Below are 138019 nucleotides of genomic sequence, written 5' to 3'. Positions count from 1 at the left end.
GAAACAATTTGCAACATTAAGGTCAAGAATGGGATTGGGAGTGGCCAATATGAATTTAGGAAAATGAAATCCTTCTTAACAGATCTTATGGCCTATAGTGAACTGACTGGCTTGGTGGATGAGGGGAGAGCAGTGGGTGCTGTTTATCTTGACTTCAGCAAGACTGTTGACCCTGTCTGCCATAACATCATCACAAACAAACTGATGAAGTACGGGCTACAAAAGCAGAGAGTGAGGTGGACTAAAAACCATCTGAACTGAAGGAAGGTCAGAAGGATTGTAATGGTGGCCAGGAATTGACCTGTAAAGTCAATGGCAGAGTCAATATTGTTTAATATCATCATTAATGACCTGGATGATGGGACAGCATGCACCCTCAACAAGCCTTCAGGCAATACAAAATCATGAGGTGCAGCTGATACACCAGGTGGTTGTGCTGCTGTTCAGAGAGACCTGCATAGGCCGGAGAAATGGGCCAACAGGGGTCTCTCAGTTTCACAAAGAGGAATGCAGTCCTGCACTTGTGGAGGAACAACCCCATGCACCAGCACATGCTGGGAGCCAACCAGCTGGACAACATCTTTGCAGAAAAGGGCCTGGAGGTCCTAGTGGACATCAGGTTGAACATGAGCCAGCAGTGTGCCCTTGCAGCAGAGAGGGGCAACAGTATCCTAGGCTGCTTTAGGAAGATCATTGCCAGCACGTCAAGGTGGGGCTGATCCTTCCCCTCTACTCAGCACTGGTGAGACATATCTGGCATGATGGGTCCTGTTCTGGGTTGCCCAGAACAACAGAGACAGGGACATTTTGGACCAAGTCCAGCAAAAGGCCACGAACACGATTAAGAGATTGGATCATCTGTCCTACTGGGAGAGGCTGAGAGAGCTGGGACTGTTCAGCCTGGAGAGTGGGAGGCTCAGGGGGAATCTTATCAATGTATATAAATACCTGATGGGAGGGAATGAAGAAGATGGAAGCAGGCTCCTTTCAGTGCTGCCCAGTGACAGGACAAGAGGTGATGGCACAAACTGAAATACAGGAAATTTTATCTGAGCACAAGAAAAAATATTACTGTGAGGGTGGTAAAACACTAGAACAGGTTACCTGGAGAGCTGGTGGGGTCTCTGTCCTTGCAGGTATTCAAAGCACAGCTGGACACAGCCCTGAGCACCTTACTGTAGCTGACCCTGCTTTGAGCAGAGGGGCTGGACTCCAGAGGTGCCCTACAGCTTCAGCCATTCTCTGAGTCCGTGGCAGCCCATTCACTAGCCATCCCATTGCTACTGCTGCTGAGCTGGCTTAGTCCTAAAACTTTTTTCATTGTTTTTCCTGTAATATAATTCCTTTCAGCTGTTTTCACCATTTAACCAGACCTTTTCTGTACTGCCTTTCCATCTTGGTTTCATGCGTTATGTTTTTATGACAAGTTCTTACGGAAAAATCTTAGCTAAATTAGCTAAAAATTTTCAGGTTTGGTCATGTCTGAAAATACTTTGTTTGGCTTTCAAAAGGAACAGTTTCTGAGGACCACTGCTTACTGAAAGATGACTTAGAAAACGAAACAGCGACCTGTGTTTATCTCTCCACTTTTTCCTCCTCGTATAATTTTTCAAAAGCTGTCACAGGACTATGCAGAGGGGCTAAAGGAGGAGGGAATCCCTTTCAAAAGGCCCCGGATTTCATTTTCTAGTCAAGTCCATAACCTGGTCCCTTGGGCTACTTTCTCCATGCAGGGGTACTCCAGAGAGCTGGCAGGTGGCACTACTCTTTGGCTGGGTGGCTAGCTTAGATTTAAAAATGGCATGTAGCACACCTGCTCCTGGAAAAATGGGATGTAAAGGTGGTATTGTCCTGATTTCTAAAGGCTTTGGGATGAGTGTTGAGGTGTGGTGCATGCAGTCACTTCCAGGGGAGCAAGAAAGAAACCCTTTGTACTGCTCAGAGGCAGGACTTTACAGAGATCTTTTAAAACATGAGTTAAATGTCTTAAAATCACAGCATTGTTGCTGACAGTTTCCCATCAGACCTCCACCACCATTTCCCTTTCCTGGAGCACAAAACCATTGGCCTGTGCCAAAGCACACCTGGAACCAAGCTGTGAGCTGAGCTGGAGGAACAGGGTTTTTTCCTGGGTATGGGGATTGCACTAGGAGCAGCAGCAATGGGCAGGCCCAGGTGGAGATGGCTGATTCATCTGGTGTGGTGTGATAAAAGAGGATTGAGCCAAGCCAGCAGGAGCAAATTAACACATGGATGTGATAGAGGTGATCTCTGTATTTTTGGAGTTGCGCTAGGTCATCCTCTGTGCTTGGGAAAAATTCAGTGGAGGTGTGTTTGTGGGGTGTGCTTAAACTGCTGCTGTCATGCACGTGTGTGGTGGTCCCACCTGTGGGCTGGGGAGAGGTAAGTGATCCTGAGCACAGGGAAAATGTCTGTGTAGTCCCTGTGGCTTATACCTCCACAGGGGTTTGTTCTTCTTAGAAGTAAGGCTAGATTTAGTCCGCTGTTCCAGCTGGTATTTCATCTTTGCTAATGTAAGGAGGCATTGCAATGATACAATTTTGTCTAAAATCAAAAGATGCTTGGTGGTGAGGATGGGAAATTTGAGTTGCTCTTCCAGAAAATCTAGAGAGAAATCAAGCTCACACAAGGATTGTGAGGCCTTTTCTGCCGCCTTTCCTTTTTCCTTCTGTGAACCAATCTAGCAGCAGGGACAGTTATCAAACGAAACTATTATGCTCATTTGTAGATTTTTTTGATATCTTCACCACTAAGCTCTAGTTAGCAACAGCAACTCTGATCAGAGACCTTGAAAAACTCTCTTTGATATGATCTAGCATTATATTTGGAAGAATAACTAAAAAATCACTGCTTTTTTTAGCTTGGAGTGTATTGAACAGAAAATGGTTTTTTGTTTTTCATGCAGAGGGTGTGTTGTAAAACACCTTACAGAATATGAAAGTTTAAATACATAACCTTACTTAAATGTCAAGGGGAAAAAAATCACATTACCCAAATAAAGTGGAGTTTGTTAAAATGTTGGGGGGTTTCCCTCAAAAAAAATGCCCTAGTGTGTGTCAGACTTCCTTTAATTGCAACAAACCTAGTACTATGAGCCACTCTTGAGGAGGATGGGAGAAGTAGAAGACCAAGAAAACGTATTTTTAGCATGTGATTCCTGAAGAAATTGAGTTCTTCTCAATGCTCTGCAGTGAACGTGTCTTGGATGCAGCAGGTCTGAGCCTTTGTGAGTAAAAAGCCACAGACAAATAAAGACCCCTAACTAACCTTTTAAAGCAAATCTGTAACAAGGTAGATGGGATTTATTTCTATGTTTTGTTTTAGCAGGCTGAGAAGCCTGGTTTTCTTCACAGAACAGACAAAAATTCAGGTTCAGCATACTTAGCTGGTGTCCTAACTGGCCAATGAATACATAGGTATTATGTATCCATAGGATATTACCATGGAATCCATAGAATTTTTCTTTTATATTCATTTAAATCATTCAGTTGGAGCTAATTATAGTTTGTCTACAAGTTGCTTACATTGCGTTCAGCTCAAACCAGTTTTTTTACACTGACTGTCTTAATGGATAGAGACTCTGCTAAATTTTAGATCTTATCTCCACTCATCGTAAGCATCTCAGAAGTCTGATTGCTTTCTGACTGCTACCTTAAAAATGGAAGCAGCAAAGAGAGCTGAATCAATAACTGCTCTGCTGCACGTACCTTGTCAGGGTCAGGGGAGATGGAGCTGGGAGGTAGCATTATGGCCCAGCCTGTTCCTACCCTGCTTCTAGGTTGCACTTGGCCAACACAAGTGTTTCTTCCAGCGCAGGCCGATGGCCTGACCACAGCTGAGCTCCGATCAACTGTCAGATGCTGTAACGGAAACGAGTTATGCACGAGAGCACCCTGAAATTTGTGCTGGTTTGCTCAGCAGAGGAGAAATATAAAAATTGCTCATGTTGGAAGATGAGAATGCAGACAAACAGCAGCCTCTACTGGGGAGAAACCTCCCGTGCTTTGTGCAAATGCTGTCGATATCAGTGGGGAAGCAAAAAAAAAGTCAATTAATTGGAAAGACATTGATTTGGCAAAGACTGTGGAAGCTCATGCAAGCTTCAGGCTTGGTGATGAGCCAGATGAGCTTAGAGTATGTCACTTGGTGCCCAAAATAAGTGATGGAGGTAACATTTCTCTAGGCTGGGCTGAATAAGCGTAGTTATGGTCATAAACTTTTGGGGGAAGCTACTAAAACGAACAAAATTATTTTTATAACTGTCAGATCTGTAAGCTTCCCCTGCAACAGCTTCACCAGATAGCTACTCCCATTAAAGAAGCACATAGCTACAACGGTGTAGCTGTTGTACCTATAGTACCACAGGCCACAGTGCAATTTAAGTCTCACATCTCTCTTCCTTATTCCTGTCTTCCTCATTCCTGTCTTCCTCTTAGACATGCTTTCTCCACCTCTCTTGAGTCAGAGGCAATAGAGCCTACTGAAGAAAGACAAGGGAAAAAATCAGTTGTGCAGTGAGTAACTTAATCATGTTGTAGAAAGAATGATCACTAAGCTATTTGTGTCTTGTAGCAGTTGATCTGAGTTCTGCTCTTGTCCAGCATCATATTTATCATGCTATACAGTGCATTCAGAAGTACTAAAAAGTGCTGACTGATGGAAGTAATGGAAATCCCCAACAGAGTCAAGCTGAAAGAGGAGATGATGTATGTAAACAGTACAGGAAATATTTTAATGGCTTCCAAAGTGGGGGGGGGGGGGGAAGTTAATTTTCTTTTCCAAAGTGGGAAAGGTTTCTGAAGAATTTCCACTATCATCTGGCACTTCCAGCTCTAAATTAACCTCCAGTTTTGAAAATCAAACCCTCTTACATAGTTTCTTACACTCTTTTTGTTTTCCTTACCAGCTTATGTATATTAACCTTAATGTGCTAATATCCAAGCCCAGCTCTGGCTTGTACTACTAAGAGGATAAGATAATGCCTACTGAGCTGTTAGTAAAGGAATTTTTGGCATGTGCAGTATGGATTTGCAGGGTGAGTGTTGTCCTCGTGGCCCGGTAAATGGGGTATTTCTTGTCAAAGCCTGCCTCGTCATGCTTTTGGTACATTGTGCAGCACTGCAGGGCAGCAGCAGATTAATTTTGGCAGCTAATGCTGTGGCAGTCCTAAGGCATTCAGGATCCCAGCTAGCTACTCTGCCTCTTCCCCGATGGCCCCTACCCCTTCAGAACATGGAAGGAAGAAGAAAGATGAACCTGCTTCTCCTGGGCTTGTCTGGCCCACCCTGGGAATCCCTGCCTCGTAAGGTCAGATAGGTAGGTGTTCAGTGCTTGCCTACTGCTGACCTGTTTAAAACGGCTGTAAAAGTAAACTGGGTTTAGTGGTTCCCTGCCCCCCCTCCCCCGTTTGGACCTGGAGAACAACTGTTCATCCCTTTGAGTCAGCCTTCCCTCTAAGAGGAGGCTGCTGAAAGAGAGACAACAACATCTGCTTCTTTCGGCCTACCCTCATAGCTGGCTTTTTTTTTCTTTTTTTTTTTTTTTTTTTGCATTTATTGCTTGTGCCAGAAGCTGTCACCTTATGGTGTGGTACCTTCAACTATAAAAGCTGCTCCAGCTGGGTCCTCGGCACTGATGCCAGAACAGAGCAAATTCCCTTAGATGTTTGCTTATATGATGTTTCAATGTGTATCTTCTCAAACAAACTTCTTTCAGCAACAATTACATATTGGTGATAGACGTTTGGTAACCGGCCCATCACAATTTTCCCTTCTTTTTTTTTCCTTTCTTCTGATGCTGACAAATAATCAGCAGATATGCTGTGTCATCTGGAGAAGTACCGCACCCCGCTTGGCACTACTGAAATCTACCCTGCTAGTTGTGTGTGTTCTTCCTCTAACCCTAGCCTCTAAAGCACCTGCAGTCATCCCTTTTAGCTTCGTGCCATCTGAGGGCACTTTCTGTCCCTCCCCATAGGTGCTGAAAGCACCAAACAGGGCTGGACCTGTGACCAGGGCTTTAGATTCCCTCTCAGAGGAGGAAGGTCACTGGTGTAGCTACTGCAGGTGAGATTCAGCCCCATTAGGGCATTTTCACTGCTGAATGCAAATCCTGTCATGAACTTCAGCTGAAGTGGAGAAGATCTATCTGGACATGGTTAAAGAAGTCTGGAAGAATAATATAAAAAATATATGGGTCTTGTAATATTAGTAATTTCATGGAAACAAGAGGGAAAACACCAATTTTCTTCTTTCATCTATTGCCCATTTCCAGCAGAGATGAGGCTGACAGCACTGTAGAAAGAAACAAAAAATAATACAGTGCTTGTGTTGGCACGTAGGTAAACTGTGGGAGTGAAAAACAAGAGCTTATCCTACAGGGACGTTAGCTGTGACTCTGCGGTGCCTCGGCAAGCACAGGGCTGAGAGCTGTGGCCCGGCACTTGCCCTGGCAGCATCAGCCAGGGCTAGCTGGGAAAGCCGCTTACACACCCCTCTCCCTGCCTTTTCACAGAGCTGTGCCTTGAGGCAGCTGGGCTTTTCTGTTCTCAGCTGGCGACGAGAATAACGGCAGAGGTTTCGGGGTGTCGGCCACAGTTCCTCCTGTCTGGCAGGAGTGAGCTGAGCGTGTGAAGGAGGGGGAATAATCCTGCTGGTGGTGGCAGACAAAAATTGACTTGAGCCCCTGGGAATCGTAAGACTGGCTCGCAGACTGGGGGGAGGTTGTTCAAAATGATATATGGGATGTTATTTTGCAGGGTATAACCTCTGCAGTCCTACTTCTACTTGAGCTAAAAGTTATGAGTCTTTATACTTTCCCAGGAATGTCCATTGGATAGAAGGGGTTATGCTTCTTTTTGGGGGACAATTCCTCATGTAAGCAACTTGTATGGGCTGCTGATCTGCATTAATAAGACTCGTAACAGCAGCCCTGCAGGTGTGTGTCCTCAGATTCCTTTTGAATGGGCTGTGTCATATATGTGGACGTCCTGCACTCACAGAATCCTGTGAGGTGGATCTAGATGTGTATCTAGAGGCACACCTCTGGAATAAACATCTTTGCACAGGGCAGCAAAGAACTTTTATGTAGAATAAACTCAACAGAGACTCACAAAATCCTGAATGAGGCAAGTGTGTGCTGGTGTTGGATAGCGTGACGCTCTCAATTTGATTTGAGTTTAAACTATGAATAAAAAATATCTCCCCCAAGCAGATGGCCTTGTGTTAGGACTGCAGCCTGCTCCTGTCTAAGCTAGAGTTGTGTCCCTTTCTTTGCCTGAGTAATCTTTTTTAATGGGGAAACCCCCCCAGGACATGACTACTCCCAGCTATTTTTGAGTACTTCAGTCATGTATAGTTCAAAATCACGCTTTTTTCATATGACCTTATCCTTGCTGTCCAGCAACACTGCCAGGAGCGCTCTCTGCTTCAGTGAATTCTGGCTCAAGCCTTACAGCTGAAGGGTAATATGTTCTACTCAGAAACCCACACTGCCATTTTTCTTTTGGTTGGCTGATATAGCCCCATACTTTTGGTGTACGCAAGGCAGCTTTTCTGATATGTATTATCAAGAAATCATGTATCATTGAGATAGAAGAAAATGTAGAAATGTACAGATACCAGAAAAATGTATCATTCAAGTGGGACCTTCTAACTCCATTACCTGCAGACATCTGTGAACGTGGCAAAGTTGCGTGGTGCCCGGCCTGTGAGTGGTGGTCTTGGGGGTGCCTGGCAGCTCTAAGTGCTGCTCTGAACGCCCAGCACCTCCGCAGACCAGGTCCTGGGTTTCCAGAATTAAGTCAGCGTGTGTGAAAGCTGGTGCTTGGAAACAGTGAGGGTGGTGGCAGCAGAGGCAAGGACACAAAGGGAAAAGTTAGCTGCTACCCGCAGCTGGGCCATCTCTGTGAGTCTTAGGTTTACAGCTGCCACTTGAGTTGAGCGCTCTCGCTGCTGGCAGAGGGAAGGCAGAGTGTGCCCTGCCTGCACCGCCGTGTCCCAAGCGGGGCAGCAGCTGTGTTGAGGAAGCGACAAGGTGGGTGATGGAAGAGCAGGTGTGGCTTAACAGTTTGAGAAGTCTGTTCTGCTTTTGGTTTGCAGAAGCACTCTCTGCGATGCTGGCCCACCACCAGTGCAAGGAGAGGAGGCTCCTTACCTGGAGGCGGTGATGAGCAGCCGTGACATTGGCACCTCTGTCCCCTATTTCAGGCACAGGGATAACCTTGCTTTTCCTGTAGGTCCTCACGTCCCATGATTAGCTGGGCTGGTAACTATCAGATGCTGACTCATGTGCTACCTCTGTTATTTGTGGACCACCTGGTAGGTTGATTTTGATGTGTCCAAACTCACTGGCTACCGACAACAGTTTGTCACAAATACTTTCTGTGGATAGTCTGGTATTCCTGGTTCCCCATAGCAGGTGTCCAAACCGGGAGGTGGTGACTCAATGCAGGAATAATAAAAAACGTTCCTGCTGGCTGGATGAGTGTAACCTGGGGATTTGGCTTCTAGCACAGCTAATACTATATATAAATTCAAGACCAAGTATTTTTACAAGTGTTGAAGTTAATTGTTTCAGGAAATCTTTCTGTGCAAAAGACTCTAAAATAGAAAAGCACACATCGTAAGAAGATAGAGAAGCTGTTAGACCTCTGTACACATGTCCAGCACTAGCACTAATATGAAATGTAGAGGTAAAATCTTCTCTCAGGCCTTATACAAAAAGGGCAATTGCTCAGTGACCATTAATAACAATAACGGTGATATTACGCACTGAATTAAAAATAATTAAAGACACAGAGAAGGCAGATGAGTAGATTTGAAAATTTGCAAGGCAAATACCTTGCTATGTAATCTGGAGGAATAAAGCTGTGCACAATAAAGAGAATAGGGGTACGTTAACTGTCCTGAGACTCTGAACAAACCAAGTGATGGCCAGAGAATGAAGCACAGGAGCAGTCATTTCCAGGCCTCAGGTATCCTTGCTGTGTCACTGCTGGTGTGCTTCGCCAGGTCTGCTTTTTCAGAAGGGATGGGCACTTTCTGGAAGCTGCTGAAGCTGCACTTAAGACATTTTAATCCTTTTCAGGGAAGCAGAGGCTTGTCCTCCACTCTGACCTGTGACCTGGCTGCTGGGGCCTTGCTGAGAGCCAGTGAATAGCAGACAGGGATGAAACGGAGTAATTACAGCGAGTGAATGGGGAAAATAAAGATGGACCTCTTTCTTCCTTTTATCTCAAATAGAGGAGCTAATTTAGGGAACCCTTCTGACAAAAGCTCACAGTGACCCAAATCCTTCCCCCTTTAACTCAGTGGGGACAAAACCAGGCTCAGAAGCCCCTTGGGAATGGGTTAGACAGACATTTAAGAGGCACCAGGTGATGAGTGCGGGTAGATCCTGGCGGTGCTGTCCTGGGAAGTTGTGGTGTGGGCTCTGGGTGCCCCCAGGAGCTCTGTGGCCCTCAGGAACTGCTGGCATCTCTGCAGTCAGAACAACCCAATTGAAATAGACTCTTGACCTTCTTTATTCTTCCACCAGCCCTTTCTTCTTGTATCTTGTCACTTCATTTTCTGTCTTATGCTTTGTGGTGGTAGTGTTCCAGGAAATGGATGATTTTATTTTTATTTTGAGTGCATATAACATGTCCCTGTGTGACTCACAGGGGTGACAAGGTTTTTCTGGTAACTACTTGCGGCTGTTAGCTGCAAGCTAATGAACACCTGGTGTTACTTAGGGGCTCAGGATCTGTACTGATCAGTGTATTTTCTTCCATTACCTTTCCTGTACATTTTACGTCTCCCTGTCTAGCTGTAGCTCCATGTACCTGTGTAAAAAGAGGCAAGTAGGATTTTCTCTTTCTCTGGAAAATGTCACCTGGAAATCAGTCCTAATCCCTAATTTATGGAAAGCACTGTCCATGCCGCTGATTTGAGGAACTTCTTGTGCTTATAGAGAAAAAATACCTGTTGAAGCCTCAGAGGCAGATCAGCCTATTGTCGTTCCCAGTCCCAAGAATTTACCAGTTGCTTGAGTGATGAGAAAATGTTTACCTTGCAGCCTTGCTGGGAAGAACCCTAGGCCTGGCTTTGCCACCTTGCCAAGATGAACATCAGGAAATTGTGCGTGGACAAAATACAGGAGGTTTGTTGTCGTTACCTGTAGATATGCTGCTGTCTGGTGTAGCAGCTGGAGGTGGGAACTGGAATTTCAACCCTTCCCTTGTTGCCTTCGAGGATCTGTGGAACAGTGGAGGTTTTTAGGAATAGGTTTTTACCTTCCTCTTTGCAATGCATGGCCTTTATCCAGCTGCGATAGCTGTGAGTTCTGAGGTGGAGTGCAGGACCCAGAGGAGGGATATTCTGCAGAGGCAGCTGTCGCTCAGCAGTACTGGCAGGGGCCTGAGGTGAAATATTCTTAGCCTCTTGTGATTCTGGGTGGCGATCGGTGATTGGTGCCAAAGTACGTGGTAGCAGCCAGCATGTGATGCTGTGTTCACCCATTTGGAAGCCACACGTACTGGGGATACTTTTGAAACAAAACTAGATGGATCACCCACCTGCTGCTTTGGTGATAAAAGCTTATAGGTTTTAAGCTGCCCTTCAGCTGCCCCATAGCCCCAAACAGGAATCTGACACAGCTGCTCTTACCAAAGATGCTTCTTACAGACGCTCTTGTCTTAGATATTCTCACCAAAGCCTGAAGTCAGGAAGAGATGCATGTGGCTCCACTGGGAAGGGAAGGAGACTTTCATGGGTTTGATGGTCTCATCACCACAGCAGAGCTTCACAGAGGAGATGATGGGGTCTGTTCTTTGTGGCCAGGTGGGTTGGCCTGGTCTGAGTTCAGCGATAGGCACCCTCCTGTCCTTGTATGTAGTAATTGCACAGCATTGCAGGAGAAAGTCTGGGCAATGATGTTCCCCAGGCTGAAGGCTACTCTAACTAATGGTCTGCAAATACAGCGCAGAGGGGACACGTGCCCTTCACTACAGCAGTGCATGTACTTGTGGTACGGGTCCAACACATACATGGACATCAAAGGTGCAAAACAAAACCACATGAAGCGCTCTAGGGAACAGCTACAGCACATGCCTCAGGGCAGGCGGGATGTGAAAAGCATTCAAGCACCCAAGGAAACAAGTTAAACAGTGAAGTGGGGAAGGAAACTGCAGGTAGGGGAACACGTGGTACTTAAATGTCCACTGAAGGGAGCGGTTGTCATTGAGCTGAGCTGTTGAGAGAAACAGCAGGACGTGCTCTGCTTCATATGTATTGCTGCCTGGCATGGGGTTGGCCTGAATCCATAGGACTGGCCCCAGCCAGGACAAAAATTTTCAGCCAAGTGCCTATGTCTTGTCAGCACTCAGAACAGTGAGGTGATTTGTTCAATGACAACAATGAGATGTGTCTGGTAACGATGCACCGGATGCTTCTAATGTAGTTTGCAGCTTGCTTTAGCATCTGTATGCAATTTTCTTAATTGTGTGACAGATTCTTCAAATTTGTTGCTTATTTCAGGGTTTTTTTTTTTGCTCTTTCAATCCAACAGTGCAATGCTGAGAAATGCTAGCAAAAAAAAAACCCAAACCAAAAAACCCAAAGGGGTGCACAGCCAAGCTGGCAGAAAGGAGAACCTCAGCCTTCCCCCTCCCAAATGCATTAGCCAAAACATTTATGCTTGGGAAGCTGTACCTGCCCACAGCAAAGTTCCCACAGTGTAACTGTCCTGTCCAGGGGTTGCAGGAGACGAGGGTGAAACACCTCAGGGAGGTGGTCTAAAGGCTCCTCCTGACATATATGCTCTCTTTAGCCTGTGAGTCTGTATGTTAAATCACCTCCAAATATGCTAAAATGGCTAATGGCACTCTCTGGTGTTGGCTGAGAATGACTAAGAGCTTGACTAAAATGGCTTCAGGGGAATAAGGCTGTAGCTTTTAGTAGAGGGGCCAATTCAGAATCATCACTTCTTCATAAGTTCTTGGGAGAAGCAACGCCAACCCTTGGTCTAGAAAGGGAGCTTTACCACAGCAGGTGGAAGGGGAACAGAGCCTATTGCTGCTCCTTGAAACACCCTCATAGGCTGTCCCTAAACTCCAGGAGCTGCCAGTAATCCCATTTTCCAGACTCATTGGTCAGAAGCGCTTGAAAAGCTTACCTTCCTTTTTCTGATTTTTTTAACATTTTCTTTTAAATCAGCTGATGCTGGAACCATATACCTGTTCCTGCAGTTCTTTTGCTGTATTTCCCCTTGGCTTTCGCTAACACAGAAACACAATGTAGGGCTTGGGGAATGCTGCGGTGGTGCTTGTGCCTGCCCCCTCCACTCTCCCTTGCTGCGGCTGCCAAGCAGAGGGTCTCTGTGAGAGGAGCCTCTGCTCCTCTCCGCGCCGCTTTGTGAGAGACAACTGCTTTTCAGAAACTCTCAGCCTTGAAACTCCTCAGAAGTTACGGTTCAGCAGGCTTGACTGTGACTTTTTGTCACAGCTGTCAGTGTAGGTCAAAGAGAGATGAAAGAAATGGGCTGGGTGGAAAGGAACTTGCTGCGCTTCGAGCCCCCGCCCTTGCTGTGCTGCCCTGGGGGAGAAGGAGCATTTTTGCTTTTTTTCATAGGCAGCTTCCAAAATACCTCCCAGTTTAACATACTTTAAGTTACTCCAGTAAATTTCAGCCAGTATTTCCCAAAATGTGTAGTTATTCTGATTGCCTCAAATGTTTTGGATGCGCCAACTAAAGGTGTTTTAATTTTGTTTTGTTTGGGGTTTTTTAGCTAGTTGGTTTAAAGAACATAGGGCGTGATAATTCAGCACATTTCTGAAAGGGAACAAAGACAAAAGAACTAGTTTCCTGGAATACTGAAGACCAGGAGTGTGACAGTACAACCACCTACCATCTAAAGCTGGGTGGTAAGCCAGAATGACTGAAAAAACTGACTTTCAAGTAATAGTGCCAGTAACAGGTTTACTCAGCAATGGTCAAGATGAGTCCATCAATTCTTCTCCAGCTACAAACCGCCTCTAGAAATTTAGTCTTGAGGATGTTAAAGGAAAGAAATCACAGTCCAACTCCGTGCCTCAGTTGGGGTTCTGCTGGTTAATTATCCTCACTAACGGAAATGTCCACGTATTTCTGGCCCAAGCTTTTTGCCTTTTCTCCTGCAGAGAGGAAGGCAGTGTTCAACTTCCAGCTGTGGCCCAGTAAATGCCATATCACCATGACTGGTAGGACTATGTTGTTTGGCTAGAGTCTGCTCTCGGTAACGCAGCCTTTGATCCATAGTCTGCCTTACGGAAGACAGGAGGCTGGTTTTAAAGCCAGAGCTGGATACACCATTCCAGCATCAAAGTTGAAGGACTCCAGAGGAGACGGGTAGCAAGCTTCCCAATATCCTGACGAAGAAGGAGGCAACTCCTCACACACACACACAAAAAAAAAAAAAAGAGAAGACCCAACATCTTTATCATTTAAAAAAAAAAAGAAAAAAAAAGGGGTTGCATTTTCTTACTGGTGCACAAAGGGACTTTTTACTCTAGTGGACAAAGACAAAGAGCTGGAAGCTGAGGCCAGAGGAACTGAAAATGAGGCACTACTCATTAGCAGCAGGTGATTAAAACAAGCTGTCATGGAGCAGAGCACCTCTTTTTTCTCAAGAGCACTCATGCCTGATCTGAAGCCCGACTGGAAACTATGCTTAAAGCAGCCTAACAAAACAAGGCTCTAGTTAAAGCTGAGCGCTAAAATTCAACACTACAGTAACTGCCCTGGCTTTAATAGCTTGTGTCGTGCAGCAGGTCAAACTAGATAAATTACTTACACTTTCTGATCTTGAATTTTGGAGTATTTGGGAAAAAAAATGGGTTGTAAGCATCTAAGGCTGGCTGGGTGCCTAAGCTCAGTACTCGTTACTCTTTCTGCCTAGTCCACCTTCTCCTGGCTGGTAAAATGGGAGTAACACCACCATCTTGCCCGCATTGGTTTATGAACTATTCAGCTGCTCCAGCCCCGAATGTCCAGGCTAAGTGCTGCGTAGCAAGTAACACCTGGGGCCAAATATTGAATGGCCAGGGAACAAAAATCAACCAGCTGCATGTTAACTGAGCAGGAGCCACCTGAAAATGTGCCCGGGGCTTGATGGCAACTACTCTGCAATCACGCAGTGGGCAACGCTTGCAAAAAAAAAATGGGTGCAGAGTAACCTGCTCTCCAGGGGACCAGTTGTCCTGGAGGTCACCAGCATTGCAGGCAGCAGATGTCACTGGGCACAGCAGCATGCTCTGCTAAAAAGGTCTTTAAATTAATTCATCAGAGCATCACCTAAATGATACTAATGAACAGGAGCAGGACAGCCACAGAATGAACTCCCTCCTCTCCACCACAGTTTCTTCCTGTGCAAGGTACAGGAAAGGAGAGCGTTAAGTACGTAAGCAACTCAAAAGTACATTTGCTTCTGGGATATTTTTTATTATTGGGGAAAAGATGACTGGGAGGGAAGAAGATAGGTATGGAGCCTTTCGTGAGTTAAGAGTAGTGTTGAAATTACTTGTTTGTGTAAACAGCTTTGTCCCAACAGATGGCAGGAAAATGTCAATTCTTTTAAAAAAAGCTATATTTGTTTCAGCACTTAGCATTAAGGAAAGGCTGGAAATAGCTTGGAAGCATGGGTTCGAAGACCTATGGACCAGGCAAGCAAATAAACCTGCTACTTTTATAATTATTTCAAAGGGCTGCTGTGGTTTTGCTGTTACTCTGTTGACTAATCAGGAAGTTTCAACCCCAGAATTTCTTCTCTTTGGCATGCATCAATGTTGTTGTTAATGTCTCGTGGCAGGCACCTCATCTCTGCAAGGTTTGGGGTGGCATTGGTTTGCAGCAGTGGGTTTAGGTGCTCCTGATGATCCGCCTTTGCCTAGCGCACAAAACATGACTTCCTGCCTTTGACGTGAAAATAATAGTTCTTAACTCTCTGGGGGAGCTGCTGAAAGGATAAAGACCACTGACATCTAGACGCTCTGGGAGGGAGGCATGCACATATCGGAGATGAGATGGGAAGAATTAGGCGTTGCTGCTCTTGCAGGGGCTTTGGTTTCAGGTACTATTAGGCACTGCTGGAGGGGTGCGGGGAGTGAGCGAGCGGCTGCGTGTTTAGTTGCCGACTGAGGCTGAACCACGACACCATTTTACTTGTTCCAAGGGCTGCTTACATCTGTGCACGTACAGAGCTGCTCACAGCTCCCTGGGGTGGCTTGCTCCTGCCTCTGCCATCTTGCGGGCTGGTGCAGAAGCTAGATGGTGGCATGCCCAAGGTGTCCCCTCACGTTCCCCAAACAGCCGGGTTTGGCAGGCCAGGAGCACACGTAATAACCCGGTGTGAACTGGGCCCTTTAAAGAACACTCATGAGACTTTTATTTTAAAGAAAGCCTTGCTCCACACAACTAACCCAAGCAGTAGGACATGTAGGAGTTCTTAGCCAAGGGGATCCAGAGTCGCCTCTTCCCCTTTCCGGGAGAGTGATGAAACCATTTGGTTACAGGCTGGGAGTGGGGTGGGGACAGTAATGGATGTGATGGGATACATGGGGAACGGGGGGACGTAAATGAAGTTTTATGTGACTAGAAGAGTAGATGGTAACCCTTCATGCAGATGTTTGTACAAATAGGAAAAAAAACCCCACACAGCTTTTTCTGCCTTGTATTTAGTAGACATTGTTAAATTTTGCTATTAATCACCTGTATGTAGAGCCCTGTATTGAAATAGAGGCACCTGAGGTAGCATATACAAGCCCTCAAATATTTTAATCCAGGACGATGAGCTAATGCTATCCAATTCACTAATACACTTTATGGAATTTAGAGATGGAATTTCCAGGTAAGGGTAGATGATAGCACTTTCATTTCTAAAAAAGAAATAACTCTTAAAATAATTTTAAATTAGCATGTAATAGATATGTACAAGCTTACAGATTACGGAAGAAGTAATAAAGATGGGGTGAGACTTAAATACCAAAAGCTTTTCATCCCAGAGAGTAACCCACATGTCTGATAACTCTAATGGCCACTGTATTCTCACAGAGAGTAAGTACCAAAAGCTATGATCCTGCAGTTCAATTTTGATAGCCAAATAGGGTTTGGGGTGCAATTCCCGCAGCATTGCTAGTATATCCAGGTATACATTAATGACTTATTTCTCCCTCCCCCCAACAACAGCTTATATGACTAAAATTATCTTTTCTAGAGGTAGTATCCTAAAACCAAGTAAACACAGGTGCATATGAAAAGTCTGCCCAGTGACTGTACGGTGCTTTTTTATCACACAAATAAAGAAAACCTCAAAGGCTCGCTGTAAATGCCAACGTTATATGTTTTATTTTTAATCAAGTAATTCTTTTAAACCTCACAATATCCATGACTGACAGGAAAAAAATTAACATTAAGCATGAAATGAGAATATAAAATACATGATATGTAGAAAGGCAATCAGTGCTTTAGTCCCTCAAGACAGTAAGCAGGTGAACTGACCTTCAAAACTTCAACTCACTGTCTTTTTCTTAAAACATAAAATTCAAGTGATTTTTCTTTTATTTCACCTTGTAAACAACATACAAGTCAAAATGGACAATGAGGTAATCTATACTACAGAAGATAATTTAAAAACACTAGATAAGACACAGTATTAAAGACATATAGAAATCAGTGTTCACTTTGGTCTCTAGTATGGTTATTGTTATTATTACCACAAGCAACACATACTAGTTTAAGCCAGTCTGGTGATGTTTGTCAGCCAGTTGTTGCTTAACTTAGTAATCCAAGAGGTAGTCAAAACCATTATCCTTTGTAAAGATGGTTGTTATTACGCTTGGTTCAATGACAATGGTAGCAAATACCTTGGTACTTTTCAACGTTCTCATAAAAACACTACCAAAGCTGCTCATATACAGCTCCGGTTTAGTATAAAAAAAGAAGCCTGTGTTCACAGATCAACCTCTTGTTATCAGTCAACAGTTGTAACAGGGGTAACACAACCAACGGATCTTAAAGAAGAGGCTGTTGATATACTAAGCAAAATAAGATCAATGCATTTAACAAGGCTCTGCTTGTTTCTAAAACAATACTCAAATCTCATTAAGACTTCTAGAAAATTAAAATCAGTGCATCTGCACATGTACATATCTTCCCAATTACTTTTATATCTAGCACAGGGGAATACATATATATTTTTTATGATAAACATTTCTTACAGATAAATTAATTAAATTAAATTTAAGACTCAATGAGATTTCCCATGTTCTTTTATAATTCTTCTTACAAAGAATGTTACAAGATCTATAAACACTTTTTATGGGGCTCTATTCACAAAACTAAGTATGACTAAGCAGGAACTCCAGGATAACACTGGGGCCAAGTAAAACTGGGCTGAAAAAGGCGGCCTGCAAAGGGAAGAGGTAGGATCCAAATGTGGTGTTTGGCACTCCCTAAAAGCTGGCTACAAGCAAAATATTGCAAATGGTATTACAACGCCAGGTTTACCATTAACTGCAGCAAAAAGTTATTTGGCTCTTCCTCCAAATACAAGTCTTCCTCATGGCCTAACTTTTGCAGCGTGTAAATAAATACCATGACCTCTCCTTGGGGGAGAGTAAAAAATACCTCACAATGTCATTTATGATTAAATCAAATTGAGTATTTTGGGGTGGGGGAATGGGAGGCAGAGATAGTCTTGTTCCAGGTTTAACCTTATCTCCACTATTGTTAGGAGAAAAATACATCTCTCTGAGCAGATATTTGAACTATTTCTACTCAAATGAGTTTTATTGTGAAGCATTCTGGCAAGGACAGGCTGGTGAATAGGGGAAATCTAGGCTGAGCCAATGCTGCAGAATATTAATTTTGTCCTTAGACATGAAGGAAGAATCCCAAACTCCGTCTGTGCCTCCTCCTTTAAAGGGGTCTTTGCTTATTTGGAGCAGCCTATTGAAGGAGTATAACTAGATCTTTTTTCTACTGCAGCCCAGTGCGAAGTAGTTACCTGCCACAGCTTACGCTGCTATATGTTTGACTTAGGCATGTACATTTCTGTCTCTTCTCGAGATGTATCTATTTTCGTGAACAGTGCCCATAATCCTTTAGACAGAAAAATAAAAACTTTCAAAGAAATGTTTGGAAACGTCTCATAATTTCAAATGGATGCTTCATCTTAAACAAGTATTTGCCATAATGAATGCAGTGGTGAAATATCAGTTACATATTCAGTACAGATAAAAAGTATGTACCATAGATCAACAGCCACCTTTAAGGCTAGAGCAGCACAAAGGTGTGTTTATGCAGTAAATATGAGGTAGCCTTTTGCTGTAAACAGAATAATAATTTTATTGTCACCTATGTAAACAAAGTGGGCTTGATGCATTTGTGTTTTTATTCTTCCCCCTCTGCCCCCCGTCCCCCATCCCTCCCCTCCTAGCAAAGCTAAGCACCAGTAGCTCCGACTGGAAGTCAGTGGGAGCTGTGGTTGCCCAGCATCTCGGAAAACTCAGACCCTGTGAATGTAAAGACACACATGCTCACATAAGCAACCAGTACGGAATACCACTTTATCATTTCACAGGAACTTATAATACAAAACGCTGAGATCTGATTATCAGAAATGTAGGTCTATGTCAACTCAGAGGTAGTTACTAATATCAGTACATAATACTTATATAGAGATAAAAAGGCCTAAGACTATTTGGTTTGTTCTGAGTAAGCAGGTCTGTAGACTATTCTGTAAAGAAAAAACATTACATGGTATATTCCCTGAGCAAAGTTCTTTGTCCTGAGTATGTTATGTAATAGTGATAACATTCTAATATATAAAAATAAAACCTTAAGTTTTCAACAATAAGATAGGGTTTGGTATGTGCTCTTAGCAGTTCAGTCTGACTTTGGTGCTCACAGTGATTTCAAACAGCACCAATAAAAATCTGCATGTTGAAAATATTTCCTTATCTCAGCTCTGAACTTCTTACATATAAACAGGGAATGACCAGTTTTCAAATCCACAATTGCCTATTTCTATAAGGAACTTTGGTTTAAATTTTCAAAGTGACCTAAGTTTTGCATCTTTGCTGTTTAACCTGGTTTTTACACCGGCTAGAAGGTTAAGCAATGCCACTTTGATTTGTCTACATAATTTAAATAAGTTTACTACCCTTACGTAAGGCAAGGAAGTTCTTCTCTATAGATATATCACATTCAATATCGTCAAAGGTAAGCTTTGCATTAGCATACTGAGAACTTCAGTATAAACCATCGAGATTCTCGCAAACACTGGCAAGGAATTCACACAAAATAATTTTCTTGAAACTGTGCCCTTCACTGAGGCGTTTGGTTACTACCTGTTTACTGAAGCAGCAGCAGCAGCAACAGTAAAAGTCTCATCTGGCAGGACAAGTGGGAAGGGGAAGGCCACGTCACGAGCCAGCTGCATACCTGCTGTAACCATCAGCTGCAAAAGAGTCACCGTGGGTAGGGCTTCGGCTCACTGTAGCCTTTCACGGAGGCTGTTCCTTTAGTTTGATTATCCAAGCTTAAACCTACCTGACTCTTTCAAGCTTTAACAGCCTGTGTTTATTGCCAATGTTAAGGATTATACAGGTTTCTCTAATTAACTTACATCCGCAATGGGATTTGTCAAAGTACGTTATCTTACGTATGACTTGGTAATTCAGAAGTTACAAATGGAAAGCGACTTCAAGTTTTGATAGGCTCCAACTCTATTAACCCTGAGCAAGGGCTGCAGCCCAGGGAGTCTCACTCTGAGGCCACCAATCTTTCTCCTCTTTAATGCAGAAGTGTGTGGTCCCAGCGCACTCTGGACCAAGGCTAGTCAGCAACAGTCTCCACAAGAAGAAGATGAGGTCCAGGGCTTCTGGCAAATTTGCAGGCCCCTTCACTCAGGCTTGTCTGCAGCAGACACCTGTCCTTGACTACACACATGCTGTATCAGCAAGGGAGGCTGGCTGAGCAACCGCAAGTACCCATCTACCTTTATTCTTAAGCAACTATTCATCCCAGGATCTCATTAGCTTTGCATTTGGTTTTCTTTGAAGTTAACAAACAACAACAACAAAAATCCCTAGAGTGTTCTCTCCATGGCATTTCAACAGAAAACAAGGGGGAAGTCCCTTCAAATTGAGGGGTACTATTTGGGACCAAGAGAAGTTGCTGCTGCTGCTGCTACTACCACCACCACCACGGTCCCCTAAACATTCACAGAATACGAAGGGTTAAACAGGATGGTATCCTGATACCACTCAAAAGGGTCTGTCTGGTAACAACTTATACATTCTCCCCTACACAATAGTCATCTAAATTACAGTTACAACCATATTAATTTAACAAAACATTTTGAGAAACCAGCACAGAAACTACACATTCATTGTCTTTTCTGGAGCTTTAAACTCCTCACCAACAAAGGATGGTGGCAATGAGAGCTGTGTTGAGTCATGACACTGCCCTGGCATGGGCACGGGGAAGGGAGGGGTTTTGATACTGTGTGGAGATGAGAAAGGAAGTAACTCAAATTGATGGCATGGGGGATGCCTTAGTATCTTTAGTACCATATGGCAGCTTTAAAAACATTAAAGTATCCTTTGGTTCTCAAGAGAAGTAACAGTCTTGATCTCAGTTCTGTGTGTGATTTTTCAGGTTTGGTTTGGTTTTGAGTGATATTTGTTGGGTTTTCTTGTTTGTTTTTGGTTTTTTTTTTAACATGTTTGGAAACAGGTTCTAGGAATGCGTTTATGAACATTTGTGGAGTCTGCCTATTGCTTCACAGTAATGTCTTGTGGGAGCTGGAGAGTGGCTTGATGTAAAAAATATATATTTATAGGTATGTACACATACACACACGCGCGTGCACACTCATACGCACACATACAGAAGGTAAAACGTAATGCACCCTGCTCAAATGTATTTTGCTTGGAGTGATTTGTCTAGTAAAGAAAAAAAAAAATTCACAGTTCCTCAACAGTAGTTAAAATTCCAGGTCAGCTACTGATAATGAAATTATTTCCCCTGTACTTGCATGAGGTAGACATCCCAAGAGGATAAAGAAAACGGAAAGTTACGACAAACGCTTTAAGTTTTTTTCCTTTTCTGAACAGAAGGCCCCTTTCTGCTCGGTTCTTCGGGCGATGCAGACAACTTACTCGACGAAGCCTCCTGTGGTGACCTGCCTGAGCGCTCCGAGATCTCCAACCTGCCCTCCTGAGAGTACGATGGAGACGAGTAGCCGTGCGTTCCTCCCCCTTCTCTCGGGAAAGCAGAAGTGGAAGGCTGCGGTTCAGCTTCGTGTCTTCCCTGAGAACTAGTGGGCTGCTGCGAGACAGTTTTATGGGGGCAGTTAGCCACCATGTGCATGATGCTCTGACAGTAATGGCACTTCTTTGGCTGCGGAGGTAAACTACATTCTTTAGCGTGGTGGTCGAGGCCACCACAGTTGTAGCATCTAAAACCAAAGAGAGACAGATAGTTATAAAACGCAGCGTCAAACAGTAATATTTTCTATGTGAGGTAAGCTCAGCATGAGCTCGCACAAGGTCTCTGGGTGAAACAGCGGGGGCTTCTGTGCCCATATCCCACCGCTGCAGGCTGAGATGCATTTGAGTTTTGCTTTTTAAGTCACTAGGAAGATGCCCCTTTGTCGCACCGGTGCCAAAAAGCACCCTGTGCTCGGGAGCGGGACCTTTCCCGGCCGATCCCAGCCCGCCGCTCCGCTCTCCCGGTCAGGGCCCGGCGCTCGGTCCCGCTAGAGGGCACCAGGCACCCGCGCATCCCGCCGCCGCCAACGGCGCGGGTTACCGGGTACCCACAGCACCGAACGCCCGCCGGCACTCGCGGTTTAACGCCTGAGAGGACGCGCGAGCACCGCAAAGCGGGGCGAGGGGAGGCCGTGAGGCAGGCACCGGCACCGGCCTCCGGCCTCCTCGCCCTGCGCTGCCTTCGCCCGTCGCCGGGTCGGGACCATAAAGAAACGTGCGGAGAGGAGATACTCGGCCTCGGACGTAACCGCGTCCTAACGGACACGCTGCCTTCCGCCAGGGAAACCCAAACGTGGCGGAGGGACGCCCTGCCCCTAGCCAGGCTCTCGCCCAGGGCCCAGCAGCACCTTGCCTCCTCCAGCTCCGCTAGCAGGGGTGCGAGACAAACTTTTACAATGCTTATGTTGCAGAGGGTTTGTAATGGCATTTACGGTTTCGATTCAACAAAAAATAAAAGACTGACTCGGCAAGAGTCATAAACCAGGGTTTGTTCCTTTCTCTCAAAATTCCCAAGCCGTGCTTAAGTGGTGGCGACCTGGGGTGCCATCTTCAACAGGTCATGGCTGCCTGGGGGGACCTCCTCCACGCCGCTCAGGCAAGGCCTCCTCCCCAGTCCTCAAAAATGGCCAAAACCCACTAAATACTCTTCTATTGACCCTGTTAGATTAGGCAGGGGAGTCCTGAAGAAATCTCCAGCAATTCCTTACTGAATCCTCTTGCTTTGTAACGCATGCCAGGAACGCCAGTCCTTGGATTACATTGTTCTAACACAGGATACGAAGAAATAATTACACGCCTTCGGCATGGTGACCCTACGCTGGTCATGTTCACCACTGAGCTTTCTATTTTGGCTATTTTTCTATTGTTTCTGTTACTTTGTTTTATAAAACTTGCACTGAATGCACAGAAACTTGATTTATTATAATTAGCACGCTACTGGAAAGAACTAAACCAATAACGACTTTTTTTTTTTTTTGCTTTCCCTTAACCATCAACTAATTTAAAAAACGGCACAAATACTTAGGCCTGGTGGAGTCAACTGAAGGATGAAAAAAGACTGTAACTCTAACTAACTATATGTACAAAATAGCGCAACATGTTCTGACTCGAGCCCACGTCAAAATATTTTAAAATTTCAGGTTCCTGGAAAGTAACAAGGTACTGTTTCAGCTAGCATTTAGCGGTCACTACTAGTCTATACAAAACCAAATAGTTTAGTGCATGCAAAGCTGTATGTATAGCTGGAATCTCACCTACAGACCATACTTCCAAGGAAATGCTATTGATAAAACCTGAGTAATTTTTAAAAAGATTGCAAAATGGCTGCTAACATCTGTAAATCCATTCCAAGAAACAATCCCTCAACACCTCCCTCTTCATCTCTCTTCCTCACTATATAGCAAGATACTAACCATATCTTTATTTTAACAGACAAATGAAAAATAGCATAAGTAGCCCATGGCATGTTGTCATGTCCTACAAGACTGATCTATAATTTAGAGAAGTTAAATGATGAACAGAACTTCATTATCCTTTCAGAAAACATTGTAATTAAATTGTCATATCTTCCCTAAAAATTAATAAGAAACAAGAAACCAAACCCATTATACTGAACTCTGCACTTCTGTGACAACTGCAATAACATATCTTAGGTGAACTGTTCCAATTTTTCTGTCACCACTGCACAGAAATTTTATGTGATTTTCAGCGGAATTTGAAGACTATCCTTACACTAGTCTGTCTGCATATGGTACAAAATAACCCATGAAGAGACACAGAATATAATGCTTCCCTTGAATCAAGCAGAAAATAACATGTACAAGCTCCATTGTCATTTAGCATTGATTTCCCTAGCGAGGACACACTGAATATGCTTAAAAAACAAACATCCTGATCTAAGTCCAAAACACGACGCTTCCCCCCCAATTAAAAAAAAAAGAGTTTTTAAGTTATTAAACAATATCTGACTACTTTTTCCCAAATCATTGCAGACAATTTCAAATTAGTGACCCCCACTTAACAGTAGCATTCGGTCTTCTTAACTGGCATTCAACTGTGTCTCCCAGACAAGCTTTCTAAACACCTTCTGGATAAAATAATACAGAAATAAAACTTGCTATTAGAAAAAAAGAACAGCAACAACAAAAAATCTTTTTTACTTTTTGTTTTTTTTAGTGTTTTACTTCCTCTCCCTCCAATAAATACATCTAAGAATTCACAAATCTGGTATTTGTTCCAACTGAGGTTACATTAAAGAATAATGTTTACTATTATCTTCGTCAGTTTCTAGCAGTGTACTTGTTCCTGGGCTAAGTATAGCATAATACAGGATAACATGGGAAAGTGCAGACACTCTGGAAATCGTGCATTTTGTCTTAATTCAGAATACAGAAATTTATAGCTGTGAATGCATTTGCACTTGCTTCCTTCCCTTAATATCACATGTATTTAGAGTGGTTTGAAAAAAGAAAAATAGTTTGAAAATAGGTTAAAGGGCCTCAGTAGCAGGGTAAGCAGTAGCCATGGACAAATCAATTTAATCAGTCACTATGGCATGCACTGTGTTATCCAATTCAGTGAACCATTTCACCTCACCAATTGACCAAGAACCTGCTGTCAGGGCCCCTGCTTCCACTCAAGAGGCCTCCGTCACCTTTTACATATATATTTATCAATACATCCTACTTGCAATATATTGTAATTCCCTGCATTTATTCAATCACTGCTAAAATGTCACCACAAAAGAAAACTCTAGCAGAAGCAGTTGTGATTAAACTATGATTTGGCTTTTCAGGAATGTTTTTTGTTACCAACCAACTCAAGCATCTGGCTAAAGTATCCCATTAGAATATATATGTGCCAGCCTCTGTGTGCTGGTTTTGGCTGGGATAGGGTTAATTTTCTCCATAGTACCTAGTATGGGGCTGTGTTTTCGATTTATGCTCAAAACAGTGTTGATAACACAGGGATGTTTCAGTTATTGCTAAGCAGTGCTTGCACAGAGTCAAGGCCTTTGCTGCCTCTCACCCCACCAGTGAGGAGGCTGGGGGTGCACAAGAAGCTGGGAGGGGACACAGCTGGGACAGCTGACCCCAGCTGACCAAAGGGATATCCCACACCATGTGACGTCATGCTCAGTATATAAAGCTGCGGGAAGAAGAAGGAAGGGGGGGACATGTTTGGAGTCATGGCGTTTGTCTTCCCAAGTAACCGTTACATGTGATGGAGCCCTGCTTTCCTGGAGATGGCTGACCACCTGCCTGCCCATGGGAAGGAGTGAATGAATTCCTTGCTTTTTGCTTTGCTGGCGTGCGTGGCTTTTGCTTTACCTATTAAACTGTCTTTATCTCAACCCACAGGTTTTCTCACTTTTACCCTTCCGATTCTCTCCCCCATCCCACTGGGGGGAGTGAGCAAGCAGCTGTGGGGCTTAGTTGCCAGCTGGGGTTAAACCACTACACTGGGGTGTGCCTGGACTTAAACAGGAGGGTAGTATTTATTCAGTTCTTTTAACCATTTATTCATTCCTTGTCAATCACTCTTACCAGGAGAACAGATCACACCCCACTCTGAAATGCCTTCCCCACTCTGAAATGCCTTCCCCGCTCAAGGGATTTACACTAAAATGGAAATGGTCAGCCACCTCAGAGCTCACAAACTATACCACATGGCATCATCCACATGCATTAAGGTATGGTATTAACCCTTTTGTCCAAAATGCTTCACGTCTCTGCTCCTTTCTACTGTATATACTTACACAACATAACAAAATCTGATAGCATATGATATGTTCACACAAGCTATATGCATAAATATATAGAACAATATACAAGCTGGCTCCTGCTAAGAAAATTAGCAAATTCTCATTTGAGTATGTTCTCAGAAACTCTGTATTAGTAAAACCATAACAAGTATTTCTTCCCCTCAAAAGCACCACAGAAATAACATATGTTAGCTTAAACACAAAAGTTTATATGTAAATTACATGAGATGAATAAACCACAAAAAGCCCTTAAAAGTGCAATTACAGTAAAGTAACCCTTGCAAGAAAGCAACAGCAAATAGGATTTGTGAAAACAGGACTGTCTTTCTCACAGTATGCTCCCATGATTTACTAGGTAGCTTCAGGCTCAAAAAATAATGCAACAGAGTAAATAAAAGAGATGGCAATTATCGTTAATGGAGAATGCTTTCTTCACTACAGCACTGACAGGAAGGTGAATCGGGGTGATATTTTGATTTAAAAAAATGAACATTTTAATAAAGGAACACCTTGAGACACTTGTCTAGCACTGTATTTCAGTATTCTCAAGAAAACAGTAACATTAATACCTACTAATGAAGAAATAGAGCATATGGCAAGGCTAAAAACACTTCTAAATTCTCCTTCACTATGGATTTGTGATTGCACAGAACTATACATAGTAAAGGAAACATGAACAAGCAAAACCCATATGGATTCCAACGTAAACTATGTTGTATTAATTGCAATAAGCTGATGACTGAAATTCATTAGAAGCACTCAATTTCACAACCAAATGCAAATACAAAATAAAATACTCTCTAGCCTTCAGCTATTTTCCTTGTCCCAGCAGTCAGCTCCTACTGAGGAAGCACACCCTAGCCCTATCTCTCTTAAAATGACAATACCCCTTGCAAATACCTTCGCCACAATAACAGCTCGGCTGAGTGAAGCAGTAAGGAGGGCAAGCAAAACTGCTTGCTTCTTCATACTGCTTTATAATATGATTTAGATGATAACCCAATATATATGACAAGTAGAGACTCATTTGTGTGGCTACACACTATTATCTGTTGAGAGAAAAAGCTTTAAAATTGCCCTGATGACTGACTATTTCTTGGGGGGGGGGGGGAAGGGGAGGGGTTAACATCTAACAAGAATAGCAAAGGGAAGAAAGGGGCAACAGTCAGAGGAAGACTAAAATAATTCACCAGGATATTCCCTACACCAACTCCTCTTTTGTTTTTCCTTTTGGAATGCTATTAGACAACAAAAAACTGCATCTTGGCTAACAATGCTCCACCTAGCAATGTTAATGCTTTAAGAAATGGCATGGCATTCTAACGGCATGCACAAATGAGATTTTTTACAATACAATGAACGCCAACTAAGCAGCTAAACATAAAAAAGGAAACGTTTAGAATTTTAACTAAACGTGCTGTCTTTTTTAGTAATTACTTTCACAGCATACCTAAAGAAAGACCAGTTCTTGCAGACAGAACACACAGCAGATCTCTTGAACTACCCTGTTTTGCTGTAAAGGGAGGTTAAACTATCCACGATCTAACAGAAATATGGATCTTAGACAAAACCAAGACGTTTTACTCTCCAAGGGATTCAGTGACTTGTCTTGAAAATCAGGCCGTGGGGCAGTGCAAGGGAACACTTCTCGCTGGTGGATGTTAACGCTTCAAAAAGCTTGGGGAGGTGTGTGCTTGCTCAGGCACCACCTGGGATGAGTTGAGAAACACTTCCAACACCTCCACAGAACTGAGAGAGTCTTCTGGACTGTCGTGGGTCTGCTAATTTCAAACTGCCTTTGAGATAAATACAAGTATATTTTAATGATTACTTAAATACTCCAGTACCAAATGCTGGATATCAGATCTGTCACAGCAGCACTCCAAAGACTGACAGGATCACAGGTGATTGCTGCTAAACAGGCACCTCTCATTTGTTACTGTATTATAAAAGGACTTATCACTTTTACTTAATACAGGTATAATACAAAAATCCTTCTTGCTGAGAAGCCTACACTTCAAAAGGAAAACCAGTTTGAGTATTTTTTGAAACAGGGCATTACCCTTATGCCTTAGAACAGATAGCACGTGCAGACCTCATCCTTTTACAGCAAGAAATGGGGAAACTAAATATGAGGCTGCAGTCGCTGCAACTTAAAAACAGGCGGCAACTGTCCCTGGAAAATAAAAAAAAGTTTGGTCAGCTGCCAGGGCAAGAAGCTGCAGGAGCAGCGGCAGCGCGTGGCAGCGGAGGAGCGGGCGGCAGCGGGGACCCCCGCGCACCCCGAGCAGCGGCCAGCGCCTGCCAGCAGCCCCACACTGGGCACCCGCTCCTCTGGCACTTCACTCCTTCCTCCTCTCCTCCACTTTTACCAGGGGATTCCCTTGAAGGCATGGCTCGGGAGATATCCCCCCCCACCCCGAACCTTTTCAGCAGCATTAAATCCCAGGAGAAATAAAGGCAGCCTGTGTTTTTTAAAAAATCACGGGGTGCAGGAGGGCACCTCGCCGCAGTGCATGGCGGCGCTCCCTTGCTGCTGACCGTGCCCCGCTCCCCTCACCCAGCAGGGAATTAACCCGCAGGAACAAGGCCCAGCTTTTTGTTTTTAAAGAATGAAACCCCACCAGTGAGTCAACGAGACGTACACAAGATGCACTGAACATTCGTGTTCTGCCCACGCCCTCCGAGAGGGAAATTGCTGGAACGTTTCTGCTGACATGCACATTGCTGGGTTTTATGCCATTTTGCCTATCAAACTTTAATTCTTAAGCTATAGCTGAATGCAGGAGAGAATATAGGTAACTTTGAAAACACTCTGAAAGGGTACTAGTATTCAAAATACTGAAATAATACTTAAAAAATAATTTAAGGTCAAGTGAAATTATGTTGTTAAACTAGAGAATGGAGCACTTAGCATCTTCATCAGAACAGTGTGTTCAGCGAGCAGGGTCACACTAAGGCAAAAAACTTCACTAGCACCCTCATTTATCAATCCATGAAAAAAAAATCCGATTAATTTTAAACCTGCAATTATTTTTAGCCAAGTGTATTGGAAAATGGTGTATTATCAATTCAGAAAGTGGCACATCGGGGCCACATTTAGATTTGTGCTGATCCTGTGAGTATTTGCTTCCCTGAACCCCTCGTTCATGCAAAACACTGTGCAGAGGCGACATGCTGGGAAAGTTAATTGCAGGCTGTTGTTCTTCAGTAAAATTCAGTTTGAAAATTTCCTGTGCTTTACTGCCTTTTTGACGGTAACAGAAATATCATTTTCTTAAAAAAAAAAGATAACCTCCTAAAGAAATAAAGATTAAATAAAATAAAAATGCTCATTTATCTACTTCTCCTCCAAATCCTACAACACAGGATAATGTATCAGTGATTGGAGACTTCCAATTTGGTAAGAAAAACAAGGTCCCTCCATTTTTTTAAGCTTGCCTTCTTTCATCTTACAGATAGCCCCAGCACGCTGACACAAACCCACTGTCTGCAAGGCTTCCAATAACACAGGGTCGAATATTGATGATGTTTACTCTTGTTAGAAATAAATAAATAAAAATGCTCCATTGTAAACTCATCAGATCGACTAGTTTTCTGTGGTTAGTTCTAAATCAATCTATTTTCCCCAGTGTATCGCAGAAGTAATATCAATAGGTTACGGTCTTTTGTTGCTTGGGCTTCCCCTCCCCCTCCCCCCCCAACAAAGAAGCTGACAAACACCGTGGGACATTTGCCTGATAAATCAGGCCTGTCGGGATACAATTTAGCTTAAGTTTGTGAGGAAATGAATTTGTTTAAAATCTGCTAATACGATTTTGCTGGAAGGTGGATTTTTTTCCTTTTTAAGAACCAAGAGCAACAATAAAACAGAAAGGTGGTTCAAGATGCACAAAAGGCAGTCTTTCTCCACAAAAATGGAAAGGACTACACAGACAGCAGCTCTGAAAAAATAACCTTATCAATGTTGTTTCCATTCTTTCTTTCCATGAAATGTTATCTCTGCTATCCACTCAGCCCTCTTTACAGGCATGGAGGAAAATTATTTTTCACATAATCACATAAAAATCCTTATGAAATGCATCTTCACAGACGAGTGCTTTGGATGTACCTTCATCTGTTACAATAAAAGGGTTTTCTTTATACTGAGAATTAAGAACTCCTGAAACAACAATTTAGAAAGCGAGGTCTTTTTTTCTAAGTAACATGAAAGATGGTTTTGCTCCAATAGTATCAATACAGCATGGAGAGAATGTGTTTATTTTAACGGCTTTAACCCATCTAGATAAAGCAGATACAAGATCAGTGACGGTTTAAGTTGTTTTAAACAGTCGTATATCACGTGTAATCAAACATGAAATCTTATACGGTGATTTCAAATAAGTCTACTACTGTAATCTTTCTGCATTATAAAAACACACATGCAAGTATTCTCAACCACAAATTTCCCTTGTAAGTCTTAATTTCTGTGGGAATAACAAAAAAAAAGGGGGGGGGGATTTTAAATTAAAACAGTCTGTTTTACAGTACCTTTAAAAAGAGGAAGTATTTTCCATAGCTCATGGTAGAAAGGCAGCCATACAGATTTGCTCTGGGTATCGCTGCACTGTGTACCCAACATTTGCAGCCTACTGCCAAATTTAGCTGGGGTGCAGGCGTGGGGGTGGCCAGAACTAGGTGGACTCTGGCTGGCTGTGTTTGAAACCACTTCCACCACAGGGTGCGCCTGCTGGCAGAAGCATAGTTCAGTAACACCAGAAGTCTTCACAGAGGTGGCTTGAGCGTCCTGGCCATGTGGATAAGGATGCACGCTGCAAAAAACCAGCTCAGCTCCTTCGGGGTCAGTGAGGTGCTGCTCGTGAGCTAAGAGGCATGCCTGACCTTATCTGCCTCTCAGCAGAGCCGGTTCCAGGGTTTCTACATCCATTGATCAGCTAATCCACAGATGAGATAAAAGGTTAGTACGTAACTGGGAATTAGTTGTTAAAAATTGCCATTTCCCTTTTGTTCCTTATTTTATGACAAACGTTAGCAGCAAATACAAGTAACACCAACTCCTCGCAACAGCAGGAAACTGGCAAATAGCATCCTGGCAGGAGGTTGGAGCACTAAAGCAAGTAGTGGTAGTAGTGGTAGAGGAAGAGGAGGAGGCGGCAGTGGCAGCAGCAGACTACTCTGGAAGTTCATAACCTATTCTTCTTCCCCAAATACCAGCTTATAGTCATATGACTTTTGGTATCCCTTATAAATTGGTATCATGCACAAAGTTTCCGAAATACCTGGTGACAGAGTACGGACTGACTTAGGTCCCAGCTGTCAAAACGGATCCTCGTTTTTAATTCACTGATTTAGATGACTTACATGAATATGGGCTTCACGAGTGTTAAGGATTGCAGGATTTGACCAGCAACTCACATCTTAATTTCATTCTTCAGAAACAAAGGGACTGTTACTGTCTGACACACTCACTGCGAGGGGGCCATGCCAGCTATCTCTACAGGGGTTCCTATGGAATTAACAGAGTAAGTCGTGTCACATGAAATACATGCAGGGCTTCCTTTCCCAACTGTGTAACAAAGGGACCTCAGACGTTGTGGTTGATTTTCCTTGAAATAGCACCTGTAAGTTCACATGTTCAATACCTGCAAGAAGAATTAAGCCATTCAGATGCTCTATAGCCACATTTTACTGGTAAGGGAAATCTGTATCACTCTGAAGCACTGAATGAGAAATAAAGCAGTCGGTTCCTAAGTCACTTTTCCAAACTTGCATCTTAAAATGTCTAAAATGGACTAGCTCCATATAGTGACATTATTACTAAATGGTTGTGTTCAGCATTTTCTATAACACATTTTTAAGAGGCTTTCAACACCTAAAAGGAAAAGTTAATTCTGAAACTTTTTGCATCAAAATGCAGAAGCAACAGTAAAGCATGAAAAGAGGATTTCAGCTGCCATAGGGTTAAGCCTCATATGTTAAAACTTTTAATTCCAACCTGAGGCAGGTACTTCTCTTGTTCCACACTGCCCGATCCCTGAGAATTAAAAGTGAAAGAATGTAATTTTCTACTATTCCACCCAATCTCACGACCAGATTTATCTTCATTGTTAATTCTCTCTATAACTGTGTACATAAAAATAAAACACACATTTGTGGACATAAACCCAACATTGTTAATTCAAAATTTGGTGCTTCCTTTTTCTTAGTTTGGCCTCAGGATGGCAAATCTCATGCACAGGATTGAGTTTAATACTTCTCTGTATTCCTTTAATTCTGTGTACAGTTAAAAATGAAACATAACTGAAAGCATTTCTTTATATGTAGCAAACTAGATCACTTTATCCCTCTGGGTTGTGATTACATAGATTAAGTGGTATCACTCCAGTAAAATGATAACGAGGTTAATAAAACTTTTTTAAAAGATTGCATCTTCCCAGAAACAGAGCAACTTAATGGTCTTAATTCTGCTCTCAGTCACATGGGTGTAAATCCAGGGCAATTTTGATGACTTCACTGAGCTTATTCTCTGTTAACTTTAACAGTGTAACTGAGAAAAGAATTTCCCACTGTGTATGAATACTGAAAAGTCACACTGCAGTAGCCAAGGCTGGTTGCAGAGGTCAGACTGATACAAGCTGAGAGGCAACGCAGCAATGCAGGCTGAAGCCCCTCAGTTCCACCTGTAAATCTGTGTTTGCTGGTTGATGTAACAATTGAAAGCATAACGTAGCACAAATCACAAAGTCGAAAAAAGAAAATGAAAGAATTACAGCCAAGATAGAAGAGTTATTTGTTTGATTCTTCTCCCCATTTATGCTTAGCCTTTCAGGTAAGAAAGAATGAATGATTTCAAAAGTAAGGATGTTTATAGGCCAAGGATCAATGCTCCTGGCATGACTGATGAACTCTGCATCCGGAGATTTAGATAAAACAGGAACCCTAGACCTAAATAAAATGTTTGAAAGCAAAGAATAATTCAGTTAAGAGCACCCCAGTTGTGACCAATGCAAGGGCACAGCAGATTACAAGTCGGACACTGATTGCACTGGCCAAAGAAAAACACAATGGACATATGCTCACCGAGCACGGCACAACTAGCTATCTTGTCGTTTTTATTAGAAATTCATACCCAAGCTACAACTTCAGTTATGGAAGCCCTGAATTTACAATTTTGAAAGCAGTCACAAACCAAAAGAGAGATTAATGCCAGCATCATGTGTGTGCCTTAACAATTCATCCATGCTCTAAACCAAACAACCTTCCAGTTATCCAGTAGCACTCGCTGTGCAAGGCAGGAAAACTCTATGCTAGGACTGGAAGCACACGGCTGCAAAGAGGGCAACACAATTTTATTGCAAGCCCTGAAGTTGCTAGTGATGAATCAGACCTCTGGCTGGGGTGGAAGAAGGCATGTATGTCTGCAGCCACTTTTGCAAAGTGTGCACAGGCTAGCAAGGTACTGAATTTCTGTAGGGAGAATAGTTACAAGTTCTTCCATTTTGGAGGGCAAATCCTGACTTCTGAAAAAATAAAGGATTACTCAGTTATGCTTGTAGCCTGTCCGCTCTCCTCTGACTCCAGGCTCTGGGGGCACGTTAGAAGACCTGGAAAGGTGACTGTGACATACTGCAGTGGCTAGGAATGGCACATACAACGTGTCAAATCCACAGGAATCCACAGGATTTCATTAGCCTTGACTAAAACCCAGTTTCTTCCTGTTTTAGTGATTATTTGCCATACTGCTACAAGGTTACGGAGACAACTCTTACTATTCATTGAGCAGTTATATTATTCCAATGATAGATCTTCCGCAGGAAAAATTGAGAGTATCCTTCTCCCACAAGACCTTAAAATACTGCAACTAAACCAGCTGAGGCAGTGGATTTGAACTCACAGCTTACAGAGAACTGGATCTATTTTTCTTCCATTCTGGATAAATGCCCATTGCTTGGTAGAGGCAGCAGGACCCCCACCCCCAGTCAGTGTCCTCTATCTGCATGAACGCCTCCTCCTCACAGCTCCTTCTGAGGGGTGGCATACTGGTGCCACAACCCTCAATCCGTGCAATCACAAATTATATCGGGTGTTAGGTATCTATATTACTTCACCCTTGGTAAAAACCGCGACACCAGTCTCAGAAACTGCTGTAGGCTTGGTAGCTGAACTCCTCACCCTGCGCTGCCCAAAGCCTGCATCGCTGCCGGACCTCTTCAGGCACATTCTCCCCCCAACACCTTGTGGTGCTTCTTCCACCACTGGGTGTAATTCTCCTAGAAATGGGCAGTGACCCCCGTTCCCTAGAGAGTGAAAATGAGAAACCCCTGTCTCTTACTTACAATCTACTAATCCTTCTTCAGAAGGCTGAACAACGACCATCTGGAGATCACAGCAACCTCCTGATGGAGGGAAGACTTGCATCCAAACATGTCTTTCACACTGAGGTATGTGGTGAACCCCGAGGATCTTCTGTGTAAGGTTAAAGTGTGCTCACTGGATTGGCCCACACAAGTGAAAGGGAAGGCTCAGGAGCCAACTTGATAATTTGTTATTTTATCATTTATTATTGACATAAATACGTCAATATATATTGCCAATATATGACCTAGAACAACATATATTACAGCTCAGCTGTAAGCTAGAGCGCTGAGTTGCTGGCTGTCCAGTAGAACCCCCAATTGACATAAGACACAGACAGCAAGTAAATTTGGGTTTTGAGGCTCGTGGCAGCACCCAAACATTAAATCTAGGAACCTAATGCCTTCTGCGTGATTGAAAATAATAATACCTGAACAGTTTTAGCCACAGAAGACAAGGGACCAGACCTTTGAAAGTCTGACACTTCCTACACTATTCCTGGATACTTCCACGAACAAATCAATTGTGTATTAAAGCAGCCTCACTCTTGAAAACCTGGAAGACCAGAAAGCCTTCCTCCTAAATCAAGATCCCTTTGGCCCTCCTCCTTACAAACCTTCTAATTCTAAATACTCAAAATACCTGGAAATACCCAATTACAAATAACCACAGAGTGGAGGGAGACTGCATACCCCACCCAGGACTCTGGGCCTCAAGCACAGCCCACGAATTTCCCTCATGAAAAGTCTCATCCTTCCCAGCCTCAGAGGCTGGTGAAGACTGTGGCATCACCTACTTTCTCTGTCACAGGCAGCTGTGTGACCCTGTCATGTATAATCAAACATTTACAGGCATTTAAATGCCTACATCCCACTGACTTCAGAGGCAAGCAAGATCCTCATAGCTTTGAGGATCTGAGTCTGTGCCCGTCAGGATTATATGTGGTAAAGCAAGAAAAAAAAAGTTATGGTACAACAGAGTACAACCATACAGTGATTAGGCCACATATTAATTGGTATTCACTGAACTAGAGCAGGAATCAAGCGCGTCCTGGACAATGCGTAAAATACCTGATTTTGAAATTGTTGTCTTTGTTATAGCTATTTCACTACTGTCCAACTATTGGGATGAAAAGTCAGACAAGTTGTGAAAAGTCATCTCACTTAAGCCTACAACCCAAACATTACATGGAAAATGAGAGCTATCAAGAGCTTAATTGGGCTTTGCACAAATGCCAAAAACCCCTCCACATGTCTTTTTCATTCCCAGTTGGCAGGAAGCACAAAAATGAGAATCAGATGAGGAAAACACACACTTTCTACACGGTGCAAAAGCCTGAGCCAGAATGTCTTCAACAAACCACTTGCACTTAGTTTTCATCCCAGTTTCCCCACAAAGTTTTGCACAGCAAGTGCCACCATTGCTTGCTGTCTTGGCAGTACCGGCAACAGCTCCTGGGATGCTCTTCTGTTTTCACATTCCATACTGTGAAACAAGCCAGCAACAGTATGATGAGCCAGGCAGAATGCAGGGAACTGCCAGGGATGCTGCTCAACTGCTGCAACCCATCCAGAACTGTAAGCAGTGACCAGGACTCCAGCTCACCTACTTTGCATTCCACTCAGCTCTTCTTCAACAATACGAAAATAAATGGAAGATAATCCTGCAGTAAACAGCCCTCTTTTCAAGCGGAATACTTCCAAAGACATGATCTGCTTTCAAAAACTCCTGAGGATGATCCGTGCAGTCACTAAAACTGCTAGCCAATTCTCAACAGCAAAACTTTTCATCCACTTTTTTCAGTTTGTAGTGTTTGTTTAGCTTGGTTCACATCACACTTCCAGTTTTGAAGCAAAATCATAAATCATTGCACTGGCACAACCGTGGGTGTGATAAACACTGGCAGGAGGTAGGAGGGTGTACGTTAAGCAGTGCGATTCCCATCATCCTCAAACACTCTTGGCCTGCGGAACTGAATGTGGAACCGCACCCTGTGTCTGGGTCTTAGAGCACATGCACGGCCTTTACACAAATCTATACTGGATTTCTACCTGGGTTCATGAGAATGTCAATCATAGTATTTTATTTATCTAATCAGCACCAGTAGGAGTATGTACGTGTAAGATGGATGAAAGAATCATGCACTGGAAGTCCAGGCACAAGATGCAGATGTTGAACTTCGTTTTGGAAACAGGGCGGCTGTAGCTGAATTCCCTTTCAGGTAGGGACAATGAGTTGGAAAAGAACTTAATAGCCAGCTGGCTGCAAAGTGTGGTTTGAGTTAAATACATGCTAAATACAGCACATAGAGATGCATGTTTTCCATCCTCTAAGTAAATATGGTGTTACACCATTCTTTTACATATTGCCCATAAAATCATCCATCCCTATTTTGGGTTAACTAATCCTTTTTTTTTTTTGTGTGTGTGTGAACTCTCCCTCTACTCACACCTAAAATAGCTGGGGTATTGCCCACCTTACGCACATGCAAGTGCTACTTGCAGCTGGGTGATTTCCTTTTTGCCTCATTCACAGGTTTGGCCTTGCTGTGCTATCCTTTCTTAATTTCCCTTCCACTGCAACACATGGTGTGGAAGCACTGTACCTGTCAGGATGCAGCAAGAATAACTCTCTGACTATTTTCTTTCTGATGCTATTGTGAAGATAGGGCTTCAGTCAAAAGCTGCTGCTCATGGACAGAGAGCAGTCTCGTAGCTAAAAAGGGAGAAGAGAAGGGATTGTCAATAGTTTGTGACCAAATAGTCATGAGATGGCTTCTCAGCTCCATTTACCTTGCCTGTAGTTACCTCAAATGCAGCAGGTGGGAAGCCTCTGAGAGGAGCTTGGCAACTTTGACACGCCTGTCAAATGGCATTTTACAATAATCATGGCTATGATTACAGGACTGCTGCATACAGTCAGAAACTAAAGTGTAATGTTTTATTACACTTTATACAAGATATTCCTGTCTTTGCAAGAGATACAGAAGGGCTGCACAGAGGTGCCATGCAGGTGGGTCAGAGAGTTGGACAACAGAGGAGGGAGAGGGATAAACAAGCACAGGGCCATCAATACCAACCCCTCTATTAATGGCACGTAACAGAGGCCGTCATCAGTGACACTGGCTCACCTGCTGTCAAAGTCTGGAAGGCGCAAAGCAACTGGAGGGCTGTTCAGTACTGGCGAGGCAGAGGCCAACCTTGCGGCATCACGCTCAAGAGGAAGCGTGCCCTGTCACAGCAGCGCTGCACAGCTCACCAAGGAGGAAACGCAGCGTGGCGGCCTGCTTGCTCAGGGCCTTCCTATGTGAGACTACTGACATCGCTAGGATAACTGTTAGTCAACAACATCTGCTGGTTTTATGGTACACAAGTTCAATCGTTTAACTTCAGGAGGAGTATGAAGTTCTGCTCTGTTACTGAACTCATGATTTGGGGTTGAAGGCAGACGAGATGGGTAGGTTTCTTTTGTTTGTTGTTCAGTGCAACACTCACCCTACTCTGTGGATGGCTCGAGCACCTCTGCAGCAACAATAGATGTGTTCTCAGTCTCTCTGGAAATTACCTTAGCTCTTTACCACAGAGCTAACTGCTCCACTGCTTGTCTTGTGGAACATAAAACAGCTTCACAATTGAATTACCAACTTTGATATTCATTCAATAAAACCTGATTTTTTTATTCAAGAAAGGGACAGCCTATAGGACAGACAGGTTCCCTCAAAGCATCTCAAAGCCAAGACAAAAAGCATGATTTCTGCAAAATGCTGTGATACTTCCAAAGCTTTATTACACTCAATGGCATAGAAATTAACAGGCCAACATACCTGTTGATGTACCAGTGGCTCTCTACAACTAACATTTTTTTAAAGGTCCTTATTTGCTATGGTTAACTGTGCTATTAGCTAAGTATTCTGGTGGCTCTGAAAGCAGAATGCTTTACAACAGAATAAATTTCCATGTGTCAACATCCCCTTTAGCTTAAAAGTAGATTGGAGTTTTCAGGTTACCACACCAGAAATGCTGGTGGTAATGTTTCTCGGGCCTCCAATAATTTCTGCTGTTAGCTGAATCCAGCCCCTTTAATGTCCTTAAAATATTTTAAGTAAACAAAATTTGACTGCAATTCTAATTTGTTGACAAGAAATTTTTTTCTGGTAAATGATTTAGCCAAAAATCTGCACTTTCCAAACAGTACTTACAAATTATGTAAATGCTACTACTCTGTATCTTTCATAGAGCATCAATACCAAATGTGTTTACCACACGTTAGGAGACCCTTGCCACGTGCGTTTAGAGCAGTGTTCTCTCCGGTCCAGCTCCAGAGTTAAAGCATCTGAAGTGTAAATTGTGTGTGACACAGCCAAGGAAACCCACTTTACTTTAACCTTGTTAATGGTGAGCCAGATGGAACCGCTGAGGCCACCCATTGTTCAGGTTTGCATTTTTGTGTAATACCATGGTGTAGGTCCGTAGGGCCTCATGAATTCCCCTCCTCTGAATATACACTGTGCTGTTAAAGGCACTGAAAGGATCAAGCTCTGCTCTGAGAGCAGCTGGCTTTGTATTTTTTTAATGGTTGTTAGCAGCAGCAGCAGGTCCATTCTACTCCCCCGTTCTCCCCCTGCCCTTCTTAAAATCCTGATCTGTCGGTTCTTGAGTGAAACCAAACACTAACTCTGTCCTACGCAGCACATCATACATTACCTCAGGTGCATTCCCCCAAATGTTCATCAAAAAGTCTCAGATTTTCCCTCCCTTGCAGCCTCAGACTCTGCCCCAGTGGTTCTTAATCACATAAATAATCATCGCTGACTTCATCAACAGTCAGGTCGTAACTTCCTTCCTATCAAACCCAGGTAATGTGTGGCATAAGCTTTGTTACTGATCAGCGCCTTCTGAAAATTTGATCAAATATCCATCTTGACCACTTTTGTGCCTCTAAGATGTAAACTGAAGCAAGAGGAGTTTTGAGTAAAGATAGCCCACAGCAGGCTCCTCAGTCTGAGAAATAAGGAGAAGCTTGCGAATTTTTAGATGCCAAGACCCATCTGTACAGTGCTTGTGATGTAGAAGATAACATCTTGCAACGCCTGCGCCACGTTGCAGCAACGTCAGACATTTGCTGATGAAAAGCTGCAACACACAACGTAACAGAGGTAGCGAAAAACCCACAAGACTACGGCTGGCTGCCTAGCAGGTTTCCAGCTGCGGTGCGAGATTTGTAAGGTTGGGAGAGGCACACACTGTTCTCCCTGTTTACTCCAGCTGTGGTGCATGCTGTTCTGAACGGGATGAAACAAGCACAAAGCCATCCCTCCAGCTCTTTCTCCCCAATGGGCCTGCCATCAGAAAGGCAAACCGCACCTCTAGAAAAGGAGCCTGCAGCCAGAAATGACTGAATTGCACCACCAAGCACCAAGAAATGAGTCTGCTTCTTTGCAAGAGGACTTTGACATATTGGCTCCTGAAGACAGTGCAGTTAGCATAACCTGCGAGTGATATTAGAGGGATGCTGCAAACAATTATCTGTTGCTACAAAAACTACACAGAGGCTTTTGCAATGCTGGGGCTGATCAGGCTATTAAAAGGGCTAAGAAACAATAATCAATACATTAAAGCAAATTCCCTGTCCTGTTCAAAGTGAGTTGGCTTTTGTACTACACTGGCAGAGTAAGGAAAGAGATCCATCTAACTGGATCCTCAGGTCAGAGCCTCATCTGGCGTAGGAGACACTACTTATTGACATGTATTCCTGCTCTTCCCAGATGGTCCATGTGCCTTTAGGAAGAGGAGCCAGGAGGCACCTGAAGCCTAGCAGCACTGAGCCTGCTGTAGTGTAAACTGGAGGAGGGAATCAAAGACCCAGTTGTTTCTCTTCTTTTCTTTCCCCAAGCTGCTCTAGACACCATCAGGAAGAGCAGCTTCCGCTCTCCTACATGCTCCCCAAAAGCAGAAAGATGGCAGCCAAACTCCTTCCTGGGGTTCCTATAACCTGACATAAAAGCTTTGGAGCCACCACGGCCAGCTGCCAAAAGGGAAGACCAATGAACTGGGGAACCATAGGAAAGACACACTGGCAGGAAAAGCAGGACAGGGTAACCTCTACTTTCTCCCCACAGCAAGACGGCCAGTTTAAATCCTGTCCCTCACCCCTTTATCTTTTACATAAATAGCAGGGTGCAACTTAGGAAAGTTATTTTTAACTTGAATATTTCTTTAATATGGTTGTCCTTAAAGGCTGCCTAGATGCGACAAGGTGGCTCAGTGGGTTACACTGCACAGGGCACAGCAGTCTTACGCTCGCTATGTTGTTAAAAACATTCCTATTTCCAAATCATATATCACAGTGGAGCACAGGAGGTTAAAAAAAAAAAAAAAGTGAAGCTCTTGGACTCAGTAGACTAATTTTTATCCATCTCAGAGTTAATGTGGTAAACCTTATTTTAACTGATAATCTTCCCTTCCACACTGTAACAGATCCCTTTTGAATGCCAGAGTATCTTCAGTACATTTCCATTGTCTAAGAAAATAATCTAATTAACAAAATATAAATGCTAGGTAAGGTATGATAATAAAGGTAAAGCACAATTTGCAACTTATAAAGCAACACTGCAGTTCACCCACTTTTTCTAATTTTTCCAGGTCTTCTCTATTGGAAGGATGCAAGGCTGTCATACATACTTTGAGAGCAGACTGGCTTGATTATTGTTGCCTGCAGTTTTTGTGTCTGTCTTTCATGAGCACACTTTAGCCCTAAGTCCATATCCCAAAGCAAAAGCTGTTAATAACCCTGGACTGATGTGATGCTTGGTACTTTAGCACCCTAGGATGGAGATTATATGCCCCCCTTGATTTCAGCATGCTAAGCTTCCTTGAAGCTTTGTTTCTTTCAGCGGCAGCTGTCTGCATTTCCATACCTTTCCCTGCCTCTCACCACCAGAGTTAAAATCACATGTGTATGAGTTAGGAAAAACAGCTGCAAAATTTTTTTTCCTATGAAGTCTTGTAGAATGAATTAGTTCAGCTGGTGACTTTCCTCTGATGACGATGACGACAACAAGAAAACTGTAAGCTGTCTTATAGGAAGGGGAGTCATCAATAAATCAGGACTTTAGTTGCCAATATCACACTCTTTGTGCAAAAGGAACTCTGAATAACATTAACATCACTGTAGAGCTTTATCATAAATTATTTTTTAAAATGAACTTTTTTTTTTTTTTCTTAAAGGTACTTGTTTCACTTTCCTGGTAACTGAGGGTAACTGAAAGATTCGCAATAAAACTAGTTTACGAACTCAGCATAGCAAATTGACATTTTATAACATACTTCTATACTTGATCAGTATTTATAAATGCTTTGAAAACCTCACTGATTCCTAGCAAAGACTAGGAAAATATGCATATCTGGAAATAACAGGGAATATAGGCTTTCCTTTTCTGGACGTCTGGAAAAAACATTGAATGGATTATATACCAAGTTTCAAAAGGTTTACTGACACTTCTGTGTACTTTTCAGCATTACAGCACCACTAGCTTTAAGTGCTGATTTTATATAATCCTTTCTTTCCATTCAGCGAGAAAACTTTGAAGAACTGTCATTAAGAAACCTGAAACATTAACTTCTTGCGTATTACACACAAACACTCTATAATTGATGCATATAATAAAATCAGACAGAAATAATATGGTTCCTGCTACTGTGTGTGAAACTTATGTTTTTTTCCTTGTCACAAAGAAGGCAGGTTATCATTTTAGTACATTTAAGTTCCAAAGTAAAACTCTGAAACTGTAACACACTTAAGATAATACGATCGATGTGAAATAGCAGAACACTACAATAGGAAATGGTAGTTTTCTCCAGTTGTCTTCACATCATTCACAGCAGTTCAAACTAATGCAACAGAAGCAGGGAAAAAATTAAACAGATTGCTTAGAGGACACTGGCAGAGAAGGGAGAGCTGTGATTACACCACATGCTGCACTCCTCCAAGCCTACCACTCGCATTTCGCAAGTTTTGATGGGCAGCTGCTGAAAGGCAGGAAGGGAACTGAGCAATGACCGCTGCATATGTGCTGATCTGCCATACTAACGCGCCAGACTAGAAGTTAACAGTGAATTAAGCCTAATCACTGCAGCTTTTAAAGGTGGCTCTTCAGCCCCACAGGGATATCAGGCACAGAGTGGAAGAGTGCTGCTCACCTTCCCAGTCAGTCGCTGACTTCCTGGTACAGTACAGTTTAATAGAAAAGTTAACGGTGTGGTGGCACCAAAGCACCTAAAATAGGTAGGATTTTCTTTTCTCAACCTGTTTTCTTTCCCTGCCCAGGAAAATCACAAGCTGCAACCCTGCTAAAAGCACAGACCATCGTTCTTGTGGGGAACTGGTGTGCTGTGGGATCTGGTACTTCAGATCTGCCTGGCAGTCCAACAGGGGAAGCTGGAATAGAAAAGGCCTTGATGGGGATGCTCCCCAAACCCTCTGCAAGGTCTTGTCACTGCCTGACCCAACTCCCTGCTGGGTTTTGTGCTCCTGATGCTTTCCTCCAGTGAATCCTGCCGGCTCTTAAATTGCTTCTACTACAGGGACCACAAAGCCACCACCACGTTGTGGGAACGTCTCTGCCACACTGAGCAGAGAGCACGTTTCATGCTGAGCTGCCTGTAGGGTTTTATACTCCAGATAAACCCACCAAAAGCAGAGCTGTTACCAAGAGGCATCCTCTGCTCTGCCACCACCCGATCTTTTTGCTCCTTAGTGCCTCTCTTTTTTTTTTTTTTTTTTCAGGATTAGTTTCTCTCAGTGATGCTCTCTGAAGTGGCTCTCTGTGGGATTAGATCAGCACCAGTGACCCTGTGGGGAGAGGACCACAATGCTGGCTGGGGGTGCAGGGAGGGCCACGATAGCTGGCTGGCCCCGAGTAATGTGAAACTGTGCCCCGGCAGAGACCTGGCTTACAGAGCCAGGGGCAGCATCCATTTCTTTTAAAGTCACAGTTCCCCTACAGGAAAAAAAATCAAATAAAAAAAAAATTAAAAAATAATTAAAAAAAAAAACACCAAAAACCACCCACAAAAAAAACCCCAAACCACTGTCCAGTACCTGGGAGATGCCTGTTCCTTCAGCTTGTACAACACAGTGCAGAAAAATCAACAAAAACTAAAAAACCTCATATGCTTTATACTTAAAAATAGGGCAGTATCACTTTCTGAAATTTACAGTATTTTCAATTTAATAGTGCCTCTCTAACAAGGAAAAACACCCTGAAAGGCATAGTTTGTCAGCCAAAAATAACCCCTAAAAATCAGTTGAATTGTGAAGAGTCTTCACTGAATCTTAAGACTCAGACACTGTCTGAGTCTCTGGCTGGAGAGTTTTGGGGTGATTGCTGGGGAGAGTTTTGGCAAGTCTGGACCAGACACACTTGAACACTAGCTGTGTGTCCCCACGGGATGCCAGCAAGCACCGAGGAAGAGTCTCAAGACCTGGCTGTGTATTAATGGACACAGGCATGAGATACAGAACCAGCCACTAGAAGTTCATGCTCCTGATATTCAGCATATAGGATTTACAAGCACGTACAAAGGAAAAAAAAATCTCAGTATGTTCAATGCCTACATCGACAGTAACCTAACTGTATACATTTACCGCATGTTTAAGGACGCCATTATTGATGCAAGAAATTTTAAGTTAACCCCCAAATTTGAAGGAATCTGTCTTAAATCCCCCAAGAAAGGGTATAGCCTGGGAATGGGCCAAGGCCATCTCTGTACCCTCCCCATCTTCATCATCCTTCCAGAGAGGCTCTTTTCCACTGTAGAAAGAGACTGCAGCATATGCAGAATTAAGTTATTGGCACGCTCTGCCAAACAGGTCTCTAGGGCTGCATCTATTACAGCACCCTCATGAGAACTCTCGTGGCCACTTTGCTTGGCTGTTTCAGCAGTCTCAGCCCATGGGTGCGTTTGGCAGTGTCACGAGGGCTGCCTGTCTGAAATACCAAGAGGGGAATTTTATAAGCACCTATCTTTTTACAGCAAGTACCATACAAACTCATCCTCTCTCAGGAGGAGCCACCCGAGCACACAGCAGCAGCAGAACCTCTACCTTCACACCACACACTTGGCCTCCTTCCTCAAACAGTCCGTGCACAGCCAGGAAAACCAGCCCTCCAGCTACCCAGGGCTACATGCCAGCCACAGCACACCTACAGGGAGCCTAGCACTTGGCACCAAGCCATTCCCCCACCAGACTTCAGCGTGACGGCATCTGCGGCACACATCTTCATTTGCGCTGGCTTTCACAGATAATGCACGTGCACACCCCTACGCACACAGAGTGCCTGGGGCTACTGGGCAGCCGCAATGGGGTGAGCACCCAGCCTGCCCCGGCAGAGAGCTCTCTCCCAGCCGGGGACAGCCCTGGCCGTGCACCCTGGACCGTGAATGCAAAGCACACAGCTACAACCTGTGCTGCTCTCTGTGTCTGGGTCAGCTGTGACCCATTTAGCACTCCATTTCCTCTGAATCATGTGAAATATGCATGTTGAAGAAGCTTCTCTAACTATTCCTCACCTCTTCTGGGGGGGAAATAGGAGCCAAAAGGAAGGTGAGCACTACAGCCTGCCTGATTCGGGGCAGAAGTATGAAGACCTGTCTACAGGCACTGGAAGTCATCAGTCCACAGAAGGCATCCGGTTGGAAGCAGCCTTGCCTCTGTCTGCCGTGGAGAGGTGAGCACTGTCCACCCACCATGACTCTTCAATCCAGTCAGCCCAATCCCACAAACTACTTAGTTCATATCCAGTGATCCCTTTTACCACATTTCCTCCCCATCTCCAGTTCCTCACACCCCCACCTTCACTTCCATCCTGATTCTGCTCCTGATTGTCACATGTAGCTTTTAGATACTGATATGCATGAACCATTTCAGAGGTCACAGCTGGCTACTTCAAGGACATGAGGACTTTTAAACTGACAAACTTGAACTATCATATAATAAAACAGTGCCTTTTTTTTTTTTTAAACAGATTTGTTTCAAGTCTTTACACATAAACCTGTCCCTGTGGAATCTTTTTCTTTAACTAAATGGGAACTTCTATAAGAAAACAATTCCAAGTTAAATGAAAATGGATTTATACGCCACACACAAACTGTAGTCCTCTAACGTGTCACAAAATATGCAAGCTTAAGCAAATTTACCACCTGCTACCATAGAAAGGGAACATGGTGGTATCCCGTTCCCAACACAGCATCTCATTATAGCTGCCGGATGTTTCCACTACAACGATTAGTGTGCATACAGTTCCACTATTAATTTCCAGTACTAATACCATCTTACAATTCATATACTTTTTCACCTACAGTCCAACCATAATCTGTAATTCAAGAATTTTTTGCAGGTTTGTGAAAACTCTCAACTGACCTTCTTACACGGGCAAGACTGTAGATGCAAAAAATGCATGACGTAACATTGTTACTTCTGTTGTTACCTGGCCTAATGAGAGCAAGCTAACGCAGCTATCTTGGTATAGCTTTGTTTCGTCCAATACATCATACTGCAAAAGGGGAATAACGTAAAACAACACACTCTAGGATGCACCAGCAGAGAGAGCTGGGAGAAAGGAGCACACGCTGTGGCCACAGTGACCACACAGACACCAACTGGGGACCGTTGGCTGGTTAGAGGATGACGTCCTACTAACGCAACGCATGCAGCATCTTTTAGAAGTAGTCAGTCACGGACGGTCTTAGCTACCAGCAACTACAATAAACTAAACTGGTTTACGAAGCCAGGATTTGCCACGTTCCACAGTGTCACTTTATTACATGACTACCTGTCCCAGGCTCACCTGGCAAAGTTTGGAATACAAAGGGAGTATCGCTGCCAGCATAAGAAAGAATCAGTAATCAGATCCTGTCAGCTTTACCTTGCAACTATTAAAACGTGTTTTTGTTGTTTCATGGTTGTTTTGTTTGTTTGTTTTTAATCAATGAGGTCAATAACATGTAAATCTCATTCTGAATTCAACTTTTAAGTCATCTTCCTTTTGATACCCACTTTCTTCAATGTAGCTGAGGCAACCTTTCATAAATCTATTGAGTATACACTTATGTGTATATTATATCTGTGTATATAACACATATATACACAACAGATTTAATATATTTTTGGCTTTTCACAATTAAAGTCAATCTTCTATAAAATGGATCTTGATATTACACTAGCACAAAGACTATTATTATTTTGCCAAATTCAAAAGCTTTCAAATTTGACTTATTCATATTTTATGCAAGAATTAAGCAAGAAATATGGGTTATAAAGAAAAATTAGATATAACAGCTTAGATACATTACAATATACTTCTAAAGATTTTATGGATAGCTACCACCTGAAGTATCTCATAGACATTCACATTTACCTGACAGTTGGAAACAACTATAACCACTGCTTACAAAGAAAACCAGTGTGCTACTTTGCTTGCTTCTCATTCAAATTAGCAGCTATAAACAGATGAGGAACACAAAAACCAATAGTCCCTTCAACAAAAAAGGCCACCAGTAATCCAGATTTCTGAAACCCTCTGAACTCAACTGCATTACTACAAAAGGTATTTTCTGATGAGTTCTTATTTTGAAGAGGAGGGGGGCAGTGCAGGCTAAACCCTAGAAAGCAAAGCAGAAGAAATAATCTCTTTATGGCAGTTCGTGGTAAGGAAGTGACTCAGCTGAGCCAAATTACAGAGCCCATTTGGAGACACTGATTCCAAGAGCACTGGGAGCTGCAGTCAGAAATCTGGCGCAGCTGCACTGACAGAAATTTCAACCTTCACAAGCACATAAGCCTGAAAATACTATTTGCAGTAATTCTGATCAGTTTTGTCTAGCTCTGCAGCAATTATTCTTTGTGAAAAAGAACATGTGAGGGAACTGAGGATAGATTCCCTACCTATTTCTTATACAGATCAAGTAAAAACAAAGCAGGGTTTCATCACAAAAAGTCAAATATCATTTCTAAGTCATTCAAAAATTTGTATTATAGCTTCTCTGAGTTTTGATTTCCCCTTCCCTCAAACTCAGCACGCAGTCCCCTCTGCCGTGCAAGCTACTGCACACAAAACTTGGAGGCAGTTCTTAGTATATTTAGAACTAATGCAATAATGATTAAGGGATGAAAAACCTCCAGCACCCTAAAGCAGTTTTTGATCTGTAGATCTTGGGTATCTATAGGCTACTTTTAAAGGGTGGGCAAAAGATAGTTAAGAAAAGCAGGCTTGTGGACAGGATTTTTAAATCATTAAACATCATGAATCAAGAGGATACAAACATCCAACAAAAATCCTGGGGAGCAGGTCTTTCAGATTAAAATATGTGTGTATCACTGCTCTCTAATTATTCAAATAGCCAAGAATCACAATTAGTATTGCAATGAAAACCAGCGGTGATTTTAAGTGTTTTATGGACTAAGAAGGAACCAATTCCTCATTGAAGAATTTACTATCTAAACAGACAGAGGGTACAGCAAGGGCTTAGGCAAACAGGAGTGTTATCTTAAGTCATGTCAGGCACACTAACTTTGTAGTTGCTTAACTTTTTTCCTTTATTAATTAACAAGTCCTCTGTTCCTTCACAGTGATTCACGTGTGCTCACAAGTAGGTAACCAAAGCCATTCTGTAAAACAGGACTACCTCTCCATCCATCGATCCTACTGATTTATTTAACCACAGAAAGGGCTGACAAACAAGACTCACAAAATGGCTGATCAGAAGCTACCCCATTTTATCCCAAGAATCCAAGTGGGGAACAGATCTCCAAGATAAAACAGCCTTCAGGGTTGGTCCTGCCCCTTCAATTGCTCCCTCTCTCCCCTGTGCCAGTGGTACTCCTGGGGACATGGGGCACAGCTGGTTGTGGCAGTAGCACCAGGGATGCAGGGCACACCCAGTCAATGGCAGCACCGCCGGGGTCGCGGGGTGTACCCGGCTGCGGCAGCCCTTGCAGCTGAGCTGGCAGAGCTTCTCCAGCCACCCCAATGAAATGGCAGGAAGGAAACAAAGCGGTGGCTGCGTCCTGGGAACGGTCCATGGACTGCTGCGGTCCACAACAGCTCCTCCTGCTTTCCCTTCTTTTCCTCCCATGAAGGAGGAAGAAATGATAGCGATCACTTTGCTCAATTTCCCCTCAGGTGCAAGTCAGGGCTAAAAGGTGCAAAAGAAAGGTTTTCACCTTTAGAGAAAGAGTTTGGAAAGCTTGCAGAGGGGTTTAAATCTCATATCCTTCAAAGGTACTATAATAATGTGTGGAGGTTAGACTGAGGCTTACAGATGGCTGTCCACTAGAGTTTAGCTGTATTTTATAGTACTTAAATTTAATGAGTAGCCATACCTATAGGAAAAGTACTATAATCCATACACTGTTAGTCAGAGCCTGAGCTGTGAGATACCCATAACTTCTTGTCTCTTTCCTGCTAGGTGGGTTTGCACGCTAAAACATTAGTCTGGCTTTTGCATATGATACTGAAACTACTTTTATTTGTACTTTAAACAAGCAAGACAAAAATGTGATTGCTTACAGAAATCCTTGAACTTGCATAATTTTCAGATGCGGAAAGGTGTCTTTTTCTAGACAATATCATCTTTGAAATCAATTGTACAGATGAAAGATGAAGTCCTCATGCTTCTAAAAACACATACTAATGAATTCCGAACTATGACAGACAAGAACAAACAGGCAGTGCTGTTTTCTTTCAAATCAGTTTATAATCGATGAAGGAACATTCCTTGGTGACAAGTTTGCATTGGAAAAGAATTCACATTTGAAAAGCAGTAACAAAGAGATATGCTTACAAATGTTTTTAAGAGTCACAGTCAGGAAATTTTAATATGGGAATAATTTTTCCCATGTACTGGAAGCACCTGTATTCTCCAATGAGGGCAAGCAGTCTTCAGCAGACCACAAGCAAGGTTCAGGTTCCACAACACTTACTGTTGCTGTTTGTAAGAAACAGAGCTAATTTAGTGCATACAGACTGTATGATCATATCCTGAATCCTAAAAAATGTTGCACAAAAGCATGTAGTATATGAAATACATAGTGTGTTTATACTAAACAGGCATTACGTTTCTCCAATAAAAAAATAAATTCTTCAGTGTTAATGTCCTCAAATAATATAAATTGCTTGCGTCAACAAACACAGTACAATTAGCTTGTTACCCTTAAACTGAGTTTAAAATAAGCAAATTGTTTGATGACTTTGATGTTTTCCACCCAAAATGTGCTGGCTAATTTTTCCATTCCAGTTCCCATTCCAATCTTTTAAGTGCCTTAATCTCCTGCCCTCAGATGTTGACCTCCTAAGAACAGAGGTCATAGGTTAGCACAGACAGACCTCAAAAGATCTGGACTATCAATTCATGCCTGAAAGATTTCTCTTCCACAAAAGAATCACTAAAAAAGCAAATTCCAAAATCCAGCTCCACAGGCTGCATAAAATATAAACTTGTTGATATGTTACTTTCATAAGTATTCTAAAAAGATCGGATCTAAACAGTATTAATTAATTTCTGTAGGATACAAAAATAAATAGAAGCAATGGCATCGACATGGAATAATGACTGAACTTCAAAGATAAAACGGAAAGCTCTAGGCAGGACAGAATTAAGAGTCAGCATCTTTAACCACAGATACGTATGTTTTAAATGTTTCTAATATCTACATTTCAAAGTACCATTTTTCCACGCCAAGCATTTTTAAACACGATTTGTTTTCTTGTAAGGGTGAAAGTGTGAGATTAGCTAACTCAGAAAATGAAACAGTACCAGTTTATACAAATTTTACTGATTATTAGTGATACTGCTACCTCATTTTCTTGCCATAATCAGCCATACAACAGATTCCTTACTGCTTGTTTGGTCAATGAGCGTACAGCTCTCATTAAAAAAAAAAAAGGCCAGATGTTTCTCTTCCGTGCATAAATGAAATGTATAGATTGTAAAGGAGAAAGATAACTTCATGAGGCTCCAGTGAGTTAGAAATACAGGGATAACAAGAATGAACCATTTGATAAAATTATTTCTGAGCTCCAAGTAAAATTTGTATGTTACACAATGTACATAAGGACAAAAATTCTAAAAGTGAAGTGATTAATGACACTCCCACATTTAGTAACATAAAATACCACTGAACTATTTAACAAAAAATAAATTAAAACACTCTGTGGATTCTTTTTTGACTTGGAAAACTAAAATGCTTAGCACATTTTAAGTAGTTATTAAAAAGAGACGTAGGCACATATTCCCAGCAAGTATCATGTGAGCAGCTAACCATGATTTCTCCAAAAATATATCAAGGCACAAAAACACGGAAAACGAGCCTGATCAACAAGAAATTAAAGATTTTTCATGTACTTTCTAGAAAAAAGTTATTTACAAAATCTAACTCAGGAAAAAGAATGCAAATAAAATTAAACCTTTAAGAAGGTAAATAAATACTTATATCCAAACTATATACAATTTCTAATCCTATTGCCAACTACTGATGATTCCCTCCCATTGACAGAAGAAGTAACACTGCCTAATTTTATAGAACTCATCTCATTATGCAGAAACAGGCTGACACACACACACACACTCTATTGTTTTGTTTTACTTTATTAGTTTAGCACAACAAAAAGGCAGAGGTACTAATTTTAAACACTAGCAAACCTGAGGCTGAATTTGAAATATTGAACTATTTCAGGTTTTTTTTGTATTGGTTAAAAGATATCCATTTATCATTGAGGAAATCAAAGCATTCTAGTTAAACTTTGATGCAAAGGCTGTTGCAACATTAATTGCAGACAATGAAATAAGAGCAGTCTGTGGTTTGCTATTGTTTTCAGAACTGTCTGAATTAGATTAAATGCTTAGCATTTAAACTGTCCAACAGCTAAAAGAGTAAAACTCCAACTAACTTCCAGGCTAAAGAAAGCCATTCAGCACAAGATCAGTGCAACCTAAATCAATTTTTGTACTTTCAGCTATTCATTGTAGAAGTTCCAGTGCCAGGCGACTCAACACCAGTAAGATTATAAATGAATGGAGATCAAAGAAAAGAAATTGTTTAGCTCACTCCCATATTTCATAGTGACCCTTCACAACTCTTTCCTCCTTAACCATTCCACAGGTCTGTTACTGAGCAAACCCAGCTCCCTCTACTCCATCAATAACGCCAGCCTCGGCTCGCTCTTCCTCCAGCTTGGCCACGGCCACCTTTGCTCTCTCTTGCACATGTATGTGCAGTTTCTTCTGCAAAACCAGTCCCTTCATTCACGTCCTTCAGTGTCACAGTACGGTTTCAAAGGAAAAACATTCCAAAACCCCAAGCCTAGCTGCTAGTCAGAGGAGCATTCAGGCTAATTTCTACCCATTACCTACAAATTCAGCATTCAAAAAAAACGAGGAAACAATTTAGACCATAGTAACAGCCTGTGAAACATATGATAAGATGCGAGTTCTCCTACATCACCTTTTCTCATTTCGTGCAGGAAAGGTAAGACAGTTATTGTATACTACTTTTTTAGCCTACTTACTTCAATGCCTAGGCTCACCACTGAATCCAGCTAAATCTTGAACATGATACATAAGTACTGACTTTGGGGCTCTCACTAAGGTATCTTCATGTGTTACACATATTAATTACTTTGCAGTGGCTATAGGCAATTGTATGGTTTAATTGGTCTCAAGGAAATGCACAGGATTCTGGAGCACAAAAAAAGCACCAAAGTTGCTTTCCAGATGAGCCTTATTCTAGGTGCCCAATTTGAAACATTAGAGCCCACAGAGCGCTTACTATTTATATAGCACCCGATACATTTAGGACAAAGCTCAAACTGAGCAACTGTTACAGCTGGGAGCATTCGGTGGTTCTGCAAAACGATCTCCAGATGTGTCAGGTTTGTCACCCAGTAAACGAGGAACACACAATAAGCAGACTACTGCAGAAAGTCCCACTTCAGATCAGCTGGACTCAACCTCAGTCTTCGTGGGACTGCAAAGTAGGAGCTTAGCTCTCACTTACACTTCATCTCCTTGTACATTAGCTCTTGACTTGTAGCAATCTTTCAAAATGGAGGAAATTTTCATGCAATCCCTGTCTGTGCCAGAGGGGATTCAGGATTCCCCGCACTCCCTGAAGAGTGCTCTAACTACCAGCTTTGAGGTGATCATCTGGAGACTGGGAAAACTTGGTGCTCACACTGACACCATTTTCAATGGTCTGTTCTCCCCTCCCCAAGCCCTTCTCTTCCCTCTCCTTCCTGATCTCCACCTGTATGTGTTTTCATATTTCTGCTCCATCCTAATTCTTCTCCCTATCCATTGCCCTTGAAATATCTTCCTGTCACCCTGCCTCAGGGATCACGGACATCACAGGAGCATTTCTATGTGAGCTCCACTGTCTCGTCTCTGAACAGCTTTCCATCACCAGAAGAAGCAACTGCAAAGTCCCACTCAGTCCTGCTACTGCCGGATGGAGGATGCCACATTGCTTAAACAGGTGCCTTCGCCCCCCGCCAATAAACCTACCTTTCCTGGTGTCAATATGCCCTTAAACCCAGTATTTCTTTCAGTACACAGCCTATGTCTCATTACCTGCTTAAGAAGTGCTCCAGCACGCTGTAGGTGCAATTAGCGGGGTGGAGAGCGTGCACAGTGGGATTAGCAGTAGCGTGCCTGTATCACCACTACAGAGATGACTACCTCCATGACACATTCCTCTTATATAATGAGCTGCTGAGCTTCTTGACAAAATAAGGTATCGAAGTAAATTCACATTTTTAAATGATTCATATTTAAGTAGGTTTGATCTTTAAGTGTCAAGGACAGAAACATGAAGCCACAGCTAATAAAAGAAACAGCTGTAGCAATTTGGAATTATATTACCGCACAGACTTTATTAATTTGAAGTTAAAGGGCTCCAGAACTTTTATTCCTTCTGAAAAGTTTCAGATTCATCAACAGTGGTAAATCAAAGGCAACATTTTGGGAATGTCTGATTTAGCAGCTATGCTACAATTCCGTTTTCTCCAACTTTCAAGTTCTTGCTATCTTTTTAAAACAGGCCAAGATCTATGGCAGATTCTTCCATCATCTGGAATCACCATTATAATCTTTCCTTCATGTTGTATATTTATTACATGCTTTGAGTATCTTTGCTAGCTGATGCTGGAGTGCAACGCATGAAGAAAAGCAAGGAAATGCAACTGTTTTCCTAAAATTTGGGGTTTAAGTATTTACACTGAACATTTTTGTAGTAAATACAGCATGAACTGTGTGCACCTTTTTAAAAGACAATTTGTTCTGCAAGCAGTTCTGCTCACAGTTCACTGAGAGCTATAGCGTGTCATGAGCAAAAATCAGCACAGGCTGTAGTCAGGGTCAAGATCAGCTTAAAAAGAAATTTCCACGATTGGGGAAACCTTTTCAAATAATGCCCTCTTCCCTACTACTTTCAAAGCACAGGCTTAAGTATTTACTGACTTGGGCCCTAAAAATGTATGCCCTTTTTTTATTCTTGTCTACTTGAAAGTAGTGTATTTGTATAGTAGTAAGATATTTAATAGCAAGAGAGAATTCTGAATCGAGGAAGGTGACAGGCATATTAGGAAGATTTTTAGAAACAGAAACAATGTTTTGTAAACTATTTACTGAAATACTTTTAACATACACTCTACTGAAGTTATGCATAATCTCTGTCGAATTGTGCAAAGTTCTCAATTATTTCTTGCTTCTAAATTCCTTCAGATGTGGGGAATCATTACTACAGGTAAGACTCCAGTGTGATCATTAGACACATCAGTACACCATAGCAAAGGCCTGAATATATATTGGTACTTTACTGTAAACAAGAGCGAGCTCATCCCTTGATTAAAGGGGTGAAATACTCAGAAAACACAAGGCCTGAAAAGACATGTGATCAAAGAAAAATATTCTGCATTCCCAAAACTGTGTGTGTACTTAAGAAACCCATCTGCTGTGCAGGGACAGCTTTACTCTTCATGAGGCTGTATAAAAATGACACCTGCCTACTCACTTCATCTGTTCCTTGTACATTTTCAGAATTATATCTACTTACTTTAGCATCAAATTTGGATATCTTATTATAAACACTATGAAAAATTTGGGACCTATCCCTTCTTAACTGTATACTCATACAAACAGATACCAGAGACAACTTTATTCAGACTTTACTTTGTTCTTAATATAAGTTTGCAATGAAGAAAATTAGGCTTAGATAGCACTTAGTGATATCTTTGCCACCAGGTTCCCAGCTCCTGCTTTAATGCAGAAATTTGTGTTCACTTGAAGTATGTAAATAGCCCTATCAGAAGGCACATCTGATGGAAAGGAAGCATGTATTTTCTTGTATTTTGTTGATTTCTGCACCTAACTGCAAAGCCCAGTTCCCACCTGCACCCGAGGGAGCAGGCTGAAACACCGCGTGGTCATGCAGGTTCACCAGCAATGTGGTATCTGAAATAAGCCCTTACTTTCAAGTCGCCTTGTGGTGAATTTTGTAGTTAAAAGCACGTGAAACAAGAGAACAGCTCTTCAAATGAACGAGGAAATGCCTGTATCACCACCCAGCACACTAGTGTGCCTGGGTACCCCGAAATAATTCTAACTGACCTTTGTCTCAGCAGCAGTGCAGCTTAGCCTGCATCTAACCATGGGCACTCGGCTTTACAAATTAAACAATGTTCTCTACATTTGATATTTGGAATGGGATTTCCTAGCGTGTCTTCTGAAAGACAAAACCTTTTATTCTAATGTTACACGTATTGTTATGCACAACTGCAACCATTCCTACTCCTAGCTCCAACATTCAAGTACTGATCTTTCGGTTCTGCATCCTGGCTCCTGACTGTTTGAGCTATGGAAGCAGGCAGGAAGGGAAAGCCATTGTCGTTTGAGGAAGGCAACTCCTGATGCTGCATGCTGGATCTGAGGGTAGAAGCTAGGCTAGCCCTGGCTTGCTGCCTTCTGAGAGGCGAGGCTTTCCTACTTGTGCTCTCGCTCTGGGGCACTCATTCTACCACAGCTCTACCCCTGGCATTTCCAGAAGACTGAAGTTTAACTACAGTCTACGCTGGAGGTGGAATCATGCCATATAGTGTATAGTCCATAGATATTGGGCACTATACACAACAGCCAGTGGCAGTTGTTTTGTCTTTCCTCCCCTTAAACCACCTTCCTTTCATCTTTTGAGGAAGAAAATACCCAGCCTTGGAGATCTGATTCTGTTCTCATCAGGCTGGACAGACCGAGTCCTGGAAGCACGCCGTCTGTTTGGTATGCAGGAAGGCTGTGGCTGCTGAGCCTCCTTAAACACAGATGGATGATGCAGACATTTTAACAAGGGCCGTCTAATTAACATATGCAGTAACACTTTTCAGAGGCTTCTAACTTAGACTTGGATGGGTCTGCACAAAGACAAGGAAAGATTAACCCCCTGCCCTAGAGATCCATCTCCAAGCCAGCTTGAATCAACCCTCCGATCCTCAGCACCAAGTGGCAGCTATTTTTAAGTTACCTCTTTTTTAACCCTATTAATAAAGCCCTCTGGTTTTATCCCACTCTTTGAAAAACACGAACTGTTGCTAAACCTTCCAAAAAGTTGTCAGCCTGAAAAAAGAGCAAGTATGGAATACTTTGTGCCTAATGATTGCAGTCCAGCAAAGATATAACCTTCTTAAAGTACAGGAGTAGTCGAAAGCTCGCGGGCTTTTGGGGTTTTGCCTCTTTGGTTTTTTTTAAATCCAACAGTGTTCTGCTGCACCTGTTATGAGCAGTTCGTACTAGTTTAGTGGCTTATTATGGGACAGTCGGCAAATATCAACAATAAGATCTTGTAAGAAAGCACATCTGAGACTGGTGTTTATCCCCCTTTCTAGCCTATTGTCTAAGTGTGAAAATTATTTACTATATAAAACTCTGCACAAATAATACCGAATTTTGCTTGAGGATAGGAGAGGAAGTTGCATCCAACAACTCAGATACTTAACACATCATCTAATTGTCTTTTACAGATTAGGTGTTGATACCGAAGAAACGCCTAAACCACTAATTGCCAGAGATGGAAAGCTATACCTCCCTATTTCTTGCAATCTATCCTTAAACACACGCTCCTGTTGGAAAGAGGATAATAGGCTAGAAGGGCCTCATTTCATATGGCAGTTTTCATTTAAAAGAACAAAACTATGGTGGTCTTTGCAGTCCATAAGCCTAAGAGGGTCTCGGACATCACTGAAAACAGGAACTAAACATCCAACAGAATCACTGTGAAGCTGGTTAAAAACAAACAGCCAAGAAAATGCCCTACACTTGAAAAATGGGAAAAGCAAGAATGAAGGCTGGAAAGCAAGAAATTCTTACGATCTAAACAAAGTGAGAGAGAGTCAGGGAGAAGGGGGAGGTGTTCACGTTTTAATTTCTGAAACACCACACTTGAGTAAGGTCCTTTTGCAAGGCTGTAGTTTTAAGAAATCTGTGTAAAAGGCATACGACTTCTGCATTACTTTTGTGTCAGCTTCCTCTTTAGAAAATGGCAGAACTGTAAACACAATCTACCTTGGAGAGGAGCAGGAAAATTCAACAGTGACATACTGACACCATTTTGTGCCAAGGGCTACCACTCCCTGAACTTTTCATCTGTTTCTCTGGACAGCTGGGTGCTCTCGTTCCAGCTGCCCCCTGTTTCGCCCTGCTGTTGTTTAGGTCCTGCCCAAAGCGGATCCCTGGGGCTGGCTGAGGGCAGGAGTGTATGTGCCCCCTGCGTCATAGCTGTGTGCGGTGACCGCCGGCCTGGCCTTGCTTCCCAGCTCTCAGACGAAGGGACTCTGAAGGGCTTCCCCCACCCGCCTCGGCCCCATCTGTCTGTTAAGCACAGTTTTTATGAGCTTCTCCCATTTCAGTAGTAGTTCAGGGCTCTCCTTCCCAGCCTGTACCACTCCCATTCTCATCTACTTCACAAAAATCTGCTTGGCTTGAGCCATAAGAGGCTATTCTATGAAAATTAAATTATACACTTGAGTGTGATGCAGTCAATACAGGTAGAATTGATATAGTCTCAGGTTTGAAGTGACTTTGTATCTTGCAACTTTGCTATCCTAAACTAGCTCTCCCAGTCCTGTTTAACTTCAGTCCAAATGTCCTCCACAGCACTCCACCATGCCATCATCTCTGCCTGCATCACACTGGTTTAGAGGTTGTTTGTGCAGATCACAAGCTTGTAAAGACAACTTTTAAGATTTTCTTATTATAGTCTGACTTCATATCATCCGCAAAATGTCTTCAGATACTAAATCCATTTTCTCTCTGACTCAGACACAAACTAATTTTAAGTGACAGTTCATCAGGGAAGTATTATATTATTTAATTACAGCCCCCCTTCCCTAAGTGGCTGTATTTCCACCTGATTGGTCATTTAGAGATATGTTGTTCTTCACTTGAAAATTATGCTTTTGGTCATGTCTAAGAGTTACTGGCAAACACCGTTTATTACATCTTAACACAAAACCACTTCTTTTCTAGTTATCTCTCCTTCATAGACGTCTACACTGGAAAAAGGTTTTTGAAGTGTTACAGCGATGCTGCAGTGCTCATTACTATTTAGCCATCTGAGCTAGAAATACAAGTTATTTCACTGCTGTACTCCCAGAACATAATTCAGCATCATCATTTATCCAGTGGCAATGCTTTGTTAAACTCCCCCATTTCCAGCAGCTCCCAACTCCCTCCCTCAGAGTTTACTTTCAGGGCTGTGCTATAAACAAAGTCAGCAAAATGTTTCATGTCAAACCCAAAATCTCACAACATCCTGCTTACTTGTTGCATGTTTAAATCCAAACCACTTACTGATACAGCTGTGTCACCTGTGCTAGAAAGCTTCTCTGCCACAAGTGTGATGTTAGCAGAAGGTAGCTTAGGACTGAAATGTCATGAACTAGAACCAGGAGATGGAGATACACCCTTAATAATTTCTTTCTTCGCGCTTTATTTTATTGCTTCCATTTTGGCATAAATACTTCAAAAAGAAAAAAAAGACAAAAGATTTGTCATCTTCCCTGTACCCCTGAAATGCTTCCCTCGAAGCACACGCCAAGTTGAGCAGATACAGCACTACAGACACTCTGCTGAAAAAGTATCCAACTTTGAGCTCCTACTAGGAGTATTTACATATACTGGATAATACCTTTAGGTCCCAAAGATAACTCGAGCTTCTAGTCCTGTGAGCATCATCCATCATCTTTGTTAATATTGTGCCTAAGGTCTGTGGCTCTAATTTATGTAAACATACACTGCACTATGGAATACTTTCCCAGCTACATACACTTATAAAAATAAATGAAAATTACAACTGGTAAAATGATGCTTTACCCAGTTTCATTTTAAGTCACATACAAATGCTGGGAGTGGTTTTTTTTGTTTTTGTTTTGTTTAAAAACAAGCAAATTTTTTTCCCTTCCTCTCTTTTGCCTCCTCCATTCTGAGATGGTGGCCTATGTTCTGATTTAATTTATTCTGCTCTAAATAGAGATTTCACTGACTTGCCTACAAGTTACTGAGCAGGTGATTAAGGTGTGAATTCAGAGTACTTTATCTTTTCTGCATCAGCTCCCTGCGGTCATTCCTAGAGAGCAGCATAGCGTGCTTTTGTGTCAGCTCACTGTCAAAGTTCAGCAAAACACACCGTGTTCACCATGAGTTAAGAGATCCTACAAAGGGCGCCGCAACCTGCTGCAATGTAACACGTTGCAAATTCATCCCTGGGCTTACTTTGGTAGAGACCAGCCCCTAGAGCTGCCACTGTGCACAGCTGCCATAACACACCACTTCTGAACCTAGGCACTTGTCAGATGCAAATCCCAGCCGAGTCTTGCTCAGAAACCTGCCCTCTAGCCCAGATTAAGCTGTTGTAATATCCACGTATCTTATGTATTTTTTCACAGTGTCTAGAGTAAAGTAAGGTCTGGGAACTTAAAGCTTGCAGGCTGCTTATAACTGCAGCTTCATTTCACACGGACCACAAAAGACTTTCCCTTCCTCACCCTGGCATGTGCTAGCATCCTGGCTTGGAAAGATGCCAATGTGGTCAATATCACCAACAGCAATTACAAAGCATTCCCACCTATGTTATAAAACTAACATGGCCCACATTAACTCTGAAGGGGAAATATTATCACAGCAAGGTCCCCACAGCAACAACACTGCAAATTACAGAGACTCAAAGTTTGTTGTGGAAGCACCACAAAATCTACCAAAAAGCACCAATGTTTAGTCACCTCAGTGTCATGACTTCCCCCCCGCACATATTGCTGCTTTTCCCTTTCTTTATCCTGCCTTTCTGTGGGATAGAGGTTTCTTCTCCTATTTCTCTTTCTATAAGAAAAGAATATCCTTTATCCTTATCCTATCTCTTTCTATAGGAGATTTCTCTTCCTATTTCTGTCAGTCTTCCCTTCTGCCTTAAACCACACCTGCACCATTAATAAAGGCATGGGATCCATTCAAATGGGATCCATTTTAAAAGATGCAGCAAGGCTGGGCCCGCACACTGTTACCAATGATAATGTAGAGAAGAGACAACAGACAAGAACATGGAATTAGCTTTCAGAAATGGAGGCAGTTCTCACAGAACAACAGCAATCTTCAAGAAATTTTCCACTACATGTTGGACGTGCACTTTTTTATTGGCCCGGCGTTTAATCAGAACCAATTTTCCTTCAAGCAAAGACACTGCTCCTCGCTGAGGGATAATGTCAATGCTACTCCAGACATTTCAAATTTCAAGCTTTTTTTGGCATCTTATGACTGAAGTGTAAGAATTTTGAGACAGAAGTGGGTAGATGTTTTTGCCCATGTTCTCATATTCAGATTAATTCAATTTAGTTTTGAATTTTTCCTTCTTTAAAGGCAAGTGACATGAAAGAGTACCTTGTGTCATGGATCACCCCTCTGCGCTGTTTTTAGGGTATATCTGTTCAATTTTTTCTATGCTTTAGTTATGAAAAAATATAATTGAAAGTAGGATTCATCTTGCCTAACTTTAGACTTGTAAGGGAAGTATCTACAGCATTGGAGCCAGACCCCCTTTGTAGTCCCTGAAGAGAAACAGCCACAAGGCAAGATTCATTCCCAATATTTCAAGATGCTTCCCTAGGATGAAATGAATTGCGCTTTGGAAGTACTGCTTCCTGTGCATCGACCATGCTGTGCACTATAAATATATACATTTGTTCAAATCCCTGTCTCCTTCAACATACAAGTAGACCTGGAAAAACTACAACCTGTCCATTTAAATTTCAAGGTTTTTGAAGCAATGACTGTCTTCCTTCATACACATGTGCAACAAACAGGACAACAGTATCATGACTGCATGGCTGTGGCCTTTATTTGCTGCCACAGTATGAAACATCAAGAACAACGGCAATGCTGATACCCTAAACAGATTAGTAATTACAGTCCATGGAAAACCAATGGTGTAAATAAGAACTATATTGGAAGCCTAGCTAAAAAAAAAAAAACCAAAAAAGAGGGGGAAAAAAGAGAAAAAAAAAAAGATTTTTCACAGCCACTGCATGCAACACAACTCTGAAAGGCCAGATATGGTGAGCAATCAAAAAGAAAGCTTTGTCTGGCTTACAAAGTCTCTCCTTGTTGTGGTTATGGACTCTGATCTGTTACAGCAGCAATAAATTTTGTTCATGGCCTTTAGCTTTTACAAAGGTGAAAGAGGGACAACTATCACGCTGTCTCCAGTCCTTAATTAAAAAAAAAGGGGGAGGGGGAAGAAGCCTTTTAACAGAGGTGGGGACAAGTGGAGTTCAACTGTGGCCAGCAAAGGCTTCTCATCCCGTTTCTCAAGCTACACTGCCTTTCCAGGTGACCCCCTCTTTCCCAAGCTACTCTTTGCTTCAGAATTTGCAACGGAAGAGAGCCACCTCTCAGTCATGCCATACATCAAATACTGCAGGAAAAACTTGACTGTTTGGATGTTCTTACTAGGATCCTTCACAGACTAAATATTCCCCTTGATCTCAGCCATTACAGCTACTGGGCTGGGCAATACCATGAGGGAAAAAGGGAGATTCACCTAAATCCAAGAGCTCTTGGGCAGAAAGGCAGCCCTTGGGGAACTAGATGCAGGTGGCTTTGCAGTGAAGAGGATTACAGAACTTCTTCAAGCCATCAGAGGCAGAAAGTAAAGTAAAACAGTGCAAGTCAGACTGCTGCACTTGTGTATAAAGAAGTGCAGCTCCTGAGATTAACCTGGAATTTGTAAAATAATATTACAACAGTTCTTCAGACCAACAGGCATTAAAACTTTTGAAAACACCTAATACTCTGTTCACCAAGTAAAAATATAATTAATCAAATTATGTACATCTCAACCCTGTCTGTACCACCTACACCTTCTTCTGTCTAAAAGTACTGATGCACAGTTTAAAATCCCACTGCACACAATAATCTCTTTAGCATGCACAATTCTCACTGAAACACGGTGTTATTTCACCTGTATTCAGAATGACCTCTCTTCTCAGTCTAAGAGCAATATTTTCATAATAATATTACATTCCTTTGCAGGCTCCCTCTAATTCAATAAAACATTCTCAAGTAAAACCAATCAAGTGGGTGATTCATGTAGTTGTACAGATACAGCTTAATAAGTTTAATCAAACTACTAGGCTACATGTAAAAGCCAAATTTACATAGATGGGTTTCCTTTCACAAGTGCATAAATGCTGAAAACATAATTTCAAGTAAAACTTGCAAAGAAAAAAAAAAAGGGGGGGGAATATCAAAGTAAGGTAATTACCTATCTCCCTTTGGTTTTCTTTTTTGTACTGTCTTCCCTTTGGGTCGTCTTTCACTTCCTAAACAGGGGCTCCCACCAGGGCCTGTTACCCGTATTGATTCAAGGCCTTTGGAAGATTTCTTAAAAGTAAATTCCACTGGTTCTCCTTCTTTTAGGCTTCTAAATCCTTCCATGTAAAGCTTGCTCTGTAAATAGGAAAAATATTCTTGGTTACCATTGCCTTAAAAACAATATTTACAGTCATAATCAACAGGATTAATTCTTTATCTACTACCCTAGAATATATACAGGCTGAGTAACAGTTTCCTCTGTGTTTACTATAGCAGACAATACTACAAATTGTAGTCCTGGACACACTAAAACACTATTCAACACTAAACAAGTGACAAGAAACTGTTTTCAGAATCAACAAAACTGAAATAACATTTTCCTTTTCTGTGATGAATGCTATAGATGTAAAAAGCAGAAAAAATGCTGTATTCATAAAACCCCTGTCTAACAGGCATCGGGAACTGAAAAGGCTTTTTAAACAAAATGTTCACTTCAGAGCTAATTCGTTTTTTATTAAAATTATCAGAATTTTTATTCCTTGTATCTGGGACAGGGTTCTGCTGCTCTGAAAATGAATCAAAGACACAATGAGCATGAGAGGCAGGAGGAAGGCATTCTGAACAAAGTCCACCAAAATGGGCAATTCAAATATCCCTAATGAGATACTAGATTTCTGTTCACTACCCCAAAAAATCTTACCTAGTTAGCATAATTTAGGTATGGATTTGTATTTTCATTCACAGAAAAGGAAATTATCATCATCAGGACAAGTCAAATAAATACTGATAAATCTTTTGATATTACACGGAAGCAGCAAAATCCTGGACAAGCTGAAGTCAACAGTAACACCATTGATTTTGAAGCAATGAAAATGTTCATCTCAATTCCTAATAAATTATGTACAATACTAAGTCTACATCCCAGGACAAATCTGATGAATCAAACTCTTAAAAAAAAAATAACTTGATGATAATTTTATTTTTTCAAAAGAAATAATGATAGACACTGGTTGCACTGAAAGTTTATTTTAAAAGTTACACGTTACATGAATGAGATCAGTTGGACTCACAGAGAATATTACAGAACCCATCGATTTCCAAACACTTGTACTTTTTGCATGAGTGTTATGAAACATGTCGTCTTCTTTTGCTCATGAACTCTTCATAGCAAAGAGAAAAATATATCCTGACTGATTCTTACTCTGTTCTCTAGCACTCACTTGGCCGTACCATGGAGTCAAGAAGGGAATCTTCACTGCAGGTGCCATCCCACTGAGTCACGTCAGAAAGAGCTGAGTGACTCTAGACTCTGTAAGTCACATCTACTACCCCACAAGGTGCAACGAGGGAATGTGTTCAAATCAGATGGCAATGCCCGACATGGGCTCCCTGTATTCATGTTATGGGTATGGGAGGTCTGCAGCACCCACCAAACACTATTTTAGCAGAGCACAAGAACTGACACCTACGGAGTTCATAGTTCATACATGAAGAGGGAGCTGATCCCTTTGCAAGGATGCACGGAGAACAAGTCAGGAGGCAGCAGGCCTGAGCTGCTTCAGGGGAAACTCCATCCAGACACGAGAAGTTGCTCACTGTGAGAAGAATTAAACAGAGAAGCCCAGAGAAGTAGCCTAGTTCCCTTTGCTGGAAGTAACTAAGGCTCAGCTTAATAGGGTACTGAATAACCTAATCTAAGGCCCTGCCTTTCAGCAAAAGGTTGGACCAGATGGTCTCAAGAGATCCCTTCCAACCTAGACTTTTCTGTGATTCAGATCTCTTAATCCTGAGTGGAATCACACCTGGTCAGAATGGCAAACAGGATTCCAGTTCCTGGTTCTGCAGCAGCTACCTCGGGGAACCTGTGTCACTTAACCTCTCCCTGTCCCTCCAAAGAGGGACACCAATGCAAAGTCTGTTTCCCACAGTACTAATAGACTAAGTTAAAAATTATAAAATAATCGGGAATATTTATTTTAATTAAACCAGGTGAAAGCACACGCACCTTTGCTTCCAAAAACCCTAAGTACCGGACCAGCTCAGTTCTCACAGTCTACCCAGCAGCAACCATTCATAACACAACACGGCACTACCAATGCCAGTCTGACAGAGGGACTCAGTTGCTTATATTTTTTCCAGCAGCCAAAAGTAAGCAAGAACACAGCTTCACTGTTTAGGATGAGGGGTGTTTTTGCAAATCCAGTTGTGCAGCTTCCACCGAATGTTGTAAGTGTGAAGCATAAGGCAAATAGTTGAGTTTCTCGGTGAGAGGTTGAGCACTGTTTAAAAGGGGGTGGGTGGGGAAACATACTCATGGAAGAAGAAATATATAATATCTGTTCCCTGAATCATATGCTTGGCTGTTTTTTAAAGAGAAAATATAAGGTACAAAAATGGAAATATGCAAATTTTCTCACTAATACAACTGGAAGACAGTAATTCTACATAACCAATGAAACAAGCCATGCAGGAAGGCAATATTATTTCAAGCAAGCCCTCCACTTTGGAATGTCTGTATAGCAATAAGGGGATCTTTGTCACAATGAAGAAACATCCAAGTTCAGAATATGCCGAAAGATGACACAACCACTCATCAACTGAAACAACAGATTCTGCCTGTGGCGTGGATCCATTCCTAGGTCCATTCACACCTCTTCAGCAGCCACCAGGGAAAACCCTGCTAAAAGGAAAGAACTGAACAACATGTATTTTGTCCCAAACTAAAACATATCATTAAACTTTCCAAAACTAGACAATTTTGACAACACAGATGGGTGCTAAGCAGGAGGGGAACCTCAAGCAGATAAGCATAAGCCCTTATTTCTCAGTTATACCGAACACAGCATGGATGCTTTTGTCTTTTTGTTTAATTACAACTTAATGAAGATATAATTAAGTCTCAGCAATACTGAAGTGTTTTTCTTTTCTGAGTTTCACTGTTATAAAACAAATACCAGAAGGTTGACATTCGATATACACATAACAGTATGTCTTCTACTTTACTTCAAAAGAAAGAAGCACTTCTTTAAAACACAACCTAAACCAGGGCATTATTAGTGCTCTAAAATGTTTTTATTTTTCTCATTTCGCTTCTAGAAACACAACTTTTATTTCCAAACAAAGCACTATATTTATAACAGGGATTTTAAAATATATTTCAAAGTCAAAGTAATGGAACAATTATGCTTACATAAATCACATCTTATGCAAGTGCACTTTTTTTTTCATTTTTTTCAAGCACTTTTAATAACAGAAAATTTTGGGAAAAAAAACCCCAACACTCCAAATGACTTCCACAGTACTCTCCTTGAATACACCTCAGCAGCTTTTCAGTGTTTTAGATGGATTTGGTGCTGTCTGACTTACTGTGTAAATATATACTACCGCGTTCTCAGCCAGCTCATGGTGAGAGTCTCTGAGGGTGCAATAACAATTCAAAGCCATAGTGAAAAAATGGCATTTGGAAACCAGCAAAACAAATCTAAAACCTGAATCCCTCTTAACTTGTCTGAAGAGCTGGACAAAAATGTCTGTAGAGTTGATAATTTAATGTTGAGAGACCTAGCTCAGTATTTTCCTCACATTACTTAAACAAATAAAACCCACACAATTAAAAGCAGCCAGAGTTTCAAGTCAGTGAACCATTTCTAGAGCCCTGAATGGGGTGCATGGGCACACCGCCAATGAACAAAGGGAAAAACTTAAAAGCAGCATGCTTTTCCTCCTTTCCCTCTCTTTCAGCTGTCAGAGACTTTGCTATTAGTTTTACTGGCAGTCAATACAGTGATTTCAGACTACAGCTTTTTTCCTTTTTCTCTTTTAACTTGACAGTGCCATTTCTGGTGTTTTTTGTTTTTCCTTTTTAAATAGGTATCCTATTATTTCTTGGTATTTTAGCCTATAATGTGAAGTCTCACACACCTCTGTCACAAGCAACGGCCTCGTCCAAAATGCCAGCAATTTCATAAGAGTATTAGCAACAACAAAAAATAGAAGCGGAAAAATCCATGATCACAAGTTCTTGGAAAGCATTTCCCACTACGAAACAAAAATCAAAGCATAACAAATATAAACAGTATTAGCAAGGTGGTCCCAAAGAAAAGTACCATTTCCTGGGCAGTGTCAGGGAGTGCCTACAACTCTCACCCGGCTCTACAAAAGAAAGGAAGTTTGGAATTAAGGCTTATTACAGGGGCCCAATTGCTTCCAATATGCACGCATTACTTTTATTAACGTGCGGGGCGGGAAGGAAGAACATGGTCTCAATAAGTGCCTCCTCATAACTTCTGTGCCATTTCTAAACAGGGCGGTGAACAACTGCTGCCGCAGAGATCAAACTCTTAAGGGGGGGGGGGGGGGGGAGTTATTCGGTGGTATTTGGTTTAGATCATTTATTTTCTGCATCTCTCATTTCTGCCCCTTTTTATCTAGTGATTGATTGATTGTTCAGTACAATGACCAGATGCCACCAGTATGCTGCGTTTCCCAAAGTAAGAAAATGGTTTTCCCTCCAAAATTATCTACAATTAAATCCAGACATGAAGGAAAGCATATCCTGAAGCCCAAACACACTGAAGATCGTAAGAAATTATCTCCAAAACAACCTTGTACAGTTCTGTCAAGAGCTAGCAAACTTTGAGTAAAGCAAGAGCACAGAGTAAGAGGACACAGAAATAAAACAATTTACACTGGATCTATACTAGTGTTCTTACCTGCATTAGGTCAAAAACATAATTTAACTGTTTTACACTGCAATGTTAGGGGAAGTGCTGCAAAATAGTTATCAGCTGCATGATAAAAATCCTGCTGCATGGACTTTTGCTGTCCACCAAAAGTTCACTTTAAGAGGTTTGCGAAGATCACATATTTTTGCAGACAGAATGCTAAAGCCAACAAAAAATCCACTACACTGAAAAACAGCTCCTCCAAGAGCAACATGTAGCTCTGCTGCACTAACACAGAATTCAAAGACCAGGCACCCACAACTCGCCATTGCTCCCGCTGACCTCAAGGTCTTTTTCCTGCTCCTAGAGGCTTATCTTGCACCAAATCTGGCCCTTCTTGGTCCTTGCCATAAGCCAATTGAACTCACTAATCTGACAGGAAACAAACTCAGTTTGGGGGGGTGGGGAATAAGAGGAAGAGGAAACAGGGATAGATTTTTGTTTTTTCCAGTGAGCTAAATCCATTCACAGAAAGGTTCAACGAGCTCCAGGCATACACAGTGGAATAGTAACTTCTGAGATCAGAATGTGTTCCTTAGTATTTTATATAAAAAATAACAATGTACAGTATTTAAAAAATATTTTTAAAGCTCAACAAAATAGAAATTAACTTTCCCTTAAAAATAAAGCTATAAACCACTCTATTTCTCAAAAGATTTGCATTTTAGCTCTTAGGCAATGAAGAGCCATGTACATGAGATGTATACAACATTTATTAGACAGGGCAAGCTATTGCAAGTAACTTAACAGTATGGAAAGAACTGGTACGTAGGCAGTTACCACAACACAGCTGGTACACTGCAATTTCACATCGTTATTTACTTGGAATTTGTTTCTGTCTTGAATTTCCACCTCGACCATAGTCACGTTCATAACCTTGTTCTCATTCATCATCCTGTCACTGTCCCCACACTGTTACTCTTCTTACTGAGAACTGTGCAAAGGTATTTATTTAGCTTTTGAACAAAAGGCACTAATTCAAAATGACCCTCCCTATACAATAGGAGAATTTCTTCTTTCTCAATTTTTTACATGGCTAAAGAAACTTTTACTAACTGCTTTAATTCTTAAGATCTTTAAGTCAACCCTAACTCAGCTTAATACTTTCACAGTTCTTGTTCCACCACAACTTCCAAGAAGTGACTTCCGTTGATAATCTATTCCTCCTTCCTTTTGCATTACCTTTTCTCTACCAATATCCCTCCCAGGAGAAGGTTCTCTGCTATAAGTAGGTAGCTTCCCACAATTGTCCTTTTCCTTTACTTAGGGTTCAAGCTGAACCTTTTCTCCCTTTAAGCCTCCAGTACTTCAGCTCACCTATGTTCACTAACAAGTACTCCTAACTTAACAAATGCTCACCTTAAAAAAAATTGTTGACTTTTTACCATCCCATTTAACTTAAAGCAAATTAACCCAGTTCATGTTTTGTCTTCATTTTTTTTAAATAATCATGGTTTTCTGTAAGGTCAGCAATTCCTTCCAAGTCCAAAATAACACAACTTCTATTCTGAATTACTCTTTTGGCAAGAAAACTACTGACTGTAATGTACAGAAATATCACATCATTATATCATTTATGCTTAAATATAGATCTGGCCTACTACATAGCCTACCTATACTGTTATTATTCCTACTAGAATTCCTCTCTCATAATATTGTTATTATATTGTCTGTATATAAATTCTAAGTCAGAGTTCTACAACAGGTCTTTCATAATCCCTTCCCAAAGTGATTTTGGCCAAACAGATTCTACTGTGTCCGTGCTACTGTTTGTTTCTTTACATGATGCCACTTCATTCACAACACCTTACTAACTTTCTGCACCATTTTCAGTATTTGTGTTCAGGCTATGAATGCTACTTGACCATGTTTCCGCTGCCTCTATATCTGGTTACACATTCAGCACCAGCTGTTCTAGTTTTGTATACTAATGAAAAGAGCCTGGATAATAAACATCTCATTTTCTTCTCCTCCCTGACCTCACCCTCTTTTCTCACTCTAGTAAATATATTTTTTTGTTTGTGTAGCACCTACACAACTATTCCTCTATCACTAGTTTTCACCCTTCCTTTGCTCCTTTGCATCACTGCATGTGCAATTCTCGTTTACCCAATTTTCCTTCTTCTGTGCTTTAATACCAGACGTGAAAATCAAGCCAGCCTCTTCTCCCATTTCTTAGTTTAAGTATTTTCTCATCAGTCATGCTAGGCACAAGATAGAGTTTTAGGACTCAGTTCAGTCAATTCAAAGGGCCGGTTCCTCTTCCCCTGCCTCATTCTCACATTGACTCAGGAACAAAACCGTTTACCTCTTCTTGGTAATGTCAGGTTTTTCTGCTATGTTTCTGCTCCCTGAATCAGTACTAGCAGAGCCAAAAAAACCACCAGCACACCTCAAAAGAACTGCGTGAGTGTGCAACCATGGCAGGTAAGGCTGTCCTGTGTAGCACCTTGCCATCTTGCCACTTATATTGTCTCAGCGATCTCCTGAAACTGCAGCATTAATCCCATACATATAATACCTTCTGATAATACCTTCTGATGTCCGCCCATTGAGAAGCATCTACACTTGATGGTCTCCCAATGGTTGAACATGTCCAAGCTCCCTCCTCACAAGTGTTCCCACGCTACCCACTGACCACAGCACAGACCCGCCCAGGATGGAGGCCCTTCCCTTCCTTCACTCACCACTGAGCTATTCCACCCTCAGGCAAGTGCAGTCACTTCGTGCAACTGAAACCACCTCATTTTCTATTCCAAATATTCATCTGCTGTAAGGCAGTTTTGCAGAAACCCAAAGGCTCTTTCTACAAAAATTAGGAACAAACAAACATGACCTTTTATGCAAACAATAAATAGGGCAGATTGTACTCTTTCTATTTTCATTGGGAGGCACTTCCCCCCCCTTTTCCCCTCTCGTGAGACAAGGGCCTGAAGTCTACGTGAACAGGCTCTCCAAGGCAACCTGATATTAAATTAATTTTAGTGAAGTGTCAAGTGCAAAACTTCCCAGCAGGGAAGAAAACTAGCATGGTTAGACTGTAGGCACGGCATGCCTCTTCCCCTGAAAACATGCTGTACACTGAAAAATTCATGACAACAGTGAGCTGCACACTTTTGTACTGTCCACCTTTTTTCAAGACTCCTTTCTGTTAAAAACCAAAACCTCCACGGCAGAGGTCAAAACAAGCTGTTCTTGCATCTCATCTCCTATTACCTACAGAAAGGAGGTGCCACACAGAGTCCTAGACCTTTTTTCACCCCTCTTCTGGAAGAATAAAAAAAAAAAAGGAAGGGAAAAAGAGACCATGGGCCACCAGAAAGTCCACGAATGCCACCAAGTCTGGTGGTCTCATTTCTTCCACAAGGGATACAAATACACTGAAACCTGCATGATGGATGTGGCTGAGCTGTCTCCCGTCTGGCATCTCTCCTATGAGTTTAATGGTGAGGACAGAACAGACTATGGCTACGATTCACTCATTTTAAAAAGCACACTGAATACACTGCAACACAGTTCTCTAACAGATCTAAAAATCAGCCGATTTCAATGTAGATTGTCCCATAAACACAGGTGGAAGTGCAAAAGCACAGGAAGGTGCAGTGTACAACCCACGCTGCTGCATTTTTCAAGTACTGAAAATGTACCCCAGTAGAAAGCACAGACTCAATGGTAGAGTTATTTCACCTAAAACTAAACCACAATTTCCTCCAGATTTACTACACCTTTCTGGTGTCGTTAACCGCATTTTCAGAAAAAACTGTAGCACCTCTATTTCCCATGCCTGCCCTATGATGTCTATACACTTAATTTCTGTGCTCCTCTATACACCCCATGCACGGGAATGACGATCCCCTTATGCCAGGAGATGTTTTAGCTGTATAAAGGTTTCCTATCTACCTCCCCCACCACTTCCTACTGTCCCAAGAGACTGCATATAATTAAAAAGAAACTAGGCCCAGACTGTGCTCTACTAATTCAGGTGTAGCAGGACCTCTCACTGCACTGGCACCTTTCCCTTCTCCTGCATAAAAGTGGCCTGAAGGACAGTCATGTTTTCTTACTGCAAACCCTTAACATCCATCTCTGGGAAGCTGTCCTTCACCTTTAAATTGGTTGCCAGTGGTGAGAAATAGTACCAGAAAAACACTGAGAAAGCAGTTCATCCACCTTTTTGCATCCCAGTTTCACATGAGAAAATTGAGTGGTTCACATCTCACGGGTAAACAGGGGAATGGCTAACACTGGGCAGCTACAGAAACCACAGGCTGACACTGGAAAAAGGCGTTTTGTACAACTGATTCAGCAAGTCAGCAGTACAGAGGGAGTCCTGAACCTGTTGAGGCAGTTCAGCTCACCCTACTCTCATGGCAGAATATATCCTGATTATACCAACCTGCCTTTCTCTTCCTGAAGCGTGGCATAACAGGTAGCTACCGACTCTGCAGACCAACAAGGGACCAGCAGTTGGGGAATGGGTAGCTGGGTTGTGTTGCAGATACAGGCTACTACGTACCCAGGACAGAAAGGACCTTACTTGTGAGCAGTAAATTGAGGTAGGGCTGTGGGTGGGAAGAATGAAGGCAAGAGGTTGGATCATGCTGGAACTCAGCAACTTGACCTTCTCAAGGGGCAGGGTACAGGGTGGTGGAAGGGCTGGGCCATGCTGAAAGACCAGGGGTGGCAGCCTACAAGGAATGGGCTGGGGCAACAGCCTGGCTGACGATTCAAGGTAAAACTGATCTGTGGAAAAGAAGTGGCTGACAAGTTAACTGGCTACAGGTCCTCAAAGCTGCAGAAGAGCCAAATCCCCTCTTCCCAAGCTGCAAAGGTACAGGAGCAGCTCAAGTCGTGGAAGCAGAATGAGGGCTCGCAGCCCAGTCCTGACTTAGACTGTCCTAGCAGTCCACCCCTGTCACTATCTCCTTTTCTTTCTCCTTTTCCTCTGGTAGGACCCAGCTACCTACAGGCTGAGCCTGAAGAACTGTCCTCACACCACCACCATGACCAACTCCTCTCCCAGGCCCTGGGCTAAGAAATGGAGCCTGCCAGCCCAGCACAGTGCCACAATTGCAACCGCACGGGTCCTTGCCTCAGAAACCTGAGATCCCTGCTGTGTAGGAGGCTTTCTGAAAACTACCATCAGCTGCATTAGTACAAAGGCCCTCCATGCTTCAATGGCCTCTTCTAATTCTTCAGAGAGAAAAAAGCTGTTTGCTTGCAAGCTACTGCAAGCCAGGTAACAAGGGAGTAAGTGAGCATGGATGATATTTTAGCCAGCTGGGAGTAACTACGCCCTAAGAAATCCCAAGTTAAAAATCCATTATTTTGTAAACAGGAACATCTCTCAAACTATTCTCAAGCTTTTGGGCAAATATTGCTTTTACTTTTATGGTGCAGGTGTCCTTGGTTCCCATTGAGGACTCCCATTGCACTGTGCCAGGTCCTGCACAAACGATACAAGAAGGCATGATTTATCAACAGGCAATGCACCAACACTGCTAAATCATTTGGAGGTCAGAACCTATATTTATGATTTATTTTTAAATTCTATTTCTTTAAAATACTAATATATTAAGTCAAACACAAAAATAAAATACTGGTTAGAATATTTGTTTACTAAAATCAAAGTGACTGTGCACACAAAAATAAGACAAGAATATCTGGCAAAATTGGTGGGGTTCAAAGGTCATTGCTCCCAAAGCAAAGAAGTGATAAATAGGCTGAAATTTTCATTGGGGCTGATTTATTTTTAAGTTGTAGTTATTTTCACAACATTATCTGTACTGTAAAAACAAAACATTTTTTCCTTTACTATAAAAGCAAACTTAAACAGCAACATTTATACTGTATTAACAATTCCTGACTTATGAATCAAGTTTTCTGGTATTTCTATGCTTTTTTTATTATGGTTAATCCACCTTAGCTATTCTTGTACAGCAGATTATACATTTCCTAATTTTTTTTCTTTTAATCTAGTACTAGATAATCTAGCATCCCATCAGTTTACCAGCTTAAAGTTACAGTCAGCCTAATCTTAATTAGATACAGTTTATCAGAACTACAAATATTAATTAGATATTCAGATATTTGAATAATGAATGAACACAAGGTTATTTTAGACTTCAAACCTTTATTGCTTTTTTTTTTTTTTTTAAGGAAAGGGAGTGGCAGATCATCCAATACATGACAGTAAAGGTACTAGACAGCAGTGAAACTAGTAATAAATGTCTAACATGGTCTGGACATGACAGGAAATGAATGGGTCACTTAATTTAAATTATTTCTAAGAATTACAGAGCAGTAGGAGGAGACAGAATTGATGATTCAGAAATTAACTTGAACTTAGCAGCATCTTTAAATTATTATTTTGGAGAGTATTGAAAATGTAACTACTGTGAACTAGCTCTCTAAACAGCTGCATTTTAATAGCTGGCAGAAATGGTTGGTTCGGAGCCACTTCTGTTATCAAAGCAAAACCTATATTCTGTTACAAAGGACACGTCCCATGTTTCAGTGAAACACCTCTGAATTTACAGGGATAAAATGAGAAAACAGCATTAAAGACAAAATCCTTCTAAAGTAAATGGAAGGCAGATTAAAGTGATTTTTATGGAAGAGGACAAAGGATTTTAACTATAAAAGATAAATTATTTACATTTATCAGCACAGGTATTGGGGAAGTACTCAGAAATGCTTGAAAAACTTTACTTTTAAAATAGTGCCTTATTACTACAGTTATGATTATATTTATTGAGGAAGTAATTGTGAAACTGGACTATCACGCATACAACTGCATTAATCAAATGACAGTAACGTTGGCTTCTGCCAACAATGCAAGACTACTTCAGTATTATTTAAGACTCTAATACTGAATCTGTCATTTTTATGCCCCAATTTTAGCATGCTTTGCCAAAGAATGCAAATGTTTCCTAGGGCCTCCTGAAAGCGGGTCAGACCAGCTGCAGCAAGAAGATAGAGGGGTTCCTTAAGGACAAGTCCTTCCTCTCACAATCTGCTGACACAGCTCCCATCAACACTCACCGGGGAGTGTTGGCCTGTTAACTCTGGATTTGTTTGCTTTTGTGGGCTGGTTACACCTCAGACATGCCAGATACATCTCATTATGAAACACAGGCAGGTGACTAGTTCTGATGCAGTTACAAGGCAAATATTCCACAGAAGAAATCCTTCCAAACACACGTTTATGGTTTAGACTGCATCACCTAGTAATATCCTTTCAATTTTATGATTTGAGCTGTAGACTCTCCCCCATCCTTATTTCAACACTAAAAGCACATTGTTTCGTAGGGCACTGGCGGCATAACTGGCACAGTCAGGTTTCCACTACCTGTTGGGGCTACAGATCCTGGCTGACAAAGGGAGAGCAAACTACTAACGAGTATCTTCTTTTCCAAATACCCTTTCCAGGCCAAGGTATCAGAAGACCAGGGACACTGGCTTTGCAGTAGTTAAGTTTTCTTAACTTCTAAGCAGTTTATTTCTACTGTACCCATCTATAATAACATCAAAACAGTTCCCTGCATAATGATTTTATTCCTCTTGGTTCTGGCCAAAGACTTTTCCTCCTCATAACATTATACTTTATATGGGAGAAAAAACAGAACTGTATAAAAATTAAAGTCTTTTCACTACAACATATTTTTGTTTCCACTCGGTCTTTTTGCCACATTAATGCAATGGTCTGGTCTTACAGACTGCCTAACGTTGGTGAAAGCTGCCAACCCACCCCACACCAACAGCTCGGTACCCCAAAAAAACCTGAAACTCACAATAAATGAAATACAGCCTGAAATCTGTACCATCTCTATTACTCCTTTACAGGTCCAATAAAGTTGCCTGCTCCCTGAGCTGTTTGCTTTTAATACTAGAAGTAAACAAATTCCAGGCTCTGTTTTTATTGGACTGTTTGAAAGAGAAAACTCCAAAGGCTAAAATCAGAGGTACATTGCATACTAACCAAGATGCAAGAAACACAGCTGAGTTGGGGGAAACAATAAGTTCTGTGTATTATTTCTTTATTTAGACTTCTTTCAGTGACTTATGACCATATTCACACCAACCTTTATCTTCTGTCTACTATGTAAGATGCAGCCATTTGTAGCTGAAAGCACAACATATTATGTTGGGGGTGGGAGGTAGTAGGGGATCATAAAATCAAGTAAGTACAAATTAAAGTGAGTGAAATAAAAAGGGGTTAGACTTGCAGCTGTATGTGCAACTTCAGCTTCAGTATTTTCTAAATTTTTTTCTCTTTGACTGTAAAAACTGAGTTTTCCCTAATCACAGTTTATATACATGTATGTGCATGTGCATGAATGTGCCAATGCACATGTTACTTAAAGCAAAGTCCATAACCTGGCTATCAAATAGGTAAATCAAACAGAGACCAAATTAAACATCAGGCCACACAAGGTGCCCATTATAAAGTATAATAAAAGGTTAGCTAAAAAGCACTTGCTGGCAGAAAAGAGTACTTGCCAGTAACCCGAGTTCTGCAAATGCCTCTCATAACATAATATGTTATGGGGGAACAGGTATGGTGCAGTATTTAACCACAGTTATTTTTCTTTTTAATCCAGGCACTGGATGCATGTGCCCAGCAGTTCTTGTACCAGCAGCTTCCACAGAGGTACCCCTTTGGAAAAGGAAGCAAGCAGAATCAGGAGAAGGGCACCGGAGAAGGAAGGCTACGGAGCAATTCCTGAAGCTCTGGTTAAATGAACCTAATGATTACCAGTGGATTCACCTGAGCATGGGTCAACACCCATTTGTGCAGTCTTTGACTCTCAGTTATAGCTACAAATACATGTGGAAATGCAGTAAAGTTGGAGATGTAGTGAAGTAGGAAAAACTGAAAAACTACCGAAGTGTGGGAATGGCTCAGCTTCTGGTAAATGTGGTTTTGGAAGATGGTAGGTGAAATTGTTACGTGAAATAAATTGAAAACCTTGAGCAGGAACATAGTAAATCCTCAGGGAAGATTTGTTGCTACTGTGCTCTGCAATCCCAAAAATACCACACCACTTCCCAAAAATATAGTAGTAGCAAGTTGATCACAGTCTGCATGAGTGGCAGTCCCACCTGAAAGTTTGTTAATGTTCCACCTTAATTAGACCTCTGAAAGTACTGTAACATAGAATTAGAGAAGGTGTAAGTACCAGTGGTAAGAACGTTGTGCTCTACTTCCGCCAGGCTTGGATAGCTGGACAACACAGCTGAGTCGTATCTTGCTCACTCAGTCAAAAACTATCTCCACCTTCAGGTGGAGACTCAAAACCGCTACAGATAAGAAAGGGGACAAGCAGGATCTACCGGTTGTCAGGAGTCATCCAGGCTCCATGCAATGACGGGAGGAGATACAGATTTGGATTGCACATCCCCCTCCTGCCGTGAGAGGGGAGGCTTGAGAGCCCTGGGGTTGTACATGGGGTGCACAGGGATGGGCTGGGGAGCAGACCTGCCTGCCTCAGCCAGATGGGAACATGAACGATGGAGAGTCTTGTTTTGTCTTATAAAAAACATACAGGATTAAAGGCATAAATAGATGAGCAGATAAGAATTTCATTGACCGAAGGACAAAGAAGGTATTGATATTCAAGCGAAGGCTAAGACCTCCTCCGGAAAAAAAGTTCCAGCAATTTTGGATAACGCAATAAATATGTCTCTAATTAGACAGGCACAGTCTAAGAAAATGTTCTCTGGTAGAGCTCTTGCATTTCTGTTCACTATGCTGACAAACATAACCCAATTGTTTGGTATTCTAAAGGTTAAAAAAAAAACCAAAACACACTACTCATGGCTTTATGCACAAAGAAGTAGTGCACTAATTCCAGAAGCTGATCACCACCTTACGCAGCAGAGAGAAGATGACAAAGCTTTTGCACCACCTCTTCAGTGTCAGAGAACACAATGATTATGCAAGTGTGGGTATGAGGCTGCATGAAGTACTGCATGAAGACTTGGCAGACTGTGCAGCAACACACCCAGCAGGCACTGTGACACCATGAGTTTGAAGAGTACTCAGATTGTGCTTCCACACCCCAGGGAAAAACTCTCACAGGATAGTTATGACAGACAAACAACCGCTTCTTCCAAGACACAGACACGTAATGTGGGCTACAGGACCACGTAGGCTTGGTAAACACTCTGCTCATGACCAAAATGCACTCATGGACAGGGACACAAGAAAAAAAAAAACACCCAACATGAGACTTTCCTACATCTGTTGCGGTGAACAGATGTAAATCATGTTGAGGCCAATCCTACATAATCTACCTCACTTTCTTAAACACATACCCCTTCAATTCAACAGATCTTAAGGACAAATTAGTAAAACAGCTTTTTTCTCTATCGCTACACAGTACTTCTGCACATCCCAGACCACTCAGACGTGACTGCTATGTCATTAGTTGTTTTAAGAATGCAAGGAAAACTTAAAATTATATTCATCGTTAGTCACTTGTGAAGATTCTGTTCATATACCATGTGGGATTTCTTATGGCTGGCTTTGTTCTGTGGACACAGGAATATCCTTCAAAGTAATCAGGTGCATAAGTGTCTGTTATGTAGCCAGGCAAGATATTCTTCAGATAAGAAATTCCAAAAAAATGTTAACAAGAAAACAGAAAGCCAAGACTATGCAAAATTAAAGTCAGATTGTTTGCTTTTTTTATAAGTTAACACAAATTAGCTTGATTAATCACCCTTGGTGTTTCCAGAGAATTAAGCCCCTGAGGCTAACAACAAGCATGAGAAACTTAAAAGGGAGGGAGGGGACGGCTCCTGGCAGAGTTATGACATTTAAATGCATAGAAAAGAGATGCCATAAAAATAGATACAGGGCTGGGAGATGCATGATTCTCCACAGACTCAAGACCTCAGGCTTCCCTCCTGTAAGCAACTAAAACTAGGAACAGCTGAAGATGCAAAAATCAGTCTTGTATGATTAAAATGTTTGTATTTTCAGTTCAGCTGTTGATTTAGAAGACTTAAGTTAAAGAAGTATAAACCACCAAACAGATAATCCAGCACAGCTTAAGACCTGGGTTTTTTTTCTCAAATGACATAACCTAAAGTGAATAAAAAGCTTTCTTAGAGAACAAAAATGGGGATTGACTGCTGTCCTGTGGATGCAGCTTTTAAAAAACTAACAATCCCTCTGCCCTGTCTTCCAAAGGGCACAGAAGGAAAATAGGCATCTAAAAACTTTTCTTTCTCATCAAAGAAAACATATACTGTGCATGTACTCACAGATACCTAAACTACATGTACCTCTCCAGGGAAACAACACACTTATCCAATCTGTTTTTCATTGCCTGATACAATACAGAATGAATGCCTATCACATACAAAATCAAAACCAGTTGCAAGGTCATTTGTTGTCAGGTGAAAGGGACACAGGACCAGCTACCCATGATCAGTCAGGTAAGCACATGGCCAGGGCAGTGAGAGAAAGCTCTCCACATAAGAACAGCCCAGCAAGGCAGCAAGCAACAACTTGGACAAATGCTACAATCCAGGATGAAGTAACACAGACATTCTGCTTGGAAACTAAAAACAAAAACTGAAGAGTCAGAAAGACCCTTCTCAATGGAAAGGGCAGGGTCACAGTGTTCAGAGACTGGAAAGATGGGCTGGTGGGAGTCCACCACAGCCATCTAGAGAAACTGGGCGTTACTTAGCCCAGGAAATTATATAGCATAGCTTCATTCACGTGCTCTCTGGCTTATAGAATTTAAGATCCTTTTCTCTCTGTTGGTTTTTGTTCTATAAAAATTATATTTCTGTTTGAAGGTAATTTCTGGTCACTGATTACCACACCACTGCTCTTGAGGGAATAAAATGGGAGCTTACGAGCCCAGGTGCACTTGCTGGGATTGACACTGAGAAGGAGTATTGCAGGATCCTTTCACAAGAAACAGGATGACTTGGGGCCAGGAGGCAGCTGGGTCAAGGCTTCAGCCCTGGAAAGGCCAGCTCAGACTAGCAAAGCAGCTTGCCTCAGTGCTTGTAACACATGATGCTTCCCTGTGTTGGGAGCAAAAATTTTGCTAAGAGGACACCATTTTGAGTATTGTTAAAAGAGCTTGCCTGCTGGAGGTCTGGGTTGTTTGCACTACAAATGTTACTAGTTTATTTCAACACAGAGTCCCCCTCCCTGCTCCGGTCCCCTTGGTTTTTCGCTCCCCCCAAGAATAAGACATAAAAGCAGAAAAATTGGTTTTGCCTAAACAAAGATTCAGACAAGGCTTGCTCTCAATTACAGTTACTGATGTTTGAACAACCGTAAGTGCCCAAGCCCTTGACTGCATAGGAATAAGTTTTTTACTGGTGAAAATGCTTCCTGCTTCAAACCAGGGTAAAACTCACCAAGTCTTAGAGTTTAAAGTATCACTACTAGGATAGATGGCCATCAATGGTGTTTTTCTGAAATTTGAAAAACTCTCACCCACCACGATGCATTATTAATGACCTGTTATATATAAAAACATTGGTTGCATCTGTTCTGTATTCCTTTTTCTATATCAAATACTAACACTGCATCATTTCTGTTACAGCCTGCCCCCAAGTCTTGAAAACCTTCTGACTCAGTCATACACTATCCAAATATCAGGAATATTTTTAGCTTCCCTAACACGCTTCAACTTCAGGGCTTAACTGGAATTTCTAATAAAGAAATGGTGATATGCTTCATAATGTGCTTAGATTCATAACATATACTAATTATGTTTTATGCTGTAACAAACTGTACTCACAATTGTATGTAATATTTTGGTTTTGTCCCTGTTGTTTTCTACTCCATTTCACTTAACAAGAGAAGCTATCCAGGCAAGTTGTTTTTGCCAAATATGACATTTTGATTCCTACAAACAAAATAAACCAACAAACCAAACCAAAACACTACAGATTAACTGTTTGTAAAATAAAAAATACCTGGCTCTTTAAACAGCAGCTTGGATCTACAATATCTTACTAAATTGCCAAGAATATGCATGGACAGAGACAGGGATAGGGATACCGCTAAGTAGATACATACAGAGTATCCTATTTTCAGAAACTAGGTATTTCTGGAATGAGAACAAAATTAAAATGTTAGAATTACTCATATAAACCCTTTAAAGTAATTTTTCATTTAAATTATGACCTTTTTGGGAAGAGGGAGCAGCTCCCTTTGCTCTTTCCAGCTGCAGATGCAGATTCCTTCCTCCACCCCGCGTACCAGGTTTGGCATTCATCTGAGTCATCACGAGTTGAGGCAGCAATGCCAGCACAAAATTAATTCTGTAAAAAAGGGTGGTGGTGGTCTGTTTTTTAAAACAGGTTTGGCTTGCTGAACTGACTCATGCTGGAGCCTGGGTCAGCACAGAAAGAGCAAAGCAGGTAAGACTGCTCCTTCCGATGCAGTTAACCTAAATGGGCTGAACTGTGATGTCAGATCAGACCACGAGAGTACCAATCACCTAAACCTTTAAGAGATAAATGAAGTTTAATAAATAACACTAATTTCAAAATACTTTTCTTTGTGGGAGGTTTCATTAAAGTAGTTACGCACTACAGTCAGAACTCAGAGGGACACAGATGAACTCTTCACAGAAAATTTGGAATTTGTGACAAAACTTTTCTATCAATAACTACAAAGACCAGTGCAGACCTCTACACAAAAAGGAAAAATTTTTCAAAGTGAAAAAACTACTTCGCTGGGAAGTTAATCTGTTTGTAGTAACATAATATGCCAAAACTATACAATGCATATCTGATAAGCTCATTAGCCCATCAAAATACTAATTTTTTTCAACCCCTTTCATGTCATCTTCACACATCCATTGCCTCCAAAACCATGGATTAGTAAATGCTAACATACTGAATTATAGATGGCAACTACTCTTGAAGTAAATCTGGGTGAACAGCTGAGCTTCTTAGTAACTGGGAACTAATATAAAGCAGAAATGAAAAACATTTCTGAGAAAAGATCGGGCTTGCAGAGCTGTGAACCACAGGGCTTTAAAGACTATTGCCATGAGATCCCCCGCCCCAAAGCAATTAAGTGACAAGAAAAGATATTTCTACCTCAGTATCGGAACTCAGCCTACAGAACCGCTAATGAAATAAAATGGTGCTGTGCACAAGCAGCTGATCCCTCCCACTCTGCAAAAGGTGTATTTTCCATAGCTCACACAGTATTTGGAAAATACATGCAAGGAAATGAAAGCTACCATCCTGGGTAAGTTCCACTCAGACTGTAGATATGGCTGAAATTAAGTACATTCTTCCTTCACTGTATTATGAAGAAAAATTTCAGCCTCCTGCAGAAATCAGTAACCCTGACAATCAAATATGAACTCACGTTTTAGACTAACTGTGGGCTCATCTTCACTACTGTTAAATCAATTGTACTTAACTCAATTACAATGAGGTAATTACATTAACATGAGTCAGTGCATCCACACATGGCATTTGCACGTGCGCTTAGCGAATTGCTGTTACCTCCCACATGGCACAAGTACTTCACTCAATCACATTAAACAGTACGCAGCTCAGGACACTTTCACCTGTGGTTCAAGCCAACCCGAAACCACACTGCTGCCACATGCCTACATCCCACTTGCGCTGGGTAGATCTATTGCAAAGCTCAACTTAACTAGATACAAACTATCCCCTGTGTGGGTTTACCTACCCACTGTAGGGCCTCTCATCTTCTAAAATCTACTATCTCCTAATTCTTTTAGAAAGGGAACAAAAATACCCATGTTTGCAATCTGATATTATTAAACAGAAAGGTGGAGACAATGAATAAACAAAAAAAAAAATCAACAAAACTGTGTGGGCTACAAAAATTTTGCCATTACCACAACATTGTGATTCATTGGCTCCTGACTACATCTGCTGGCAGCCACATATGCACCCATTTCAAAGTCTCTCCTGCCTCTCCTTCCCTCCATGTCTCACACTACATACGTGTTGCTAATTAAACAGCTCAGGCATCATTCCCTGGCTCTGAAGCAAGGTGGCACAGCATAATTTAGCATCCACCTGGCAAAATCCTGTCCTTCCCCATCTCTGCTGCACTCCCAAAAGACAGAGCGCAGAGCGACACCACCGGGCACGCACCCTTCAGCCAGATAAGACAGATGCAGTAGCAGTTGCTGTGGGGAGGAAAAAAAAATTATAGGGAACATGCTATCTCTCCCACATCACAGAGGATCACACTCCACTGCCTCAGCTGGCTCCTGACCCTGGTTTATTTATCACTAGATGAATTCCTAAAGCCCACAAAGAGAATAATACTGGTTTGGTTAATAAGGGAGACTTTCTGCTACTGATCAGGCAGGTGTTAGCAGCAATTATGTTTGGCTGGCCCGTGCCTTAATTTAAGCAAGAAGCTGTACCCTGGTATCGGTGAGCACAGCTCAGCAGTGGTCCTCTCTCCTCTTTGGATCATGACAGAAATCTCTGCACAACTTTTTAGTAGGATCAGCAGTTGCCAAGAAACTGAATCCATAGTCAGACATGTAAAAAGCAGACCCACAAGTACAGAAAAACAGCAAAATAACGCAACATTTATTTTTGTCTTAAAGACTGTTTAAAGTCACTGAACACAATATTCAGGAGATTCTATAATCAGATACTGTACCTATGTCACAAAACTTGTGAATGCCTCCCCTCATTGTACATGGGGAATCGTGACTGATAAACATGGAAATGTGATCTGACTACAGAATACATTCCCCGGTGTTCAGGTGTATGCCATGGTTAACACGTGGTAGTGCTAAAATCCCATCAAAGGAAAGATGAAAATCAAACTAAAGATGGATATGACTTCAGAGACATAGGACAAGAGGAATGTAGGTTTCTTATGTTTTTTTAAAGAAGCATTTTCTGAAACACATTTAAGTAGCTCCATCTTCTACTCAACTAGCCAGGTATAAGCATACTGTATCACAAAAGTACAAGTATTCTCTGCTTATATTCTGTAAATGAATAAACCGTTCTACAGAACGCTGAACCCAGAATACCAATGCCAAGAAATAGGTTAAATATATTAATGTACAGTTTTAATATATCATTATTACAAAACACTAAGGTCAACATCTGAATGAAAAAGTATATTTATGCACAGATTAGAGATGTAATTTCTTAGGAATAAATTCAAGGTATTCATTTTACAAATATAAAAATTATAATATTTAAATTGTGTCACTTGGTTTTCAAGGGTTTATCTTAGGGAAACTTGTTTGAAACACAGAAAACCGGAAAGGAAATAATCATTCTATTTGGAGCTTGCTTGCCTTTATAGAGTGAGAGTGCTTTTAACTATTCTTTTTTTCTGCATTATGATAACAAATCACAGTGGGAAAAGAGATCTTAACGAAATCTGTTTAGGAATTTTTTAGAAATAGCTATTCTATCTTTCAACATTAAATGTTGAACAATCTGTACAAAACCTCAAGCTATGGCTTAAGCCTACAGCATTATTTTATAGATAAAATGGTAGAGGTTCACTTTCCTTTTGCTGTCTTTCTCCTGACTCGTGCACTCACATTTTAGTCCAACACTGGCATTCTCTGATCTTACCAGTGTCCTGTGTGGCTACAAGCTCACACAGTGGGGTCAAGAGAGAGCACAACCAGAAAACCTGTGAAAAGGAAAACAAAATGGAGGAGGGGCACCCGCAGAAGATGAAGGAAAGCCAGCAGAAATGCCTACAGCATACCCTGCATTTTGCTCAGCTCTACTGAAGTAGTGTTTCCTTATCACTGCTTGAGAATTAAAAAAAGGTGTTAAAGAAAAACTCTCCCTTGGTTAACCTCCCCAGATTTCCAGGGGCAATTCTGCACTTACTTACCATAGGTTATATCCTATTTGTAAAGAAATCAGGAGTTTATGGTGAAATGCTGGTCCGCAAATGCTAAGCTGATGGGAGAGAAAATACTTTATAAAGTTCCCTCTTTGTGAAATTAGAGATTTATATATTTTTGCTCGGAAAAGGTATATATTGTTTCATTTGGTAAAATAAATTTTAAAAAAAATCCTGTGCTATGCACATACCTTTAAAATGGAAATTAAAGTTACATTTTATAGTCCTAAGTTTTTAAAATATTACCTTCACAGGTAATACTTTAAAACATATTTTCTCACATGCAGTTTGTACTTTCTTACATTAAATTTTCCATTTGTTTGCAACATACCCTCCCCCAACCACTGAAAAAAAAGATAAATTGCTTACTGTTAATGCCACTGTGGTAACTTACAACTACCTGAAATTTGTAAATCAGTAATGATCCAAAGAGCACCCTACAAATAAAGATAAATGGCATTTTGTTCACCTCGGTCTTTGCTAGAATAATATGCCAAATAATTCAATTTGTTATAATATACACAATTTTGATATCCTCCTCCTCCTTATCTGTGTGCCAGGAACAGACATACCTACTTTGGTCAGTCTTATATTAAGGCAACCATGTACATTCGTGATCCACTTAAAGCATGTATGTAATATCAGTGCACAAGGCGCACATATTATCGTTTGCAGGAGAAAGTGCCAAATTACTTTAATCAACCATTAATCTGTGCAGTAAATGAAGGTTACAGAGAAGTGTAATGATTTCCTCATAGTTACACATTGCAGTTGAGCAGAATTTTTTAGTGGCATTCGGCAATTTTTCTTTTCAAAATAAATACCTAGTTGCATTTACAAAAAAAGCAGATTTTATGTATGAAAATTTTATATACATGAAAAGCAGCATTTTATATATGAAAACAACTTTACTGTGAGGGTCCTGATCAAATATTATTAAACACAGAGCTTTGCTATTGGATAGGCTCCATTCATCAGTAGCAATCTATCTGTATAAGAGAAATATTTCCCAAAATTTCAGGACATACTTTTTTCTCAATTAAAAACAGACACATGCAGCAGTTCCTCCCAAACCACACCGACCCCGCCCAGCAGAGACTGTCTGCAGCACCCTGTAGAGCTGGCAGATCTCTTGTACTCCTACTCTGCCCATGCTCAGCTGCCCCAGGCTACTCACCCCTGCCAGAAATTGAAGGCTCCTTCAATTTATGTACACCTGTATTACCTCCTCACCGAACACCCCTCGGGGAGAGGGGTGCACTCTGACGTACAGTTGCAACATGCTCTATCTGTAGCATGGTGCACCTTAGCCAGCCACAGCACAACTTGTGCCAATAAACAATTTCAAGATAATCACTCTTGCTTTTTATTAACTACAACGTCCTTCTGCCTTTATGTTAAACTAGCAGCAACTAGACCTCAACATTTTCAATTTATCTACTAAATCTGCCCAGGTTATGCGTATACAGCACCTGGCGTAATTTCACTGACCCTGCACAGACAGAATTCAGTCCTACCTGCTCTCAAATTGAGAGCCCGTCCATCAACTTGCCACACAAGGGAGTCCTGCACAGAGCTCAGTTTGGGACCTCGATCATCATCAGCCAAGTCCAATGAAATCCAAGTGACTTCTTAAATCTGTAGGTATGGCACAGGTAACCAGGGCTTTGCAGCACTGAACAAATTCCATGAATGATGAACACATGCACTAGAAGAAGTATTTATTTAAAAACATTTCTCAGTTCATTCAGGACACTTCAGTGGTTTATACCTGTGAAAGTATTTTTCGAGTGTCCTTAAACAAAAATTACTGCTACAGCCTGTTTAGAAGCAGAGCTTAGGCACCAGGAAAGAAGCTGTTTATGGCTTATTTGATTCAGGTTGACCCTGAATCTTAGTCAAAGTAGCCACTGAGTTCAGCTAATATACATTACGTAGGGTCTGCTAAGAAACTTTAAATCATGGAGACTCTTCAAGGTAGCTTAACATGATCCTCCTGTAATATTAAGTAAAACATGTGGCCGGCAAAAGAGCGCTCAGTTATACCTGCTAGTTACACACCAGCAGGGCAGTCACAAATTAAATGTCACCAATGGCAATGGGAAACTCACTCCTGAATATTTCTATTTTTTTTTAAAGTTACAAAAATAAACACATCTACTTTTTGCAGGACTGGACTGTTAACATCTCTTTCTAAGGAAGTGAATGCCAGACCAAGCATGGGACTGGTACAAGGTGCAGTCACAATGAGCATACGCCAACAAGGATGGAGGTTCTACAACTGTGCAGTTGTGCAAAGTCTTGCTCTGCCACTTTTTCCTAGCTAGTGAGCTAAATGAATGAGACCGAAGAGAAGTTCAGGGAACAAGACCTTCCATTTTATTTTGGCTCAGTTCCTCAAAAATTACACTCTACCACTGTCCTGACGCCAAACGGAGCGGTCGTATTCTGCATTTCCTCAGGCTGTACCATTCCACTGCTTTCCTCAAGTTAGCTCCAATTTTCATGTAGCAAAACTAAAGCCCCGGGAGCTCACTCCCACAAATGAAACCCGAACATACAAAATAAGTTACTAGTTTTCAGCTCAAACAGCAAGGGATTGTAATTCCTGCTACAAGGCAACAGAATTGACACAGGAGTCTGGTTGGAAACATGTGGCCAGGGTGGAGGCAGGGGTGGGGGGGGATTGCCTCTTCTAGCAAAAGTCTACAGTTAGGTGGCTTAAGGCAATAATGAAACTGCAGGGTTATAACAAGCAAGGATTTTGTCTAGGAAAAAGAAAACAAAAAAAAGAAACCTAGAGTGGTACCACGTCTTCAGCAAACATTTCTTCCTTCAACATTAATAGAGAAGGTTAAAATAAGTTGCCAGCCCCAGTGGAAACATTGAAATTTTCCAATTATCTGACACGTACAGTAAAAAACCTGTACATTTTGTAAAACAATGCTATGTTTAATCGAAAATCCACAGCCCAACAGCACACATGAATTAATCAACCTGAGACAAAGTTATCTGTGTTTGAAATGTGAAATACTTCTGCTTGACAAACACTTAAAAAAAAGCACAGGTCACCTATTTGAAGCTAGCAATACAAGTAACGTAGACTTTAATCCCTGCATTATTTTATTTTGAAAAAGCCAAAGCAAGTTTAGGGTTCTATCAGTGCAAATTCCCTTCACAAGATATGCATTAAAAAAAAAAAATTGTTTGCAAGTAAAAATGTTATCAGAAAAAACAACGAGATTCCAGTGAGCTGGATGCTGATTAGGTAGGAAGGGGCAGCTGACACAATTGTATCAAAGTCAATGGAATTACACCAAACTCATCCCACAGGAGACCATCCCAGAGTAGTGAATCGTTACACACCACTCACAGCCTAAAAGCACATTTTGTATTTTCAAATGTAAAAAAAAATAACAGAAAAATAGGGTTTTTTCTAAGTTATAAGCTACAATCAGAGAACTTGTAGAACAGTTTTATACAACTCGCCCACATAGATGGAATTAAGCTATTTGCTTTGCAGCAGAACTGCAGTTGTAGTAGAAATGTGTATTTCTTATAGTATAGATTTTTTTTATTATTTTAAAAAGAAAACAAAACCCACCAGACTACCAAACCTTTCCTCAATTAAAAAAAATATTTTAAAGCAAAGAAACTATAGTTCTTACACAAGTCAAAAAAATATCCATTGAGTCCATGTGGAACTTTGCCCAAGGCCAGTCTAAAGCAGAAGACCATTTTTAGGGGTGAAGTTATAAAAGTTGCATATTTAAGGTCCTAGTCTTGAAACGTTTATTTACATGAATAGTTCTTACTTTAAAGAACAAGTGTTTGCAAGATCGGAATCCTACACTCATTAATCTTTTTGAATGACTTTTTAGCATGAAGGACTATCTTCTCCTTCAAAACAAACACAAGCAGATAATTCTGCTGAATATTTTGCAAAGCCTTTCTTTGTGTTGTCACATTACAACACTCAGAAGTTAAAGAGAAATTGTAAGCAACAAGAGAAACAGGCCACGTAAACGTTCTAACAAGTTTAAGAAAAAATATTGGTTGTTCGTAAAAATGTATTCACTTTAAAATTGCAGATATTTCTGTGAATACAACTACTTCCACACAGCATGTTATTCAGTAGCATGCTTTGCTTGATCGTGAAGAGGGGAAGCCCAGCTCTTCTGAGAGGTCTAAGAAAAATCACCAAACGCCTAACTTTCTATCATACCGACACTTAATTCTCCATCCAGCGTTCAAAAACCTCTAAACACCGACGAAGCAAACAACAAATGCAACACTTAGCTCAGGTTTCACATACTCCTTAAAAGAAGGCTGCATTTGTTTTCAAAGTCGTTTTTAATGCGAAAGGGGAGAAGACCACCCCCTCCAAGCCCCCCAACCCCCACTGTAACGCCTGAGCCCTTGCTCCCGGCGGCGCGGGCTCCCAGGGCGGGGAAGGGGCTGGCGGCGCGCCCCGGCCCGGGCCTCCTCAGTCGGTGACCGACTGACCGCCTCGCCGGCGGGAGAGGCGGGGTCCCGCCGAGCCCCGCGGAGACTGACTGACTGACGCCCCGGCGGGGTCCCGCCGAGCCCCGCGGCGCAGCGGGCCAGCGCGGGGGCGGGCAGGGAGACCCCCTCCGGGGTTACACGGCCTCCGCTCCCGTTCGAAGTGAAGGTGGAAGCGAGGCGGCGCGCGTCGAGGCGCAGCCGCTGCCGCGAGCACGCCACCGGGCTGCCCACGTGTGGCAGCCGCCTCGCGGCGCCCTTCCCGCCGCCACCTCTTCCTCCGCTGGGGCGGGGGAAGGGGCAGGACCCCGGGGCCGCAGAACAAAGGGTGGCACCGGCCGCCTGCCGCCCTCCCGGGGTGGGGCCTGCGGGCCGAGAAGCGGCCCAGGGCCGCGGCCCGCAGTAACGAGAGCCCGCGGGCGGGGGGCCTCCGCCGGGCCCGGCCGAGGCGCCGCCATCTTGGTGGGCAGCCCCTGCGCTTCTTGCCGGCCCGGGGCGGCGGCTGGTCCCGGGGGCCGGCCCCGGCCCTGCCTGGGGTGCCGAGACAAGAACAAAGTGTTGGGCGCTCGCCTTAACCCCGGCTCAGCTTCCAAGCCTCTACGCCTTCACTAGGCCCCCGTATAAACGTGCGCCACCCACGGCCCTAAGCGCCGACACGCGTAGCAGCAACCCTCCGGGAAAAATGGAAGCACGCGTGAGCGCGCTGCTGTTTATTTGCCCGTTCTTTTAATTTGCGTTTGCTGTGTGGCTGGCGGTAAATCGGCCCGCCAGTACGGGAAGCGGCGGCCGCCCCCACGGCACGGCGGTAGCCGTTCCAGCGGGTGGCAAGGACGTGGCTCATTGCTGAGGAGCCAGGGCGCAGCGCTGGAGCCATTGACCTCAGAAGCACGGCCCCCGCCAACGGGTCAGACCCTCAAAGCTACTCCTGATCTATCATTATTTCGATTCTCAAAGATACTAACCAGCGTTCCCAGTTCTGCACTGTGCGCTAAATTAACTTTTCTTTTAAAAAAACAATTTAAACCATATTAAGAGAGTAATAAAACGAACATCTTTGAATCTTTCGCATCAATCACTTCCCTGGGCCGTAGCTGACCGCCGGGGAGGGCCAGGCTATGAGGGCCCAAGGAAGCGATAGGCAGCGCGCGGCCTGAGCCCCGCTCCCCGGGCCGGGCCGGGCCGGGCCTGCAACCGGAGCCAAGCGGCCGCGCATTCCTCCCGCGCCGGCCGGCGGGGGGGCCAGGCCCGGCCGCCCTTAAGGAGGCTCCTGCCCACCCCGGCCCCTCAGCGCCGCCGCCGAGCCCCCGCCGCTGCCCGCGGCCCTGGGTAGCTGCCCTGTGTGCGTGTGGGGGGAACAAACCCAGACCGGCCCCAAAACAGCGGCATGCCTCGCTTCCAAATACCTAACTGCCCACCTAAATTCATCGACCTAAACTCTTTAAGCTAAGCCTTAAAACCGGTTATGGGTTGATACCGATACGTTAAAAATATAAAACCCCCAGTCTTCCAGCCTGTTTTGCCACTGGGACGAAAAAGAGGAGAATTAAATAACCTGTCTTTACATCAGCCAATCAATTAATCTACCCTTTATAAATTTGTAACTGAGAAGAGGATGTCAGCTGTTTTGTTCGCTATTAGTGGTAATGTTTTGCTGTTGTTATGTCCGCAGTGATCTTAGATAAAAACAGGCATAGGAAAAACACCAAAAAAATTTCTCAGTGATCCCATTCATGCATGTTTTAAGTGAAGAGGAGCACTAACTGCACTTACCCTACAGTCCCTTCATCACCAAAGCAGTCCAAGACAACCTCTATATTAAAAGCAACCTGCACTACCAACTGCACATACAACAAATACAACATCTATACATGAAAAAAATCAAGACCAGAGGTTTTCCTCCAACCACACCAACTGTAGCGCAGCAAAGAAGTCAACAGCTGACTGGCAAATCTTGTCAGCAAGCGGAAAAATTAAGACCCAGAATCTTTACTTTTGGCCCCTTCTAGATACTAATTATATGGATTTGCAATGCACTGATCCAGAAGGGGACTGACAAATATAAAAACCAAGGTGACAATTAGCATCAGTCTCTGCCATTCCTTTATGCAGCAGAATCCAAACTGACCTACACTGTGAAACAGATTTCCTGAAATAGGCATGAACACTGTAGAATATGAAAACAAGGCTGGAATGCAAGTATTTAAGAGATCTCATCTTAATTCATAATGAATATTTCGTTGTGTTTTTACATAATATCTAAATTAATTTTGCTAATTTAATTTCTTAATGCTTTTATGTAGCTTTATAAATGGTAACATTTTAATAGCAACATTGTTACCAGAAAGCTCTTTATAAAATTAGTCCAATGCATGGAAACTGGACATTTCAAAATCTGAACATCTGTCTTTTGGCAAGAAAATATTTTGTCTAATTGTGACAAAATTATTTTACAGTAGTGTAATCAAACCAATTTTTAAAGGAAGCAAGCCTACTATCTTTGATACATATTTAGCTTGTACCTGTATTTTTTGATAATTTACTTCCATACAGATTTAATAAAGGGAAATAATTTACTTCTTTTGTCCATCATCTTAAAATAATTGGCAATGAGATGTGAGTGTGCCCAGAAGAACAACGTGCTAGCAAGACTTAAAAATTTAGGTTAACTTCGTTAAACCGTTGGAATTTAACAACAAAAAAAAAACCTTACTGAACTTTCTACATGTTAACTTCAATGCAGAAAGCCATAGTTTGGCACACACTTTTATCCTCTTGCATATTACCAGTAAATAATCATCTGCCAAGTTAGTCCTCTTTCAGACCTGAAATGCCAGGAATTTCAAACTTGTCCACAAAATGGCAAAGCTACCCTTAAACTAATGAAGACCCTGGTTAAAATGAACAAAGGAAGCCAATGGAGTATTTTCTGCCACTGAAGATGTAAATAGAGAGGAGTCACATTTCTCTGAGGGTACATGGTACAACTGAATGCACTGCAAGAAATTTAGATGAACATTCATGTATGAGAAGTTCAAACAAATAATGCTGTTACATAATTAGTTTTGTAGCATTTCAAATATTGTGCAGCACTCACAAATGTAATAAACAAGTACACTAAATGACAGTTTATACACACACACACACCCTTACCTTTATTTAATCAAACTTTTCTGTTTTAAGTATCTAAGCTCCCAAATGAAACTATCAGAAAAAATACTTGAGAGAAATTGAGCATACCTATTGATGAATATTTCACTGATTTCACCTGGCTCAACATTTCATCTCTTGGTAATATTTGGTCCTTGAAGTGTAGCTAAAATATACTGTACTATTAAAATGCACATCAAACAAAGGGAGAAACAGAAACTAAGATAAGGTTTACCAGTTTTTCAGAATTCAACAAATAAATTATAGTCATCATCCTAAAACCAGAAATATTACAACAAAATGAAGCATCTTATGCCAATTACCTCAATACTTCTCAGGAGAACATAATAGCCTATAGGTCCATTTCATTACACCTGTTGTGGTCAGTGGTGGTTTAGCTCCCTTGTAATGGACATAGTATTAAAAGAGAATAAATTCTAAGTTACATATGGATACAAGGAAAACAAATTATAATTACAAAAGCATAGTACTGCTTTATATATAATTAAAAACAATTACTGATTCCCATATCAAAAAACTGTATTATCTGTAGGCGATCATAGAAAATGCTAACCATTGATTATACTATCAAATAATGAACACTAAAAATAATTAATATTTGGCAAAAGGATAGTGCTTCAACTGTAGCCATATTAACAGTCTAATCGTGGCCCATTCACAGTTGACACCAGTTAAAGAAATGATCATCCAAGGAAGAAGTCCTATCTGCGTAAAGATTAACAATAAACCCATAGAAGAATGGAAGGGACTGTCACTTTCCAATAAACTATCAATAATTGTAAGTAAAAAAGAAACTACTATATTATAAAAATAATCGTCCATTTTAAAAAATATGGAATTGCTTAATGAAAATGAATTAATGAAGATGAATGTAAAAATTCTTTGGGGAAACTGAATCCAACCAATTACATTATTAAGCATAAAGAGATTTTGTTGCTCAAAGTAGACTGCAGATTAATTATGAAAAGTATTTGCTGTCATACAAGAATGTTATGTAGTCATTAAATGCAAAGACATTATACAAAATGGAAAGTGCATTTTTGTTTTTTACAAAAGTCTCTGCTAATTTCTACTGAAGACAACAGAGGCATAGATCAAATTTAAAGGAACCTTCTCAACCAGAATGTTTTGAATTTAAATAATTTTAAACATTTTCAAATCTAATAGATCAGATTTTAGAATGTTTAGATTTTTTTTTTAATTCTTGAGGAAAAAAAAAAGGGGATTGCTAAGAGGAGAATGTGATAGCCTACTTTCTTAGCGTAGATGATAAACTACAGTCCAGGAGAATGAAGCACTCCTTAATAAAAGATGTGGTATTTACTGCTGCATTAAGTGTTCACAAAAGCATGAATCAACACTAACAAAATCCTGTTCCAATTAGTTTAAGGAAAAGATTTTATCTTCAGAGGCACTGTACTTCTGCCTGAAAATCCTGAATGTGATTTTAATCTTGACAACAAACCTTTAAAATCTTTTGCTCTCTTATCATCTACAGTTCAATCCCACAGTCCTCTCCTTGTGCCTGGTCCTTTAAAGTCAATGGTGACATGCAAAGTTCTCTATAAAGAAGCTTAATTTCTGACACTGTTTATTCATGCATCTGCTTCACACTCAGATCAACCACCTTACAAGTAATATCTATCTTTGATAATTATCACTAATTCTTGAAGCCAATTAAAAATGCTTTAAAAAATCATTTTCCTTTTATCTTTGTTTCGAGGTTGCAACAGTTTCTAAACCAGAATAGCGCACAATGAACAGGATGCCCTGCTGAATGTCCTGTTAGTTAAAATCAGTGTGCACGCTACATCCAGACTCCTACACAAGAAATCATGCGTTACTTCCAGGGTTAACTTCTACCCTACACTTCCCATCCATTAAACACTTTTTGCAAAACATGCTATGTGAAAACATTAAACAAAAGTGATTTTGATTCATATAAAACAGCTATAACAAATGTAACATGCTTTCTTTAATTAGCACGCACACACACAGAACCCCCCCAAAATCAAACACTGAAGCAGACAAAGCAAGCATGTTTGGCACAGCCAAACAAAAATTTATTCACTGTAGTGAAGAGCTGTTAAACACTGTGGCAAAATGGAAACTTTTTTACTAACTGCGTTTACAAATAATTGAGGACCATTTTATGCCTCCAAATCTGTAAACTGTCCACCTCCTCCTGTCTGGACGGGGGCTTCAGCTACTCCCCCCCCATAAGTCAGTGCTCCCTTGTATCTGGGTAGAATCTCTACATCCCTAACACAGGGTACCAGGAAAAAGGCAAGTCATGGTGGAGGACTCTGCCAGGGGGATTCCCATCCTTCCCCTTGTGAACACAGATACCCAATACTGTAGTTACAAAGTTTTTCAGAAGTTTTCCTGATACCTACCGCATCCTATTACCCCTGCCAGAAATCAAGGGCCCTGTACAGGTGGCCCCAACTGTCTCTAGATCCCAAGGTCCTTTCGCTGCAAGGGTGCACTTCATTCCCCTTCAAGAGAACCTGCCTGCGCACCCATGGTGAGCGGTCACACTGGGAGCACTTCTACCACTCTTGCCTCCTGTGAGGGAATGACTTGGGACTGAGCAATTTTTCAACAGGAAGATGAAAAAACCCACAACATTGTCAGCCCAAGACCTTTGCATCAAAGCAGCTGAGCAGATCAGTGGTCAGGCAAATTTGGGTAAGACATTAAATATCATATATTCACAGTACAAAACAAGTAGCATATTCTGAAAGGTATATACAAGTTACATAAATGTCAAGTTCATGCTGACACATCATGTTAAGTTGTATCATTTTAAGTTAACTCCTGATTAAGTAGCACTGACCCAAACCCTAGTGTACTACTTTATATTTTAGGTACTGTACAGGGAACAAATCAGATCATAATATGGCCTTACAAGTTTTTGAGGACAAAAAGCACACTTACACACTTTCAAAACCAAAAGGATGTGAACTATGTACTTCCAGTGAGAACACTCGCTATAAGACACTTAAAATGCACTCCTAATGCTGTCCAGTTTATTGAATAAGTTTCACAGGTCAGTGGGACAACTTCACATGAGAAGATTGAGCAGAATTTGCCCCATCAGCTCTGTAACACCCACAAGAAAAGAAGGGTTGTAATGGTTTCATTATGTTAAGGATAAGTTTTTGTTTACTGTTGAGATAATCCTCAAATTTCCATTCACCTGATGTACTATTTTTTTAATAAAACATTAAAGATGTTTTTATCATTATCAAATATATATATTATTATTTTATCATTTATTTTGGGAGAGGGTAGCAAAGAGGTTTGTGAATAGTTCTTTATCTAATTCCCCTTCAATGTCAACAATGGCTAATACTCAAAATGTGCAATCTACCTGTCTTAGGCCAGGTTATTAAACAGGGTAAGATAACAATAGCTATCTGTTAAATACAGGGGGTAGTTGGGGGTCTAATCCAAAGTCTACAGAAGTCAGCTTGTATCTGTTAGGTACATTCTATACTAAAACTTCTACATATTTCTTAGACTCATTATATTGGAAATACAAGAATATTCAGAAATTACTACACATGGTCAGCAGAGGCTTTTTAAAACCCCATATTTCCACTAAGATTGTATTATTACAAATAGCTTATAAAACCAACCAAGATTTTGATTACTAGCTTGCAAAACACAGTTGTAAAATGAAATAAAACATTTTTTAAATTATAGCACACATGAGGTATTAAGAGATTTTAAAGACACCTGTACTTGGAAAAAATACAAGTTTGTGCTTATTCTAGTCTACTTAACGTATATAAGGGCTATCACTGTTACTCTCAATTTCAGCCCAGGGATTATTTTGGTGCATGTATTTATATGACCATAAACAAAGAAAGTTATAACACAAATGTTAAAGTAGCCTCAAGTGGCATTACAGTAAAAGCAATCTAGAAAAAAAAAAATCCCTCAGCACTGCATACCTATAAATTACCATGACTAATTAGAAGAGGGCCTCTCTGGGAACAGATTATCTTTGATGGGAAAGCCACTATCAGCTATGTTCATGAGCAGCACACACTTATGAATGTAATAACAACATTAGTGTTTTCTAACAGAGCACTGTAAGATCTGCAGTAGTCGTGGAATATCGCTTCAATTTCGTAGACAAATTCACATACTCCAAGTATTGATAACATATGGATCCAGTCAGATTTTACCTGTTAAACAATTTTAACCCGTGAAAATACTAACCTATGATGCCAATAAAACCAAAACAAACCTTTCAGCCTCCCTCCTTCCAAAAAAATCTAATTCTAGCACTAGATTAGAACTTTGGAATAGAAAGTATCTGTGTGATTTTCTTGGCCTCTGCACTGATAATAGAACAAAGATATTCTACATACTCTCAGATGAATAACTTCTCAAATGTATTGATTTATTTAATTTTCAAAATTATGCATATGGAATAATTAGGGGGCTATACTTTTCAGATTATCAAGTAATTTCACTATTTCTCACCTATCTGCTAAAAAAATATATCCAAATTATTATGAACACACCCTGTAAATATACTTACTTCTGTTCCGTAGAAGTAAGAAACACACATTATTGTCACAGATCGAAAATTCCTCCTAATTTTGGGGGGTTTGTTTTATCAATAGTGCTTGTTTAAAACTGCAATTCAATACATTTCAATGCCACAGCTTAACTGTAACCAATAAAACAAGAAAAACAGAAATATAAGAGATTAAACTGAAGTGTGACCTAAAAAAGATTCCTGAAACATTCCACTTTCAAGGAGAGCTCAGATGCTTGTACTCATTCCAATATCCACAAGTGCCCATTTTTTTGAAAAGTCATTCAAGTCTTTCTTCTTGTGAAAACACTTTAATTGTCTCCCCATCTGAATGTAACACCAGTATTCTATTTTGCACCAGAGGAGGCTGCAGTTTCATCCACATTTCTGCAACAGCAGCTTCCAGCTCTCTTTCCTTCCTATACCTTCACCTCACCCTGGCACCTGCTTGTTTGCATCCTTGGCTGCCCTTCCATGATGCCAACACTGCCCACCCTTATTTGTAGTGATCATGGGGTTTTCTCCGATATGAAAAATGATAAAAATAAGATATGAAAACCAAAATTTCCCCAGCTGGGTTTGCCACTCAGCTTCAGCAGCACTTATGCTAGCCCAACAGGGAGAGGTTTAAAAGCTCTTGAAGCTTACTTAAGCAGCAGCACTGCTGCCAAATGTAAAAGTAAAATCTTGGCTGTAGGACGCCCACCAAGAAGGGTAGCTGTAAGAGTTTCAACCTCCACCTGTTCAACAGACTGCTACTGCAAAGCCAACTCAGCTGCCTGCAGAGCAGCTGCTGACCTGCTGCATGTTACAGCTTTGCATGTTGGGGGGGGGGGGGGAAATAAAAATCAATGCCAGTTTTCCTTAACTGTAAAACTTGCAGCAGTTTCCACAGCTGCTCCGCAAGCAGCTGAGCCATCTCTGGAGTGGGGATCTGGAATTCCCTCTAGCCATCTCCCAGGGAGTTAACCCCCCATTGTAAGAGTGAGGACCCGACAGAATAATCTGAGGAAAGGGCTGGACACCAATTTCTCCCACTAAATATGCTCGAGCAATCAGAAGCACTTCCCTACCTTCCATGCAGAGGTGTTTACTGATACTCTGCTGATGTAGAAGCAATTTAAGGATTCACTGCTTTCACCAGTGATATCCAGCAAGAGAAAGCTAGTACAAACCTGTCCTGAGTACTGTTCCTTTGAAAGACTTAAGTATCACATAATACCTATCTGTCATGATAACTTTCAGCTAATTTAACAAAAGGGGGGGGGAAAGCATCCTTAAATCCAAGGAATGAAAAATGTAAATGGTATGTCCTTATTTCTTTGTGTTCGTTTAAGAAACATCATAAATGGCCTTCACCCTCCGGTTTCTAGGTTCCTAGGATCTTACTTAAATTATGCCTTTACAGTCACTTTTATACACCTTTGTAGAAACTCATGGGCCTAATTTTGCTTCTGTTGGTAACTAGTGGGGAAAGATGACAGGTCTTTACTGAGGGGTTACATAAGAAAGATAAATTAAACAATATTTACATAGGAGTATACTTTGTAAGGAGCCTGAAACAAATCTCTGGATAGGTCCAGATATACTTACTACCTCAGTAATGTAGTTGCAAACCAGGACAAGCAACAATAACAAAATTTTTCCCAATTTGACAATTCATTTCCTTTTAGCTTTGGTTCATGTATCTGCTTTGATATCTTATGTTTGTGCCCCAGACAAAATATCCTCTTCCTTCCAGTATCCCAACCCCTGTGCACAACTTCCTCAGTCTTGGAGAAAGAAGGATAGCATGCTCTGGAAAAAGGGTGTATTTACTGCTCTGCCAAAGACTGCCAATCGCTCTTAAGACAAAATAGTCCCGTTGCAGGCCTCTGTCTCTGGGCCGCTTGTGATTTTTCCTTATCAACATTTAATGTTTAAACTTCTTCAGCAAAATCTGATCTGATCCAAAACCATTTAGGTTTAATAGGACTTGCCATTCACTTAAGTACTACACATGTCTATCGATAAAAATACACCAAAATGTTGGATTTAGATGGAAATAGATGAAATCTAGAAGGTATTTCCACAGATGGTGGCTCCATAACTTAAATACCAAATGACAAGTTTCTTCAGACAACCATCTTAAACTGTCAAGCTCTCAGTGAAGTATTTTGCCATCTGTCCATGGGTCCATAGGTGGGACTTGAAACGTAAGACTGGGCCTAATTAGTAGCCGAAATATACAAATAAATAAATAATCCCAAACAAGGCTCCACATCACACCACAAATCTATCATCCCTATAATTTAAAGTCCATTTTCTCTGTATGCTCCAACACAACGGGTGGGTGCCAAAGCCTGGCTCCGGATGTCCAGCAGTTAGTTACCCATTACAGATTCTACACACACTGAGGCTGCTGAGCAGACGTTGACACCGACAACTTTAGCTTAGGTCTGATCTCTGCCGGATCTCCTATACATACGCTCACTTCAGCCACACGTTTACTCCCCATTCATTTCCTTCCTCAGCTTCCCTCTCTAAATCCTGCTAGCCACTTTTGTTTTGATTAGGATAGGGCTTGCCTGGTCCCCAGCAGAAGTCAAAGACAACGAATTTCTAATAGCATACTCTGTGTGGAGACTGCTGTACTTCAAAGGGGCATTGCTATGTCATATTTTACAGTAAGGAGCAATGTAATATTGATCCCACTTGCTTGCCCAGAACTTCCAGTTCTCCTGAGCAATTAAGTAGTTTTTTACAGGCTCCTAATAACACAGAAATTGAAAAGATGTGCTAGATGAATGAATGAATGCATCCTTGTGAAAGCACCGGATCACACATGTGTCACAAAATTAGAGAGTCAGCATTCAGTGTATCATTGCCATGCCCAACTTCATCCTAGAAAAAGCTGTTCAACTGTGGCTGAAGTACTAGGCATTTGAAGAATAGGCATCTCATTGATCATCAAAAAGGATGGTGGGTCAAATTAAGGGAAAAACTTTTCTGATGCTGCTTACATGTCTAATTTTCCATTTATTCTTCTGTTTACAATCATAACTGATTAGCCTCAGTAATTTTCCCTCCTTTTGTTATAGGTACTTGCGACAATAAGGGCAAAATTTATAATATACAAACAATAGTGCAGAAGGACTGAGTGAAAGAAAAAAAAGGCTCTCTTCCATTTTTATCAAATCTTGTAATAACAGTGACTTGCAGCAACTGTAAGAAAGTTCAGATGAAAGTATAAAATTTCAAACCAACCATGTTCCCTTCAATGAGAAAACAAAATACACCAACTCCTGCATGCTGCTCCTCCCTTCCTTCCTCTCCCCATCTCATAAAAGAGGATCCCAAAGAAGGATCATGTTTAAGGTCCCAGTTCAGAAATCTTTTATTAATCCCTTAACACAGTAAAAAGTTTGGACTACAGAGACAGGTCCCAACAAACATCATCTGAACTGAACAATCCACCTCGTCCTCAAAGACCACATTACTCAGAAACAGAACACAACATTATAACCCTTGATATTCACAAACATGTATTTAATTGTGTCTGTTTACATCCAGCACCCTACCCTTTGTTATCATCTTTAACATCTGGGCTTTATGCTAAGCAAAGGAAAATACAGATGTTTCTAGCAGTCCATACAAAATCTGTGCAAAGAATAATCCGCAGCATTTTTGCCTTACTGCCAGCATCCAAAAAAGTTGTACTTATCTAAGTTGTGTGTACAATTTTGAACATGCAAAAATACGTTAACAATCATTATCCTTTTCTCCGATTTTATGAAAACTTGAGCTCTTCTTGGCAATGAAGACCTTTTTTCATGGGCACCACAAAAGGTTTCACTGTCTTCACCTCTCCAGTCTGTTTTACCCTTTGACAAATAGACCTTTTAGTAAAATTTAACAAGAGCTGTTCACATGTAACTATGTGCAGAATTCACATCATAAACGAGCAGCAAGCTGTATTATTCATCCCATGCTAACCTATTAAAGGTCCCAAAGACAATACTGAGCCAAGTCCAGTAAGGTGCACATTTCTTGGATTTAGCAGAGTTGCACAGGACTAACATTGCTACTATTCTTTTAATTTTATTTTTGTAAAAGAAACACAGTGGACTAGGCACATTGCTGCATTGGACATGGCTTGTCTTCAAAAAATTAAATACCTTTTAGGACTTGTAATATTTACATGACATTAAATGACTCAAACACATGACTTAAAGATGTAAGCTGTATGAGACCGAAACTAGAAAAGGACAAGAGCGTAGATGTCTGTAAGTGTACGCTATTTACATTGTGTACACACAAACACACAGACAGATGCACGTTTCTACCCTAAATAATGCATCTAGCTCTAGGTACCTCATTACCAGAAGGGTAACAACCACCTGAAGGTAGTTCAGAGAAGATCAAAATGATTAGTGCTGAAGGAAGGACTTAAAAGATGGAGTTAAAAACTCAATCCTGCAGATGTTACATGAACAGAACTTTCATTGGGTGATGGGGAAGAGAAGTCCAAATAAAAGCATGGTCCTCTAAAAATATATCAATATATACAATTAGTGAAGCAGTGACTTTAGAAATACATTACTATAATCTGCAGACAAGCAAGGGGGATCTCCAAGAAGAAAGCAAAATTTCTTACTACAAGCTCAAAAGTCTAGGTATAATGAGCTTAAACTATTACAGGATCTTTGACTTGACACCCAGCAAGTTTTTGCTCATTGCAAGATCTCATAAACTGGGCATAACCTCACGAAGAAAAGGTAAGATAAGGCAGTAAAAGTCTTGTTGCAGAGTTCAAGCTAGATTTGACAGGACATGGACTAAATAAAATGGAAGCTTCTTTCCTCTGAATATTGATACTCTGAATATTTTCTTCTGAAAATTCCTCTGAATACTGATACTAGTAGCTACAAACATTGCAGAACAAGTGAATGCACACAACAGTATGTGCACGCACTTAATAATGACGTGTTTTCAAAGCAGTTTTGAACAGCAATATTTTGTTTCAACAGATTAATAAACTATCATCTTTGCCTTGAAAAGGCCTTTTCACATTATCACATTTTTCAAATGAATAAAACTAATAGGAATAGGGTCCAGTCACTGTTCAGGCAACAGACACTATTGTACAAGCAGCACTGTTAAATAACATTACTGATTTAAAGACATTTTTATGCTCTGGCTGCTACTGTTACCACCGGTCAGCTAACACAAAGCATTCTATATAGCAATATAAATTATCTAAAACGTATTCAGAAACAAAATAGATACTGCTTCTCCCCATTACATTAAACAGAAAAATTCTGCTTTTGACTGATGGAAAGAAGATTCAGGTCACCATGAAGTTTATGTATATCCTAGACTTCCTCAGAAACAAAAAGGTGAGAAATGTATTTTCTTTGTTGTAAGAGCAATCCATTGCAGAACACTAATAAATTCACTCAGTAAGACATTTATCCAAGTAATACTCAAAATGACTGAGGCGCATGGTTTATATGCAATGAAACATGCTATTTTTCACTGCACTTTACACTGTGATACATCTTAGAAACCTAAGGATATCGATAAATTGTAATTATTAAACAAACATGTCTAACATTTCCTTCTTGACCCCTCCTTTAGGGGACACAACTGAGTAGCAACTTCCAAGTTTACCGCATGCTTTTATTATTTTCTATGATTACTTTCCATTACGGAGCAGCGCACCTTGTCTAGTATTACTTAAATGTATCATGTTATCATGCAGTTCAACACGTCTCTATTTCCACAGCTCTATGAATCTTTGTTTCCAAATGCGTTTTTTTAATAACACCACTACTATGCTTCAAATGTTTGTCTTCTAGTATTTGAAAAGCAAAAAGGATGACATGTATTAACACAAAATTAGATGAAGAAAAAGGTTTCATCTATAAAGTACATGTATAGAACGGTAAAAAGCAATTTCACAACTTAAAAAGGTACAAAGAAAGGGGGAAAAAGAGGAGGAAGACTGCTCCTTCTTTGATAAGTACTTCATTCATTCAGTTCCAAAAAGAAAAAGCAGCAGCAAAGAGGGGGGCACCTCATATGCCAGTACAACGCAGGAAGTGGAAGAATTTAGTAAGTTCACAATTGGATTCTACCCTTTGTACCTAACTCCAAACACAACCAGCTAATACTGATTAGGCGTAGGGTACACATAAGACAGCAAGATCAGAAATCCACCACCGCAAGGAGCAAGGCAACACGCCATAGTTTCAGTCACCTTTTTATTAACCTTATGAAAGGTGTATGCTTTTAAAAAGCCTGATGAAAGTAACCACAAAATAAGGCCGGGCCATCAAATGGAACGTTAAAAGGGAATCACTATATAATCATGGAACACTCCCCTGCACCGTCATGGCAAACGTCATAGAAAATGGACAACCACGTAAAAAGTTAAGATGCCTTTTTGCTTCCCTAACATGGCCCTAGCCAAACCCAAAATGGTCTCTCTACCTGATACCGCTCTTCTGTTCTCTGACCTCAGGGAAGACGGGTGACATTCAAAATACCGTTGTTGCAACTGGAGACTAACAGAAGGACCAGGGAAGGTCTAACACATGCTCCTTCTTCACGAACCACGTTACCGATCCTGGGGAAAGTTCCCTTAACTTTATCATTTTGTACGTATCTGGCACGTGAAACTCCTTTGCGTGAAGGCATTCATACCAGCTTCCACGTTCAAAATCCGAACACCTTTCACGCTGCCGTGCTTAGAAAGAAAAACGACGGCCACACGCCCCTTCTCTCCCGAACAGCCTTACAGAGACGCTGCTTTTGGTCTGATTCCTTAATCGTTACTTCCCCCCCCCCCACCCCCGGGAAGAATATTTAAAAATCAACCAACCAAACCACATGCATGCTTCAGTGTATCACCGCAGGGACGCTCTCAGGTCTGAATTACTGCAAAATAACACTATAATTATGTCTTAATTTCACTAACTAATCTCAGATGAGCTTTTAAAAAGCAATTCGAGGTTTACAAGAAAAGCGTTTAAAATCGTATTCAAATGATACGCGAATGAAAACCGACATTTATTTGTCCTTTTCCGAGTTTAATTTTAATCGGTTTCCAAGGAAAGGCTATCTGCTCCTGATCGGTCTGGTGACAAATGCTAAACCTTGTTGAAAAGTGTGGCATTTGAAAATAAATTTTAAAAAGCACAAACGTTTCTAACCAAGGAGGAAGATACGAAGAAAAAACATTATCCCTTTGCACAAATCTCCGGCCACAGCGACTAACCGCGATCTCACGACCTTATTTACTCAAATTGTACTCTGCCAATGAAACCACTACCTAAGGCAACCTTTTAATTACAGATGCACCTAAATACCTAGGAAAAATAGGTTACTTCACTTCACATGAAACCGGAGTCCCGCTGAGCTCAACCAAATGTGGCAGGCTGAGATGGCAGACAAAAATGGGTCTTACTTGGTGTACAAAGACATCAACTGGAGACTCCAAGGGGCTTCCCTCTCGGTTGCTCATGGAGATGAACCCGAATCCCATTCTCACATTGAACCATTTGCAATGGCCGGTTCCGTGCAAAACCTGGGATTCCTCCTCTTCTTCCTGCTCCGGCAACTTCCCGGGCTCGTCTCCACCTTTACTCGCCCCTGCTGAGGGAGAGGGAAAGGCGGCGGGGGGGTGGGGGGGGTGGGGGGGAAGGGGGAAGAAAAAGAAAGGGGGGGGACACAAGATGCAAAGCAAAGAGTTAAATTCTGGTAACATCCTTTTGCCGCTGGATAAAGGAGTTACTACTGAAGAAACCGGAAAAAAAAAAAAAAGGGCAAACAAAACAAACTCGAAAAGCAAGCGGCGAAAAGAGCTTATTTCTTCCTAAATCCTAAAATAAACCACCTTCCCCCCAAAATACGTAAAAAAATAAAATCACCGGAGGTTACAGAGAGGAAACACTGCGTACGGAGGCTCTCCCTCTCCCTTTGCCCAGGGCAGCCCACGTTTCTGTACATACGTGTATTTTTCCATTTAACTCCATCTTTCAGCCACATTACCGCACGGAACGCGATACTTTACTTGAATATTGCTGGTTTAAGACCGATCCCATTTCTCAAGAGAGATTCTCAGCCCAATTAGTCTCTCCTCGCAAGGCGCAGGACCGGGGGGGCGAGGGGGGGAGGCCGGCCGAGGAGGGGTGGAGGAGAGAGAATAAGCAAAATTGGGTAGATTGTACAACTGGTTATTGCACATGCAGCGCCGAAACCACTATTTTCCAGCGTGTATCCATCCCTCCTTGGAATAAACTTTCGATTAAAGTTGGGACAGGTGTACGGCCGTTTTCTCATCCCACCACTGCAACTGTGCTTAATCAAACAGGAACAATTCAAACAATAGCCCCCTGAAAGCTTTTCAAGTTGTGAATCGGTGTGGGCGGTACGGAACAGTTTCTGAGCTGGGTAACAATGGGTTTGGAGAAAGCCCCCTTGCGCGAGCTGCTAAAAAAGGGTAATGCATAGTTGGGTTAAAAGGGGGGTGGGGGAAGGGGGGGATGAGAGAGGGAGAGAGCGAGCGAGCGAGCGAAAATCATAGTAAAACAATAGAAAAAGAAAATTAACCTTCGGCCATGTTGCCCCACGGGCCCTCTGCTCCAAACTCGTGAGATGAAAACTTTCCCTGTGGATCGAAGTGGTCTTCTGCATTAATCTAACATCCTGATTTTGAACGATCGCAAATTTAGCTCGCATGGTCTAATGTGCTTTCCCTCTTTTGATTTTTCCCCTTCGCTCTCGCTCCGTTTCTGGCCCCCTGCGCACACGTGACTCAGTCAATTACATGCCTTCTTGCTACTAATTTCACATCGGATCCTTAAGGGGTTGGCAGGAGGCAGGAGCAGCCAATCGCCATTTCAACTAGGCTGACACACCGAAATAATTTATGAATGAACAAGAAATTTCCAACACTTTTTTTTTTTCTCGACAGCTAATCTGCACGCGTCTTTACGGGAAATCGAGATGACGTATTATTCCGGGGTTTCTGCGCTCCCGTGCATGCACAAATACGTAGGAAGATCCGTGTGTTTCTAGGCACAGCGCGGAGACCGACCCACAAACGCAGGCAGAGGCGGACGCGCAGATGCGGTTATCAGGGGCTCCGCGCACGCCGTAGGTGGGGTGCGCGCCCACACGCGGCTGCAAGATGCGTACAAATGAGATACACACGTGTGTAGCGACGCGCGCTACGTATGGCGGGAGGCATCCCTGCTACCGACTGCGCGAAACACGGGCAGATGGAGAACCGGACCGCCGCCTCCACCTGGAGAAAAGCCGCCCAAAGCCCCCGCAGCGCGGCGGCGTCCCGGGGGGGGGAAGACGGGACGGGACGACGGGGACGGTCACACACACGCGTGTGCGTGCCGGGCGGCTGCCGGCGCTCACGCCTTTGCTGCGCGTTACGAATTAAGCATTCAAGTGAAAAAAGCGCGCTGGAAACGCGCTATCACCTTAACGTAGCCCAGAACGTGCGGAGGTTTTGGCGTTTCAAAACATTTCTGGAGGGGGATGGGGCGAGGAATTGTACTTCACAGGTTTCTCCGCCATCTCTTTCCGGGGGAGGGGATGTGATTAATGACTTCCTAAATAAGAGCCCAGTTTTTCAAGCCTTGTATTGGAGCGAACCTCAATCAGCAGCGATTGTTCCCTAGGAGCGCGAGGGAGAGGAGGAGTGACAGAGAAAAGGATTTGCTAGAGGAAGGCCAAAAAAAAAAAAAAAAAAAAAACCGGAGGAAGAAGACAAAGAGGGGAGGCACAGCGCTGCCCGGGGGCTGCTGGTTGAAGCCTTCGCTGCCAGCGGGAGGGGGGATCCGGCTCGGGGAAGAAACGCGCTGCTGTGTGTAGCGGGCTCGGTGCCCGCGCGCGCGCGGCCGGGGGCGGGCACCCCTCCCCCTCCCCCCCCTCGGCTCTCACAGGTACGCGGTACCGACCTGCGCGCGAGCCCCGGCTGCTACCCTGCTCGCGGCCGAACGCTAGTTTAGAAAACATTTTTAGAAACGTAATACCCTCCCCCCACGCGCGCGCACGCACACAATTAGGCGCGATTCCGTTTTATGTCCCGCCTGCCCCCTCTCCTCCAGCGCAAAGGCACAGACCGGGGTTGGAAACACCCCATTTCGCCTTTCCTGCCCGCATAGAACCTCACTTTACATCCAGAGTTGGGTAACCTTTAAACGTTGCCTATGCCTTGTTAAAACCTGGGCTCAATTACTTTCTTATTAAACCCCCTTCCCGGCCGGCCCCGGCATCCTCTCTTGTCCCAAGGACACACGCAAACAAAAGGCAAAGCACCCAGCCGGTCCGAGCAGAGCCTGCCTGCGAGGGGTTTACGCATTTGCAAAGCACTTGCTGTTGTTTTGGAAGTGGCGTCGATCAGTCTGCCCAATTAAGGGGGACGCCTTTGCCCCGATGGGCCTGTTACTCCTTTTGTTGCCTCCCGGGGAGGCGAAGGCTCCCCTGCCGGCGCCCCATTGCTGCGTGACACACCGAGGTGCTCGGCTTGGTCGTTTGCTGCAGAGGCGCGAGGGTGGGCAACGGCGCGCAGCTACGAGCGGCCGAGCAAGTGGAGCAGAAGCTTTAAATCCTGAAATTCCTTTGCAGTCTTCAACCGTAAATTTCCTATAGGTTATTTCAACAGTGGAGGTCGACTTCCTACGCTGACCTGCCCTGCGCGTCCATGCAACATACCACTTCTTTTTGCTCGTAACCACCCTGCCCCCTTTACAACGGCGATTATTTTACAATATTAAATCACCGGTAATTTTATATGCTTGGATCTTACGACCGGGACGATGTCCAGTATAAAATACACGTACGACATTTTAACACACGTGAAACCCCGGCTATGAACAAGAAATTAAGGTTACCGGAAGAAAAAACAACAACAGAAAGTTTACACCACTTACTTGAAGTGCCCAAGACCGCACTTCTTTTAGCAGAACGGCACATCTATAAAATATGAGCTCTCCCTATCCTTCGCTTCGAAAAGACAAGAAAGGATGCTGTTTGATACCGTTAATTTTAAAGGTTGTAATGTTTTCCATTTGATCTATTCTACCGACAGTTGGTATAAAGGTTCCTCAGAGGCTAGAATATTGGTTAAACAGACACAAACGGGTTGATTGAGTTCATTAAATGGAAAAATGTCTTGTTAGCGAATTTCAGTTAAAAGAAAATTCAGTATATGTTTTTCGATGAATAAGTGAAAGATTACCAAAAGCACGTCAATAAATGAATGTAAAGATATTTGTTGCAAAGCATTGCTTACATTGCAAAATAAAGGCAGATTTTGTAAAATTGGGGGGGGGGGGGTGTGGATTTGCAAAGGGTCTTCACTGAGATTTTCAGGCCTCCAGTATTAGTGGAATTAAGGTTGGGGTCACTGGACTGGTCACTGGTGTCAGATGTTATCGACTCATTCATTTCCTGCAAGGGACATCAGCCTTTCAAGTTTTGTGGAAGGTAGAGAGCTGTTGCCAGCTGGGAACTCTCCGGGAAAAAAAGAAAAAAAAAAGGGGGGGGGGGGAAGAACCCAACCCACAAACACCCCTCCAAAATTCATTCGCGAAGAATCGGGGCGGGGGGGGAGGGAAGGATAAAGTGGGGAAAAGCCCTACAGAACAAGCCAGTTCGTGGAAAAAAAAATAGAGTTTAATGGTAATAGTTTACATATTTAAAAAAAATTATATCTTTAGATTTCGCTAAATAGATGCTAATTTTGGTAAAGGCAATTATAGGACGCTGGAATCATTGTCTGTCTAAATGCACAGTAAGAGCTCACTTGAAACTATGTAACCAAACCCAGTGGTGTTGGATTTCCAATTTGTCAGCTTCCTAAAACTTTCAAAGTCCTAACTCTGGCTTTTTCTAGTCCCCAAAACAAAAAAAATGACCCCACCTCCAAAGCTCAAAACAAAACGGGGTGGGGGTGAAGCCAAACAACCGCCCGACCCGCGTGCATTTGAAACAAAACGCGTGTTTTACACTTGAAAGCAGAGCTCGGGGTGCTGCCGCGACTTCCCATTTCAAAGCACAGCCAACATTTCTCGCCGACGGGCAGGCAGGAAAAGCAGGAACGGCGCCGGAGGAGAGCCCCTGCCCTCCACCCCCCGCCCTTCTTCACTTGTTGGGGTTGGTTGCTTTTGCGCCGCAGCCGCCCCACGCACGACAGCGTCGGCCCGCGGGCGCCGCTCCCGTTGATGTTAGACCGAAGAAGACGCCCGTCGTGTTTCCTATCGAAACCGGCTTTTGCTGAGGCGGAGGGAGGGGACGGGGAGGGCTTTTTGGGTGCTTCCTCACGGCAGAGACCCTTGGCCCGGGCGGTCGAGGGGCCGCACCGAGCCCCCGGGCCAAGGGTCTCTGATGGTGCTATTCCTGCCAAAAGCGTCTCACCTACACTTTGGGCGCCAAAATCGCCTTTCTCTTTGCTTTTAATCTTTTGTTTTAACGCTAAAAAAAAAAAAAAAAAAAAAACAAAACAAACCACAAAAGCGGTTTCTTTCCACCGGGGAATGTAGCGGCGGCGTGCCTTCCCGCGCATTTGGGAGAGCAGGGGTCGGTCGTGCCCAACCACCGCACAGCTCTCCCCTTTTCCCTGCTTCGGTCTTATTACCCATCCGTGTGATTACCTCGGGATGGTTTTTGTTTTTTTTTTTTCACAGAACACATTTTTGGGAGGTTTTTCTGAATGCAAGAGTTAAGCGAGCTCCGACCCAGCTGCGCGATTCCCCTCCATAGGGACGATGAGGGACGGGACTCGACGTGCACCCGCGGGGTACCAAGTTACGGGGTTCCGTCCCGAACGACGGCTCTGTTCGGGAGGTGCCGTTTTCAGGCGCAGCAGCCGCCTCTCCCTCCCCTCACCCCCCGCCCGCCGTTTGGAACCGGAGCACGGTTTCGGGAGCCCCCCAACGGCTGCCCCGGCGCTCCTCAGCCGTTACACCTGAGGTGGGCACGGCTCCCCGCAGCCCGCCTCTGCCTCGGCTGAGGGGAGGGGGCGGCCCTCGCCGGAGGATCGCGCCGCACTTCGGCGGCGCCGCTGCTTTAATTGACGGCCGGAGCGTGGTTTCGAAGACGCGCTCGACTGACATTTTCTGTGGAAATGAAAGGCGGCGGCCGTCGGTGCCGGACGGCCCTCAGGCGCGGTCCACCCTGCCTTCCGTGGGTTGTCGCCCCGCGATGCCGGCGGCTTGCGAGGGGCGTTTATAGAATACTGGAAATAGCTCTAATCCCGCGCGTGATCCGGGGGCAGGAGGGCGCGGGAGGCGCCCGCTCGGAGAGCTCTGCTGCAGGATGTGGTCTCACGTACATCAACAGTCTCTCAGCTGGGGATTTGCAACTGATAGCGACCGCTTCCCCGGCGGGTTTAAGGAGACTCTAGCCGGGCGTCGCGGGAGGCCGCCTGACAGGGCTGAAACCCCGCGGGGAAGGCCAGCCCTTGCGGAGGGACCGCCCGCCCGCCGCTGCCAGCCCCAGGTACCCGCGCCGCCAGCCCGGTGCCACGGCAGGACGATGGGCGGGCGGCTCGGCGCCTCAGGCACTCTGGCTCCAGCCCGTCTCCTCACGCGGGGCTCGGTGCGTGTCTCCCGGTGGGGCGCCGCACCCTCTCCCGCCGCACGGCAGCCCGCGCCGGCCCGGCGGTGACACGAGGGGCCCCTCTCGCCCCGGCGCACAGGTAAAACCCCACCCCTGCCAGCGCCAGCCCCGGGCTCCCCGCTGCCGGCAGCACCTCTCTGCGGGGCAGCCCCGCGCCCCGCCCGCCGCCCCGCGCATGCGCCGCCGCCGCCGCCGCGGGGCGGGGGGCGCGGCCGCGCTCCGTGGAAGGAGCGGGGCCGGGGCCGGGGCGGGCCGGGCATGAGGGGGCTGCTGGGCGGTAACGGCCCGTCGGCGCCGTAACGTGACAGCGGCGTGGAAATAACTCGAGGCGTTAAAAGCATACTCAGCGACGGAGATGCGCGTGGCCGCCCGTGGGTAGGCTGTGGTGGTCCTACAGCCTTCTGACGCACACGCGGGCTCCTACAACTCATGACAGGTATCTGACCGTGGGTTACTGTAAATAAACTTTCCTTATACAACTGTTTATTTGTCTTACAGAAGCAGGACACTCGAACTGCATCAAGCAAGAACTGCGAAGCTTGTGCACATGATTAATGGTTTCCCCCCCCACTCCTGCCCCGAACTGCGCTCCTCCGAGTCGGCGGGACACGGGTGCTGCAGCACCGCCGCTTTACACAGACAAAGTCAGCCGTGTAAGACGCTACAAAGACTGACCTGAGCCTGAGGAGACCTTCTTGAATGACCTCATCGTCTTCTGAGGAACCTAAAATCAGAGAGCTGGAGTCAGTACTGCGTACATTGTACCAGAGCACCATATTTAATTACCTCTTCTCCAGTTTAACGGGTCATTAGGAGGCCATAAAATGCCGGGGCATTGACTCCGTGAAGTGACCTGTAAACTTATTAACTGTTGGAGACTTACCTAGCTCATCAGAACCACAATGAGATACCAAGGCATAAGACAAAGATCAGCTGCTGCTTTTTCTTTTTTTTTTTTCCAAGCGTACCTAAAGGTATCGCCCCCTTCATTGCTCTTAGGAAAGGTACACAGCTGATGACAAGAGGCAAAAGACACAGATTTGCAGGATACTGGAAGGTGTTTGTTTCCTTTATCAATATTTAATCGCAATAGGTAACCTAAGAACTAGTGAGTTGTCTTTACTATGCTTAAAATGTACGGATTAAACAATCAGTCATACCTTGTATATGATTTTAAAAAACCAATAAAAATCATTCTTCAGGATTCTTTTGTGGTCAAAATTGCAACTCGATGCCGATTTATGAGTATCAGTAGAAAAATGCTTTCAATTATGTCAGTTATAAAATTGCAGTGCATAATACATAATATTCAATTCTAGGTCTCAATCCAAACAAAACCAATTAGTCATAAAAACATAGGTGTGTGACTTGACCGAAATGACATGGAAGGTGTACTTTTGATCTAGCTGAGCAAGGCCTGGCTAATTTTGTGTGCTGCCAATAAAAATATCACACAGAAAATGAGTACCACAGACAGTAGGAAGCACGAAGGAAAATACCTTGGTGTTGGAGTAAGTGTGTGACTTAGGCTGTCTGGTTTGTTTAATAAATGGAAGATGAATAGATAGGAGCATGCACAAACTCACCTGCTACAAGCCTGTCCTCTGGTCACCCTCTACTGTCTTTTGAATAATCTACTTTAACTAAAACCCATCCAAAACAAACAAGGAATTGCATTATCTTCCTGTTCAGAAATAAGCCCAATTCTCTTCTCCTTCAGAGAAATCTGAGATTTGTCTCTTCCCAGTTTAAGAGCACGTCCTGACAGTTACCCTGCTCTCTTACTAAAAAAAAAAAAAAGGGATGCTCCACTGGGAGTGAGCAAAGCCAGAAGAATAACCAAAGAGAAACGAGACTCAAATTTCTCTAACTTCTCTTCCTCTACAGTCAGTTATGCCGAGTCCTTTCCAACACCAGGAACCAGAAAAGGGGGTGGCACAATCTTTCTTTTCAGCCCAGCGACACTGGCAAGCTGATTCAGTTCCTCTTCTTTTGTAGTAGCTAAATTTCCCACTGGAATTGTGTGGACTTTTGCCATGTATTAACCCTGGCTCTGGTTTTACACCTTCAAGCACTGAAGCCCCATCTCTTGTGTCTGCTTCTTTGTTCTGCCAACCTGTGGCTATGTGGCTTTTGTGTCTTTCGGATTTACTTGCATTATTTATGCAATGCAATGAAATATGCAAGCATAGAGTAAAGGATCTGTTCTTGGCTTTGGCACGTTGTCTGCTTCAGTTTATGAAGGGATTAAAAATAAATATTTGGGGGACGGTGTCACGATGCAAAGGGGAAAAGTACAGTTCTTAAAAATCGTACAGAGAACAGCACAAGCTCAAGTTATTCTTGTTTCCATTTCATAACGCATTTGTAAGCATCTCATATTTTAGTGTGTCACATATACCTACCAGATTGTTAAGTAGATAAAAGGGGATGTAATTTTTTTATAGTTATTTAAAAAACCTTCCCAATGCAATACACAAAACTTGGCACAAGGGACGGTCTTGTAGAAAAGCCTGGGCGTTCCAATTCTGTGAACTCATTTAAACCAGATAGTTTAAATGAGAAACTACTGAGCATGTATTTTGCTGCATCCTACTGAAAGTCATAAGAAATCAGCCCCTGACTTAAATGGAAGCAGGTTTGGGCTCTGAACTGGCCCATGGTGAACTCTCCTACACCTCCTTATGCTGTACAAAACAGAAAAATATTTTGGCATTTTAGTTTTGAAATTACCTTGGCATTGACATTAACTTTGTAACTGCAAACAACCAAATAAATGCCGGTTAGGGATTATGTACTAGACAATGAGATGCTTTTAGAGAAAAAGTTACTTGCTTTGAAAGCAATCCTTGTTTTAACTATACATTCGCAGCATGTGGAAGGAGACTGTAACAGTCGGCACAAAAAATAATGCAACAGAGCGCCGTGTGGAATTATTGCAGGATAGGAAATACATTAAAAGAGTAGTATCAGCTACAGACACAGCATTGGACATCTAACAGAGGTAATCCACCTTTCCTTACAGGTAGCGCATTCTGTAACTTAACAGTTTATATCGTTTATTTTTTGACAACTTGCTGGTCAGTGGAAAATAACAGTAAGTTTATACCTATTAGAAAAAAACCCCAAGAATTCTCTTAGCTAAGCATTGTTTGGAATTCATTAGCCTAAGCAAGTTTGCTGCTAAAAGATTCAGAAACATAATTTGCTTGGACAGAAGTAAAGCAGACACACACAGTTACTCCATCTACGTAAGTGATTTGCTTTCCTTCAAAAACAAGTTGAAAAGAAATACTCAGGTGTTAAGCCTGTTTCTCCCACAGCAGTGGTAGCCAGGGGACTGATTTCTTCCAGAGAGTAAAGCCAGCAGTATTTTTTTTGAACGAATGCTGGATACTGTAAGTACCATCAGAGCGCAGAAGAACTAGGAAACAAAACCCACCAATACTTTATTTCATAACAAGTATGATAGTGATGCAAAGGAATAGGGGAAAACATTGCAGTGTTAAAGGAGCTCTTTTGGTCAGCTCATCAGGAGTAAAGATGTAAATGGACAAACGCTGCAAAATATATGCGAAATTTTAAAACCCTGTGTACAGAACCCAAGCACAGAAGAGCATAAACCACAGCTTTTTAAATATACATACACACATTGGTTGGATATATTCACTCAGAGATTGTATTTTGTAATTAACAAACCTGCTGTCTCTCTTTTGAACCAGTCAGTAAAAATCAACTAACACTTTATTCCTCTTTACAGTTCTTGCCTGCTGGTAGAAGCAGTACTTTTGATTTCAAACATCACAAATGAGTGTTGTCTCATACTCTGAATTAACTTGTTTTAAGAATAAGTAGGTGGATTCCTTCATGTACAATTTTAAATAATGGATTTCCTCCTGAGGTGTTTTCACGGTTTTAACTCTCTTTTTCATTTAATTTCATTCCGTTTCATTCAGTAAAATATACTTAGTTTGAAATGCATAAATAAGAAAAATTATAATTTCCTGAAAAGGTACGCTCAGGTCTCAAAGTCCGTATGTAATTACAGGGGGGGAAACGTTGAAGCCTCTCACAATTTTATTCTTAGTCCAGCCATAATTCTCTCTGCTTTTCTTCCATGCTTTCTTCTTACACCATTACAATATTTTTCTAGCACGTGAAGATAAAAGCAAGCACATGTGAGATGTCAAAACATTTTTGAAAATGCTGATTCAAGAAAACTAATTTAACAACTAGCAAATTAAAATTTAGTATTTCTTTACTAATTTCACCCAATTGTCTGACTGATCTGAAGGAGGACTATTACAGTCTGAAGTAAATAAAATAGCTTGGCAATTGTCCAGGTGTGCTTTTCTCAGATACAGGAAGAGGCTAAGCATACCTTAGTTTTTAAGAAATGAAGTACACATTTCTGAAGATCAAACATCTGGTTATGCACCTTTTAACTACTTGTAAGAATGTCATTTGACTACAGTGAGGACAGGAACAGAGAAAGTGAGAATGTGCTTCCCCTGTTGTTATGGATCTGATAAAGGGGAGTAATAAAACCACCGTGCCAGAATCGGAGCCGATGCATGCCTGCCAACTAATTAAACAGGATCAAAGTTTCCTGTCAAAAGGAAATACTATTATTATATTAATACTGACAATTATTTTAGCATTAAAAACTATTTAGGATTTATTTAGGTTAAAACTTTAATAATATGTACTAAAGGAACATGCTGAACAAGATTATTTTTATTTTAAGGATCAAAATCAGGTATACACTAAATAAGAGAACTGTGTATTTGATTTAGTATAATCTGCAATTTCGTATAGTCTGCATTTGAATGTACATATACTAAGCAACTATGGTAATTATTTAATAAAAAGCCACGTAAAATAAGTATGTTTCACACAGTATTTTGTAAGATTCAAAGGTGAAATTTTTTAAATACACAATTTAAAAATGAAACACATCACCCGCTACTACTACTGGTTTTCTGCTTCCTTAAAGTATTTTGTTCCCAGTTTACTGGTAGCATGGGCACATTGAAATTGCCACATGCTGATTTGCTATAAAGTGCATGAAACAATAAGAAAACTACCTTGTGATCTTAATACATTTGTGTTCAGACAGATTTTTCTCTGTATTCTTTAAATTAACTAGTATTGGTACTTTGTAAGGAAAAACACCTTTAAAAGCCACAACTCTCAAATCATAGATAGATGAACATATTTTTCAGAGCTTGATCACTGATTTATTTTGTCATTATTTATATGAGAAGTTATATAGAGAAAGATTTTATTGAAAACTATTTGCAAACAAAACAATCCAAATGAAGACATGAAAAGATACACATTAAAGGCCAAATTAATAAAGAGCCATGATGGCAACGAGGTGAATTCAATATTTAAGTTTTTAATTTAAAGAAAAATGCAGGTTTTCTCCATTCTCCCTGATTACGCTAAATTGAACGTGTACTGTTGACATTCAATGTAGAGATGTTACGTTTTTAATCTGGAATTATAAATGCTTTTTCCTCTATGCAAAACCATTATTACACCAAGATTAAATCTGTTCTATAAAAAAATGGTAAAACTTTTAACTTTTGTTTAGGTTCTAAAAATACTCTAACCATTTAAGAATTTAAGATGATCCCCTCAAACGTTATGGCACTGCAACAAGTTTTATTAAAAAAAAAATAAATTGTATAGATTTTTATTTGTAACAGCTTTTGTATGGTTTGTCCAGACTTCTTTTCTGAGATGTTTGACATTAATCTAATACTTGTTTTCATGGAATTTACACATCTTTCACACATCCTTTCCTTTACATAGAATTTTTGTTTTATTTCTACATGCCATTTACCTACAAAACACAGAATCTTCTGTCTTGTGGGGTGGGTTTTTTGGTCTGTTTTTGTTTTAGCTTGGTTTTTAATCACTGAAGAGTAGTAATAAAGATGGAATTCTTTTTATTACTTGTATTTCATAATACACTCACCAAATGCTTCTATGGGTATTGTGGATTAAAACAATCAAACCAAAGGTTATAAAAGTAGGACAACAGATGAGTGTCTGTATTTTAAACACCAACATTCACTTTTCTAGAAGTATGGATAGTACAGGGTATATGACATTTTCATCATCTTAACTGGAGTGGACAGCAGTCCTGTATGTTGTACCTTCTGGCCGAGTCATTGTTTAAAACAACTGAACATATACAGTGCAATGCAATTCTCATTTTTCATAAACTTTAGTGCAGATAGTTCATTAATTCAAACCAGAAAAAAGTAGACAGAAACATCAGTTATATATAAATAAAAATTCACTATCTCTAAAAGATGAAAATCTTTAAAATCAGTGCACATATCAGTATTTGAAGTAGTTACAGGAGATACGGTGTCTGAAAGAACAGCAAAAACCTACTATGCCATACAAAAATACTAGTGAGTGTACAAATTTTAAGAGTATAATTTGTGGGCATTATCCTTAGGTGTTGCAATACTGCACATGGTCTAAATATGTATCAAATGTTACCTACAGAATATTTCTTAAATACCTTTAGAACATCTATGAAAACATGGTTTAGTGTAAACGTGATATCATTAATATAAACATTGAAACAAACCCTTCAAGTTCTTAAGAACCCTGATCCTTGATTAGTGAAAGAACACTAGACTGCACACACACTAGTTAAACATTCAGTTTTTAGGTCTGTGTAATTACTGCACAGTGGCATAGGGAGTGCTGCAGGCTGGAAGCACGCTTTTTGGGAAGGGCAGTGCTTTGCTAGAAATAATAAGTATGCGCACAAATGCCAAAATGCGTGGACCTGCAATTCAACTTTATTGAAATTGTAGTATGTATCATCAGGACAGACCTCTTCTTTTTGTTAAGATCACTGAAAAAGCAGAAAATAGCTACACACTCTTCTCTTAGTTCTCAAGTACAAATATGAAATAGTCTGTAGATTATTAAATGTTAAATTAAGAAATGTATTTGTTTAAATTTAGACAGACCCATTTTTATATGAGTAACAGTAGCACAAATAATTCCAGTTACAGCCACATCCAAGAAAAGAGGGAATTGTGTAAAACTACCTCTGGTTCTCTGTTAAAATTGACTAGTTAAATATTACAGTCCTTGCTTTTCTGTAGAATTAAGCTTTTGTTCAACCACAAAAAAACTAGAAACTGATTGCTTGAAAATGAGCTGCATGACCTTTGTCCCGGTTTGTCACCTCTGACCTTTAATTTGAAAACCCTGCATATCAATTCATTCTATTTTTAGAAGCAGAATGTTAAAAAGTCTGTATGTTTTTAAAATTGTTATCCTCCCATATGAAACGCACCAGGTTGTTTTTGGCTTTTTTTAGCCTCTACACATCAAACCACTGTGGCATATTTGCTTTTTATTGTGCAACTGCATTTGAAACACCCAGTGTGCAATTACAGAAAATGAACACTTGTCTCTGTGGTGGAAAAAAAAAAGCTTTTTTATTTTTTTAATGTACTAGAGATGCTGAAGCACATTGAAGTGAATGCTGGAAAAAAAAAGTATTTTACACTACACCCCTTTCAAAATTTAACCATCTTTTATTAACGACAGGAAGAAAAAGAGCTCATGTCTGTGTTGGTATTGCTGCTAACGGATACGTGTGTTTTCTTGAACCTTCCTCATACTGCCAGTGGTGATTTCGTTCTCACTGATGACATGCTGGTTTGATATTAGCTTTCAGAATGTCCTTTAATAAACTGAACCTGTGGTTAAAAATAGCAAGCTCCTGTCTAGTTGTTGGTTTCACCGGCACCTCCATTTCATATGGGTAACATTACGCTACACAAGTCGCCTACAAAAAAAATCTTTATTGCTGGAAGGGCTCATTTCTAAACAAGAAAGTGCTGTAGCATTTCTGTCATTGATTTTACCACCAGCATTCGATACCAAAGCGGTACATACGGCGTGTTACATAAAGGATTTTGGCGAATGCACTTCCCTACCGTGACCCCTTGCGAACGACGCAAACATGTACGAGACGAACAGGAGAGGAGAGCGCGACCTGCAGCCGTGCCGCGCACCCGCCCCCGGGCCGGGCGGCCGGCTCCAGCCGACACCAACATGGCTGGCGGCGTTCAGCACCGCGGCCAGCGGCGCGGCGGGAGGGCGGAGGAGGGGCTGCCGCCCGCCCCCGCCCCCCGCCACTCCCGGGGCCACCCCCGGCGGCCCAGCCCGGCCGGTGACCGGGAGCTCTGGCCAGCGCACGACGGCCCGCCGGTCCGGCCGACATGGCCGGGCGCTGAGGCGCCTCCTTAGCAGGGGCAGAGCCGTTCCGCGGGAGCGGCGCCCCGCAGCCCTGCCGGCCTCAGCTGGGGCCCAGACAAGGCACGGCCGCGGAGTTACAAACGCGAGGAGGAGGAGGAGGCGGAGGCGGAGGAGGCGGAGGAGGAGGAGGCACAGAGCTGCCAAGCGCTTGGGCGTTACAGCTCGCTTCTGCGCTGGGGGGTGCGGTCTGGGGCACGGCCCGTCACCTACCAGGGCCCCAGCGGCGGCGCAGGCGGCTGCCGCTCGGGCCTCGGGGGTGGGATCGGGGCTGCCGCCTTCGTGGGTTTATCTCCATTCCTCCTCTGCTGAAACCGTTAATACACGCCAGCTAATACATTGTCAGATTAAAAAAAAAAAAGTTTTGCTAACACTGAGATGGCAGCACATGCCGTTACAGAATGCATTTTAAAATCAGCATAGAAGACAGCTACTTTTGTCATATGCACAGAGGCAGAGCTACTACAGCTGCATTTTTGTAACAACTACACGGGGCAAACATCGGCCGTCATGACTACTTTCGCCGTTACACACGTGATTCGTTTCACTCCAGCAAAAGAAACTTGCCTTCCTGGTGTATTAACAATTAAGGTCATAATTTAATTCAATATTGATTCTTACTACTCCATACCAAGGGGATGATGCTTTTTCATCATCATTCTTTAAAGAACTATGGCTTAGTTGCCTGTCTTATAAAAGTTTCCCAAACAAGTTTGTCAGCATTGTCTCCTCTAAAGTTTTAAGGTGGTTTTAGTGTTTTTAAAAATAAATGGCTTGTAGTTTTGTAAAGCAAAGCATACAGACATCAACCTAAGAGTTAACACACACTATTGCATTTTAGTACAATTTTATATCCAGATAACACTAAAACTATACACAACTATATTTAAATGAACTATAACCAAATTTAACTATAATTATATTCTTAGTATCTGATGGCTTGTTCGTGACAGGGCATTTCTCTGTACTTACAATTAGCAGTGTGATGTGAAACTCCAAACCAGGCTATTAAATGGGGGAAAAAAACCAGCCCTGGGTATGGCCTATTTAAAAAGAACGGCAAGATCAAAAGCATAAAGTCTGTAAACAAAGCCTGTACTACTACTTTGTCCCATGACATAAGAACATCACATAATTTACTCACAACCGCTAACAACTGGTAAGAGAGAAACAAGTAAAGGAATCAAATCTCTTTAGGTAATATGTTTATCAGATTAAAATGGGTAACACCCTCGTCTTAAAGCAAAAAGTGATTTAAAATTAAGCTAGAGTTTTCAGATCGGTTTAGATATGCCAATTGCGTGTTTTGAAATAGCCTGGAGAAGGTTATTTACATGCGCTGCTAACACATTTGCTTATTTTTAAAATAATTTACTAGCTGTTTATCTGATTCACTGCACGCTTTACCACAGCCCAACCGCTGCAGCCGCTAGCGCCCGCCGCGGTGCCAGCGAAGCCCGGGAGCCGGCAAACAGGCCGCTGTGCCCCCCACGGCGGCGGCGGCCCGCCCAGCCTACGCCCACCGGCCCCACCGACTCCGCCGCCGCTGCCCGCGGGCGTCAAACCGGACAAGGAGAAGCCAGGCGCAATGGAGCCACTTCGGCACTTTATTTGTTCTCGCTCACACCGCGTCCCGTCGGCACCGGCAGCTTCGTCTCGGAGCCGGCCGGCAGGCTACATGTGGCCATCACCTGGAAAGCCGCCGCACACCCCACCACCCCTCTCCGCCCGCCGGCGGGGAGGCGCCCCCGCACCTCCACGCCGCCGGCCCCGGCCCTCGCTCCGCAGCCCCGCGGGGCGGCCCGCTCTCAGGGCGGGCAGCGGCCGGCCGCGACCCCGCGGCGCGGCGGGGAACCATTCAAAATGGCGGCCCCGCCACCACTCACGTTTAAACCCCCCGCACTTCGCACACGGCGCTGCGCGTGACACCCGGCAGCGGCGCCCGCCCCGGCCCCCCGCTTCCCCCCTCCACCCCCGCCCGCCCGGCGGGAGTTACCACAGGGCGGCCAAACCCCGCGCCCTTCGGGCGCACCGCCGCGGCCCCATCCTCCGCTCCCCGGCTGCCTCACAGCGGACGCACCGCCCGGCGGGTCCCAGGCCGCCCTCCGTCCGCTCTCCTCCCCGGCCTTCCCCTCTGCGCCGGCCGGCGGGCCGCAGCCGCTCCCCGCTCGTCCTCCCTTCCCGCCGCCCCGGCCGCAGCGGCTCGCCGGGTGGTCACCGCCATCCGGCGGCGGGTCGTGGGCCGCCCCCTGGCGTCGGGCTGCCGCACCGTCCCCGCGGCCGCTGCCCGGCCGTTACCTCGGCCCCAGCCGCCGCCGCGCCGCTCGGCGGGGCGCTGCGCCCCGCGCCCCGCTCGGCGGAGGGCGAAGGCTCCGTCCCTTCACCCTTCCTCTCCTACGCCTGCTGCTGTTGTTCGTGTTTGACGTGCGGAGCGGCCCGGCGCCCCCATCCCGGGGCGGGGGGAGCCCCGGCTCAGGTGCCGACAGCCGAGCCGCCGGCGGCTCCGGCTCCGCTCGAGGGCGACGGCGGAGGAGGGGGCGCCCGGCAGCGGCGAAGGAAAAAAAGGTGCGAACCCGGAAGTACACCCGCCACGCCGCCGCCCGCAGGGAAACACCCGCGCCCCACCAAAACAATGCGGAGCCGCTTCTCCTCCGCCGACCGCAACTTTTTCCCCCGGCATCGGAAAAACCCGCCTCGCCTCGCTGCCCCCTCCCCGCAGCCGCCCGCCGCCGGCGGGAGGCGGACCCGCGCCCGCGTCCCGGCAGGTGCGGCGCCGGCCAGAGAGCGAGACCCGGCGGCGGCCCCGCCGCGAAGGAGAGGTGAAGGGAGCTCGCTTACCTCCCGCGCGCCATCGTGGCCGGGCTAAGCGGGGCTGCGCCTGCGGCTGCCGCGGTGCGGAGGCGAGCGCAGGGGCTGGGGGCACGCACCCAACGACGGGCGTCCCCGGGGGGCTTTGCCTTCCCGAGCCGCTGGGAGGACGGAACGGAGGAGGAGGAAGCGAGTCGCAGCGGCAGGAGGGAGCCGGTGCTCACGCCGGGAAGGCGGCAGCCAGCGAGGAGGGGCGGCAGTGGCGGGCAGACGCGGCCCCAACGCCGCCTCACGCTGCAGCCGCCGCGCACCTGCCCGCCGCCCTCCCCGCCGGCGGGCGGGCGGGCGGGCACCCGGCGGCTGCGCGCGGGGGCGCTCGAGGGCAGCGCGAGCCGGCGGGCGGGGTGGGGCGGGGCAGGGCCGCTCGCGCCCCCCGGGAGCCGCCCGCCGCGCCCCGGCGCCCCCGCGCAGCCCCGTCGGCGCCGCCCCGCCCGCTCCTCATTCCCCGGGCGCCGCGCCGGGCCGTCTCGCGGGCCTCCTCCTGTCCCGGTGCGCCAGGACCCCTCACAGCGCCTCGGCCTCCCGGTCGCGCAGGTTGAGGGCCACTTCCTCTGGGAGCCCGCCACGTCCACCAACCGCCGCCTCCCCCGCAGTTGAGGGCATCTCCTTGTCTCACGGCTGCGCGTCATGGAGGCCGTTTGGCTCCTACCATGGCACCCGGCTCCGCCACGCCGAGAACCGGACTCCCCGGCTGCAGCGCGCCCAGGCCCCCCGCTCTGCTGCTGACCCCCGAATCTGCCAGATCGGCGTGTGGGGCTTCGCTCGTGGGTGGAATAAGTTGCACAGCGAGATCACCAGCTGCAGCCATGACCTGCTGGTGGTGGGTCTCACTGTGTGCTGCCCGCATCCCCAGAACAGGCAGGCTTCTGGCTGTATGACTGGCTTGGCTGGAGCTTGTCGGTTCCCAGTTGTCCCACACTATGATGGGGTTCCTTTCCCAGCACGCGAGACTTTATTAATCCCAAAGTTTCATTTCTCTACCTCCTGACTTACCCACAGAACACCTCGATGGTCATTTGCATACCATCATGAACTCACTTCACCGAAGTGTATGTAGTACATGTAGCATATTGTCATAGAAATAGTAGTGTTAACAAAGCTTGGTTACCGGTGGATTAATGTTCCACACTCTTTTTCTACCTACCCCCTCTACAAAGGTTCCAACAGTCCCCACTTCCCTCATGCACCAGCAAATTGGAGGTGGTCCCCGGCGGTGTGTACGCTGCCAGGCTCACCACGCGCTTGTGCGGAGGATTAGCCAACTGGTAAGACAAGCAGTAAGTAGCTGGTGAAGTCACACCATCCTTCCTCTGGTGGGGACATTGGTTAGAAGTCTTTTATCTGACCGCTGATTTTCATAACACTTGGTATTTTTGGGTCCCCTATGCTGAATTTGGCTGAAATTGTAAAAAGGGGTCAAACAGTATTTGGGAACAAAGAGATGGATAGTGAATGCGATTGCATTTTCTTAAGACTAAGATAAAAACGTAGCATGTGGAAAGGATGGCTTTTCGAAGCGGTCATTTCCTGCTCTGTAGTGAGCCCGGTTCACACAGGTTTCTGTCATCAGGCAGCCTGCCTTGTAAGCCTGTCTTGATCACAACTTCCCATTCTTCTTGGCCTTTTGTGGATTTAATTTTTGAGGCTCCAGTAAGACTTTCAATAATTTATCAGCACTTTCTGAGTGCAATTAACGGTCCCATCAGTGCTAAAATACTTACCGTGCATAGCTTTTTAACTCCTTTTTCACAAAAAAAGCTTTACACAGAGTTTTGCTATGTGATCTCAGCCTGTGATTAAAGAAGCTATGGAGCCTCTCGAGCCCTCAAATACTGAGGGCTTAGCTTAGCTTCCCTTGCTAACCTTGCTTAGCTGAGAAAGGTTTTGCATTGGAGAAAGAAATATTTTCAAGGCTCAGGAGAGAGTCTTGTGCAGGAAGTCACCAAATGACACCGTTCTGCTTAGACTTATCTAGGCACAGCGCTAGAAACTTACTTCAGTCACGTTTCCCAGATGAGATTTAAGTAGCTACATTTTGCTAATACTCCTACTATTTGACTATATCACCTAAAATGTAGCGTGCACTCTGTGTGTGTGTATATATATATAGCTGTATTACACTAACACAGCTCTAGCTATATTTTGCTAATAGTTTGAGAATGCGTGATCTTTTCTGGAAAACAAAACCAAAACCAAAGCGTGGTCAGAACTTGATTTCTCCCCCTTTTTTTTTTTTTTAAATTTATTTCTAATAGATGAGGAAGAGTTCCTTCCTGGTCCCTGGTATCTATTTGTGCTATTTTTTCAGAAAAAGAAACCTACCCAACCCACCTGTTTTGTTTTTGTACCCTCAGCATATGTCATAATCTAATTTTATAGCAAGTTTGTATAAAACAAGTTATATATGGAACATAGGCAGAATTGAACTCTTTCAATAAATAACTGAACTGCAAAAGTTTGAAAGGCTGTGAAAACACTGCACATTCTTTTCTATTACTTTCCATTTCTCGGCTCTTTTTCACTGGGCTCGTTCATAGGATTTCCCCTGAGAACTTGGTGGAAAATTTGTTTCTTCCTATGCAGATTAAACAGTTCTAAGCATTTGCATGAGGTACAAGTTTTTTCCCTAAGGTGACCTGTTAGTGTGACCTGCCACCCCTGGTGAAAAAGAAAAAGCACTGAAGATACTTTGCAAAAAAACACAGTACTTGAAAAAGTGCTTTTAATTTTTCATGCTGTATGTTCCACCCAAAGCAAAACAACACATTTAGTTTATTTGTGTTGTGCTGCGATCAAAAATAATTTCTGGAATAGTTCATGAAAATGTGTCACAAGATCATTATATAGAATTTTTTTCTAGTGAGGTCTACTAAAGCTCAAAAAAGAAAAACATTCAGTAAATAGCACTGTTTTCCGTTCTGTAATGGTGTCTCCAACTGTGGGAAATATTAATTGAATGCTTGAAAAGAAGGAGCTCAGACATTGATTGTGAAGAGGGAATTTTTAAGGTTCCAGGTAACACCTTCTCGAGTACATTCCTGCGTTTCGGAAACCAGCCCGAAGACAGGAGTTTCAGACCGAGAGCGGTTGCTCCTATGCCGCCCCCACTGCTGCTCACACCAGAGAGTACATCTAATCTTATGCTGCAGAGTGTCCTCTGCTCCCACAGCTTTGTGCTGCCTCAGCCTTCCCGTCCTTCCACATTTATCCTCTTGGTGTTCTGTTTCGATCATGCTGTTTTCTTTCCTGACGGTACCATCTCCCAGTTGCCAGCCCCTTCATTAGGCTTGTTTCATGCCAGCTTAATCAGGGTCTGAGTAGGCACTTCTGGAGACTGTGTATAGGTTTATCTACAGTATTTCAATGAACGGTTATTTGTTATAAGTGGGTATGTTTGTGTAAGCTATTACTATAAGTGTCTAAAAATCTCCCATTATAAGGCAGTTTTCCGGTTGCTTTTATCTTTGGCAAGCTAGCTCTTTGGTATGAAATTTTTCATTCCTCCTATTACACGCTGTTTACATTTTTATTCCCAGTCATTTCCAGGAAGAAGATTAAATACATATATTTGGTCCATGTTAAGATAGTATTTTCATCAAAACGATCTAGTGGTCCCAACATTTAGAACAGGCACTTCAAATCTGGTGTAATGACAGGAAAATGCCTTTTCTTGTTCACGTGGGTGCTCTGTCCAGATCTGGCTGAGCTATAACCCCTTGCCAAATTGCAGTTTGCACACACTGAGGGACTTTCTTAACAGCTAAAATCTACGAAGCCTTGGGTCCAACGGAAACACAAGTCACTTCCAACACAGAACACCGAGCAGCCTCTGTGCACCGGGTCTTCTATGGCGAGTGGGTACAGTTCACGTACGTATTCCCCCTCCTTGTCCAGGCTACAGAATCTCAGGGAAAACTTTCCATGTACGTTTTTAGCTGCTGCTTTTCCCAAACAGGTTCTTCTTTGGGAACTAAGAACAAGGAATTTCTCTCTCTTGTCCTTTTGGTGACCCTACCACTAACACCCTGGAAGCATGAAGAAAGAAGCTGTCTGAGTCAAGTGGAAAAAAAAGACAAATGCCAGGCCAGAATGAGGAATAAAAAAAATAGATTAAGAGGAAGAGTCTCTTGAGATCAGGACTGTTCAAGGGGCAAAAAGCTAAGTATAGAAACTGGGGAGCGGAGGCAGAGGCTCACTGCCCAAGAGCATTTTACTCATATCAGCGTGCTTATTTGCCAGCATAGCGTAATCCACAATATGTGAAGTTACTGCTGGCTGGAAGACCTGTCACGTGTATCTGTGGGAAGTAGCAGCATCTCTCCTATTAGTTGTGAGGGGCAGGGACTGGGAGTATGTGTGGGGGAGACTGACTACAAAACCATGAGGGAAGCGTGGGAAGTTAGTGGGTGAACAGGATACACTAAAAGAAGGAAGAGGCAAAGGGTCTGGGAATGCAGTGGAGAAAGAAAAAATGGATTAGATGCTTGTCTGCAAAATGGGGATTACAAGAGTATGGAAATAGGTTTGATAAGGAGCGGTGGTAGGTGAAGGCAGGGCAGAAACACGGAAGAAACTTGAGAGTGGAAAGAGTATACGCGGCTGGTGTGGGGGAGGGTCCTGTGTGCATCCCCCCTTCTGGGTGCGTGGCTGCCTGGGCTCAGGGCTGGCTTAGAGATAGTGTAGCTGGGAGCCTTGAAAGAAAAAGCTAGAAGAAACCTCAGTGAGGGCCTGCTGCTCCTTTGCTGAGGAGCTGCTTTTAAGCTGAGGCTCTCACCCTTGCTCCCAGCTTAAGCTCCATTGCAGCTGTGCTGCAGCCATGCCCAGGCCTGTTGTTCTGGACCCTGACTGGTGACAGGGTTGACTTCAGACCTCCCTCATACTCATGGGCTTGTCTGGCCCTCTGGACTCTTGGCTCGCTTTGGTTGCCACCAACAGACCTGCTCTGCGCCCTTGTCAGTCAGACCCTGTCCCACTGGCCCTGCCATCACCCGTGGCTCCCGGCTCCCCTCCCCCTGTGGAGCAGCCTCCCCGCGCAGCCCCCAGCACTGTGGAGTTGCCTACAGCTTCACCTTCCACCAGTGGTCTCGGGAGCGGTAACGTGCAGGATCACTCCTTCAGCTGTGGAAGGTGTATACCAGATATATACCCTAATGGTCTCAAGCCTGGTGATAAATCGTATGGCTACCATATACTCTGTTTAAACCCCTGTTCATTTATTAAAACACATCAAGTGTTCTATGAAGCTCAATCAAAGGAAAATGACTGCATTTGCAAAGCTAAATGTTCCCTGCATGCTGGCAGGAAAACTGATACAATATGTGCTATAGAAGGGCCCTGATGTGGGTCTTGTTTTCTGTTTCTTGTTTTCTTTTCCCCAGAACTGCTGATGCCTCATGAAGGTCCAAACTCTGCTCTGTTTCTTAGCTGGCAATGGCTGTATGCAGTTATGGAACTTAATTTTTTTCTCCTTCTAGCCATTAGTCTCCTTCTTTGCCCTTTAGGACTGTTCTAATTTTTTAATGACCCAATGAAAATGTTAGTAACAGAGAAGTTTCCGATTTTTCTCTTGTTTTCCTCCTATTTTATTTGTTTTTGCCAGTGAGGCCAAAGAAAGAAGTGATTTTTTTTAAAGTTAGTTTGGAAAAGCTGTGCCAAAGTACTCTGCTCTGCTTTGTTTTGTGGCCTTGTGAAAATCATGCAGCATTTTATGAAGCTTTAAATTTTAAAATAAGAATCTCAAGAATGTTCCATTTGCAAACCCAGACAGATATCTAAGCACGTGAACATTCAGTGTGGTAATTGGAGAGAAGTATTTTATCACAAACGCTTCTTTAGACATTTATTTAGTTGCAGCCAAGTCAATTGCATTTTAGTCAAGTCTTTATTAGAGGCACACCAAGAGCACTGTGCCATGCCTCAACTGTTGACTTCTCCATGCCTTTTCTAAACTAATATTTAGCACTTTTATGTTTAATTCCAAACCAGTGCTCTTTTGCCTTCTTCGAGTGTGTGATCATTTCTGTCCTTCTTCAGCAGCTGAGATATGCTAATATGAACACAAGCTGACATTGTTTAGTCATTGTTTAAGCTGGCGTAGAAACTGAGTTGTGTGCATCCAGAAACTTGCCATGGCATCAACTGGTGATGGGTTGATCAGGAAGACCAAACCGAAGAGGAAGCTGTGGACCCCCTCAGCCAGCCCAGATCTTGCTTTCTGTGTTCTAGAGCAAGGCCACAACTGCAACTCCAGAAAAAGTGGTGTTGGCTTGGGCTTTCCTATTACTGTGAATGAACATGCCACATGTGTGTTGCACAGGTATTGGTTTTACATCAAGGAAACAGACAAATATTTTCTCCTGACAAAGCAGCGTATATTGGACTACTGCTCTTGATCTGTCTGTTCCCCCCATCATGTTTTGTTTCATGGATGGAAAATCCTGTGCCCAGGTCCTCGCTGCTGACTTGCTTGTTCAGGAATAAGAAGAGACTCTTTGGCCACGTCTGAGTTAGCAAATGCCAGAGCACCGGTTGCGCACAGTCCATGAAGTGGTTTTGTGCCAGCCAGGCCTTGCCGAAACGGTCGGTGCCGGGCTGTGGTTGGGGAACTATCATGGGCCAAAGCCGAGCCCTAATATGCAGATTGCTTTTGGCCTGGTTGCAGGGGTAACTGGTTTAAACCCTTGTAATGGTTGTGAGATGTGCCAGGCTAGTTGGCCATAGGGCCAGAAGATGAGCCAGTACTATTTTATTTACCAGTATCGACATGGCCTTTGGGTCTTCACCCCATAATGAGGTGGGTGGAAGGAGGGGAAGGGGGGCTTCTCTGCTATGAGGACCTCTTTTGTAAGAGCCAACTCCAAAAAGAGACTAATAATTGAGTGGTTGCTGGTCTGAATTGCTTCTGTATTTTACATTATACCGTCACCGAAGGAAAAAACAAGATAGTAGAGTGGGGATAAGAGCTCAGGTCTCCTTGTGTCCGGTTGGCTACCCAAAGTGGCAGTTTGTGGCCAAGTTTTTAAATGTTTATTCTACTCATGATCCCAGGATGCTGACTCCTGTTTGGTCCAGTTCAAACAGAAAAGTCTGAGCATGTTCCTCTACAAAATAATTATCAGAGTGGTTGCTGGTTGTGGCACTTTTTAAAAAGGGAAAATAATATATAGCTTTTCATCTAATGCTCATCAAAAGCAAGAGCAGAGTCTGGTGCAGAATGAGGGATTTATGGTAAAGCTGAATTAGTGCACAAAATCTTCAGACTTAAACATTTCAAAAGGACCACAGTCATGTTCAAATACTTTTTAAGGAATTCAGCGACATGTACTTGGTTAACCATTAACATTTTAATGCTTTTCAAATTAATATGTATAGCCTTTAAGAATAACAACCATAAGAAAATGTTAACTTAACATTAGGTATAAATTTTATTTTGTTATGATCGAGACTGGTCTGTGGGTTTTATTGCATTACACTGTATGCAGTTTTCATCAGCTCAAACTGTCTGGCTCCTTATAGCAGCTTGATTTAAGGAGTTTGAACTAGTTTCCTCAGGGAACTGCAGCCTCCAAAAATTGAATTGTTAGCTGGTAGGAAAAAATTACAGAACATTTTTCAAAGTGTACAGTGGTGAAGAAAGGAAATGATTACTTGGAGTTGGGGGCGTAGAGTGAGAAAGTGCCTGCCTCATGCGTCTGTGGGTGGTAAGCCACAGTTGGTTTATACATTTACTTTGTTTCTTCATCTACCATCACAAGAACTAATTACAGTCATTTAGGTCAGCATTTCTCTATTCTATTGAACATGGGAAAAACAGGTAGGGAAGTTAACATGATTTAGAAGGGGCTTCTCTGCATCTCCTCTGGACTAGAATAATACGCAACTAATAATTCCCAAGCATTCTTTTTCAGCATCACTTTTATTGTTAATCATTAATTCTGAGAGTGAAACCTTAATTGATAAGCAAGCCTTAAAGTGCTCAAAAATACTGCCTCAAAAGATTTTATTTTAGTCCTGGCTTTCCTCTGCCACTTCAGTTTGAGGCTATCAGAATTCACTCATAGATTAACTGCAGAAGTAAACCACATTGCTAAAGGGTGAACTGATTGAAAGCTAAGTGGATTCATACAGGAGAGTATCCCTTCATATTTCCCATGCCCTTTTAAATAAGTAAGTAAATAAATAAAGACAATTGAAATCGTAGCATCGTGTTTTAATAGATTTTGACTTGTTTTCTGACTTTCTTTAAAAGCAGTATAGTTTAAGTCCCATTGTGCTTGCCATCAGAGCTAATTTGGAAAACAATTAGGCAGACAGAGTCCAAGTTAAAATCTGAGTGGGGAAGGAAGCATGGAATGGAGATCTTAGCAAATCCTACTTATTTAATCTTTTAGCTATGCAAAAAAAGTGACAGCTAACAGCCAGAGATAGAAAGCATGGAATGGAAAGAGAAAAGGAGGTGCTCCTCAGCTAAAGTAAAAGCTAGGAAGTGGAGGATCAGCTTGCTGTGGGAACAGAAAGATCTCGGGACTTTTTCCAACAGATTCTGGAGTATAAATAACAAAGGCATGTCTGAGGCTCAAAATAAAGCGAACAAATCAGTTAGCTACAGAGTGTGATGGAGTCAAAGATTCTCCGTGCAATCAGGGAAGAATTACTGATGATGAAAAGGAGGGTAGAGAAACTGGAGCGTTAAAAATCTGACAGTCACTGAAGGAACGAGTAGTGTGAGTAGCGGCAATATTTGGCTCGTTAATGAAGCCACTGAAGAGAAGACTCCGTGCTAGGGCCAGGTGGGCTTGTGGGAAGAAGGGAGGCAGGGCTGACACTCAGCAGCTGGAAAGCTGGGTGATGAACTGTGAATATATAAAAACCATCCAGGTGTCTGGTGTTTTTCTCTCAGGAACAGAGCACTGGCATTGTCTGACTGATACTCTGATGTTATTAGGTTTATTCATGTAGGCTACTAAGGTGCAGAGCTAAATCCTTTGCTAGAAAACACTCCACTGCAGGCAATGGAAGTATCAAAGAAATTATTCTAGACCATCAGTACATAGACTGATGTGCGTTTAAGTAGCCAAGTGTGTAACCTCTAGCTTTAAACCCTATCCTTTTCTGCAGGCAGTTTGACCGTACTTCAGCAACACATCCTTCATCTAAGGAGCTGAAAGCTGCTCATTTTTTGTGTTTCTTAAGTACCATGCTTCAGTTTTCATGTGATAAAGTATCCCTTCTTAATCCTAGCTCTATTTTAATTTATCAAAACACATGGACCTGAGTGTCCTGTTCCCCTCTTATTACCAAGAGATGAAAATGGAAGTCACAGAAAGCAGCAGAGAGACTTTTACACCCTTACACATATGATTAATTATTCATACTGGGAAATTTTACCCAATAAGTAAGTACAGAAGAATCTAATTGTTTGTGAATTATTTTGATGAAAGCACATTCATAGCTCTATTCATATATAATTTTCAGGTTATTAATTAGCAGTGGCTGCTTGTGACCCTAATTAAAGTAATAGTTGCAGGTGACCCAAAAGTAACGGAAGAATTATCATTTCCTGTGGCCCAGTTCCATGAATGCATTATCTTCCTTTAAACCTAGATTTCTGCATTGGGAACAAAAACATACTGACACTGTCTAATGAAATCAACCTCAATTGCCATGACCTTTGGTTTACTCAACCTTTTGCTTCCATCATTAATTATACGTGCATTGTAGTTAGTGTAGAGGAGATGATTTGATCATTATTAAAAACCTATCAAGCTTGCTTTCTTCTGAAGAAAGGGGAAAAGCTAACAAACAAGCCTCAGAAGAGGTAAAGAGGTAATGCATTCATGAGAGAGATGAAAACTGAACTCTCTTCAGCATGGAACAATGAAGAGATACAAAGCACGTAGTGGGTAAGACATCCTTGGAAAAAGCAGAAGATATTTGCTGATATAGATATGGTTTGTACTTGCTTTGTTTCTTTCCTTGCATAATCAAGTGTAACACCAAAAAAGATTACAGACAGACAATCCTCTGAAAGATAATCAGATATACAGTATTTGCAACATGGGAAGTAGCTGGGTTCTTGCAAGACACCAACATCTTTTGGTCCTGACCTAGAGGGTCTGTTTTCACAAATAAGAGTACAATTTGGAAGAGTGTAGTCTAGATGACAAGATACCTGTCTCAGAGGTTAGTCTTTGGTCTTTTTCCAGGCCTGGTCTCTTTTCATCAGGATGCCTTCTCATGCATCATAATTTGAGCTATTCACTAAGCTGAAAAGGCCACTGAAAAAAGTATTATGCCTCAAGCTGATTCTGGCACAAATGGTGCCTTCCCTCACTGGGAGCTGGCCTGGGGAATGGGCATGGCTGAAGTAAATTTTTTTTCACCCAGATGCTTTTTACAGAGAGGTGATTTTTCTTTCAGCTAAATAAATGCGAGTCAGGTGGGAAGAGGAGGAAAACAACCCCACCTGTCATGCCTGATTTAGTTCCTGACTTGCCACGTTCATAAGGCAGGAACAGAGCTATCAAAGGCTGCTGTGGACATAGCAGGCTCTAAGCTGTGACAGCAGCATGATGAGGTGAAGACTTGGGTGAGAGAGTGTCGCCGATCTCTTACTTAATTCTGTCATGATGCAGCTGCTACTCCATTTCCCTTTCAAGAAAGACAATGCAGCTCTGTAGCTTAAAGACAAGAGGTCATTGGGGTACCTTAAAACTGTACTTCAGTGCTTAGTCAACAAAACCATTCCCAAACAGGATCACAGAATTGTTGAGTTTGGAAGGGACCTCTGGAGATCACCTTTGAGCTCCTCTGCTCAAAGCAGGGTCACCTACAGCAGGGTGCTCAGCACCATGTCCAGTCAGGTTTTGGTATCTCCAGGGATGGAAACTCCAAAAACTCACCAGGCCACCTGTGCCAGCATACAACCACCCTCACAGTAAAAACTTTTTTTATGTTTAAATGTAATCTGCTGTATTTCAGTCTGTGCTCATTAATTCTTTTCCTGTCACTGGATACCTCTAAGAAGAGCCTTCTCCAAGCTAAACAACCCCAGCTCTCAGTCTCTCCCTGTATCGTAAGTGCTGCAATCCCTTAGTCATCTATTTCCTGGCATCAGTTAGCTCCTCTGTGCAATGAAAGACACTTTAAGACAGATTTATAGCTTGCAACAATCTTGTTTGAAGAACAGGTCATTCTAGTAGTGTATCCCAGGATTGATGTGAGTTGTAAACTTGAGATGCATTCAACAAAAAGGGACAGACATAGAGAAAAAACAACAAAAATGTCTAACCCTTTTCTCCTTAAAAGTCATGCTAGCTTTGATAAGGGTTTTCACAGGGACAGACCTGGGTTGTTCTATTCTTTCGATGAGACAAACCCCAGAAAGAGCCTGCACAAAGGCTAAAACATGTCTTAGAGAAATGAGAGACTTCATAAAGATGAATTTCAGGTATAAGAGTGTTACAAGTGCTTTTTCTTCGCTCTTAGTGCAAAACTGGGTGGAGTGGCTGATATATCAGATAGTTAAGCTGCTATTCAGAGGGACCTGGACAGGCTGGAGAAATCGGCTGAGAGGCACCCTCTAAGTTCCACAAAAAGAAGTGACATGTTCTGCACCTGGGAGGGAACAACCCCATGCACCAGCACATGCTGGGGGATGACTAGCTGGAAAGCAGCTTGGCAGAAAATGATCTGGGGTCCTGGTGGACACAGAGTTGAACATGAGCCAGCAATGTGCCCTTGTGGCGAAGAGTGGCAACAGTGTGCCGGGCTGCATTAGGAAGAGCATCTGGAGTGCTGGGTCCATTTCTAGGCTTCCCAGTACAAGAGAGACATGCTGGAGTGAGTCCAGCAAAGGGCCACAAAGAAGATTAAGGGATTGGAGCATCTGCCATTTGAGGAGAGGCTGAGAGAGCTGGGACTGTTCAGTCTGCAGAAGAGAAGGCTCAAGGAGATCTGATCAAGTATAAATACCTGATGGGGAGAAGGAGAGAAGAGAGAGCCAGGCTTTTCTCAGTGCTGCTCAGGGAAAGGACAAGGGGCAGTGGGCACAAGCAGGAATACTGGAAATTCCATTTAAACACACTTTGAAGATGATCAAATGCTGGCACAGGTTGCCCAGAGAGGTTGTGGAGTCTCCAGCATCCTTAGAGATCATCAAACTTTGACTGGACCCAGCCGTGAACACCCCACTGTAGGTGACCTTGTTTTGAGCGGAGGACTTGGACTAGATGATCTCCAGAGGTCCCTTCCCACCTCAGCAATTCTGTGATTCTGTGATCTATGAAATGAAGCAAGCTGTGTTCAAGATATCACAGTAATTATGGTAAAAATGCTAACCTGAGTCAAAGATATGATATCGAAAGAAAATTGATTCTGAAAAGATTAGTGGGTTGATTTACTATCAAAGAGAAAGGAAAGGAAAATGTTAGCAAACAGAGGGAAAGAGGAAAATGTATCGAGGTGGCAACAACCAGCAAGGCAACATAGTAGAAATGAGACGGTTCTGTAATAAACATGGGGTGCAATAAACACTAAATAAGGGGTTCTGCAGAGGATGGACAGCAGAAGAATGTTTGTTACAAAACCAGAAATACTTAATCATTGATGCTAGGTAAGAGATTAACAATAATGAAATAGTAACAAAAGTACTTAACTCGGTGCATGGTCTCCAGGCACTTTCACAGAAACAAAATCCAAGCATAAACACACAGCTGGGAGGGAAGAGGCTTAATGCAGAAACAGAGCATTTTGCTAAAGGGAATTCTATTACAGACTGATTTTAGCCCTGGAAATAATATATAAGCATAATACATAACACATAAGCAAAAAGTGAATTGCAACCCAGAAAATGGAGCTAAGCACAAACATAATCAGAGCCAGCATAAATTGTATAAATCACCCAACATTAAAAATGAAACATAAACCCAAACTCTGCCCTGAGGATAGGTATCTGCAGCTCAGCTGGAGCTGTATGTTGCTGCGTGAGCTCATCTGGGTGGAAGAGCTTGCACGGTCACTGCTCAGGTAAGGCTGTGTCAAAATTAAGAAACGTGAGAAAAACATAAGTTCTTCTTAACATAGGTTAAGAACTCATCTGGCCAAGTCACTTCGATAACTCCATGTTGTCCGAGTAGAGTTCGTTATGGTGGAATATGATATAGAGTTAGTGCAATTAAAGTGCATTGTGCAAATTGGAACGGATCAAGTAAGTAAGAAATTGTCTGCTGAATTCACACTATGGTTTTAAACTGGTCTCTCAAACTTATTTTTGGGACCAGAGGCAACCAGTGTGGCTATCTTGTTCTCTGTCTTTCAATTAAGAAAATAAGGAAAATTGGAAAGTCCTTTGTTTTCCGCACAGTGCAGCACAGAGAGCTTTCAAAAAACGGATTGTCATGGAATGAGAAACTCTTTCCTCAAATCTGCTCACATAAAACAGTGACATACCATATATTGTGGTATTTAGATCTAATTTTGTCACCAGCAAATATATTAATCATTTCAGTCCTACTGGAACAGAGACAATAGCGTCTCTCAGGACCAACAGGGTCCATGTCTTCTCACAGATGAAGAACTTTCTCTGCCTCTTGGCCAGTTGGCTTGGGGTAGCCAAGCCAAGGGTCTATCTTATTAAGCTCTCTAGATTTCAGTGGCCAGATACAACCTCATAATGGGAAATGGTGTGTCCCCCCTCCCTGCTAACTCCTGAGCTGCACCCTAAAATTGCCGAGGAAAGAGCTAATTGGTTCAGTGTTTGTGTAAATGAGTAAGTTCCTGTGTTCAGACCCATCTTCTGGCACTGCTTAGTTTACTACTGTATGAGTATCCACATGTTCCTCATCACAGCATCTGAATGCTGCATAGCCATTAATGGATTTTATTTCTTACCAAAGCCATGAAGGTAAAAGAATTATTTTTCTAATTTTACATACAGGAGATGTAAACTAAAAAACCAATGTATTTTCTGGTTGTTACTGATGCCTGAGTTGGAAAATGAATGCCATCACTTAATTTTTAGCCTAGTAGCCTATTCATTAGACCATTTTTTCTTATAATAAAACCTTAAAAAGTTAAGCAAATTACATTTTATTATACAAATTTAGAGGTTAATTAGGTCATTAGCAAAGCTGAAACAGCTGAACATTTACAGACTTACTATAGATCACAGAGATCTGAATAAATAGAACATCAGCTTTGAAAGCTGCTCTGAGAGAACATCTGAGCACATCATGTGTAGAATTTTACATTTAAGAAAGTGTTCAGTTTTGCATTAAGCCAAGGGGAATCAAAGATCTGACCTGATAAAATAAGCACTAGTTTCTGCAGCTTTCATCACCTTGCAGTTAAAAAAATATATGTACATATGTTGCACATTTTTTTATAACTTCTACACCACTGATTTACTAAGTCATCATATGCTAGTTCTTTGGGTTCTCTATAGGGATATTGTAACATCAGATTATGATCTGATTTGAGGTAAAACCCCTAACAGTATGATATAAATTTTTTAAAATTGTAAAATTTATAGTGCACTAAACACAAACATATTAAACACAGGACGCCTTAAATGAACAGGTGTGAACATCACTGTAATTACATTAAATATCCTACATCAAGAAAATTGGGGTGAATATTTGACCAGTTTTGAAGAAAAACATCCATTTTAGAAAGGGAAAACATTCCAAAGTTTTATATATATATATCTACACACACACACACACACATACACATATATATAGGTGTAACATAATAGATACACTTACTTTTACTTACTAAAAGGAAGTAAATTCACTACCTTAAGTTCATCACAATTAAGTATTCATCTGGATTGCTTCGTGAGAGCAGTTCAAGAGTCCTTGAATGACTGAAGAATTTTTTTAATGGCTTAAGAAATTATTTTTTATTTATTGATTACTGCTCTAAGATGATAATCAGTGTTTGAATTGCATGTGCTATGCTATGTAGCAGTGCTACTTGTCACTTAGCATCCTTCTAGTGAGTTACTTTTGGTACTTACAAAGATATTAGCCTCACTGTAGGGATACAGAAATTAAGAGATAAAAGGATTAATTGTACAGTATCACTCACTGAATCACTGACTAAATGTAGAACCAAACGGAGTTTGGGGAATCCATTCTGCCTGTTAAAAATTCTCTCTCCCATGGGAATCGGATCCCCTCATTGTTCCCATTTTATAGCACGAGAATATAACCATCCCTTAACAAAAGACTTGAGTGAAAAGAATTTTTTGCAAAATTTGTTAGCCACAGCTCTCCCACTGCCTTTATAAAAAAACCAAAATTGCCAACCTGAGGATGAGCCAAGAAAGCCTAGAGAACTCCCTCCACATGCTGTTTTCTTAGGATAGGTAACAAATACTGGGATTCACATACTTCAGCTTGGCAACATGCTGTCTATGCTACTGAACAGCTAATAGTGCAACCCTCAGAGGAAAATCAAATGGAAGCCAAACGACAATGAGGGATTTTCTGTAACTCCTTAATAGATACAGATACAGAACACTTCCTACCCTTCATTTTAGTCCTTCCTAGATCTGGATATCTAATTCTACTTATAAATTCCTCTGCCACTCAGCCATAAACTGACACTTAATAAGGGGAGACAAGTCTCATACAGCTCTGCAGAGCCATCCTATTGTGCTGTGCCAGACCTGGGAACATCTAAATAACAGATATGCTAACACAGCTGAAAGTCTGAAGAAAAAAGGATTCCTTTTTTTCTTTTCTTTTGTTTAAGCAGTCAGCAAGTATGAGGGGGGAAATAGCAAAAATAAGGAAAGGAGAAGATAAAGGCTTTATCCCTTCATTATCTCTATGGTCAGGGAAAAAAAATGAGTCCGTTAAAAACAGAAGAGATTTTCAACTGAGCCTGCATCCTCCTGCACTGATTCATTCTTCAGCCTCTGTTCATGAAAGCTGAACTGTAGCCATGCCGGTCTTCTACAACTTTAGTTTATATTCAAGGGGACCTAGAGCTTAAAAAGTGAGTGGAGCAGGCAGAGAATAGGTGAATTAGATTATGAGGGGTGAATTATTTTTCTTGGTTGTTTTTTACCTACCTGACATCTAAGCATCAAGTTTATCTGTGTAAGGGCTCATGCAAACAGAGGAAAAAAAGAGTATCTTCAGTAAAGAGTTTAAAATTCAAAATAAGAATGAAGATTGATCAGAAGGTATCAGGAGACAATGAGATAACAGTGATTGCAGCACACTGGTAACCTAACTGTTGCCATATATTCTGCAGGCATTATGGAAGAAGTGTAAGGGACCTGTCTGAAAAAGGATAATGAGATGGGCTTGCAGTAGAGAGCTCCTACCAAGCGCAAGGAACAGCACGGAGAGAATCACAAAGTTTTGGGGTTTTGGATCTTTTAAAAAATTATTTTAACAAATAGGCAACAGTAGAGCCTGACCTGAGACAGGAACTGACATCTTACTAACAAATGACTTCACCACCACAAATTGAATTCAGTGGGGAGCAGTATGTGGAATGGCAGTCAAGACGTGACAGTACTGCCCTCTCCCAGAGCTGGCAGTCCTGTCTCTCTCCTGCATGAATGCTCCTGCTGAATCCCTGCTGACAGAAGAAAGTAGATGGGGAGCAAATCAAACTCTTTGAAATGAAGCTGCTCTCTCATTCCCCCTTCCTCCCCTGCCCCAAGGCACTCCTGACATCCTCCAAATTTTGTGTAAAGCTAATTGTCCCTTCCCTCCAGGGAGTCCATCAAACAATGCTGCTATTGTCTCAGTCTTCCAGTACGCCTACCCCAGGGCTCAGCAAGGCAAGTGAGGAGCCTTTCTTCAATACTCTTTGAAGAAACTAAGTAATCTTTTATCCCTTTCCTACTTACATCTTGTGTTAAATGAAATTGGACACTCTTTCTACTGACTTTCACCGGTACTCACCAAGTAAGTCTGTTCTTTGAAAAACTAGCAGGCCATCATGCAAGCGGTGTGCAAACTACCTAACAGTTGTTAATCAATTAATTTTTGTCCAAAAGACTCTACCTAACCAGGAGGGGTCTAGCAGGCAGACCTGCTCTCCTGTCCTCTTGGAATCTCAAACAAAACCACAACAGAACACGAAGTAAATGAAACCTGGGACAACCATTTTCTAGGTGTGTGAAAGACACCAAAGTACTTAGAGGCAAACTTTCATGGCATAAAGTACCATTGTTCTGCTGACTTTTGAACCAACTCATCTATCAGATGTGACCTACATTACAGATTATGTCTTGTGTCACCACAGCTGTGCTCCTCTTGGACAATTCAAAGTTCTGGTTGAAGTAAAGAAGGGCTGGGGAAAAAAATTTCTCTGTCTGTCCTGGTTTCAGCTGGGATAGAGCTGATTTTCTTCATAGTAGCTAGTATGGGTCTGTGTTTTGGATTTGTGCTAAAAACAATGTTGATAATGCAGAGATGTTTTAGTTGTTGCTAAGTAGCGCTTACGATGGTCAAGGACTTTTTCAGCTCCCCCTGCTCTGCTGGGTGCACAAGAAGCTGGGAGGGCACACAGCTGGGACAGCTGACCCAAACTGA

The 138019-nt window shown here is 42.5% G+C and overlaps 1 protein-coding gene across 6 annotated transcripts; it reads right to left on the bottom strand.

Annotated features, from left to right (window-relative positions):
- Positions 1-16354: 16354 nt before the first annotated feature.
- LIN28B (lin-28 RNA binding posttranscriptional regulator B) lies at positions 16355-104731 on the bottom strand. Of its 6 annotated transcripts, none has more exons than XM_075087363.1 (4): positions 104259-104731; positions 103114-103301; positions 61782-61966; positions 16355-21498 (listed from the first exon to the last, which is right to left on the bottom strand). In XM_075087363.1, exons 1-4 carry the CDS (start codon positions 104266-104268, stop codon positions 21129-21131), a joined length of 753 nt encoding a protein of 250 aa, XP_074943464.1. In that variant the 5' UTR covers positions 104269-104731; the 3' UTR covers positions 16355-21128. The 6 variants fall into 6 exon arrangements, with proteins under 6 accessions (XP_074943464.1, XP_074943465.1, XP_074943462.1 ...); XM_075087364.1 differs by having other exon boundaries at positions 103114-103298; positions 104259-104729; XM_075087361.1 differs by lacking the exon at positions 104259-104731 and adding an exon at positions 103720-103876.
- Between the last annotated feature and the right edge of the window lie 33288 nt (positions 104732-138019).

Source organism: Phalacrocorax aristotelis, chromosome 3, assembly GCF_949628215.1.
Source record: "Phalacrocorax aristotelis chromosome 3, bGulAri2.1, whole genome shotgun sequence".
NCBI lineage: Eukaryota > Metazoa > Chordata > Aves > Suliformes > Phalacrocoracidae > Phalacrocorax > Phalacrocorax aristotelis.
This window is presented reverse-complemented; position numbering and strand designations above follow the sequence as displayed.

Bases quoted from the DNA above. Each gene is read 5' to 3' on its own strand.
- LIN28B (XM_075087359.1), bottom strand. From the start codon at position 103,694: ATGTGGCTGAAAGATGGAGTTAAATGGAAAAATACAC. The intron at 103,302-103,657 runs GTATGTACAGAA...CCTCTCCCTCAG, and splicing joins AGTTAAATGGAAAAATACAC to CAGGGGCGAGTAAAGGTGGA. The intron at 21,499-61,781 runs GTAATTACCTTA...CTTTGGTTTTAG, and splicing joins AGAAAACCAAAGGGAGATAG to ATGCTACAACTGTGGTGGCC.